At 50.2% G+C, this 144,179-nt stretch overlaps 1 protein-coding gene across 2 annotated transcripts; it reads left to right on the top strand.

Annotated features, from left to right (window-relative positions):
* The first annotated feature begins 77,541 nt into the window (after positions 1–77,541).
* Positions 77,542–139,379, top strand: UBE2O (ubiquitin conjugating enzyme E2 O). 2 transcript variants are annotated; one of them, XM_069752088.1, is made up of 18 exons: positions 77,542–77,731; positions 86,338–86,397; positions 86,482–86,592; positions 88,703–88,800; positions 88,896–88,959; positions 90,699–90,842; positions 91,026–91,135; positions 93,274–93,424; positions 95,019–95,470; positions 126,235–126,389; positions 126,483–126,595; positions 126,762–126,890; positions 128,869–128,958; positions 129,147–129,831; positions 131,401–131,537; positions 133,929–134,132; positions 135,429–135,486; positions 136,911–139,379. In XM_069752088.1, the coding sequence occupies exons 1-18, from the start codon at positions 77,594–77,596 to the stop codon at positions 137,612–137,614; spliced, it is 3,603 nt and encodes a 1,200-aa protein (XP_069608189.1). In that variant the 5' UTR covers positions 77,542–77,593; the 3' UTR covers positions 137,615–139,379. The 2 variants fall into 2 exon arrangements, with proteins under 2 accessions (XP_069608189.1, XP_069608188.1); XM_069752087.1 differs by having other exon boundaries at positions 77,542–77,971.
* Positions 139,380–144,179: the final 4,800 nt, after the last annotated feature.

Genomic DNA, 144,179 nt, shown 5'->3' with positions numbered 1-144,179 from the left:
ACCCGTTTAATTGAAGCTGGTGGCAGCGATAGTGTGCTGACTTTTGGATTATGTTGTAGCGACTGCGGCGTTGATAGTTATTGTTCCTGCCTGAATGGGAGTAGTTTATCGCGTCGCTGCAGCGTGCCCAATAGCCAGTACATAGCAGGCAGCCTTTCTGGCGACTAATTACCCAGGCTGCAGTACCTAATCTGACCTGAGAATAAGCGGGCGCCAGAGAGCTACAAGTGTTAAGTGGAACTGTAAGCGGGATATACATAAATCCCTGCAGTTCGTGGTATATGGAAAAGCAGTGGGATACCTAAAATAAGCCCCTGCTGTAAACTAAGAGGTCAATAGCCTTGGGTGTGTTGTTTCATCACATTGTGGAGTGGAGGGATAACTAAGATAAGCCCCCCTGCACATGTGATAGCCGTCTGTTGGCCCAAAGTCACCCCGACCCGTGACGTAGGGGTGACGGTCACGGTGTGAATCGTGACAAATTGGTGGCAGCGGTCAGGGAATCCTGACAAATTGGTGGCAAGGCGGTGGGATATTAGAGCATTAGTGATTTGGTTTGAGCAATCATTCCTCTCACTAAAAACTTGCAGAAAGTTCTTGCGAGGACTCTGCGCAAATAAATTTGGAGAACGAACTCAGTGATTTTTAGTTGTGAGACAATGGTGTACTGGTAATTATCCCCTCCCTTTCTCTTCATTTTTCTATCCTATCTTTTATTTGGCAACCATGGTTGTGCTGTGAGAAACCTTTTATGAGCAGCAGACCAGAGACACCCTTATTGCCTTATGCAAGACACAGCACATTGACTTTGCAAGCAAAAACAAAGCCCAACTGGTCGCAGATCTGGTGCAATGGGAAGCCGCACTAGATCTCTCTCAGAGCTCAGAGGCCGCAGAAGCCAGCACGAGCAGAGGTGCTGCAGCAAAGGTCCAACCACCGAATGCTGGCCCTGTTAGCAATCCAGGCGAATTGGACCCCCACCTTCAGGCGGCCTTGAAAGAATTCCCCACTGACGACCATGAGGGACGTCGGCAGCTGATTCAGCAATACCGGCAGGAGGCCGAGTCCCGAGCCGAGCGAGAGGCCCAGGCCCAGCGAGCCGAGCGAGAGGCCCAAGCGGAGCGGGAGTACCAGCTGCAGATGGCCCGACTGCAAATGCAGGGGTCGTCCCAGTCCAGCCGTGAGCCCAGCAGCTCTCAGATACCTAAGCCCCGGCCCGATGAATTTCCCGTTATGGAGAAGGACGGAGACTTGGACACTTTTCTGCGGGCCTTTGAGAAAGCCTGCAGACAGTACCGGCTGCCTACAGATGAATGGGCCCGATACCTGACACCAGGGCTGAGAGGTAAAGCTCTGGAGGCGTTGGCTGCCCTCCCTCAAGAACAAGATGGAGACTATGAGGCCATCATCATCATCATCGGGCTCTGATAGCCAAGTACCAGCTTAATCCCGAGGTGTACCGTAGAAAGTTCCGGACCCTCCAACGTGGCCCACACGAGTTACAGTGATGTGGTGCATGGACTGGGGACCCACTTTGACCAGTGGACCCAAGGACTGTCAGTGACCACCTTTCCACAGCTGCGAGACCTGATGATCAAAGACCAGTTCTTTCATCTTTGCCCAGCTGAGGTGCGACAGTTCGTGATGGACAGAGAACCCAAAGACGTGACGAAAGCAGCGCAGATTGCCGATGCCTATGAGGCCAACCGTAGATCGGAAGTGCGGAAGCCAGTCACCACCAGCTGGAGAGGGGGCAAGCCTGCAACCAACGCCAGTATCCCTGCCAGCCAACAAACCAGAGGTATATTGAAGAGCAGTGGGATACCTAGAATAAGCCCGTGCTGTAAACTAAGAGGTCAATAGCCTTGTGTGTGTTTTTTCATCACATTGTGGAGTGGAGGGATAACTAAGATAAGCCCCCCTGCACATGTGATAGCCGTCTGTTGGCCCAAAGTCACCCCGATCTGTGACGTAGGGGTGGCGGTCACGGTGTGAATCGTGACAAGTTGGTGGCAGCGGTCAGGGAATCCTGGCAAATTGGTGGCAAGGCGGTGGGATATTAGAGCATTAGTGATTTGGTTTGAGCAATCATTCCTCTCACTAAAAACTTGCAGAAAGTTCTTGCGAGGACTCTACGCAAATACGTTTGGAGAACGAACTCAGTGTTTTTTAGTCTTGAGACAATTGCATACTGGTAATTATCCCCTCCCTTTCTCTTCGTTTTTCTGTCCTATCTTTTATTTGGTAACCATCGTTGTGCTGGGAGAAACCTTCTATTAGCAGCAGACCAGAGACACCCTTATTGCCTTATGCAAGTCACAGCACATTGACTTTGCAGGCAAAAACAAAGCCCAACTGGTCGCAGTTCTGGTGCAATGGGAAGCCGCTCTAGACCACTCTCAGAGCTCAGAGGCCGCAGAAGCCAGCACAAGCGAACATGGTGCTGCAGCAGAGGTCCAACCACTAAATGCTGGCCCTGTTAGCAATCCGGGCGAATTGGACCCCCACCTTCAGGCGGCCTTGAAAGAATTCCCCACTGACGACCATGAGGGACGTCGGCAGCTGATTCAGCAATACCAGGAGCGAGCCGAGCGAGAGGCCCAGGCCCAGCGAGCCGAGCGGGAGGCTGAGTGAGCCGAGTGGGAGGCTGAGAGAGCCGAGCGCCAAGCCCAGCGAGCACATGAACTGGAGATAATCCGGCAGGAGGGATGCCCTCCACCGCCCAGAGACGTGAGCCCAGCAGCGCTCAGATACCTAAGCCCCGGTATCTGAGACTTGGACACTTTTCTGCGGGCCTTTGAGAAAGCCTGCAGACAGTACCGGCTGCCTACAGATGAATGGGCCCGATACCTGACACCAGGGCTGAGAGGTAAAGCTCTGGAGGCGTTGGCTGCCCTCCCTCAAGAACAAGATGGAGACTATGAGGCCATCATCATCATCATCGGGCTCTGATAGCCAAGTACCAGCTTACTCCCGAGGTGTACCGTAGAAAGTTCCGGACCCTCCAACGTGGCCCACACGAGTTACAGTGATGTGGTGCATGGACTGGGGACCCACTTTGACCAGTGGACCCAAGGACTGTCAGTGACCACCTTTCCACAGCTGCGAGACCTGATGATCAAAGACCAGTTCTTTCATCTTTGCCCAGCTGAGGTGCGACAGTTCGTGATGGACAGAGAACCCAAAGACGTGACGAAAGCAGCGCAGATTGCCGATGCCTATGAGGCCAACCGTAGATCGGAAGTGCGGAAGCCAGTCACCACCAGCTGGAGAGGGGGCAAGCCTGCAACCAACGCCAGTATCCCTGCCAGCCAACAAACCAGAGGTCCTGGCCCCGTGGCCAACAGCACCAGACCTACCACCGAACCTCGCAAGTGTTACACCTGCAATCAGACTGGTCATCTCAGTCCCTCCTGCCCAACCAAGCAGAAGAACACCCCAGCCAAGGCCCCAGGGCCTAATGCAGCAGTTCTTTTGGTGGGTGGTGTGGTTGGGAGGGTGTGTGACAACGTGCAGCACGTCACTGTGGGAGGCCATGTTGCTACAGGCCTCAAGGACACCGGGGCTGAACGAACCCTCATCCGACCCGAACTGGCGGCCCCTGAAGAAATCATTCCGGGGAAAACCCTAACTGTCACTGGGATTGGGGGCATCAGCAGTCCCTTACCGATGGCCCGGGTTTTTATTGATTGGGGTGCTGGGAGCGGGGTGAAAGAAGTGGGGCTGTCTGATAATTTGCCCACGGATGTTTTGTTGGGGACTGATTTGGGGAGGTTGGTTGCATACTACGTCCCTGACACCCCTCCCCAATCTACTAATAAGGGTAACGTTAACCCTGATGATGATGATGATGGGAAATCGCATGTGTTACCTGACCATGCTTTATCTTGTAATGATGCATCTAATAACCATTTTTTTTCCTAGGATTGATGGTGAAAATGTTGTACCTGTGCCAGCTGAACCTGATAATGATTTTTCTGTGAAGGTTAATGTGTCCATAGGTACAGGCATGCCCAGCCACGTCGCTCTGCGGAGTGAGACGGCTGAGGAACCCCTAACAGGGGCAAGTGTCGGTGCTACAGGAAATGGGGAGATGCATGGGAACCGTGAGGAAGGTGACGCCATGAAAGTGACCAGTGCCACCGAGGAAGGTAACTGGCCCATAAGTAGCACTGCCCCTGGAGTGTTGGGGGTGGATGGGGAGGTAGAGCCCATAGCAGCGCCGGCTGATGGGACTGTAGAAACCTCCGGGGAGACAGCCTACGTAGCTGCTGTCACCCGCAGTCAGAGTGCCCGGAACGCAGATAACTGTCAGCCTTCCGGACCCTCCTCAGTCACCACTGTGACTGAACCAGAGGTGGACCCAGAGCAGGTCCAAGAGGGTTCCCGTGGGGTAGGGACCCTGACGTCGCTTCTGGCTTCCCCTAGCCAGGAGTTTCAGGCCGCTCTGCACACAGATGCGAGCCTAGAGAGTTTGAGACAACTTGCCGGGACGCACTTCTCCGAGGCTGATAAGGAGAAGGTGTTCTGGGAACGAGGAAGGTTATACCGGGAGACCGTACCCGGAGAATCACAAAAGGAGTGGTTGAGGGAAAGACAGCTGCTCGTCCCGCAGCAATTCCGGGGTGATGTGTTGCGGATTGCCCATGAGATCCCACTAGCTGGACACTTGGGGATCAGCAAAACTAAGGCCCGGCTGTCTCAACACTTCTATTGGCCTAAGATGGGGACAGATGTGTCAAACTACTGCCGCTCCTGTATCACTTGTCAAAGAGTGGGGAAGGCGGGGCCTGCTCTTAAGGCTCCCCTGATCCCTTTGCCAGTGATAGAGGAGCCTTTCCAGAGGATCACAGTGAACATTGTGGGCCCGCTGGCCGTCTCCAGCAGCTCTGGAAAGCAATACATCCTTACTGTGGTAGACTACGCTACCCGGTACCCAGAGGCAGTAGCTCTGTCGTCAACTAGGGCAGATAAGGTGGCGGATGCCCTGTTGGCCATCTTTTCACGTGTAGGATTTCCCAGGGAAATGCTTACTGATCAAGGGACCCAATTTATGTCTCGCCTAATGGAGGCTCTCTGTAAGAGAATGCAGGTGAAGCACCTGGTATCGAGTGCGTATCACCCACAGACCAATGGCTTGTGTGAACGCTTCAATGGTACCCTCAAACAGATGCTACGCATGCTGGTTGAGACTCAAGGGCGCGACTGGGAGCGGTACCTCCCACACCTGCTGTTCGCTTACCGAGAGGTTCCGCAGGCCTCGACGGTGTTCTCCCCCTTCGAGCTCCTGTACGGCAGGCGAGTCCGGGGACCCCTTGGGTTGGTAAGAGAATCCTGGGAAGAGGAGCCGAACCCTTCTGAAGTGTCCATAGTGGAGTATGTCATGCGCTTCCGTGACAAGATGCAGACCTTGACGCAGTTGGTGCATGACAACATGACGCAGGCTCAGGCTGACCAGAAGCACTGGTACGACCAGAACGCCCGGGAGCGGACCTACCACGTGGGTCAAAAGATGTGGGTGCTGGTCCCCGTACCAACGGATAAGCTTCAGGCAGCCTGGGAGGGCCCGTACGTCGTCCACCAACAGCTCAACCCGGTCACTTACGTGGTCACGCTTGACCACGCTCGGGGTAGGCGAAAGGCCTTTCACGTCAACATGATGAAGGCTCATCACGAACGTGAACCTTTCGTCCTACCGGTCTGCAGCTTGCCCGAAGACGGTGAGGAAGACACCCTCCTGGACATGCTGGCCCAAGCCAAGGCCAATGGGTCCATCGAGGACGTGGAGGTAAGCGCCTCGTTAACTGAACCCCAGCGGTTGCAGTTGCAAACCACACTGGAACCCTTCCGGGTCGTGTTCTCCAACCGACCTGGGAGGACTCAGTTAGCAGTCCACGAGGTGGACACCAGGAATCACGCCCCCCTACGGCGAACACCCTATCGAATCTCTGACCAGGTGCAGCAGATTATGCGCCAAGAGATCGATGAGATGTTACAGCTGGGGGTGATTTGACGGTCAAAGAGCGCGTGGGCATCACCTGTAGTTCTCGTGCCAAAGAAGGACCGAACCACCCGGTTCTGCGTGGACTGCAGGGGGCTCAACGCCATCACAGCCTCTGACACGCACCCAATGCCGCGCATCGAGGAAGTTAGCTGGCGCAGATTACCTAACAATAATGGATCTGAGTAGAGGATACTGGCAGATTCCCCTGAGCCCCGAGGCGCAGGAGAAGTCCGCCTTTATCACGCCCTTCGGACTGTACGAGTCCACGGTCATGCCCTTCGGCATGAAGAATGCCCCTGCCACTTTCCAGCGGATGGTCAACCTCCTGCTTCAGGGACTGGAGAAGTACGCCGTGGCGTACTTGGATGACATTGCCATCTTCAGTTCCTCCTGGGAGGAACACCTGCAGCATCTCAAGGAGGTGCTCAGGCGAATTCACCAAGCAGGACTATCAAGCCCGGAAAGTGCCAGATGGGCATGAGGGAGGTTCACTACCTGGGGCACCGGGTAGGCGGGAACACCCTGAAGACAGAGCCGAAGAAAGTGGGCGCGATCGTGAACTGATAATTAGACCATCTCCTGAAGAAGATCGGCGAAACGCGCGTTGAGGCGGCAGGCAGGGGTCCGGCTACCACATTGCTCAATAGGTATTTATGCTTACACACTATTCTCTATATTCTTTCGCCCATATTTTGTCATTACAGCGCTATCCTTAGACACAGCACTTGCTGATACTGGTTACACTAAGTTACTTTATGTCTACGGATGCACGCTGGTTTTATAGGGCTAATTAAGACTCTTTTACATCTGTGCTGCTTAAGAAATGCCTAGGATATTCCTATTAGGGAATTTGTTTGGTAGTGATTGAGATTTGGCTGCATATTGATTAATACTGATACCATTATGATATGTGGATAGCTACTCCCCCTACCCTGCATGATTAGTTTTACCCTGTTATAATTGTGTATATTTTATGGTTAAATAAATTTATATTCTTTATATAAACACTCTTTTTGGGGTCATTTCTTAATTGAATCTCCCTTATGTAATATAAGCGATCGTGAACTGGCCCACTCCCGTGACCAAGAAACAGGTGATGTCCTTCCTGGGCACTGCAGGGTACTATAGGCGCTTCGTACAGCACTATAGTAGCCTGGCAAAACCTTTGACGGACCTCACCAGGAAGAAGCTACCCCACATCGTCAACTGGACAGATGGCTGTGAGGGGGCCTTCCAGGCGTTGAAAACTGCACTGTGCAACGCCCCTGTGTTGAAAGCAGTCGACAGCAGTCGACCGTTCTTGGTGCAGACCGACGCCAGCGAGTTTGGCCTTGGTGCTGTGCTCAGCCAGGTTGACTCGGAGGACCAAGAGCACCCCGTGTTATACCTGAGCCGGAAGCTTTTGCCGAGGGAAGTGGCCTACTCCACCATCGAGAAGGAGTGCCTGGCCATAGTCTGGGCCCTGCAGCGCTTGCAGCCCTACTTGTACGGTCGCCCCTTCACTGTGGTGACCGACCACAACCCTCTGCGCTGGCTAAACGCCATGTGTGGAACCAACGGCAGGTTGCTACGCTGGAGCCTTGCCCTTCAGCAGTTTGACTTCACCATTGAACACAAAACGGACAAAGAGCATGGGAATGCAGATGGACTCTCCCGCCAGGGTGAACCTACTGAGGTGCCCATGGAGGCATACCGTGGGGTTCTGCCTCACTAGTGCACACCAAAAGGGGGAGGTTGTTGTGTATTCCGCTCTTGGGCTCCCTCCGGTGGTTGTAAGTGACACTTTTGTGAGTTCTGCTCTTGGGCTCCCTCTTGTGGTTTCAAGTGGTATGGCTGCTCCTTGGAGTTAGCTGTCAGCAGCTGCTTTCACTGATCGTCTTTTCTGCTCGACTATTTATGCCTGCTCTGTCCTTCAGCTAGTGCCACTTGTAAATGGTTCCTGGTTGGATTCACATCTCTTTTGGATTTCCCTGATTTCCTGACCAGTTCAGCAAAGCTAAGTTTTTTGCTTGCTCTTTTCTGTTCACAGATTGTGGACTTATCTGTTCTGTGCTTTCTTTGTTTATCCAGCGTTATCAGTATGAATTGATTCTGTCTTGCTGGAAGCTCTGGGAAGCAGATTTACCCTCCACACCTTTAGTCAGGTGTGGAGATTTTTAGTAAACTCTGCGTGGATTTTTGTAGTGTTTTATACTGACCGCACAGTATTCCATACTGTCCTATCTATCAAGCTAGACTGGCCTCCTGTGCTCATCCTGGTTTCATTTTGTATATGTCTTTTCCCTCTCCACTCACAGTCATTATTTGTGGGGGGCTAATCTATCCTTTGGGGATTTTCTCTGAGGCAAGATAGCTTTCCTGCTTCTTCCTTTAGGGGTAGTTAGCTCTTAGGCTGTGACGAGATGCCTAGGGAGAGTTAGGAGCATCCCACGGCTGCTTCTAGTGTTGTGTTGATCTTAGGGACTGCGGTCAGTACAGTTACCACTTCCTTCAGAGCTCGTTCCATGTTGCTCCTAAACCACCGTGTCATAACAGTACAAGTGGCCAAAAATGAATTAAATGCATCTCAAAAGGAGGAAAAGAAAGTTCTGAACCATTTTTTTTTCTGTGCTCTATTTTGTCTTTTTTTTCCTTCTTGACATTTGGGTGGTGCAGGATTTGTGCTCTGGCATGGATGTTCAGGGTTTGTTTTCTCGTGTGGATCAACTTGCTGCAAGAGTACAGAATATCCAGGACTATGTTGTCCAGACTCCGGCTTTAGAGCCTAGAATTCCTACTCCTGATTTGTTTTTTGGGGACAGATCCAAGTTTTTGAACTTTAAAAATAACTGTAAATTGTTTTTTGCTTTGAAACCCCGTTCTTCAGGTGATCCCATTCAGCAAGTAAAAATCATCATATCCTTGCTGCGTGGTGACCCTCAAGACTGGGCCTTTTCTCTTGAAACAGGGGATCCGGCATTATTGAATGTAGACGCATTTTTTCAAGCGCTCGGATTATTGTATGACGAACCTAATTCTGTGGATCATGCAGAAAAAAACCTGTTGGCCTTGTGTCAAGGTCAGGAAGCGGCAGAATTATACTGCCAGAAATTTTGAAAATGGTCTGTGCTCACTAAATGGAATGAGGAGGCTCTGGCTGCTATTTTCAGAAAAGGACTTTCTGAAGCCCTTAAAGATGTTATGGTGGGCTTTCCTACGCCTGCCGGTTTGAGCGAATCTATGTCTCTAGCCATTCAGATTGATCGGCGTCTGCACGAGCGCAAAGCTGTGTACCATATGGCAGTGTCCTCGGAGCAGAGTCCTGAACCTATGCAATGTGATAGGATTTTGACTAGAACAGAACGGCAGGAATTCAGACGTCAGAATAGGCTGTGTTTTTACTGTGGTGATTCTTCTCATGTTATCTCTGATTGCCCTAAGCGTACTAAGAGAGTCGCTAGGTCTGTTACCATTAGTACTATACAGCCTAAATTTCTCTTATCTGTGACCCTGATTTGCTCATTGTCGTCCTTTTCTGTCATGGCATTTGTGGATTCAGGCGCTGCCCTGAACTTAATGGACTTAGAATTTGCCAGGCGCTGTGGTTTTTCCTTGCAGCCTTTGCAGAGCCCTATTCCTTTGAGGGGTATTGATGCTACACCCTTGGCCAAGGATAAACCTCAGTACTGGACGCAGATGACTATGTACATGGCCCCAGCACATCAGGAAGATTGCCGTTTTCTGGTGTTGCATAACCTGCATGATGTTGTTGTACTGGGTTTTCCATGGTTACAGGAACATAATCCGGTGCTGGATTGGAAAACTATGACTGTGACTAGTTGGGGTTGTCAAGGGGTACATAGTGACGTCCCTTTGATGTCAATTTCCTCTTCCCCCTCTTCTGAGGTCCCTGAGTTTTTGTCGGATTTCCAGGATGTATTTGATGAGCCCAAGTCCAGTTCCCTTCCACCGCACAGGGACTGTGATTGTGCTATTAACTTGATTCCTGGTTGCAAGTTCCCTAAGGGCCGACTTTTCAATCTGTCTGTGCCAGAGCATGCCGCCATGCGGAGTTATGTTAAGGAGTCTTTGGAGAAGGGGCATATTCCACCCTCTTCGTCACCATTGGAAGCGTGTTTCTTTTTTGTTGCTAAGAAGGATGGCTCCTTGAGACCCTGTATTGATTATCGTCTTCTTAATAAGATCACGGTTAAATTCCAATACCCCTTGCCCCTGCTTACTGATTTGTTTGCTCAGATTAAGGGGGCTAGTTGGTTTACTAAGATTGACCTCCGAGGGGCATATAATCTTGTTCGTATTAAACAGGGTGACGAATGGAAAACTGCATTTAATACGCCCGAAGGCCATTTTGAATACCTTGTGATGCCATTTGGGCTCTCTAATGCTCCATCTGTGTTCCAGTCTTTCATGCATGATATTTTCCTCAATTATCTTGATAAATTCATGGTCGTATATTTGGATGATATTTTGATTTTTTCCGATGATTGGGAGTCTCATGTGAAGCAGGTCAGGATGGTGTTCCAGATCCTTCGTGATAATGCTTTGTTTGTGAAGGGGTCTAAGTGCCTATTCGGAGTTCAGAAGGTCTCTTTTTTGGGTTTTATTTTTTCTCCCTCGTCTATAGAAATGGATCCTGTTAAGGTCCAAGCTATTCATGACTGGATTCAACCCACATCTGTGAAGGGCCTTCAAAAATTTTTGGGCTTTGCTAATTTCTATCGCCGTTTCATTGCCAACTTTTCCAGTGTGGTTAAGCCCCTTACTGATTTGACGAAGAAAGGCGCTGATGTGACGAATTGGTCCTCTGCGGCTGTTGAGGCCTTTCAGGAGCTTAAACGCCGATTTACTTCTGCCCCTGTGTTGCGTCAGCCGGATGTTTCTCTTCCTTTTCAGGTTGAGGTTGACGCTTCTGAGATTGGGGCAGGGGCCGTTTTGTCTCAGAGGGAGTCTGATGGTTCTTTGATGAAACCGTGTGCCTTTTTTCCAGAAAATTTTCGCCTGCGGAACACAATTATGATGTCGGCAATCGGGAGTTGTTGGCTATGAAGTGGGCGTTTGAGGAGTGGCGACATTGGCTTGAGGGAGCTAAGCACCGCGTTGTGGTCTTGACTGATCATAAGAATCTGGTTTACCTCGAGTCGGCCAAGCGGCTGAATCCTAGACAGGCTCGATGGTCTCTGTTTTTCTCCCGTTTTGATTTTGTGGTCTCGTATCTTCCGGGATCTAAGAATGTTAAGGCTGATGCCCTCTCTAGGAGTTTTTCGCCTGATTCTCCTGGAGTCCTTGAGCCGGTTGGCATTCTTAAGAAAGGGGTGATTCTTTCTGCCATCTTCCCTGATTTGCGGCGGGTGTTTCAGGAATTTAAGCCTGACCGCTGTCCTGTGGGGAAGCTGTTTGTTCCTGATAGATGGACGAGTAAGGTGATTTCTGAGGTTCATTGTTCAGTGTTGGCTGGTCATCCTGGGATTTTTGGTACCAGAGATTTGGTTGCTAGGTCCTTTTGGTGGCCTTCCTTGTCGCGCGATGCTTTTGTGCAGTCCTGTGGGACTTGCGCCTGAGCCAAGCCTTGCTGTTCCCGCGCTAGTGGGTTGCTTTTGCCTTTGCCGGTCCCTGAGAGGCCCTGGACGCATATTTCCATGGATTTTATTTCGGATCTTCCTGTTTCCCAGAAGATGTCTGTTATCTGGGTTGTTTGTGACCGGTTCTCTAAAATGGTCCATCTGGTACCTTTGCCGAAGTTGCCTTCCTCCTCAGATCTGGTTCCATTGTTTTTTCAGCATGTGGTTCGTTTGCATGGCATTCCGGAAAATATTGTGTCTGACAGAGGTTTTCAGTTTGTCTCTAGATTTTGGCGGGCCTTTTGTGCTAGGATGGGCATTGATTTGTCTTTTTCTTCGGCATTTCATCCTCAGACTAATGGCCAAACTGAGCGAACTAATCAGACCTTGGAGACCTATTTGAGATGCTTTGTGTCTGCTGATCAGGATGATTGGGTGTCTTTCTTGCCGTTGGCTGAGTTTGCCCTTAATAATCGGGCTAGTTCGGCTACTTTGGTTTCACCTTTCTTTTGTAATTTTGGTTTTCATCCTCGCTTTTATTCTGGGCAGGTTGAGCCTTCTGATTGTCCTGGTGTTGATTCTGTGGTGGACAAGCTGCAGCAGATTTGGACTCATTTGGTGGACAATTTGACGTTGTCTCAGGAAAGGGCTCAACGTTTCGCTAACCGCCGTCGGTGTGTTGGTCCCCGGCTTCGTGTGGGGGATTTGGTTTGGTTATCTTCTCGTCATGTTCCTATGAAGGTTTCGTCCCCTAAGTTTAAGCCTCGGTTTATTGGTCCTTATAAAATTTCTGAAATTATTAATCCGGTGTCTTTTCGTTTGGCCCTTCCAGCCTCTTTTGCCATTCATAATGTTTTCCATAGATCTTTGTTGCGGAGATATGTGGTGCCCGTTGTTCCCTCGGTTGACCCTCCTGCCCCGGTGTTGGTTGAGGGAGAGTTGGAATATGAGGTTGAGAAGATTTTGGATTCTCGTTTTTCGAGGCGGAGGCTTCAGTATCTTGTCAAGTGGAAGGGTTATGGTCAGGAGGTTAATTCTTGGGTTGTTGCCTCCGATGTCCATGCCACCAATTTGGTTCGTGCTTTTCACTTGGCTCGTCCTGATCGGCCTGGGGGCTCTGGTGAGGGTTCGGTGACCCCTCCTCAAGGGGGGGGTACTGTTGTGAATTCCGCTCTTGGGCTCCCTCCGGTGGTTGTAAGTGACACTTTTGTGAGTTCTGCTCTTGGGCTCCCTCTTGTGGTTTCAAGTGGTATAGCTGCTCCTTGGAGTTAGCTGTCAGCAGCTGCTTTCACTGATCATCTTTTCTGCTCGGCTATTTATGCCTGCTCTGTCCTTCAGCTAGTGCCACTTGTAAATGGTTCCTGGTTGGATTCACATCTCTTTTGGATTTCCCTGTTATCCTGACCAGTTCAGCAAAGCTAAGTTTTTTGCTTGCTCTTTTCTGTTCACAGATTGTGGACTTATCCGTTCTGTGCTTTCTTTGTTTATCCAGCGTTATCAGTATGAATTGATTCTGTCTTGCTGGAAGCTCTGGGAAGCAGATTTACCCTCCACACCTTTAGTCAGGTGTGGAGATTTTTAGTAAACTCTGCGTGAATTTTTGTAGTGTTTTATACTGACCGCACAGTATTCCATCCTGTCCTATCTATCAAGCTAGACTGGCCTCCTGTGCTCATCCTGGTTTCATTCTGTGTATGTCTTTTCCCTCTCCACTCACAGTCATTATTTGTGGGGGGCTAATCTATCCTTTGGGGATTTTCTCTGAGGCAAGATAGCTTTCCTGCTTCTTTCTTTAGGGGTAGTTAGCTCTTAGGCTGTGACGAGATGCCTAGGGAGAGTTAGGAGCATCCCACGGCTGCTTCTAGTGTTGTGTTGAGCTTAGGGACTGCGGTCAGTACAGTTACCACTTCCTTCAGAGCTCGTTCCATGTTGCTCCTAAACCACCGTGTCATAACAGGAGGTGTCACGATATGGTATGAAATATCATATAAGTAGCTCTCTTGCTCAAGGCTGTGGGCTAACAAGCCCCCCTTCCCTTTCACTCAGCCAAGAGCTGCTTTGCCAATGTACTGGGGGGAGTTTTATGGCTGAAAGGTATTTACGACCGGCATTTCCTGCCGTGTAAGCTCTTGTCCAGCTATAAGTGAACTAGAAACTTCTAGGATTCATGAAAGTTCTTTGTTTTGAGTTTGTAAGATATTATGCACAATGTTTACGTTACAAACACGAAAATATATATCCTTGGTCGCACTCGGTGGACCTACCCATCCCGCGAAACACGGGCTTCTAACTCCATCTGGTAAAGAAGTAGGGATTTCTCTGTAAATATGTATCCCAGATAGGGCATATTTGATCTCATTAGAATGCCCACGTTAATCCGAGATGAATGATGGGTTTGTTATGACTATGACATGTTTTGTAGCGAAGTTATAGAAATTAGAGAGAATAGTTTAAAGTTTACTCAGAATGTAGAGAGAGGAGGGTCTGGATAAACCAGCCTTTCTGTGATGTCACAGCCTTAAGGTTTTAAGTGTCTGGCAGGCTCTGAGGAGTCACTTCTTCTTGACTTCTTGTCTTCTCCTGAAGCCAGCAGCACGTCCAATGAGCTGGGACGTATGGTTGCCTGCCATGCTTTGAACATGTGAGTGTTACCTTTTCTCATTTAATCCCTGTTTATTTCATAATTACCCTTGTACATATTTGCAATTGTCTCATTTGTAACATCTTTATAAAATATTTTTTGATAAAGCACTGTCTAATTTTTATGGGATATAATGTTTAATATTAGTTCGTTCATCCTGTTCTAAACCGTACCCTAAGTCTTTTGAAGGGGAATACGCTACTGTTGTGTTGGGTTAGCTTCGGACCCGTTTAATCGAAGCTGGTGGCAGCGATAGTGTGCTGACTTTTGGATTATGTTGTAGCGACTGCGGCATTGATAATTATTGTTCCTGCCTGAGTGGGAGTAGTTTATCGCGTCGCTGCAGCGTGCCCAATAGCCAGTACATAGCAGGCAGCCTTTCTGGCGACTAATTACCCAGGCTGCAGTACCTAATCTGACCTGAGAGTAAGCGGGCGCCAGAGAGCTACAAGTGTTAAGTGGAACTGTAAGCGGGATATACATAAATCCCTGCAGTTCGTGGTATATGGAAAAGCAGTGGGATACCTAAAATAAGCCCCTGCTGTAAACTAAGAGGTCAATAGCCTTGGGTGTGTTGTTTCATCACATTGTGGAGTGGAGGGATAACTAAGATAAGCCCCCCTGCACATGTGATAGCCGTCTGTTGGCCCAAAGTCACCCCGACCCGTGACGTAGGGGTGACGGTCACGGTGTGAATCGTGACAAATTGGTGGCAGCGGTCAGTGAATCCTGACAACAGGTGACAGTGACCTGTGCCGGCCGTTACTGACACGTCGGGGCTACATACAGGTGACGGTGACCTGTGCCGGCCGTTACTGACACATCGGGGCTATATACAGGTGACGGTGACCTGTGCCGGCCGTTACTGACACGTCCGTGCTACATAGAGGTGACGGTGACCTGTGCCGGCCGTTACTGACACGTCGGGGCTACATACAGGTGACGGTGACCTGTGCCGGCCGTTACTGACAGATCAGTACTACATACAGGTGACAGTGACCTGTGTTGGCCGTTACTTACACGTCGGTACTACATACAGGTGACGGTGACCTGTGCCGGCCGTTACTGACACGTCGGGGCTACATAGAGGTGACGGTGACCTGTGCCGGCCTTTACTGACACGTCCGTGCTACATACAGGTGACAGTGACCTGTCCCGGCCATTACTGACACGTCCGTGCTACATACAGGTAACGGTGACCTGTGCCCGCCGTTAATGACACGTCGGGGCTACATACAGGTGACGGTGACCTGTGCCGGCCGTTACTGACACATCCGTGCTACATACAGGTGACAGTGACCTGTGCCAGCCGTTACTGACACGTCGGTACTACATACAGGTGACGGTGACCTGTTCCAGCCGTTACTGACACGTCGGGGCTACATACAGGTGACGGTGACCTGTGCCGGCCATTACTGACACGTCGGGGCTACATACAGGTGACGGTGACCTGTGCCGGCCGTTACTGACACATCCATGCTACATACAGGTGACGGTGATCTGTGCCGGCCGTTACTGACACGTCGGGGCTACATACAGGCGACGGTGACCTGTGCCGGCCGCTACTGACACGTCGGTACTACATATAGGTGACGGTGACCTGTGCCGGCTGTTACTGACACGTTGGGGCTACATACAGGTGACGGTGACCTGTGCCGGCCGTTACTGACACGTCGGGGCTACATACAGGTGACAGTGACCTGTGCTGGCCGGTACTGACACGTCGTGGCTACATAAAGGTGACAGTGACCTGTGCCGGCCGTTACTGACACATCCATGCTACATACAGGTGACGGTGACCTGTGCCGGCCGTTACTGACACATCCGTGCTACATACAGGTGACGGTGATCTGTGCCGGCCGTTACTGACACGTCGGGGCTACATACAGGTGACGGTGACCTGTGCCGGCCGTTACTGACATGTCGGTACTACATACAGGTGACGGTGACCTGTGCCGGCCGTTACTGACACGTCGGGGCTACATACAGGTGACGGTGACCTGTGCCGGCCGTTACTGACACGTCGGGGCTACATACAGGTGACAGTGACCTGTGCTGGCCGTTACTGACACGTCGTGGCTACATAAAGGTGACGGTGACCTGTGCCGGCCGTTACTGACACATCCATGCTACATACAGGTGACGGTGACCTGTGCCGGACGTTACTGACACGTCAGTACTACATACAGGTGACGGTGACCTGTGCCGGCCGTTACTGACACTTCGGTGCTACATACAGGTGACGGTGACCTGTGCCGGCCGTTACTGACACGTCGGGGCTACATACAGGTGACGGTGATGTGTGCCGGCCGTTACTGACACGTCAGTACTACATACAGGTGACAGTGACCTGTGCCGGCCGTTACTGACACGTCGGTGCTACATACAGGGGACGGTGACGAGTACCGGCCGTTACTGACACGTCGGGGCTACATACAGGTGACAGTGACCTGTGCCGGCCGTTACTGACACTTCCGTGCTACATACAGGTGACGGTGACCTGTGCCGGCCGTTACTGACACGTCGGTACTACATACAGGTGACGGTGACCTGTGCCGGCCGTTACTGACACGTCGGGGCTACATACAGGTGACAGTGACCTGTGCCGGCCGTTACTGACACTTCCGTGCTACATACAGGTGACGGTGACCTGTGCCGGCCGTTACTGACACGTCGAGGCTACATACAGATGACGGTGACCTGTGCCGGCCGTTACTGACACGTCGGGGCTACATACAGGTGACAGTGACCTGTGCTGGCCGTTACTGACACGTCGGGGCTACATACAGGTGAGGGTGACCTGTGCCGGCCGTTATTGACACGTCATTACTACATACAGGTGACAGTGACCTGTGCCGACCGTTACTGATACGTCGGTGCTTCATACAGGTGACCTGTGCCGGTCGTTTCTGACACGTCAGTACTACATACAGGTGACGGTGAACTGTGCCGGCCATTACTGACAAGTCCGTGCTACATACAGGTGACAGTTACCTGTGCCGGCCGTTACTGACAAGTCGGTGCTACATACAGGTGACGGTGACCTGTGCCGGCCGTTACTGACACCTCGGTACTACATACAGGTGACGGTGACCTGTGCCGGCCGTTACTGACACGTCGGGGCTACATACAGGTGACGGTGACATTTGCTGGCCGTTACTGACACGTCAGTACTACATACAGGTGACAGTGACCTGTGCCGGCCGTTACTGACACGTCGGGGCTACATACAGGTGACAGTGACCTGTGGCGGCCGTTACTGACACTTCCGTGCTACATACAGGTGACGGTGACCTGTGCCGGCCGTTACTGAGACGTCGAGGCTACATACAGGTGACGGTGACCTGTGCCGGCCGTTACTGACACGTCGGGGCTACATACAGGGGACGGTGACGAGTGCCGGCCGTTACTGACACGTCGGTACTACATACAGGTGATGGTGACCTGTGCCGGCCGTTACTGACACGTCGGTGCTACATACAGGTGACCTGTGCCGGTCGTTTCTGACACGTCAGTACTACATACAGGTGACGGTGACCTGTGCCGGCCGTTACTGAGACGTCGAGGCTACATACAGGTGACAGTGACCTGTGCTAGCCGTTACTGACACGTCGGGGCTACGTACAGGTGAGGGTGACCTGTGCCGGCCGTTACTGACATGTCAATACTACATACAGGTGACAGTGACCTGTGCCGACCGTTACTGACACGTCGGTGCTACATACAGGTGACGGTGAACTGTGCCGGCCGTTACTGACACGTCGGTGCTACATACAGGTGACGGTGACCTGTGCCGGCCGTTACTGACAAGTCCGTGCTACATACAGGTGACAGTGACCTGTGCCGGCCGTTACTGACAAGTCGGTGCTACATACAGGTGACGGTGACCTGTGCCGGCCGTTACTGACACGTCGGTGCTACATACAGGTGACGGTGACCTGTGCCGGCCGTTAATGACAAGTCCGTGCTACATACAGGTGACAGTGACCTGTTCCGGCCGTTACTGACAAGTCGGTGCTACATACAGGTGAGGGTGACCTGTGCAGGCCGTTACTGACATGTCGGGGCTACATACAGGTGACAGTGACCTGTGCCGGCCGTTACTGACACTTCCGTGCTACATACAAGTGATGGTGACCTGTGCCGGCCGTTACTGACACGTCGGGGCTACATACAGATGACGGTGACCTGTGCCGGCCGTTACTGACACTTCGGGGCCACATACAGGTGACAGTGACCTGTGCTGGCCGTTACTGACACGTCGGGGCTACATACAGGTGAGGGTGACCTGTGCCGGCCGTTATTGACACGTCAGTACTACATACAGGTGACAGTGACCTGTGCCGACCGTTACTGATACGTCGGTGCTACATACAGGTGACCTGTGCCGGTCGTTTCTGACACGTCAGTACTACATACAGGTGACGGTGAACTGTGCCGGCCATTACTGACAAGTCCGTGCTACATACAGGTGACAGTGACCTGTGCCGGCCGTTACTGACAAGTCGGTGCTACATACAGGTGACAGTGACCTGTGCTGGCCGATACTGACACGTCGGTACTACATACAGGTGACGGTGACCTGTGCTGGCCGTTACTGACACGTCGGGGCTACATACAGGTGACAGTGACCTGTGCTGGCCGTTACTGACACGTCGTGGCTACATAAAGGTGACGGTGACCTGTGCCGGCCGTTACTGACACATCCGTGCTACATACAGGTGACGGTGACCTGTGCCGGACGTTACTGACACGTCAGTACTACATACAGGTGACAGTGACCTGTGCCGGCCGTTACTGACACGTCGGGGCTACATACAGGTGACAGTGACCTGTGGCGGCCTTTACTGACACTTCCGTGCTACATACAGGTGACGGTGACCTGTGTCGGCCGTTACTGAGACGTCGAGGCTACATACAGGTGACGGTGACCTGTGCCGGCCGTTACTGACACGTCGGGGCTACATACAGGGGACGGTGACGAGTGCCGGCCGTTACTGACACGTCGGTACTACATACAGGTGACGGTGACCTGTGCTGGCCGTTACTGACACGTTGGGCTACATACAGGTGACAGTGACCTGTGCCGGCTGTTACTGACACTTCCGTGCTACATACAGGTGACGGGGACCTGTGCCGGCCGTTACTGAGACGTCGAGGCTACATACAGGTGACGGTGACCTGTGCCGGCCGTTACTGACACGTCGGGGCTACATACAGGTGACAGTGACCTGTGCTGGCCGTTACTGACACGTCGGGGCTACATACAGGTGAGGGTGACCTGTGTCGGCCGTTACTGACATGTCAATACTACATACAGGTGACAGTGACCTGTGCCGACCGTTACTGACACGTCGGTGCTACATACAGGTGACGGTGAACTGTGCCGGCCGTTACTGACACGTCGGTGCTACATACAGGTGACGGTGACCTGTGCCGGCCGTTACTGACAAGTCCGTGCTACATACAGGTGACAGTGACCTGTGCCGGCCGTTACTGACAAGTCGGTGCTACATACAGGTGACGGTGACCTGTGCCGGCCGTTACTGACACGTCGGTGCTACATACAGGTGACGGTGACCTGTGCCGGCCGTTACTGACAAGTCCGTGCTACATACAGGTGACAGTGACCTGTGCCGGCCGTTACTGACAAGTCGGTGCTACATACAGGTGAGGGTGACCTGTGCCGGCCGTTACTGACATGTCGGGGCTACATACAGGTGACAGTGACCAGTGCCGGCCGTTACTGACACTTCCGTGCTACATACAGGTGACAGTGACCTGTGCCGGCCGTTACTGACACTTCCGTGCTACATACAGGTGACGGTGACCTGTGCCGGCCGTTACTGACACATCGGGGCTACATACAGGTGACAGTGACCTGTGCCGGCCGTTACTGACACGTCGGGGCTACATACAGGTGACAGTGACCTGTGCCGGCCGTTACTGACACATCGGTACTACATACAGGTGACGGTGACCTGTGCCGGCCGTTACTGACACATCCGTGCTACATACAGGTGACGGTGACCTGTGCAGGCCGTTACTGACACGTCAGTACTACATACAGGTGACAGTGACCTATGCCGGCCGTTACTGACACGTCGGTGCTACATACAGGTGAGGGTGACCTGTGCCGGCCGTTACTGACACGTCGGGGCTACATACAGGTGACAGTGACCTGTGCTGGCCGTTACTGACACGTCGGGGCTACATACAGGTGAGGGTGACCTGTGCCGGCCGTTACTGACACGTCAGTACTACATACAGGTGACAGTGACCTGTGCCGGCCGTTACTGACACGTCGGTGCTACATACAGGTGACGGTGACATGTGCCGGTCGTTACTGACACGTCAGTAGTACATACAGGTGACGGTGACCTGTGCCGGCCATTATTGACACGTCCGTGCTACATACAGGTGACAGTGACCTGTGCCGGCCGTTACTGACAAGAAGGTGCTACATACAGGTGATGGTGACCTGTGCCGGCCGTTACTGACATGTCAGGGCTACATACAGGTGACAGTGACCTGTGCCGGCCGTTACTGACACTTCCGTGCTACATACAGGTGACAGTGACCTGTGCCGGCCGTTACTGACACTTCCGTGCTACATACAGGTGACGGTGACCTGTGGCGGCCGTTACTGACACGTCGGCGCTACATACAGGTGACGGTGACCTGTCCTGGCCGTTACTGACACGTCGGGGCTACATACAGGTGATAGTGACCTGTGGCGGCCGTTACTGACACATCGGTACTACATACAGGTGACGGTGACCTGTGCCGGCCGTTACTGACACATCCGTGCTACATACAGATGACGGTGACCTGTGCAGGCCGTTACTGACACGTCAGTACTACATACAGGTGACAGTGACCTATGCCGGCCGTTACTGACACGTCGGTGCTACATACAGGTGACGGTGACATGTGCCGGCCGTTACTGACTCGTCAGTACTACATACAGGTGACGGTGACCTGTGCCGGCCGTTACTGACACGTCCGTGCTATATACAGGTGACGGTGACCTGTGCCGGCCGTTACTGGCACGTCAGGGCTACATACAGGTGACGGTGACCTGTGCTGGCCATTACTGACACGTCGTTGCTACATACAGGTGACGGTGACCTGTGTCGGCCGTTACTGACATGTCTGGGCTACATACAGGTGACGGTGACCTGTGCCGGCCGTTACTGACACATCCGTGCTACATACAGGTGAACTTGTCATGGTGCTGGATGAGGGGAAGTTTATGTGTGGGGTCAGGAGGGGTTTAGGCTATGTGCACACGTAGTCTGGGTCCACTGCGGATTTTTCCGCAGCGGATTCCAGCAGATTTGATAAATCCGCAGTGGAAAACCGCTGCGGATTTACCGCGGTTTTCCTGCGGTTTCCACTGCGGATTTACAACTGTGGTTTTCCATAACGGCAGTTGTAAATCCGCTGCGGAAAACGCACAAAAGAAGTGACATGCTGCGTATTGTAAACTGCTGCGTTTCCGCGCGTTTTTTTCCGCAGCATGTGCACAGCGTTTTTTTTTCCCCATACGTTTACATTGAACTGTAAACGCAGGGGAAACTGCTGTGGATCTGCAGTAAAATCCGCATCGTGTGCACATAGCCTTACAGTGTGGATGTAGCAGAGCTGTGTGTATGGAGCAGAGCCGTGTGTGTACGACGTGTACGGAGTGGAGCCGTGTGTGTATGGAGTGAAGTCATGTGAGTACGAGGTGTACAGAGCGGAGCCGTGTGTACGACTTGTATGGAGCGGAGCCATGTGTGTACGGAGCGGAGCCGTGTGTACGACTTGTATGGGGCGGAGCCATGTGTGTACGGAGTGGAGTCGTGTGTGTACGGAGCGGAGCCGTGTGCACGACTTGTATGGAGCGGAGCCATGTGTGTACGGAGCGGAGCCATGTGTACGACTTGTATGGAGCGGAGCCATGTGTGTACGGAGCGGAGCCGTGTGTACGACTAGTATGGTGAGGAGCCATGTGTGTACGGAGTGGAGTCGTGTGAGTACGAGGTGTAAGGAGTAGAGTCGTGTGTGTACGGAGCGGAGCCGTGTGTACGACTTGTATGGTGCGGAGCCATGTGTGTACGGAGTGGAGTCGTGTGAGTACGAGGTGTAAGGAGTAGAGTTGTGTGTGTACGGAGCGGAGCCGTGTGTACGACTTGTATGGTGCGGAGCCATGTGTGTACGGAGTGGAGTCGTGTGAGTACGAGGTGTACGGAGTAGAGTCGTGTGTGTACGGAGCGGAGCCGTGTGTACGACTTGTATGGTGCGGAGCCATGTGTGTACGGAGTGGAGTCGTGTGTGTACGGAGCGGAGCTGTGTGCACGACTTGTATGGTGCGGAGCCATGTGTGTACGGAGTGGAGTCGTGTGAGTACGAGGTGTACGGAGTAGAGTCGTGTGTGTACGGAGCGGAGCCGTGTGTACGACTTGTATGGTGCGGAGCCATGTGTGTACGGAGTGGAGTCATGTGTGTACGGAGCGGAGCCGTGTGCACGACTTGTATGGAGCGGAGCCATGTGTGTACGGAGCGGAGCCATGTGTACGACTTGTATGGAGCGGAGCCATGTGTGTACGGAGCGGAGCCGTGTGTACGACTAGTATGGTGAGGAGCCATGTGTGTACGGAGTGGAGTCGTGTGAGTACGAGATGTACGGAGTAGAGTCGTGTGTGTACGGAGCGGAGCCGTGTGTACGACTTGTATGGTGAGGAGCCATGTGCGTACGGAGTGGAGTCGTGTGAGTACGAGGTGTAAGGAGTAGAGTTGTGTGTGTACGGAGCGGAGCCGTGTGTACGACTTGTATGGTGCGGAGCCATGTGTGTACGGAGTGGAGTCGTGTGAGTACGAGGTGTACGGAGTAGAGTCGTGTGTGTACGGAGCGGAGCCGTGTGTACGACTTGTATGGAGCGGAGCCATGTGTGTACGGAGTGGAGTCGTGTGCACGACTTGTATGGAGCGGAGCCATGTGTGTACGGAGCGGAGCCGTGTGTACAACTTGTATGGAGCGGAGCCATGTGTGTACGGAGCGGAGCTGTGTGTACGACTTGTATGGAGTGGAGCCATGTGTGTACGGAGTGGAGTCGTGTGCACGACTTGTATGGAGTGGAGCCATGTGTGTACGGAGTGGAGTCGTGTGCACGACTTGTATGGGGCGGAGCCATGTGTGTACGGAGTGGAGTCGTGTGTGTACGAGGTGTACGGAGTGGAGTCGTGTGTACGACTTGTATGGAGCGGAGCCATGTGTGTACGACTTGTATGGAGCGGAGCCATGTGTGTACGGAGTGGAGTCGTGTGTACGACTTGTACGGAGCGGAGCCGTGAGTACGACTTGTACGGAGCGGAGCCGTGTGTGTATGGAGTGGAACCGCGTGTGTACAACTTGTATGGAGCGGAGCTATGTGTGTACGGAGCGGAGCTGTGTGTACGACTTGTATGGAGCGGAGCCATGTGTGTACGGAACGGAGCCGTGTGTACGACTTGTACGGAGCGGAGCCGTGTGTACGACTTGTACGGAGCGGAGCCGTGTGTGTACGGGGTGTACGGAGTGGAGTCGTGTGTGTACGGAGCGGAGCCGTGTGTGTATGTAAGCATGTTGCGGGTTGCAGTGACAGACAGGAGGCAGAGCAAGGGTTGACAACTTTAGTTTAACAGGGGTATACTCCACGCAGGGAGGCAAACAGTTTAAACTGGGAAATAAACAGTTAAATGGCAGAATGAAGGGTTCAATGGCAAAAGGATAAGCAGGGTTGAAAAACAATAGATTCAGTTTCGGCAATTCCTTTGTAGACTTATCATGTCAGAAGTTTCTCCAACTTTAGATGTTGCTTTAAAGTCAGTATTGCCGACAACAACTGGCGCTGTGTTTGTCCAAGAAGGTCCTGCTGGTAATAGCGGTCCGTCTTCTGGCGGCAGAGGTCGGTCTCCGGTACCTTCCTTTGAGCCCCTAGTCCATGAACATATGCGGCCGGAGCAAACAAGGCCGCAGCACCATCCGTCTCTCCCGTGGGCGGGGAAGTATATGCTGGTAAGGTGGGTTACACAAATCTGTCCAGTACTCAGTTGTCTCTTTGCGGCATGTGCGCTGTACTCATGGTCATGAAGGACACAACACCTCGATCTCTGTCAGCTACGGGTCGCGCTGCACTTTTCTCTCTGTGCTGCGCGCTGGCTGTTCCCACCAAGACTGAAGCGCTGACAACCACTGGTGTGCTGCTTCTCCAGCATGGTCCTGCGGACCACGATCCGACAACGGGGGCAGCGGCGAACAGTCCTGAATTCTGCCCTGGCTCTTAGGCTGGCGTGCGGCACTTAGCTGAACAGGACTCCCGGCTCTTTCCTTATTACTGCGGTGGGCTCGACGTGGCCCGGCAGATATAACCTGGTGAATAATGGTGACGGTGACCTGTGCCGGACATTACTGACACGTCGGGGCTACATACAGGTGACGGTGACCTGTGCCGGCCGTTACTGACACGTCGGGGCTACAAACAGGTGACGGTGACCTGTGCCGGCCGTTACTGACACGTCCGTGCTACATACAGGTGACGGTGACCTGTGCCGGCCTTTACTGACACGTCGGGGATACATACAGGTGACAGTGACCTGTGCCGGCCGTTACTGACACGTCGGGGGCTACATACAGGTGACGGTGACCTGTGCGGGCCGTTACTGACACGTCGGGGCTACATACAGGTGACGGTGACCTGTGCCGGCCGTTACTGACACGTCAGTACTACATACAGGTGACAGTGACCTGTGCCGGCCGTTACTGATACGTCCGTACTACATACAGGTGACGGTGACATGTGCCGGCCGTTACTGACACGTCAGTACTACATACAGGTGACGGTGACCTGTGTCGGCCGTTACTGACACGTCAGTACTACATACAGGTGACGGTGACCTGTGCCGGCCGTTACTGACACGTCAGTACTACATACAGGTGACGGTGACCTGTTCCGGCCGTTACTGACACGTCCATACTACATACAGGTGACGGTGACCTGTGCCGGCCGTTACTGACACGTCAGTACTACATACAGGTGACGGTGACCTGTGCCGGCCGTTACTGACACGTCAGTACTACTGTCACGATATGATATGAAATATCATAAGTAGTTCTCTAGCCTGTGTGGGCTAAGCCCCCCTTCTTGGAGCAACAGTTTGTAGCTGCAAATTCCTGGCTTTCCTTCTCTGAGAGTATGGGGGAAGAGAGGTTTTATTGCTCTGGGGTCGTAAATTCCAGGCTCAGAGGAAAGTCCCTCACCCCTCCCACATTCTCTAGTTCAAACTGGAAAAGTGGCTCCAAGATTCAGGAAAGATTCTTTGTTTAGTTTTTGTTAGATATTAGGCAAACGATTTAAGCTAGAAATACGAAAATATATATTTTTATTCTCACTCGGTGTATCTACACAACCCGCGAAACACGAGCTTCTAACTCCATCTGGTAAAGAAGTAGGGATTTCTCTGGAAATATGTATCCCAGATAGGACATATTTGATCTCATTAGAATGCCCACGTTAATCTGAGATGAATGAGGAGTTTGGTCTGACTCTGACATGTTTTGTAGTGAAGTTATAGAAATCAGAGAGAATAGTTTAAAGTTTAGGCAGAATGTAGAGAGAGGAGGGTCTGGATAAGCCAGCCTTTCTGTGATGTCACAGCCTTGAAAGTATAACTGGCTGCACACATCCCCAGCTGTGTCTCTGCTAGATTTCTTCCTGACTTCTTGTCCTCTCCTGAAGCCAGCAGCATCCCATGGACTGGGATATATGGAAACTGCCCTAGCCTGATTGCCTGTCATGCTTTGAACATGTAAGTGTTGCTTTTTCTCATTTATTCCCTTTATGTTATAATTACCCTTGTACATATTGGCAATTGTCTCCTTTGTAACTTCTTTATAAAATATTTTTCATGAAGCACTGCCTAATTAATTTCAATGAAATATACTATTATATATTAGTTCGTTCATCCATGCTCTAAACTTACCCTGTCTTCTGAAGTGAAATACGCTACTGTTACTGTTGTGTTGGGTTAGCTTCGGACCCGTTTAATCGAAGCTGGTGGCAGCGAGAAGTGTGCAGACTTTTGGGTTATGTTGTAGCGGCTGCGACGTTAATAATTATTGTTCCTGCCTGAGTGGGAGTAGTTATCGCGTCGCTGCAGCGTGCCCAATAGCCAGTACATAGCAGGCAGCCTTTCTGGCGACTAATTACCCAGGGTGCAGTACCTAATCTGACCTGAGAGTAAGGGGGCGCCAGAGAGCTGCAAGTGTTAAGTGGAACTGTAAGCGGGATATACATAAATCCCTGCAGTTCGTGGTATATAGAAAAGCAGTGGGATACCTAGAATAAGCCCCTGCTGTAAACTAAGAGGTCAATAGCCTTGTGTGTGGCTTTTTTTTCATCACATCGTGGAGTGGAGGGATAACTAAGATAAGCCCCCTGCACATGTGATAGCCGTCTGTTGGCCTAAAGTCACCTCAATCCGTGACGTAGGGGTGACGGTCACGGTGTGAATCCTGACCCATTGGTGACAGCGGTCAGGGGGAATCGTGACAATTGGTGGCAAGGCGGTGGGATATCTTAGAGCATTAATGATTTGGTTTGAGTAATCATTCCTCTCACTAAAAACTTGCAGAAAGTTCTTGCGAGGACTCTGCGCAAATAAGTTTGGAGAACGAACTCAGTGCTTTTTAGTTGTGAGACAATTGCGTACTGGTAATTATCCCTTCCCTTTCTCTTCGTTTTTCTATCCTATCTTTTATTTGGCAACCATGGTTGTGCTGGGAGAAACCTTCTATGAGCAGCAGACCAGAGACACCCTTGTCGCCTTATGCAAGTCACAGCACATTGACTTTGCAAGCAAAAACAAAGCCCAACTGGTCGCAGATCTGGTGCAATGGGAAGCCGCTCGAGACCAATCTCAGAGCTCAGAGGCCGCAGAAGCCAGCACCAGCGAACATGGTGCTGCAGCAGAGGTCCACCCACTGAATGCTGGCCCTGTTAGCAATCCGGGCGAATTGGACCCCCACCTGCAGGCGGCCTTGAAAGAATTCCCCACTGACGACCATGAGGGACGTCGGCAGCTGATTCAGCAATACCGGCAAGAGGCCCGAGCTGAGCGAGAGGCCCGAGCTGAGCGAGAGGCCCAGGCCCAGCAAGCGGAGCGGGAGTACCAGCTGCAGATGGCCCGACTGCAAATGCAGGGGTCGTCCCAGTCCAGCCGTGAGCCCAGCAGCGCTCAGATGCCTAAACCCCGGCCGATCACTTCCCTGTTATGGAGAAGGACGGAGACTTGGACACTTTTCTGCGGACCTTTGAGAAAGCCTGCAGACAGTACCGGCTGCCTACAGATGAATGGGCCCGATACCTGACACCAGGGCTGAGAGGTAAAGCTCTGGAGGCGTTTGCTGCCCTCCCTCAAGAGCAAGATGGTGACTATGAGGCCATCAAAAAGGCTCTGATAGCCAAGTACCAGCTTACACCCGAGGTGTACCGTAGAAAGTTCCGGACCCTCCAACGTGGCCCACACGACAGTTACAGTGATGTGGTGCATGGACTGGGGACCCACTTTGACCAGTGGACCCAAGGACTGTCAGTGACCACCTTTGCGCAGCTGCGAGACCTGATGATCAAAGACCAGTTCTTTCATCTTTGCCCAGCTGAGGTGCGACAGTTCGTGATGGACAGAGAACCCAAAGACGTGACGAAAGCAGCGCAGATTGCCGATGCCTATGAGGCCAACCGTAGATCGGAAGTGCAGAAGCCAGTCACCACCAGCTGGAGAGGGGGTAAGCCTGCAACCAACGCCAGTACCCCTGCCAGCCAACACACCCGAGGTCCTGGCCCTGTGGCCAACAGCACCAGACCTACCACCGAACCTCGCGCGTGTTACACCTGCAAGCGGCCTGGGCATATCAGTACCTTCTGTCCAGACAGGCCGAAGAACCCCCCAGCCAAGGCCCCAGGGCCTAATGCAGCAGTTCTTTTGGTGGGTGGTGTGGTTGGGAGGGTGTGTGACAACGTACAGCCCGTCACTGTGGGGGGCCATGTTGCTACAGGCCTCAAGGACACCGGGGCTGAACGAACCCTCATCCGACCCGAACTGGCGGCCCCTGAAGAAATCATTCCGGGGAAAACCCTAACTGTCACTGGGATTGGGGGCATCAGCTGTCCCTTACCGATGGCCCGGGTTTTTATTGATTGGGGTGCTGGGAGCGGGGTGAAGGAAGTGGGGCTGTCGGATAATTTGCCCACTGATGTTTTGTTGGGAACTGATTTGGGGAGGATGTTTGCATACTACGTCCCTGACACCCCTCCCCAATCTACTAATAAGGGTAACATTAACCCTGATGATGATGATGATGATGGGAAATCGCATGTGTTACCTGACCATGCTTTATCTTGTAATGATGCATCTAATAACCATTTTTTCCCTAGGATTGATGGTGAAAATGTTGTACCTGTGCCAGCGGAACCTGATAATGATTTTTCTGTGAAGGTTAATGTGTCCATAGGTACAGGCGTGCCCAGCCACGTCGCTCTGCGGAGTGAGACGGCTGAGGAACCCCTAACAGGGGCAAGTGTCGGTGCTACAGGAAATGGGGAGATGCATGGGAACCGTGAGGAAGGTGACGCCATGAAAGTGACCAGTGCCACCGAGGAAGGTAACTGGCCCATAAGTAGCACTGCCCCTGGAGTGTTGGGGGTGGATGGGGAGGTAGAGCCCATAGCAGCGCCGGCTGATGGGCCTGTAGAAATCCCCGGGGAGACAGCCTACGTAGCTGCTGTCACCTGCAGTCAGAGTGCCCGGAACGCAGATAACTGTCAGCCTTCCGGACCCTCCTCAGTCATCACTGTGACTGAACCAGAGGTGGACCCAGAGCAGGTCCAAGAGGGTTCCCGTGGGGAAGGGACCCTGACGTCGCTTCTGGCTTCCCCTAGCCAGGAGTTTCAGGCCGCTCTGCACACAGATGCGAGCCTAGAGAGTTTGAGACAACTTGCCGGGACGCCCTTCTCCGAGACTGATAAGGAAAAGGTGTTCTGGGAACAAGGTAGGTTGTACCGGGAGACAGTACCCGGAGAATCACAAAAGGAGTGGTTGAGGGAAAGACAGCTGGTCGTCCCACAGCAATTCCGGGGTGAGTTGTTGCGGATTGCCCATGAGATCCCGCTAGCTGGACACTTGGGGATCAGCAAAACTAAGGCCCGGCTGTCTCAACACTTCTATTGGCCTAAGATGGGGACAGATGTGTCAAACTACTGCCGCTCCTGTGTCACCTGTCAAAGAGTGGGGAAGGCGGGGCCTGCTCTTAAGGCTCCCCTGATCCCTTTGCCAGTGATAGAGGAGCCTTTCCAGAGGATCGCGGTGGACATTGTGGGCCCGCTGGCCGTCCCCAGCAGCTCTGGAAAGCAATACATCCTTACTGTGGTAGACTACGCTACCCGGTACCCAGAGGCAGTAGCTCTGTCGTCAACTAGGGCAGATAAGGTGGCGGATGCCCTGTTGGCCATCTTTTCACGTGTAGGATTTCCCAGGGAAATGCTTACTGATCAAGGGACCCAATTTATGTCTCGCCTAATGGAGGCTCTCTGTAAGAGAATGCAGGTGAAGCACCTGGTATCGAGTGCGTATCACCCACAGACCAATGGCTTGTGTGAACGCTTCAATGGTACCCTCAAACAGATGCTACGCATGCTGGTTGAGACTCAAGGGCGCGACTGGGAGCGGTACCTCCCACACCTGCTGTTCGCTTACCGAGAGGTTCCGCAGGCCTCGACGGGGTTCTCACCCTTCGAGCTCCTGTACGGCAGGCGAGTCCGGGGACCCCTTGGGTTGGTAAGAGAATCCTGGGAAGAGAAGCCGAACCCTTCTGAAGTGTCCATAGTGGAGTATGTCATGCGCTTCCGTGACAAGATGCAGACCTTGACGCAGTTGGTGCATGACAACATGACGCAGGCTCAGGCTGATCAGAAGCACTGGTATGACCAGAACGCCCGGGAGCGGACCTACCACGTGGGTCAAAAGGTGTGGGTGCTGGTCCCTGTACCAACGGATAAGCTTCAGGCAGCCTGGGAGGGCCCGTACGTCGTCCACCAACAGCTCAACCCGGTCACGTACGTGGTCACGCTTGACCACGCTCGGGGTAGGCGAAAAGCCTTTCACGTCAACATGATGAAGGCTCATCACGAACGTGAACCTTTCGTCCTACCGGTCTGCAGCTTACCCGAAGACGGGGAGGAAGACACCCTCCTGGACTTGCTGGCCCAAGCCAAGGCCAATGGGTCCATCGAGGATGTGGAGGTAAGCGCCTTGTTAACTGAACCCCAGCGGGTGCAGTTGCAAACCACACTGGAACCCTTCCGGGTCGTATTCTCCAACCGACCTGGGAGGACTGAGTTAGCAGTCCACGAGGTGGACACCGGGAATCACGCCCCCCTACGGCGAACACCCTATCGAATCTCTGACCAGGTGCAGCAGACTATGCGCCAAGAGATCGATGAGATGTTACAGCTGGGGGTGATTCGACGGTCGAAGAGCGCGTGGGCATCACCTGTAGTTCTCGTGCCAAAGAAGGACCGGACCACCCGGTTCTGCGTGGACTACAGGGGGCTCAACGCCATCACAGCCTCGGATGCGCACCCAATGCCGCGCATGGAGGAGCTGCTTGAGAAGTTAGCTGGCGCAGATTACCTAACAATAATGGATCTGAGTCGAGGATACTGGCAGATTCCCCTGAGCCCCGAGGCGCAGGAGAAGTCCGCCTTTATCACGCCCTTCGGACTGTACGAGTCCACGGTCATGCCCTTCGGCATGAAGAATGCCCCTGCCACTTTCCAGCGGATGGTCAACCTCCTGCTTCAGGGACTGGAGACGTACGCCGTGGCGTACTTGGATGACATTGCCATCTTCAGTCCCTCCTGGAAGGAACACCTGCAGCATCTCGAGGAGGTGCTCAGGCGAATTCACCAAGCAGGACTGACTATCAAGCCGGGAAAGTGTCAGATGGGCATGAGGGAGGTTCACTACCTGGGAAACCGGGTAGGCGAAGGCACCATGGAGCCAGATCATGGCAATGGTGATGGGTTGGCCCACCAGGGTGAACCTGCTGAGGTGCGCATGGAGGAGAACCATCAGGTCCTGCCTCCCTAGCGCACACCAAAAGGGGGAGGTGTCACGATATGGTATGAAATATCATAAGTAGTTCTCTAGCCTGTGTGGGCTAAGCCCCCCTTCTTGGAGCAACAGTTTGTAGCTGCAAATTCCTGGCTTTCCTTCTCTGAGAGTATGGGGGAAGAGAGGTTTTATTGCTCTGGGGTCGTAAATTCCAGGCTCAGAGGAAAGTCCCTCACCCCTCCCACATTCTCTAGTTCAAACTGGAAAAGTGGCTCCAAGATTCAGGAAAGATTCTTTGTTTAGTTTTTGTTAGATATTAGGCAAACGATTTAAGCTAGAAATACGAAAATATATATTTTTATTCTCACTCGGTGTATCTACACAACCCGCGAAACACGAGCTTCTAACTCCATCTGGTAAAGAAGTAGGGATTTCTCTGGAAATATGTATCCCAGATAGGACATATTTGATCTCATTAGAATGCCCACGTTAATCTGAGATGAATGAGGAGTTTGGTCTGACTCTGACATGTTTTGTAGTGAAGTTATAGAAATCAGAGAGAATAGTTTAAAGTTTAGGCAGAATGTAGAGAGAGGAGGGTCTGGATAAGCCAGCCTTTCTGTGATGTCACAGCCTTGAAAGTATAACTGGCTGCACACATCCCCAGCTGTGTCTCTGCTAGATTTCTTCCTGACTTCTTGTCCTCTCCTGAAGCCAGCAGCATCCCATGGACTGGGATATATGGAAACTGCCCTAGCCTGATTGCCTGTCATGCTTTGAACATGTAAGTGTTGCTTTTTCTCATTTATTCCCTTTATGTTATAATTACCCTTGTACATATTGGCAATTGTCTCCTTTGTAACTTCTTTATAAAATATTTTTCATGAAGCACTGCCTAATTAATTTCAATGGAATATACTATTATATATTAGTTCGTTCATCCATGCTCTAAACTTACCCTGTCTTCTGAAGTGAAATACGCTACTGTTACTGTTGTGTTGGGTTAGCTTCGGACCCGTTTAATCGAAGCTGGTGGCAGCGAGAAGTGTGCAGACTTTTGGGTTATGTTGTAGCGGCTGCGACGTTAAAAATTATTGTTCCTGCCTGAGTGGGAGTAGTTATCGCGTCGCTGCAGCGTGCCCAATAGCCAGTACATAGCAGGCAGCCTTTCTGGCGACTAATTACCCAGGGTGCAGTACCTAATCTGACCTGAGAGTAAGGGGGCGCCAGAGAGCTGCAAGTGTTAAGTGGAACTGTAAGCGGGATATACATAAATCCCTGCAGTTCGTGGTATATAGAAAAGCAGTGGGATACCTAGAATAAGCCCCTGCTGTAAACTAAGAGGTCAATAGCCTTGTGTGTGGCTTTTTTTTCATCACATCGTGGAGTGGAGGGATAACTAAGATAAGCCCCCTGCACATGTGATAGCCGTCTGTTGGCCTAAAGTCACCTCAATCCGTGACGTAGGGGTGACGGTCACGGTGTGAATCCTGACCCATTGGTGACAGCGGTCAGGGGGAATCGTGACAATTGGTGGCAAGGCGGTGGGATATCTTAGAGCATTAATGATTTGGTTTGAGTAATCATTCCTCTCACTAAAAACTTGCAGAAAGTTCTTGCGAGGACTCTGCGCAAATAAGTTTGGAGAACGAACTCAGTGCTTTTTAGTTGTGAGACAATTGCGTACTGGTAATTATCCCTTCCCTTTCTCTTCGTTTTTCTATCCTATCTTTTATTTGGCAACCATGGTTGTGCTGGGAGAAACCTTCTATGAGCAGCAGACCAGAGACACCCTTGTCGCCTTATGCAAGTCACAGCACATTGACTTTGCAAGCAAAAACAAAGCCCAACTGGTCGCAGATCTGGTGCAATGGGAAGCCGCTCGAGACCAATCTCAGAGCTCAGAGGCCGCAGAAGCCAGCACCAGCGAACATGGTGCTGCAGCAGAGGTCCACCCACTGAATGCTGGCCCTGTTAGCAATCCGGGCGAATTGGACCCCCACCTGCAGGCGGCCTTGAAAGAATTCCCCACTGACGACCATGAGGGACGTCGGCAGCTGATTCAGCAATACCGGCAAGAGGCCCGAGCTGAGCGAGAGGCCCGAGCTGAGCGAGAGGCCCAGGCCCAGCAAGCGGAGCGGGAGTACCAGCTGCAGATGGCCCGACTGCAAATGCAGGGGTCGTCCCAGTCCAGCCGTGAGCCCAGCAGCGCTCAGATGCCTAAACCCCGGCCGATCACTTCCCTGTTATGGAGAAGGACGGAGACTTGGACACTTTTCTGCGGACCTTTGAGAAAGCCTGCAGACAGTACCGGCTGCCTACAGATGAATGGGCCCGATACCTGACACCAGGGCTGAGAGGTAAAGCTCTGGAGGCGTTTGCTGCCCTCCCTCAAGAGCAAGATGGTGACTATGAGGCCATCAAAAAGGCTCTGATAGCCAAGTACCAGCTTACACCCGAGGTGTACCGTAGAAAGTTCCGGACCCTCCAACGTGGCCCACACGACAGTTACAGTGATGTGGTGCATGGACTGGGGACCCACTTTGACCAGTGGACCCAAGGACTGTCAGTGACCACCTTTGCGCAGCTGCGAGACCTGATGATCAAAGACCAGTTCTTTCATCTTTGCCCAGCTGAGGTGCGACAGTTCGTGATGGACAGAGAACCCAAAGACGTGACGAAAGCAGCGCAGATTGCCGATGCCTATGAGGCCAACCGTAGATCGGAAGTGCAGAAGCCAGTCACCACCAGCTGGAGAGGGGGTAAGCCTGCAACCAACGCCAGTACCCCTGCCAGCCAACACACCCGAGGTCCTGGCCCTGTGGCCAACAGCACCAGACCTACCACCGAACCTCGCGCGTGTTACACCTGCAAGCGGCCTGGGCATATCAGTACCTTCTGTCCAGACAGGCCGAAGAACCCCCCAGCCAAGGCCCCAGGGCCTAATGCAGCAGTTCTTTTGGTGGGTGGTGTGGTTGGGAGGGTGTGTGACAACGTACAGCCCGTCACTGTGGGGGGCCATGTTGCTACAGGCCTCAAGGACACCGGGGCTGAACGAACCCTCATCCGACCCGAACTGGCGGCCCCTGAAGAAATCATTCCGGGGAAAACCCTAACTGTCACTGGGATTGGGGGCATCAGCTGTCCCTTACCGATGGCCCGGGTTTTTATTGATTGGGGTGCTGGGAGCGGGGTGAAGGAAGTGGGGCTGTCGGATAATTTGCCCACTGATGTTTTGTTGGGAACTGATTTGGGGAGGATGTTTGCATACTACGTCCCTGACACCCCTCCCCAATCTACTAATAAGGGTAACATTAACCCTGATGATGATGATGATGATGGGAAATCGCATGTGTTACCTGACCATGCTTTATCTTGTAATGATGCATCTAATAACCATTTTTTCCCTAGGATTGATGGTGAAAATGTTGTACCTGTGCCAGCGGAACCTGATAATGATTTTTCTGTGAAGGTTAATGTGTCCATAGGTACAGGCGTGCCCAGCCACGTCGCTCTGCGGAGTGAGACGGCTGAGGAACCCCTAACAGGGGCAAGTGTCGGTGCTACAGGAAATGGGGAGATGCATGGGAACCGTGAGGAAGGTGACGCCATGAAAGTGACCAGTGCCACCGAGGAAGGTAACTGGCCCATAAGTAGCACTGCCCCTGGAGTGTTGGGGGTGGATGGGGAGGTAGAGCCCATAGCAGCGCCGGCTGATGGGCCTGTAGAAATCCCCGGGGAGACAGCCTACGTAGCTGCTGTCACCTGCAGTCAGAGTGCCCGGAACGCAGATAACTGTCAGCCTTCCGGACCCTCCTCAGTCATCACTGTGACTGAACCAGAGGTGGACCCAGAGCAGGTCCAAGAGGGTTCCCGTGGGGAAGGGACCCTGACGTCGCTTCTGGCTTCCCCTAGCCAGGAGTTTCAGGCCGCTCTGCACACAGATGCGAGCCTAGAGAGTTTGAGACAACTTGCCGGGACGCCCTTCTCCGAGACTGATAAGGAAAAGGTGTTCTGGGAACAAGGTAGGTTGTACCGGGAGACAGTACCCGGAGAATCACAAAAGGAGTGGTTGAGGGAAAGACAGCTGGTCGTCCCACAGCAATTCCGGGGTGAGTTGTTGCGGATTGCCCATGAGATCCCGCTAGCTGGACACTTGGGGATCAGCAAAACTAAGGCCCGGCTGTCTCAACACTTCTATTGGCCTAAGATGGGGACAGATGTGTCAAACTACTGCCGCTCCTGTGTCACCTGTCAAAGAGTGGGGAAGGCGGGGCCTGCTCTTAAGGCTCCCCTGATCCCTTTGCCAGTGATAGAGGAGCCTTTCCAGAGGATCGCGGTGGACATTGTGGGCCCGCTGGCCGTCCCCAGCAGCTCTGGAAAGCAATACATCCTTACTGTGGTAGACTACGCTACCCGGTACCCAGAGGCAGTAGCTCTGTCGTCAACTAGGGCAGATAAGGTGGCGGATGCCCTGTTGGCCATCTTTTCACGTGTAGGATTTCCCAGGGAAATGCTTACTGATCAAGGGACCCAATTTATGTCTCGCCTAATGGAGGCTCTCTGTAAGAGAATGCAGGTGAAGCACCTGGTATCGAGTGCGTATCACCCACAGACCAATGGCTTGTGTGAACGCTTCAATGGTACCCTCAAACAGATGCTACGCATGCTGGTTGAGACTCAAGGGCGCGACTGGGAGCGGTACCTCCCACACCTGCTGTTCGCTTACCGAGAGGTTCCGCAGGCCTCGACGGGGTTCTCACCCTTCGAGCTCCTGTACGGCAGGCGAGTCCGGGGACCCCTTGGGTTGGTAAGAGAATCCTGGGAAGAGAAGCCGAACCCTTCTGAAGTGTCCATAGTGGAGTATGTCATGCGCTTCCGTGACAAGATGCAGACCTTGACGCAGTTGGTGCATGACAACATGACGCAGGCTCAGGCTGATCAGAAGCACTGGTATGACCAGAACGCCCGGGAGCGGACCTACCACGTGGGTCAAAAGGTGTGGGTGCTGGTCCCTGTACCAACGGATAAGCTTCAGGCAGCCTGGGAGGGCCCGTACGTCGTCCACCAACAGCTCAACCCGGTCACGTACGTGGTCACGCTTGACCACGCTCGGGGTAGGCGAAAAGCCTTTCACGTCAACATGATGAAGGCTCATCACGAACGTGAACCTTTCGTCCTACCGGTCTGCAGCTTACCCGAAGACGGGGAGGAAGACACCCTCCTGGACTTGCTGGCCCAAGCCAAGGCCAATGGGTCCATCGAGGATGTGGAGGTAAGCGCCTTGTTAACTGAACCCCAGCGGGTGCAGTTGCAAACCACACTGGAACCCTTCCGGGTCGTATTCTCCAACCGACCTGGGAGGACTGAGTTAGCAGTCCACGAGGTGGACACCGGGAATCACGCCCCCCTACGGCGAACACCCTATCGAATCTCTGACCAGGTGCAGCAGACTATGCGCCAAGAGATCGATGAGATGTTACAGCTGGGGGTGATTCGACGGTCGAAGAGCGCGTGGGCATCACCTGTAGTTCTCGTGCCAAAGAAGGACCGGACCACCCGGTTCTGCGTGGACTACAGGGGGCTCAACGCCATCACAGCCTCGGATGCGCACCCAATGCCGCGCATGGAGGAGCTGCTTGAGAAGTTAGCTGGCGCAGATTACCTAACAATAATGGATCTGAGTCGAGGATACTGGCAGATTCCCCTGAGCCCCGAGGCGCAGGAGAAGTCCGCCTTTATCACGCCCTTCGGACTGTACGAGTCCACGGTCATGCCCTTCGGCATGAAGAATGCCCCTGCCACTTTCCAGCGGATGGTCAACCTCCTGCTTCAGGGACTGGAGACGTACGCCGTGGCGTACTTGGATGACATTGCCATCTTCAGTCCCTCCTGGAAGGAACACCTGCAGCATCTCGAGGAGGTGCTCAGGCGAATTCACCAAGCAGGACTGACTATCAAGCCGGGAAAGTGTCAGATGGGCATGAGGGAGGTTCACTACCTGGGAAACCGGGTAGGCGAAGGCACCATGGAGCCAGATCATGGCAATGGTGATGGGTTGGCCCACCAGGGTGAACCTGCTGAGGTGCGCATGGAGGAGAACCATCAGGTCCTGCCTCCCTAGCGCACACCAAAAGGGGGAGGTGTCACGATATGGTATGAAATATCATAAGTAGTTCTCTAGCCTGTGTGGGCTAAGCCCCCCTTCTTGGAGCAACAGTTTGTAGCTGCAAATTCCTGGCTTTCCTTCTCTGAGAGTATGGGGGAAGAGAGGTTTTATTGCTCTGGGGTCGTAAATTCCAGGCTCAGAGGAAAGTCCCTCACCCCTCCCACATTCTCTAGTTCAAACTGGAAAAGTGGCTCCAAGATTCAGGAAAGATTCTTTGTTTAGTTTTTGTTAGATATTAGGCAAACGATTTAAGCTAGAAATACGAAAATATATATTTTTATTCTCACTCGGTGTATCTACACAACCCGCGAAACACGAGCTTCTAACTCCATCTGGTAAAGAAGTAGGGATTTCTCTGGAAATATGTATCCCAGATAGGACATATTTGATCTCATTAGAATGCCCACGTTAATCTGAGATGAATGAGGAGTTTGGTCTGACTCTGACATGTTTTGTAGTGAAGTTATAGAAATCAGAGAGAATAGTTTAAAGTTTAGGCAGAATGTAGAGAGAGGAGGGTCTGGATAAGCCAGCCTTTCTGTGATGTCACAGCCTTGAAAGTATAACTGGCTGCACACATCCCCAGCTGTGTCTCTGCTAGATTTCTTCCTGACTTCTTGTCCTCTCCTGAAGCCAGCAGCATCCCATGGACTGGGATATATGGAAACTGCCCTAGCCTGATTGCCTGTCATGCTTTGAACATGTAAGTGTTGCTTTTTCTCATTTATTCCCTTTATGTTATAATTACCCTTGTACATATTGGCAATTGTCTCCTTTGTAACTTCTTTATAAAATATTTTTCATGAAGCACTGCCTAATTAATTTCAATGGAATATACTATTATATATTAGTTCGTTCATCCATGCTCTAAACTTACCCTGTCTTCTGAAGTGAAATACGCTACTGTTACTGTTGTGTTGGGTTAGCTTCGGACCCGTTTAATCGAAGCTGGTGGCAGCGAGAAGTGTGCAGACTTTTGGGTTATGTTGTAGCGGCTGCGACGTTAAAAATTATTGTTCCTGCCTGAGTGGGAGTAGTTATCGCGTCGCTGCAGCGTGCCCAATAGCCAGTACATAGCAGGCAGCCTTTCTGGCGACTAATTACCCAGGGTGCAGTACCTAATCTGACCTGAGAGTAAGGGGGCACCAGAGAGCTGCAAGTGTTAAGTGGAACTGTAAGCGGGATATACATAAATCCCTGCAGTTCGTGGTATATAGAAAAGCAGTGGGATACCTAGAATAAGCCCCTGCTGTAAACTAAGAGGTCAATAGCCTTGTGTGTGGCTTTTTTTTCATCACATCGTGGAGTGGAGGGATAACTAAGATAAGCCCCCTGCACATGTGATAGCCGTCTGTTGGCCTAAAGTCACCTCAATCCGTGACGTAGGGGTGACGGTCACGGTGTGAATCCTGACCCATTGGTGACAGCGGTCAGGGGGAATCGTGACAATTGGTGGCAAGGCGGTGGGATATCTTAGAGCATTAATGATTTGGTTTGAGTAATCATTCCTCTCACTAAAAACTTGCAGAAAGTTCTTGCGAGGACTCTGCGCAAATAAGTTTGGAGAACGAACTCAGTGCTTTTTAGTTGTGAGACAATTGCGTACTGGTAATTATCCCTTCCCTTTCTCTTCGTTTTTCTATCCTATCTTTTATTTGGCAACCATGGTTGTGCTGGGAGAAACCTTCTATGAGCAGCAGACCAGAGACACCCTTGTCGCCTTATGCAAGTCACAGCACATTGACTTTGCAAGCAAAAACAAAGCCCAACTGGTCGCAGATCTGGTGCAATGGGAAGCCGCTCGAGACCAATCTCAGAGCTCAGAGGCCGCAGAAGCCAGCACCAGCGAACATGGTGCTGCAGCAGAGGTCCACCCACTGAATGCTGGCCCTGTTAGCAATCCGGGCGAATTGGACCCCCACCTGCAGGCGGCCTTGAAAGAATTCCCCACTGACGACCATGAGGGACGTCGGCAGCTGATTCAGCAATACCGGCAAGAGGCCCGAGCTGAGCGAGAGGCCCGAGCTGAGCGAGAGGCCCAGGCCCAGCAAGCGGAGCGGGAGTACCAGCTGCAGATGGCCCGACTGCAAATGCAGGGGTCGTCCCAGTCCAGCCGTGAGCCCAGCAGCGCTCAGATGCCTAAACCCCGGCCGATCACTTCCCTGTTATGGAGAAGGACGGAGACTTGGACACTTTTCTGCGGACCTTTGAGAAAGCCTGCAGACAGTACCGGCTGCCTACAGATGAATGGGCCCGATACCTGACACCAGGGCTGAGAGGTAAAGCTCTGGAGGCGTTTGCTGCCCTCCCTCAAGAGCAAGATGGTGACTATGAGGCCATCAAAAAGGCTCTGATAGCCAAGTACCAGCTTACACCCGAGGTGTACCGTAGAAAGTTCCGGACCCTCCAACGTGGCCCACACGACAGTTACAGTGATGTGGTGCATGGACTGGGGACCCACTTTGACCAGTGGACCCAAGGACTGTCAGTGACCACCTTTGCGCAGCTGCGAGACCTGATGATCAAAGACCAGTTCTTTCATCTTTGCCCAGCTGAGGTGCGACAGTTCGTGATGGACAGAGAACCCAAAGACGTGACGAAAGCAGCGCAGATTGCCGATGCCTATGAGGCCAACCGTAGATCGGAAGTGCAGAAGCCAGTCACCACCAGCTGGAGAGGGGGTAAGCCTGCAACCAACGCCAGTACCCCTGCCAGCCAACACACCCGAGGTCCTGGCCCTGTGGCCAACAGCACCAGACCTACCACCGAACCTCGCGCGTGTTACACCTGCAAGCGGCCTGGGCATATCAGTACCTTCTGTCCAGACAGGCCGAAGAACCCCCCAGCCAAGGCCCCAGGGCCTAATGCAGCAGTTCTTTTGGTGGGTGGTGTGGTTGGGAGGGTGTGTGACAACGTACAGCCCGTCACTGTGGGGGGCCATGTTGCTACAGGCCTCAAGGACACCGGGGCTGAACGAACCCTCATCCGACCCGAACTGGCGGCCCCTGAAGAAATCATTCCGGGGAAAACCCTAACTGTCACTGGGATTGGGGGCATCAGCTGTCCCTTACCGATGGCCCGGGTTTTTATTGATTGGGGTGCTGGGAGCGGGGTGAAGGAAGTGGGGCTGTCGGATAATTTGCCCACTGATGTTTTGTTGGGAACTGATTTGGGGAGGATGTTTGCATACTACGTCCCTGACACCCCTCCCCAATCTACTAATAAGGGTAACATTAACCCTGATGATGATGATGATGATGGGAAATCGCATGTGTTACCTGACCATGCTTTATCTTGTAATGATGCATCTAATAACCATTTTTTCCCTAGGATTGATGGTGAAAATGTTGTACCTGTGCCAGCGGAACCTGATAATGATTTTTCTGTGAAGGTTAATGTGTCCATAGGTACAGGCGTGCCCAGCCACGTCGCTCTGCGGAGTGAGACGGCTGAGGAACCCCTAACAGGGGCAAGTGTCGGTGCTACAGGAAATGGGGAGATGCATGGGAACCGTGAGGAAGGTGACGCCATGAAAGTGACCAGTGCCACCGAGGAAGGTAACTGGCCCATAAGTAGCACTGCCCCTGGAGTGTTGGGGGTGGATGGGGAGGTAGAGCCCATAGCAGCGCCGGCTGATGGGCCTGTAGAAATCCCCGGGGAGACAGCCTACGTAGCTGCTGTCACCTGCAGTCAGAGTGCCCGGAACGCAGATAACTGTCAGCCTTCCGGACCCTCCTCAGTCATCACTGTGACTGAACCAGAGGTGGACCCAGAGCAGGTCCAAGAGGGTTCCCGTGGGGAAGGGACCCTGACGTCGCTTCTGGCTTCCCCTAGCCAGGAGTTTCAGGCCGCTCTGCACACAGATGCGAGCCTAGAGAGTTTGAGACAACTTGCCGGGACGCCCTTCTCCGAGACTGATAAGGAAAAGGTGTTCTGGGAACAAGGTAGGTTGTACCGGGAGACAGTACCCGGAGAATCACAAAAGGAGTGGTTGAGGGAAAGACAGCTGGTCGTCCCACAGCAATTCCGGGGTGAGTTGTTGCGGATTGCCCATGAGATCCCGCTAGCTGGACACTTGGGGATCAGCAAAACTAAGGCCCGGCTGTCTCAACACTTCTATTGGCCTAAGATGGGGACAGATGTGTCAAACTACTGCCGCTCCTGTGTCACCTGTCAAAGAGTGGGGAAGGCGGGGCCTGCTCTTAAGGCTCCCCTGATCCCTTTGCCAGTGATAGAGGAGCCTTTCCAGAGGATCGCGGTGGACATTGTGGGCCCGCTGGCCGTCCCCAGCAGCTCTGGAAAGCAATACATCCTTACTGTGGTAGACTACGCTACCCGGTACCCAGAGGCAGTAGCTCTGTCGTCAACTAGGGCAGATAAGGTGGCGGATGCCCTGTTGGCCATCTTTTCACGTGTAGGATTTCCCAGGGAAATGCTTACTGATCAAGGGACCCAATTTATGTCTCGCCTAATGGAGGCTCTCTGTAAGAGAATGCAGGTGAAGCACCTGGTATCGAGTGCGTATCACCCACAGACCAATGGCTTGTGTGAACGCTTCAATGGTACCCTCAAACAGATGCTACGCATGCTGGTTGAGACTCAAGGGCGCGACTGGGAGCAGTACCTCCCACACCTGCTGTTCGCTTACCGAGAGGTTCCGCAGGCCTCGACGGGGTTCTCACCCTTCGAGCTCCTGTACGGCAGGCGAGTCCGGGGACCCCTTGGGTTGGTAAGAGAATCCTGGGAAGAGAAGCCGAACCCTTCTGAAGTGTCCATAGTGGAGTATGTCATGCGCTTCCGTGACAAGATGCAGACCTTGACGCAGTTGGTGCATGACAACATGACGCAGGCTCAGGCTGATCAGAAGCACTGGTACGACCAGAACGCCCGGGAGCGGACCTACCACGTGGGTCAAAAGGTGTGGGTGCTGGTCCCTGTACCAACGGATAAGCTTCAGGCAGCCTGGGAGGGCCCGTACGTCGTCCACCAACAGCTCAACCCGGTCACGTACGTGGTCACGCTTGACCACGCTCGGGGTAGGCGAAAAGCCTTTCACGTCAACATGATGAAGGCTCATCACGAACGTGAACCTTTCGTCCTACCGGTCTGCAGCTTACCCGAAGACGGGGAGGAAGACACCCTCCTGGACTTGCTGGCCCAAGCCAAGGCCAATGGGTCCATCGAGGATGTGGAGGTAAGCGCCTTGTTAACTGAACCCCAGCGGGTGCAGTTGCAAACCACACTGGAACCCTTCCGGGTCGTATTCTCCAACCGACCTGGGAGGACTGAGTTAGCAGTCCACGAGGTGGACACCGGGAATCACGCCCCCCTACGGCGAACACCCTATCGAATCTCTGACCAGGTGCAGCAGACTATGCGCCAAGAGATCGATGAGATGTTACAGCTGGGGGTGATTCGACGGTCGAAGAGCGCGTGGGCATCACCTGTAGTTCTCGTGCCAAAGAAGGACCGGACCACCCGGTTCTGCGTGGACTACAGGGGGCTCAACGCCATCACAGCCTCGGATGCGCACCCAATGCCGCGCATGGAGGAGCTGCTTGAGAAGTTAGCTGGCGCAGATTACCTAACAATAATGGATCTGAGTCGAGGATACTGGCAGATTCCCCTGAGCCCCGAGGCGCAGGAGAAGTCCGCCTTTATCACGCCCTTCGGACTGTACGAGTCCACGGTCATGCCCTTCGGCATGAAGAATGCCCCTGCCACTTTCCAGCGGATGGTCAACCTCCTGCTTCAGGGACTGGAGACGTACGCCGTGGCGTACTTGGATGACATTGCCATCTTCAGTCCCTCCTGGAAGGAACACCTGCAGCATCTCGAGGAGGTGCTCAGGCGAATTCACCAAGCAGGACTGACTATCAAGCCGGGAAAGTGTCAGATGGGCATGAGGGAGGTTCACTACCTGGGAAACCGGGTAGGCGAAGGCACCATGGAGCCAGATCATGGCAATGGTGATGGGTTGGCCCACCAGGGTGAACCTGCTGAGGTGCGCATGGAGGAGAACCATCAGGTCCTGCCTCCCTAGCGCACACCAAAAGGGGGAGGTGTCACGATATGGTATGAAATATCATAAGTAGTTCTCTAGCCTGTGTGGGCTAAGCCCCCCTTCTTGGAGCAACAGTTTGTAGCTGCAAATTCCTGGCTTTCCTTCTCTGAGAGTATGGGGGAAGAGAGGTTTTATTGCTCTGGGGTCGTAAATTCCAGGCTCAGAGGAAAGTCCCTCACCCCTCCCACATTCTCTAGTTCAAACTGGAAAAGTGGCTCCAAGATTCAGGAAAGATTCTTTGTTTAGTTTTTGTTAGATATTAGGCAAACGATTTAAGCTAGAAATACGAAAATATATATTTTTATTCTCACTCGGTGTATCTACACAACCCGCGAAACACGAGCTTCTAACTCCATCTGGTAAAGAAGTAGGGATTTCTCTGGAAATATGTATCCCAGATAGGACATATTTGATCTCATTAGAATGCCCACGTTAATCTGAGATGAATGAGGAGTTTGGTCTGACTCTGACATGTTTTGTAGTGAAGTTATAGAAATCAGAGAGAATAGTTTAAAGTTTAGGCAGAATGTAGAGAGAGGAGGGTCTGGATAAGCCAGCCTTTCTGTGATGTCACAGCCTTAATGTTTTAAGTGTCTGGCAGGCTCTGAGGTGTCACTTTCTGCTAGATTTCTTCCTGACTTCTTGTCCTCTCCTGAAGCCAGCAGCATCCCATGGACTGGGATATATGGAAACTGCCCTAGCCTGATTGCCTGCAATGCGTTGAACATGTGAGTGATACTTTTTTCTCATTTAATCCCTGTTTATTTCATAATTACCCTTGTACATATTTGCAATTGTCTCATTTGTAACTTCTTTATAAAATATTTTTTCATAAAGCACTGCCTAATTAATTTCAATGGAATATACTATTATATATTAGTTCGTTCATCCATGCTCTAAACTTACCCAGTCTTCTGAAGTGAAATACGCTACTGTTACTGTTGAGTTGGGTTAGCTTCGGACCCGTTTAATCGAAGCTGGTGGCAGCGAAAGTGTGCAGACTGTTGAGCGATGCTGAAGCGACTGCGGGGTTAATAATTATTGTTCCTGCCTGTGTGGGAGTAGTTATCGCGTCGCTGCAGCGTGCCCAATAGCCAGTACATAGCAGGCAGCCTTTCTGGCGACTAATTACCCAGGGTGCAGTACCTAATCTGACCTGAGAGAAAGGGGGGCCCCAGAGAGCTGCAAGTGTTAAGTGGAACTGTAAGCGGGATATACATAAATCCCTGCAGTTTGTGGTATATTGAAAGCAGTGGGATACCTAGAATAAGCCCCTGCTGTAAGCTAAGAGGTCAATAGCCTTGTGTGTGTTTTTTCATCACATTGTTAGCAGTGGAGGGATAACTAAGATAAGCCCCCCTGCACATGTGATAGCCGTCTGTTGGCCTAAAGTCACCTCAATCCGTGACGTAGGGGTGACGGTCACGGTGTGAATCCTGACCCATTGGTGACAGCGGTCAGGGGAATCGTGACACCGGTCGTTACTGACACGTCAGTACTACATACAGGTGACGGTGACCTGTGCCGGCCGTTACTGACACGTCAGTACTACATACAGGTGACGGTGACCTGTTCCGGCCGTTACTGACACGTCCGTACTACATACAGGTGACGGTGACCTGTGCCGGCCGTTACTGACACGTCCGTGCTACATACAGGTGACGGTGACCTGTGCCAGCTATTACTGACACGTCTGTGCTACATACAGGTGACGGTGACCTGTGGCGGCCGTTACTGACACGTCTGTACTACATACAGGTGACGGTGACCTGTGCCGGCCGTTACTGACACGTCAGTACTACATACAGGTGACGGTGACCTGTGTCGGCCGTTACTGACACGTCAGTACTACATACAGGTGACGGTGACATGTGCCGGCCGTTACTGACACGTCCGTGCTACATACAGGTGACCTGTGCCGGACGTTACTGACACGTCAGTACTACATACAGGTGACGGTGACCTGTGCCAGCCGTTACTGACACGTCGGGGCTACATACAGGTGACGGTGACCTGTGCCGGCCGTTACAGACAGATCAGTACTACATACAGGTGACAGTGACCTGTGTTGGCCGTTACTGACACGTCAGTACTACATACAGGTGACGGTGACCTGTGCCGGCCGTTACTGACACGTCGGGGCTACATACAGGTGACGGTGACCTGTGCCGGCCTTTACTGGCACGTCAGTACTACATACAGGTGACAGTGACCTGTGCCGGCCGTTACTGACACGTCGGTGCTACATACAGGTGACGGTAACCTGTGCCGGCCGTTACTGACACATCGGTACTACATACAGGTGACGGTGACCTGTGCCAGCCTTTACTGACACGTCGGGGATACATACAGGTGACAGTGACCTGTGCCGGCCGTTACTGACACTTCGGTGCTACATACAGGTGACGGTGACCTGTGCCGGCCGTTACTGACACGTCGGGGCTACATACAGGTGACGGTGATGTGTGCCGGCCGTTACTGACACGTCAGTACTACATACAGGTGATAGTGACCTGTGACGGCCGTTACTGACACGTCGGTGCTACATACAGGGGACGGTGACGAGTGCCGGCCGTTACTGACACGTCTGTACTACATACAGGTGACAGTGACCTGTGCCGGCCGTTACTGACAAGTCGGTGCTACATACAGGTGACGGTGACCTGTGCCGGCCGTTACTGACATGTCGGGGCTACATACAGGTGACAGTGACCTGTGCCGGCCGTTACTGACACTTCCGTGCTACATACAGGTGACAGTGACCTGTGCCGGCCGTTACTGACACTTCCGTGCTACATACAGGTGACGGTGACCTGTGCCAGCCGTTACTGACACGTCGGGGCTACATACAGGTGACAGTGACCTGTGCCGGCCGTTACTGACACATCCGTGCTACATACAGGTGACGGTGACCTGTGCAGCCCGTTACTGACACGTCAGTACTACATACAGGTGACAGTGACCTATGCCGGCCGTTACTGACACGTCGGTGCTACATACAGGTGAGGGTGACCTGTGCCGGCCCTTACTGACACGTCGGGGCTACATACAGGTGACAGTGACCTGTGCTGGCCGTTACTGACACGTCGGGGCTACATACAGGTGAGGGTGACCTGTGCCGGCCGTTACTGACACGTCAGTACTACATACAGGTGACAGTGACCTGTGCCGGCCGTTACTGACACGTCGGTGCTACATACAGGTGACGGTGACATGTGCCGGTCATTACTGACACTTCCGTGCTACATACAGGTGACGGTGACCTGTGCCGGCTGTTACTGACACGTCAGTACTACATACAGGTGACAGTGACCTGTGCCAGCCGTTACTGACACGTCGGGGCTACATACAGGTGACGGTGACCTGTGCCGGCCGTTACTGACACTTCCGTGCTACATACTGGTGACGGTGACCTGTGCCGGCCGTTACTGACACGTCCGTGCTACATACAGGTGACGGTGACCTGTGCCGGCCGTTATTGACACGTCCGTGCTACATACAGGTGACGGTGACCTATGTCGGCCGTTACTGACACGTCGGGGCTAAATACAAGTGACGGTGACCTGTGCCGGCCGTTACTGACACGTCGGGGCTACATACAGGTGACGGTGACCTGTGCCAGCCGTTACTGACACGTCTGTGTTACGTACAGGTGACGGTGACCTGTGCCAGCCGTTACTGACACGTCCGTGCTGCATACAGGTGACGGTGACCTGTGCCGGCCGTTACTGACACGTCTGTGTTACATAAAGGTGACCTGTGCCGGCCGTTACTGACACGTCCATGCTACATACAGGTGACGGTGACCTATGTCGGCCGTTACTGACACGTCGGGGCTACATACAGGTGACGGTGACCTGTGCCGGCCGTTACTGACACGTCGGGGCTACATACAGGTGACGGTGACCTGTGCCGGCCGTTACTGACACGTCTGTGTTACATACAGGTGACTGTGACCTGTGCCGACCGTTACTGACACGTCCATGCTACATACAGGTGACGGTGACCTGTGCCGGCCGTTACTGACACGTCAGTACTACATACAGGTGACAGTGACCTGTGCCGGCCGTTACTGACACGTCCGTACTACATACAGGTGACGGTGACCTGTGCCGGCCGTTACTGACACGTCAGTACTACATACAGGTGACGGTGACCTGTGCCGGCCGTTACTGACACGTCAGTACTACATACAGGTGACTCGGACCTATGTCGGCCGTTACTGACACGTCGGGGCTACATACAGGTGACGGTGACCTGTGCCAGCCGTTACTGACACGTCTGTATTACATACAGGTGACGGTGACCTGTGCCGGCCGTTACTGACACGTCCGTGCTACATACAGGTGACGGTGACCTGTGCCGGGCGTTACTGACACGTCTGTGTTACATACAGGTGACGGTGACCTGTGCCGGCCGTTACTGACACGTCCATGCTACATACAGGTGACGGTGACCTGTGCCGGCCGTTACTGACACGTCTGTGTTACATACAGGTGACGGTGACCTAGGTCGGCAGTTACTGACACGTCGGGGCTACATACAGGTGACGGTGACCTGTGCCGGCCGTTACTGACACGTCTGTGTTACATACAGGTGACCGTGACCTGTGCCGGCCGTTAATGACACGTCTGTGTTACATACAGGAGACGGTGACCTATGTCGGCCGTTACTGACACGTCGGGGCTACATACAGGTGACGGTGACCTGTGCCGGCCGTTACTGACACGTCTGTGTTACATACAGGTGACGGTGACCTATGTCGGCCGTTACTGACACGTCGGGGCTACATACAGGTGACGGTGACCTGTGCCGGCCGTTACTGACACTTCCGTGCTACATACTGGTGACGGTGACCTGTGCCGGCCGTTACTGACACGTCCATGCTACATACAGGTGACGGTGACCTGTGCCGGCCGTTACTGACACGTCCGTGCTACATACAGGTGACGGTGACCTATGTCGGCCGTTACTGACACGTCGGGGCTAAATACAGGTGACGGTGACCTGTGCCGGCCGTTACTGACACATCGGGGCTACATACAGGTGACGGTGACCTGTGCCAGCCGTTACTGACACGTCTGTGTTACGTACAGGTGACGGTGACCTGTGCCAGCCGTTACTGACACGTCCGTGCTACATACAGGTGACGGTGACCTGTGCCGGCCGTTACTGACACGTCTGTATTACATAAAGGTGACCTGTGCCGGCCGTTACTGACACGTCCATGCTACATACAGGTGACGGTGACCTGTGCCGGCCGTTACTGACACGTCTGTGTTACATACAGGTGACGGTGACCTATGTCGGCCGTTACTGACACGTCGGGGCTACATACAGGTGACGGTGACCTGTGCCGGCCGTTACTGACACGTCGGGGCTACATACAGGTGACGGTGACCTGTGCCGGCCGTTACTGACACGTCTGTGTTACATACAGGTGACTGTGACCTTTGCCGACCGTTACTGACACGTCCATGCTACATACAGGTGACGGTGACCTGTGCCGGCCGTTACTGACACGTCAGTACTACATACAGGTGACAGTGACCTGTGCCGGCCGTTACTGACACGTCCGTACTACATACAGGTGACGGTGACCTGTGCCGGCCGTTACTGACACGTCAGTACTACATACAGGTGACGGTGACCTGTGCCGGCCGTTACTGACACGTCAGTACTACATACAGGTGACTCGGACCTATGTCGGCCGTTACTGACACGTCGGGGCTACATACAGGTGACGGTGACCTGTGCCGGCCGTTACTGACACGTTGGGGCTACATACAGGTGACGGTGAACTGTGCCAGCCGTTACTGACACGTCTGTATTACATACAGGTGACGGTGACCTGTGCCGGCCGTTACTGACACGTCCGTGCTACATACAGGTGACGGTGACCTGTGCCGGCCGTTACTGACACGTCTGTGTTACATACAGGTGACGGTGACCTGTGCCGGCCGTTACTGACACGTCCATGCTACATACAGGTGACGGTGACCTGTGCCGGCCGTTACTGACACGTCTGTGTTACATACAGGTGACGGTGACCTATGTCGACCGTTACTGACACGTCGGGGCTACATACAGGTGACGGTGACCTGTGCCGGCCGTTACTGACACGTCTGTGTTACATACAGGTGACCGTGACCTGTGCCGGCCGTTACTGACACGTCTGTGTTACATACAGGTGACGGTGACCTATGTCGGCCGTTACTGACACGTCGGGGCTACATACAGGTGACGGTGACCTGTGCCGGCCGTTACTGACACGTCTGTGTTACATACAGGTGACGGTGATCTGTGCCGGCCGTTACTGACACGTCCATGCTACATACAGGTGACGGTGACCTGTGCCGGCCGTTACTGACACGTCTGTGTTACATACAGGTGACGGTGACCTATGTCGGCCGTTACTGACACGTCGGGGCTACATAGAGGTGACGGTGACCTGTGCCGGCCGTTACTGACACGTCTGTGTTACATACAGGTGACGGTGACCTGTGCCGGCCGTTACTGACACGTCCGTGCTACATACAGGTGACGGTGACCTATGTCGGCCGTTACTGACACGTCGGTGCTACATACAGGTGACAGTGACCTGTGCCGACCGTTACTGACACGTCTGTGTGACATACAGGTGACGGTGACCTATGTCGGCCGTTACTGACACGTCGGGGCTACATACAGGTGACGGTGACCTGTGCCGGCCGTTACTGACACGTCTGTGTTACATACAGGTGACCGTGACCTGTGCCGGCCGTTACTGACACGTCTGTGTTACATACAGGTGACGGTGACCTATGTCGGCCGTTACTGACACGTTGGGGCTACATACAGGTGACGGTGACCTGTGCCGGCCGTTACTGACACGTCTGTGTTACATACAGGTGACGGTGATCTGTGCCGGCCGTTACTGACACGTCCATGCTACATACAGGTGACGGTGACCTGTGCCGGCCGTTACTGACACATCTGTGTTACATACAGGTGACGGTGACCTATGTCGGCCGTTACTGACACGTCGGGGCTACATACAGGTGACGGTGACCTGTGCCGGCTGTTACTGACACGTCTGTGTTACATACAGGTGACGGTGACCTATGTCGGCCGTTACTGACACGTCGGGGTTACATACAGGTGACGGTGACCTATGTCGGCCGTTACTGACACGTCTGTGTTACATACAGGTGACGGTGACCTGTGCCGGCCGTTACTGACACGTCCGTGCTACATACAGGTGACGGTGACCTATGTCGGCCGTTACTGACACGTCGGGGCTACATACAGGTGACGGTGACCTGTGCCGGCCGTTACTGACACTTCGGTGCTACATACAGGTGACGGTGACCTGTGCCGGCCGTTACTGACACGTCGGGGCTACATACAGGTGACGGTGACCTGTGCCGGCCGTTACTGACACGTCCGTGTTACATACAGGTGACGGTGACCTGTGCCGGCCGTTACTGACACGTCCGTGTTACATACAGGTGACGGTGACCTATGTCGGCCGTTACTAACACGTCGGGGATACATACAGGTGACGGTGACCTGTGCCGGCCGTTACTGACACTTCGGTGCTACATACAGGTGACGGTGACCTGTGCCGGCCGTTACTGACACGTCCGTGTTACATACAGGTAACGGTGACCTGTGCCGGCCGTTACTGACACGTCCATGCTACATACAGGTGACGGTGACCTGTGCCGGCCGTTACTGACACGTCGGGGCTACATATAGGTGACGGTGACCTGTGCCGGCCGTTACTGACACGTCAGGGCTACATACAGGTGACGGTGACCTGTGCCGGCCGATACTGACACTTCGGTGCTACATACAGGTGACGGTGACCTGTGCCGGCCGTTACTGACACGTCCATGCTACATACAGGTGACGGTGACCTGTGCCGGCTGTTACTGACACGTCGGGGCTACATACAGGTGACGGTGACCTGTGCCGGCTGTTACTGACACGTCGGGGCTACATACAGGTGACGGTGACCTGTGCCGGCCGTTACTGACACGTCAGGGCTACATACAGGTGACGGTGACCTGTGCCGGCCGTTACTGACACGTCCATGCTACATACAGGTGACGATGACCTGTGCCGGCCGTTACTGACACGTCGGGGCTACATACAGGTGACAATGACCTGTGCCGGCCGTTACTGACACTTCGGTGCTACATACAGGTGACGGTGACCTGTGCCGGCCATTACTGACACGTCGGGGCTACATACAGGTGACGGTGACCTGTGCCGGCCGTTACTGACACGTCGGGGCTACATACAGGTGACGGTGACCTGTGCCGGCCGTTACTGACATGTCTGTGTTACATACAGGTGACGGTGACCTATGTCGGCCGTTACTGACACGTCGGGGCTACATACAGGTGACGGTGACCTGTGCCGGCCGTTACTGACACGTCTGTGTTACATACAGGTGACCGTGACCTGTGCCGGCCGTTACTGACACGTCTGTGTTACATACAGGTGACGGTGACCTATGTCGGCCGTTACTGACACGTTGGGGCTACATACAGGTGACGGTGACCTGTGCCGGCCGTTACTGACACGTCTGTGTTACATACAGGTGACGGTGATCTGTGCCGGCCGTTACTGACACGTCCATGCTACATACAGGTGACGGTGACCTGTGCCGGCCGTTACTGACACGTCTGTGTTACATACAGGTGACGGTGACCTATGTCGGCCGTTACTGACACGTCGGGGCTACATACAGGTGACGGTGACCTGTGCCGGCCGTTACTGACACGTCTGTGTTACATACAGGTGACGGTGACCTATGTCGGCCGTTACTGACACGTCGGGGTTACATACAGGTGACGGTGACCTATGTCGGCCGTTACTGACACGTCTGTGTTACATACAGGTGACGGTGACTGTCACGATTCCCCTGACCGCTGTCACCACTGGGTCAGGATTCACACCGTGACCGTCACCCCTACGTCACGGATCAGGGTGACTTTAGGCCAACAGACGGCTATCACATGTGCAGGGGGGCTTATCTTAGTTATCCCTCCACTGCTAACAATGTGATGAAAAACCACACACAAGGCTATTGACCTCTTAGTTTACAGCAGGGGCTTATTCTAGGTATCCCACTGCTTTTCTATATACCACGAACTGCAGGGATTTATGTATATCCCGCTTACAGTTCCACTTAACACTTGCAGCTCTCTGGCGCCCCCTTACTCTCAGGTCAGATTAGGTACTGCACCCTGGGTAATTAGTCGCCAGAAAGGCTGCCTGCTATGTACTGGCTATTGGGCACGCTGCAGCGACGCGATAACTACTCCCACACAGGCAGGAACAATAATTATCAAACCCGCAGTTGCTTCAGCATAATCCAACCGTCAGCACACTTTCGCTGCCACCAGCTTCGATTAAACGGGTCCGAAGCTAACCCAACACAACAGTAACAGTAGCGTATTTTCCCTTCAAGAGACTTAGGGTACGGTTTAGAGCAGGAGAACGAACTAATATATAATAGTATATCCCATTCAAAATAACTAGGCAGTGCGTTATTAAAAATAGTTTATAAAGATGTTATACATGAGACAATTGCAAATATGTACAAGGGTAATTATAACATAAAGGGAATAAATGAGAAAAGATAACACTCACATATTAAAAGCATTGCAGGCATCCAGGCTAGTGCAGTTTCCATACATCCCAGTCCATGGGATGTACCAGCTCTTCCAGGACAATAGGACAAAGCAGTCCAGAGGGAGAAATCAGCAAAAAGTGACTCCTCAGAGCCTGCCAGACACTTAAAACATTAAGGCTGTGACATCACAGAAAGGCTGGCTTATCCAGACCCTCCTCTCTCTACATTCTGCCTAAACTTTAAACTATTCTCTCTAATTTCTATAACTTCACTACAAAACATGACAGAGTCATACCAAACCCATAATTCATCTCGGATTAACGTGAGCATTCTAATGAGATCAAATATGTCCTATCGGGGATACATATTTACAGAGAAAACCCCACTTCTTTACCAGATGGAGTTAGAAACTCGTGTTTCGCGGGTTGTGTAGATACATCGAGTGAGAATAAAAATATATATTTTCGTATTTCTAGCTTAAATCGTTTGCCTAATATCTAACAAAAACTAAACAAAGAATCTTTCATGAATTTTTGGAGCCACTTTTCCTTATAGCTGAACAAGAGCTTACACAGGAAATGCTAGTCGTAAATTCCGTTCGGCAATAAAACCTCTCTTCCCCCATACTCTCAGAGAAGGACAGCCAGGAATTTGCAGCTACAAACTGTTACTCCAAGAAGGGGGGCTTAGCCCACACAGGCTAGAGAACTACTTATGATATTTCATACCATATCGTGACACCTCCCCCTTTTGGTGTGCGCTAGGGAGGTAGAACCCGACGGTATGCCTCCATGGGCACCTCAGTAGGTTCACCCTGGCGGGAGAGTCCATCTGCATTCCCATGCTCCCTGCCCGTTTTGTGTTCAATGGTGAAGTCAAACTGCTGAAGGGCAAGGCTCCAGCGTAGCAACCTGCCGTTGGTTCCACACATGGCGTTTAGCCAGCGAAGAGGGTTGTGGTCGGTCACCACAGTGAAAGTGTGACCATACAAGTAGGGCTGCAAGCGCTGCAGGGCCCAGACTATGGCCAGGCACTCCTTCTCAATTGTGGAGTAGGCCACTTCCCTCGGCAAAAGTTTCCGGCTCAGGTATAACACGGGGTGCTCTTGGTCCTCCGAGTCAACCTGGCTGAGCACAGCACCAAGGCCAAACTCGCTGGCGTCGGTCTGCACCAAGAACGGTCGACTGCTGTCGACTGCTTTCAACACAGGTGCGTTGCACAGTGCGGTTTTCAACGCCTGGAAGGCCCCCTCACAGCCATCTGTCCAGTTGACAATGTGAGGTAGCTTCTTCCTGGTGAGGTCCGTCAAAGGTTTTGCCAGGCTACTATAGTGCTTTACGAAGCGCCTATAGTACCCTGCAGTGCCCAAGAAGGACATCACCTGTTTCTTGGTCACGGGAGTGGGCCAGTTCACGATCACTCCCACTTTGTCAGGCTCTGGCTTCAGGGTGTTCCCGCCTACCCGGTGCCCCAGGTAGTGAACCTCCCTCATGCCCATCTGACACTTTCCCGGCTTGATAGTCAGTCCTGCTTGGTGAATTCGCCTGAGCACCTCCTCGAGATGCTGCAGGTGTTCCTTCCAGGAGGGACTGAAAATGGCAATGTCATCCAAGTACGCCACGGCGTACGTCTCCAGTCCCTGAAGCAGGAGGTTGACCATCCGCTGGAAAGTGGCAGGGGCATTCTTCATGCCGAAGGGCATGACCGTGGACTCGTACAGTCCAAAGGGTGTGATAAAGGCGGACTTTTCCTGCGCCTCGGGGCTCAGGGGAATCTGCCAGTATCCTCGACTCAGATCCATTATTGTTAGATAATCTGCGACAGCTAACTTCTCAAGCAGGTCCTCCATGCGCGGCATTGGGTGCGCATCCGAGGCTGTGATGGCGTTGAGCCCCCTGTAGTCCACGCAGAACCGGGTGGTCCGGTCCTTCTTTGGCACGAGAACTACAGGTGATGCCCATGCGCTCTTTGACCGCCGAATCACCCCCAGCTGTAACATCTCATCGATCTCTTGGCGCATAGTCTGCTGCACCTGGTCAGAGATTCGATAGGGTGTTCGCCGTAGTGGGGCGTGATTCCCGGAGTCCACCTCGTGGACTGCTAACTCAGTCCTCCCAGGTCGGTTGGAGAACACGACCCAGAAAGGTTCCAGGGTGGTTTGCAACTGCACCCGCTGGGGTTCAGTTAACGAGGCGCTTACCTCCACATCCTCGATGGACCCATTGGCCTTGGCTTGGGCCAGCAAGTCCAGGAGGGTGTCTTCCTCACCGTCTTCGGGCAAGCTGCAGACCGGTAGGACGAAAGGTTCACGTTCGTGATGAGCCTTCATCATGTTGACGTGAAAGGCCTTTCGCCTACCCCGAGCGTGGTCAAGCGTGACCACGTACGTGACCGGGTTGAGCTGTTGGTGGACGACGTACGGGCCCTCCCAGGCGGCCTGAAGCTTATCCGTTGGTACAGGGACCAGCACCCACACCTTTTGACCCACGTGGTAGGTCCGCTCCCGGGCGTTCTGGTCGTACCAGTGCTTCTGATCAGCCTGAGCCTGCGTCATGTTGTCATGCACCAACTGCGTCAAGGTCTGCATCTTGTCACGGAAGCGCATGACATACTCCACTATGGACACTTCAGAAGGGTTTGGCTCCTCTTCCCAGGATTCTCTTACCAACCCAAGGGGTCCCCGGACTCGCCTGCCGTACAGGAGCTCGAAGGGGGAGAACCCCGTCGAGGCCTGCGGAACCTCTCGGTAAGCGAACAGCAGGTGTGGGAGGTACCGCTCCCAGTCGCGCCCTTGAGTCTCAACCAGCATGCGTAGCATCTGTTTGAGGGTACCATTGAAGCGTTCACACAAGCCATTGGTCTGTGGGTGATACGCACTCGATACCAGGTGCTTAACCTGCATTCTCTTACAGAGAGCCTCCATTAGGCGAGACATAAATTGGGTCCCTTGATCAGTAAGCATTTCCCTGGGAAATCCTACACGTGAAAAGATGGCCAACAGGGCATCTGCCACCTTATCTGCCCTAGTAGAGGACAGAGCTACTGCCTCTGGGTACCGGGTAGCGTAGTCTACCACAGTAAGGATGTATTGCTTTCCAGAGCTGCTGGGGACGGCCAGCGGGCCCACAATGTCCACCGCGATCCTCTGGAAAGGCTCCTCTATCACTGGCAAAGGGATCAGGGGAGCCTTAAGAGCAGGCCCCGCCTTCCCCACTCTTTGACAGGTGACACAGGAGCGGCAGTAGTTTGACACATCTGTCCCCATCTTAGGCCAATAGAAGTGTTGAGACAGCCGGGCCTTAGTTTTGCTGATCCCCAAGTGTCCAGCTAGCGGGATCTCATGGGCAATCCGCAACAACTCACCCCGGAATTGCTGCGGGACGACCAGCTGTCTTTCCCTCAACCACTCCTTTTGTGATTCTCCGGGTACTGTCTCCCGGTACAACCTTCCTCGTTCCCAGAACACCTTCTCCTTATCAGTCTCGGAGAAGCGCGTCCCGGCGAGTTGTCTCAAACTCTCTAGGCTCGCATCTGTGTGCAGAGCGGCCTGAAACTCCTGGCTAGGGGAAGCCAGAAGCGACGTCAGGGTCCCTTCCCCACGGGAACCCTCTTGGACCTGCTCTGGGTCCACCTCTGGTTCAGTCACAGTGATGACTGAGGAGGGTCCGGAAGGCAGACAGTTATCTGCGTTCCGGGCACTCTGACTGCGGGTGACAGCAGCTACATAGGCTGTCTCCCCGGGGGTTTCTACAGGCCCATCAGCCGGCGCTGCTATGGGCTCTACCTCCCCATCCACCCCCAACACTCCAGGGGCAGTGCTACTTATGGGCCAGTTACCTTCCTCGGTGGCACTGGTCACTTTCATGGCGTCACCTTCCTCACGGTTCCCATGCATCTCCCCATTTCCTGTAGCACCGACACTTGCCCCTGTTAGGGGTTCCTCAGCCGTCTCACTCCGCAGAGCGACGTGGCTGGGCACGCCTGTACCTATGGACACATTAACCTTCACAGAAAAATCATTATCAGGTTCCGCTGGCACAGGTACAACATTTTCACCCTCAATCCTAGGGAAAAAATGGTTATTAGATGCATCATTACAAGATAAAGCATGGTCAGGTAACACATGCGATTTCCCATCATCATCATCATCATCAGGGTTAACGTCACCCTTATTAGTAGATTGGGGAGGGGTGTCAGGGACGTAGTATGCAAACATCCTCCCCAAATCAGTTCCCAACAAAACATCAGTGGGCAAATTATCCGACAGCCCCACTTCCTTCACCCCGCTCCCAGCACCCCAATCAATAAAAACCCGGGCCATCGGTAAGGGACAGCTGATGCCCCCAATCCCAGTGACAGTTAGGGTTTTCCCCGGAATGATTTCTTCAGGGGCCGCCAGTTCGGGTCGGATGAGGGTTCGTTCAGCCCCGGTGTCCTTGAGGCCTGTAGCAACATGGCCTCCCACAGTGACGGGCTGCACGTTGTCACACACCCTCCCAACCACACCACCCACCAAAAGAACTGCTGCATTAGGCCCTGGGGCCTTGGCTGGGGTGTTCTTCGGCCTGTCTGGACAGAAGGTACTGATATGCCCAGGCCGCTTGCAGGTGTGACACGTGCGAGGTTCGGTGGTAGGTCTGGTGCTGTTGGCCACAGGGCCAGGACCTCGGGTGTGCTGGCTGGCAGGGGTACTGGCGTTAGTTGCAGGCTTACCCCCTCTCCAGCTGGTGGTGACTGGCTTCCGCACTTCCGATCTACGGTTGGCCTCATAGGCATCGGCAATCTGCGCTGCTTTCGTCACGTCTTTGGGTTCTCTGTCCATCACGAACTGTCGCACCTCAGCTGGGCAAAGATGAAAGAACTGGTCTTTGATCATCAGGTCTCGCAGCTGCGCAAAGGTGGTCACTGACAGTCCTTGGGTCCACTGGTCAAAGTGGGTCCCCAGTCCATGCACCACATCACTGTAACTGTCGTGTGGGCCACGTTGGAGGGTCCGGAACTTTCTACGGTACACCTCGGGTGTAAGCTGGTACTTGGCTATCAGAGCCTTTTTGATGGCCTCATAGTCACCATCTTGTTCTTGAGGGAGGGCAGCAAACGCCTCCAGAGCTTTGCCTCTCAGCCCTGGTGTCAGGTATCGTGCCCATTCATCTGTAGGCAGCTGGTACTGCCTGCAGGCTTTCTCAAAGGCCCGCAGAAAAGTGTCCAAATCTCCGTCCTTCTCCATAACAGGAAAGTGATCAGGCCGGGGCTTCGGTGTCTGAGCGCTGCTAGGCTCACGGTTGGTCTGAGACAACCCCTGCATTTGCAGTCGGGCTAACTGCAGCTGGTACTCCCGCTCAGCTTGCCGCTCGGCTCGCTGGGCCTGTGCCTCTCTCTCAGCTCGGGCCTCTCTCTCAGCTCGGGCCTCTCTCTCGGTTTACTGGGCCTGGGCCTCCTGCCGGTATTGCTGAATCAGCTGCCGACGTCCCTCATGGTCGTCAATGGGGAATTCTTTCAAGGCCGCCTGCAGGTGGGGGTCCAATTCGCCCGGATTGCTAACAGGGCCAGCATTCAGTGGTTGGACCTCTGCTGCAGCACCATGTTCGCTTGTGCTGGCTTCTGCGGCCTCTGAGCTCTGAGATTGGTCTCGAGCGGCTTCCCATTGCACCAGATCTGCGACCAGTTGGGCTTTGTTTTTGCTTGCAGAGTCAATGTGCTGTGACTTGCATAAGGCGACAAGGGTGTCTCTGGTCTGCTGCTCATAGAAGGTTTCTCCCAGCACAACCATGGTTGCCAAATAAAAGATAGGATAGAAAAACGAAGAGAAAGGGAGGGGATAATTACCAGTACGCAATTGTCTCACAACTAAAAAGCACTGAGTTCGTTCTCCAAACTTATTTGCGCAGAGTCCTCGCAAGAACTTTCTGCAAGTTTTTAGTGAGAGGAATGATTACTCAAACCAAATCACTAATGCTCTAAGATATCCCACCGCCTTGCCACCAATTGTCACGATTCCCCTGACCGCTGTCACCACTGGGTCAGGATTCACACCGTGACCGTCACCCCTACGTCACGGATCAGGGTGACTTTAGGCCAACAGACGGCTATCACATGTGCAGGGGGGCTTATCTTAGTTATCCCTCCACTGCTAACAATGTGATGAAAAACCACACACAAGGCTATTGACCTCTTAGTTTACAGCAGGGGCTTATTCTAGGTATCCCACTGCTTTTCTATATACCACGAACTGCAGGGATTTATGTATATCCCGCTTACAGTTCCACTTAACACTTGCAGCTCTCTGGCGCCCCCTTACTCTCAGGTCAGATTAGGTACTGCACCCTGGGTAATTAGTCGCCAGAAAGGCTGCCTGCTATGTACTGGCTATTGGGCACGCTGCAGCGACGCGATAACTACTCCCACACAGGCAGGAACAATAATTATCAAACCCGCAGTTGCTTCAGCATAATCCAACCGTCAGCACACTTTTGCTGCCACCAGCTTCGATTAAACGGGTCCGAAGCTAACCCAACACAACAGTAACAGTAGCGTATTTTCCCTTCAAGAGACTTAGGGTACGGTTTAGAGCAGGAGAACGAACTAATATATAATAGTATATCCCATTCAAAATAACTAGGCAGTGCGTTATTAAAAATAGTTTATAAAGATGTTATACATGAGACAATTGCAAATATGTACAAGAGTAATTATAACATAAAGGGAATAAATGAGAAAAGATAACACTCACATATTAAAAGCATTGCAGGCATCCAGGCTAGTGCAGTTTCCATACATCCCAGTCCATGGGATGTACCAGCTCTTCCAGGACAATAGGACAAAGCAGTCCAGAGGGAGAAATCAGCAAAAAGTGACTCCTCAGAGCCTGCCAGACACTTAAAACATTAAGGCTGTGACATCACAGAAAGGCTGGCTTATCCAGACCCTCCTCTCTCTACATTCTGCCTAAACTTTAAACTATTCTCTCTAATTTCTATAACTTCACTACAAAACATGACAGAGTCATACCAAACCCATAATTCATCTCGGATTAACGTGAGCATTCTAATGAGATCAAATATGTCCTATCGGGGATACATATTTACAGAGAAAACCCCACTTCTTTACCAGATGGAGTTAGAAACTCGTGTTTCGCGGGTTGTGTAGATACATCGAGTGAGAATAAAAATATATATTTTCGTATTTCTAGCTTAAATCGTTTGCCTAATATCTAACAAAAACTAAACAAAGAATCTTTCATGAATTTTTGGAGCCACTTTTCCTTATAGCTGAACAAGAGCTTACACAGGAAATGCTAGTCGTAAATTCCGTTCGGCAATAAAACCTCTCTTCCCCCATACTCTCAGAGAAGGACAGCCAGGAATTTGCAGCTACAAACTGTTACTCCAAGAAGGGGGGCTTAGCCCACACAGGCTAGAGAACTACTTATGATATTTCATACCATATCGTGACAGTGACCTGTGCCGGCCGTTACTGACACGTCCGTGCTACATACAGGTGACGGTGACCTATGTCGGCCGTTACTGACACGTCGGGGCTACATACAGGTGACGGTGACCTGTGCCGGCCGTTACTGACACTTCGGTGCTACATACAGGTGACGGTGACCTGTGCCGGCCGTTACTGACACGTCGGGGCTACATACAGGTGACGGTGACCTGTGCCAGCCGTTACTGACACGTCTGTGTTACATACAGGTGACGGTGACCTGTGCCGGCCGTTACTGACACGTCTGTGTTACATACAGGTGACGGTGACCTATGTCGGCCGTTACTAACACGTCGGGGATACATACAGGTGACGGTGACCTGTGCCGGCCGTTACTGACACTTCGGTGCTACATACAGGTGACGGTGACCTGTGCCGGCCGTTACTGACACGTCCGTGTTACATACAGGTGACGGTGACCTGTGCCGGCCGTTACTGACACGTCCATGCTACATACAGGTGACGGTGACCTGTGCCGGCCGTTACTGACACGTCGGGGCTACATATAGGTGACGGTGACCTGTGCCGGCCGTTACTGACACGTCGGGGCTACATACAGGTGACGGTGACCTGTGCCGGCCGTTACTGACACTTCGGTGCTACATACAGGTGACGGTGACCTGTGCCGGCCGTTACTGACACGTCCATGCTACATACAGGTGACGGTGACCTGTGCCGGCTGTTACTGACACGTCGGGGCTACATACAGGTGACGGTGACCTGTGCCGGCTGTTACTGACACGTCGGGGCTACATACAGGTGACGGTGACCTGTGCCGGCCGTTACTGACACGTCAGGGCTACATACAGGTGACGGTGACCTGTGCCGGCCGTTACTGACACGTCCATGCTACATACAGGTGACGGTGACCTGTGCCGGCCGTTACTGACACGTCGGGGCTACATACAGGTGACGGTGACCTGTGCCGGCCGTTACTGACACTTCGGTGCTACATACAGGTGACGGTGACCTGTGCCGGCCATTACTGACACGTCGGGGCTACATACAGGTGACGGTGACCTGTGCCGGCCGTTACTGACACGTCGGGGCTACATACAGGTGACTGTGACCTGTGCCGGCCGTTACTGACACGTCGGGGCTACATACAGGTGACGGTGACCTGTGCCGGCCGTTACTGACACTTCGGTGCTACATACAGGTGACGGTGACCTGTGCCGGCCATTACTGACACGTCGGGGCTACATACAGGTGACGGTGACCTGTGCCGGCCATTACTGACACGCCGGGGCTACATACAGGTGAGGGTGACCTGTGCCGGCTGTTACTGACACGTCGGGGCTACATACAGGTGACCTGTGCCGGCCGTTACTGACACGTCGGGGCTACATACAGGTGACCTGTGCCGGCTGTTACTGACACGTCTGTGCTACATACAGGTGACGGTGACCTGTGCCGGCCGTTACTGACACTTCCGTGCTACATACAGGTGACGGTGACCTGTGCCGGCCGTTACTGACACTTCCGTGCTACATACAGGTGACGGTGACCTGTGCCGGCCATTACTGACACGTCGGGGCTACATACAGGTGACGGTGACCTGTGCCGGCCATTACTGACACGTCGGGGCTACATACAGGTGAGGGTGACCTGTGCCGGCTGTTACTGACACGTCGGGGCTACATACAGGTGACCTGTGCCGGTCGTTACTGACACGTCGGGGCTACATACAGGTGACGGTGACCTGTGCCAGCCGTTACTGACACGTCTGTGTTACGTACAGGTGACGGTGACCTGTGCCAGCCGTTACTGACACGTCCGTGCTACATACAGGTGACGGTGACCTGTGCCGGCCGTTACTGACACGTCTGTGTTACATAAAGGTGACCTGTGCCGGCCGTTACTGACACGTCCATGCTACATACAGGTGACGGTGACCTGTGCCGGCCGTTACTGACACGTCTGTGTTACATACAGGTGACGGTGACCTATGTCGGCCGTTACTGACACGTCGGGGCTACATACAGGTGACGGTGACCTGTGCCGGCCGTTACTGACACGTCGGGGCTACATACAGGTGACGGTGACCTGTGCCGGCCGTTACTGACACGTCTGTGTTACATACAGGTGACGGGGACCTGTGCCGGCCGTTACTGACACGTCAGTACTACATAGAGGTGACAGTGACCTGTGCCGGCCGTTACTGACACGTCAGTACTACATACAGGTGACGGTGACCTGTGTCGGCCGTTACTGACACGTCAGTACTACATACAGGTGACTCGGACCTATGTCGGCCGTTACTGACACGTCGGGGCTACATACAGGTGACGGTGACCTGTGCCGGCCGTTACTGACACGTCAGGGCTACATACAGGTGACGGTGACCTGTGCCGGCCGTTACTGACACGTCCATGCTACATACAGGTGACGGTGACCTGTGCCGGCCGTTACTGACACGTCGGGGCTACATACAGGTGACGGTGACCTGTGCCGGCCGTTACTGACACTTCGGTGCTACATACAGGTGACGGTGACCTGTGCCGGCCATTACTGACACGTCGGGGCTACATACAGGTGACGGTGACCTGTGCCGGCCGTTACTGACACGTCGGGGCTACATACAGGTGACGGTGACCTGTGCCGGCCGTTACTGACACGTCGGGGCTACATACAGGTGACGGTGACCTGTGCCGGCCGTTACTGACACTTCGGTGCTACATACAGGTGACGGTGACCTGTGCCGGCCATTACTGACACGTCGGGGCTACATACAGGTGACGGTGACCTGTGCCGGCCATTACTGACACGTCGGGGCTACATACAGGTGAGGGTGACCTGTGCCGGCTGTTACTGACACGTCGGGGCTACATACAGGTGACCTGTGCCGGCCGTTACTGACACGTCGGGGCTACATACAGGTGACCTGTGCCGGCTGTTACTGACACGTCTGTGCTACATACAGGTGACGGTGACCTGTGCCGGCCGTTACTGACACTTCCGTGCTACATACAGGTGACGGTGACCTGTGCCGGCCGTTACTGACACTTCCGTGCTACATACAGGTGACGGTGACCTGTGCCGGCCATTACTGACACGTCGGGGCTACATACAGGTGACGGTGACCTGTGCCGGCCATTACTGACACGTCGGGGCTACATACAGGTGAGGGTGACCTGTGCCGGCTGTTACTGACACGTCGGGGCTACATACAGGTGACCTGTGCCGGCCGTTACTGACACGTCGGGGCTACATACAGGTGACGGTGACCTGTGCCAGCCGTTACTGACACGTCTGTGTTACGTACAGGTGACGGTGACCTGTGCCAGCCGTTACTGACACGTCCGTGCTACATACAGGTGACGGTGACCTGTGCCGGCCGTTACTGACACGTCTGTGTTACATAAAGGTGACCTGTGCCGGCCGTTACTGACACGTCCATGCTACATACAGGTGACGGTGACCTGTGCCGGCCGTTACTGACACGTCTGTGTTACATACAGGTGACGGTGACCTATGTCGGCCGTTACTGACACGTCGGGGCTACATACAGGTGACGGTGACCTGTGCCGGCCGTTACTGACACGTCGGGGCTACATACAGGTGACGGTGACCTGTGCCGGCCGTTACTGACACGTCTGTGTTACATACAGGTGACGGGGACCTGTGCCGGCCGTTACTGACACGTCAGTACTACATAGAGGTGACAGTGACCTGTGCCGGCCGTTACTGACACGTCAGTACTACATACAGGTGACGGTGACCTGTGTCGGCCGTTACTGACACGTCAGTACTACATACAGGTGACTCGGACCTATGTCGGCCGTTACTGACACGTCGGGGCTACATACAGGTGACGGTGACCTGTGCCGGCCGATACTGACACGTTGGGGCTACATACAGGTGACGGTGAACTGTGCCAGCCGTTACTGACACGTCTGTATTACATACAGGTGACGGTGAACTGTGCCGGCCGTTACTGACACGTCCGTGCTACATACAGGTGACGGTGACCTGTGACGGCCGTTACTGACACGTCTGTGTTACATACAGGTGACGGTGACCTGTGCCGGCCGTTACTGACACGTCCATGCTACATACAGGTGACGGTGACCTGTGCCGGCCGTTACTGACACGTCTGTGTTACATACAGGTGACGGTGACCTATGTCGGCCGTTACTGACACGTCGGGGCTACATACAGGTGACGGTGACCTGTGCCGGCCGTTACTGACACGTCTGTGTTACATACAGGTGACGGTGATCTGTGCCGGCCGTTACTGACACGTCCATGCTACATACAGGTGACGGTGACCTGTGCCGGCCGTTACTGACACGTCTGTGTTACATACAGGTGACGGTGACCTATGTCGGCCGTTACTGACACGTCGGGGCTACATACAGGTGACGGTGACCTGTGCCGGCCGTTACTGACACGTCTGTGTTACATACAGGTGACGGTGACCTGTGCCGGCCGTTACTGACACGTCCGTGCTACATACAGGTGACGGTGACCTATGTCGGCCGTTACTGACACGTCGGGGCTACATACAGGTGACGGTGACCTGTGCCGGCCGTTACTGACACGTCTGTGTTACATACAGGTGACGGTGACCTATGTCGGCCGTTACTGACACGTCGGGGCTACATACAGGTGACGGTGACCTGTGCCGGCCGTTACTGACACGTCTGTGTTACATACAGGTGACCGTGACCTGTGCCGGCCGTTACTGACACGTCTGTGTTACATACAGGTGACGGTGACCTATGTCGGCCGTTACTGACACGTCGGGGCTACATACAGGTGACGGTGACCTTTGCCGGCCGTTACTGACACGTCTGTGTTACATACAGGTGACGGTGATCTGTGCCGGCCGTTACTGACACGTCCATGCTACATACAGGTGACGGTGACCTGTGCCGGCCGTTACTGACACGTCTGTGTTACATACAGGTGACGGTGACCTATGTCGGCCGTTACTGACACGTCGGGGCTACATACAGGTGACGATGACCTGTGCCGGCCGTTACTGACACGTCTGTGTTACATACAGGTGACGGTGACCTATGTCGGCCGTTACTGACACGTCGGGGTTACATACAGGTGACGGTGACCTATGTCGGCCGTTACTGACACGTCGGGGCTACATACAGGTGACGATGACCTGTGCCGGCCGTTACTGACACGTCTGTGTTACATACAGGTGACGGTGACCTATGTCGGCCGTTACTGACACGTCGGGGTTACATACAGGTGACGGTGACCTATGTCGGCCGTTACTGATACGTCTGTGTTACATACAGGTGACGGTGACCTGTGCCGGCCGTTACTGACACGTCCGTGCTACATACAGGTGACGGTGACCTATGTCGGCCGTTACTGACACGTCGGGGCTACATACAGGAGACGGTGACCTGTGCCGGCCGTTACTGACACTTCGGTGCTACATACAGGTGACGGTGACCTGTGCCGGCGGTTACTGACACGTCGGGGCTACATACAGGTGACGGTGACCTGTGCCAGCCGTTACTGACACGTCTGTGTTACATACAGGTGACGGTGACCTGTGCCGGCCGTTACTGACACGTCTGTGTTACATACAGGTGACGGTGACCTATGTCGGCCGTTACTAACACGTCGGGGATACATACAGGTGACGGTGACCTGTGCCGGCCGTTACTGACACGTCGGGGCTACATACAGGTGACGGTGACCTGTGCCGGCCGTTACTGACACGTCAGGGCTACATACAGGTGACGGTGACCTGTGCCGGCCGTTACTGACACTTCGGTGCTACATACAGGTGACGGTGACCTGTGCCGGCCGTTACTGACATGTCCATGGTACATACAGGTGACGGTGACCTGTGCCGGCTGTTACTGACACGTCGGGGCTACATACAGGTGACGGTGACCTGTGCCGGCTGTTACTGACACGTCGGGGCTACATACAGGTGACGGTGACCTGTGCCGGCCGTTACTGACACTTCGGTGCTACATACAGGTGACGGTGACCTGTGCCGGCCATTACTGACACGTCGGGGCTACATACAGGTGACGGTGACCTGTGCCGGCCATTACTGACACGTCGGGGCTACATACAGGTGACCTGTTCCGGCCGTTACTGACACGTCGGGGCTACATACAGGTGACCTGTGCCGGCTGTTACTGACACGTCTGTGCTACATACAGGTGACGGTGACCTGTGCCGGCCGTTACTGACACGTCTGTGCTACATACAGGTGACGGTGACCTGTGCCGGCCGTTACTGACACGTCGGGGCTACATACAGGTGACGGTGACCTGTGCCGGCCGTTACTGACACGTCCGTGCTACATACAGGTGACCTGTGCCGGCCGTTACTGACACGTCTGTGCTACATACAGGTGACGGTGACCTGTGCCGGCTGTTACTGACACGTCGGGGCTACATACAGGTGACGGTGACCTGTGCCGGCTGTTACTGACACGTCCGTGCTACATACAGGTGACCTGTGCCGGCTGTTACTGACACGTCCGTGCTACATACAGGTGACAGTGACCTGTGCCGTCCGTTACTGACACTTCCGTGCTACATACAGGTGACAGTGACCTGTGCCGGCCGTTACTGACACGTCCGCACTACATACAGGTGACGGTGACCTGTGCCGGCCGTTACTGACACTTCCGTGCTACATACAGGTGACGTTGACCTGTGCCGGCTGTTACTGACACGTCCGTGCTACATACAGGTGACCTGTGCCGGCCGTTACTGACACGTCTGTGCTACATACAGGTGACGGTGACCTGTGCCGGCTGTTACTGACACGTCGGGGCTACATACAGGTGACGGTGACCTGTGCCGGCTGTTACTGACACGTCCGTGCTACATACAGGTGACCTGTGCCGGCTGTTACTGACACGTCCGTGCTACATACAGGTGACAGTGACCTGTGCCGGCCGTTACTGACACTTCCGTGCTACATACAGGTGACAGTGACCTGTGCCGGCCGTTACTGACACGTCCGTACTACATACAGGTGACGGTGACCTGTGCCGGCCGTTACTGACACTTCCGTGCTACATACAGGTGACGGTGACCTGTGCCGGCCGTTACTGACACGTCTGTGCTACATACAGGTGACGGTGACCTGTGCCGGCTGTTACTGACACGTCGGGGCTACATACAGGTGACGGTGACCTGTGCCGGCTGTTACTGACACGTCCGTGCTACATACAGGTGACAGTGACCTGTGCCGGCCGTTACTGACACTTCCGTGCTACATACAGGTGACAGTGACCTGTGGCGGCCGTTACTGACACGTCCGTACTACATAGAGGTGACGGTGACCTGTGCCGGCCGTTACTGACACTTCCGTGCTACATACAGGTGACGGTGACCTGTGCCGGCCGTTACTGACACGTCCGTACTACATACAGGTGACGGTGACCTGTGCCGGCCGTTACTGACACGTCCGTGCTACATACAGGTGACCTGTGCCGGCCGTTACTGACACGTCTGTGCTACATACAGGTGACGGTGACCTGTGCCGGCTGTTACTGACACGTCGGGGCTACATACAGGTGACGGTGACCTGTGCCGGCTGTTACTGACACGTCCGTGCTACATACAGGTGACCTGTGCCGGCTGTTACTGACACGTCTGTGCTACATACAGGTGACAGTGACCTGTGCCGGCCGTTACTGACACTTCCGTGCTACATACAGGTGACATTGACCTGTGCCGGCTGTTACTGACACGTCCGTGCTACATACAGGTGACGGTGACCTGTGCCGGCCGTTACTGATACGTCTGTGCTACATACAGGTGACGGTGACCTGTGCCGGCTGTTACTGACACGTCGGGGCTACATACAGGTGACGGTGACCTGTGCCGGCTGTTACTGACACGTCCGTGCTACATACAGGTGACAGTGACCTGTGCCGGCCGTTACTGACACTTCCGTGCTACATACAGGTGACAGTGACCTGTGCCGGCCGTTACTGACACGTCCGTACTACATACAGGTGACGGTGACCTGTGCCGGCCGTTACTGACACTTCCGTGCTACATACAGGTGACGGTGACCTGTGCCGGCCGTTACTGACACGTCCGTACTACATACAGGTGACGGTGACCTGTGCCGGCCGTTACTGACACGTCTGTGCTACATACAGGTGACAGTGACCTGTGCCGGCCGTTACTGACACGTCCGTACTACATACAGGTGACGGTGACCTGTGCCGGCCGTTACTGACACGTCGAGGCTACATACAGGTGACGGTGACCTGTGCCGGCCGTTACTGACACGTCTGTGTTACATACAGGTGACGGTGATCTGTGCCGGCCGTTACTGACACGTCGGGGCTACATACAGGTGACGGTGACCTGTGCCGGCCGTTACTGACACGTCCGTACTACATACAGGTGACGGTGACCTGTGCCGGCCGTTACTGACACGTCGGGGCTACATACAGGTGACCTGTGCCGGCTGTTACTGACACGTCCGTGCTACATACAGGTGACAGTGACCTGTGCCGGCCGTTACTGACACGTACGTACTACATACAGGTGACGGTGACCTGTGCCGGCCGTTACTGACACTTCCGTGCTACATAGAGGTGACGGTGACCTGTGCCAGCCGTTACTGACACTTCCGTGCTACATACAGGTGACGGTGACCTGTGCCGGCCGTTACTGACACGTCCGTACTACATACAGGTGACGGTGACCTGTGCCGGCCGTTACTGACACTTCCGTGCTACATACAGGTGACGGTGACCTGTGCCGGCCGTTACTGACACGTCGGGGCTACATACAGGTGACGGTGACCTGTGCCGGCCGTTACTGACACGTCCGTACTACATACAGGTGACGGTGACCTGTGCCGGCCGTTACTGACACGTCGGGGCTACATACAGGTGACCTGTGCCGGCTGTTACTGACACGTCCGTGCTACATACAGGTGACAGTGACCTGTGCCGGCCGTTACTGACACGTACGTACTACATACAGGTGACGGTGACCTGTGCCGGCCGTTACTGACACTTCCGTGCTACATAGAGGTGACGGTGACCTGTGCCAGCCGTTACTGACACTTCCGTGCTACATACAGGTGACGGTGACCTGTGCCGGCCGTTACTGACACGTCCGTACTACATACAGGTGACGGTGACCTGTGCCGGCCGTTACTGACACTTCCGTGCTACATACAGGTGACGGTGACCTGTGCCGGCCGTTACTGAGACTTCCGTGCTACATACAGGTGACGGTGACCTGTGCCGGCCGTTACTGACACTTCCGTGCTACATACAGGTGACAGTGACCTGTGCCGGCCGTTACTGACACGTCCGGGCTACATACAGGTGACGGTGACCTGTGGCGGCCGTTACTGACACGTCAGTACTACATACAGGTGACGGTGACCTGTGCCGGCCGTTACTGACACGTCCGTGCTACATACAGGTGACAGTGACCTGTGCCGGCCGTTACTGACACTTCCGTGCTACATACAGGTGACAGTGACCTGTGCCGGCCGTTACTGACACGTCCGTACTACATACAGGTGACGGTGACCTGTGCCGGCCGTTACTGACACTTCCGTGCTACATACAGGTGACGGTGACCTGTGCCGGCCGTTACTGACACGTCCGTACTACATACAGGTGACGGTGACCTGTGCCGGCCGTTACTGACACGTCTGTGCTACATACAGGTGACAGTGACCTGTGCCGGCCGTTACTGACACGTCCGTACTACATACAGGTGACGGTGACCTGTGCCGGCCGTTACTGACACGTCGAGGCTACATACAGGTGACGGTGACCTGTGCCGGCCGTTACTGACACGTCTGTGTTACATACAGGTGACGGTGATCTGTGCCGGCCGTTACTGACACGTCGGGGCTACATACAGGTGACGGTGACCTGTGCCGGCCGTTACTGACACGTCCGTACTACATACAGGTGACGGTGACCTGTGCCGGCCGTTACTGACACGTCGGGGCTACATACAGGTGACCTGTGCCGGCTGTTACTGACACGTCCGTGCTACATACAGGTGACAGTGACCTGTGCCGGCCGTTACTGACACGTACGTACTACATACAGGTGACGGTGACCTGTGCCGGCCGTTACTGACACTTCCGTGCTACATAGAGGTGACGGTGACCTGTGCCAGCCGTTACTGACACTTCCGTGCTACATACAGGTGACGGTGACCTGTGCCGGCCGTTACTGACACGTCCGTACTACATACAGGTGACGGTGACCTGTGCCGGCCGTTACTGACACTTCCGTGCTACATACAGGTGACGGTGACCTGTGCCGGCCGTTACTGACACGTCGGGGCTACATACAGGTGACGGTGACCTGTGCCGGCCGTTACTGACACGTCCGTACTACATACAGGTGACGGTGACCTGTGCCGGCCGTTACTGACACGTCGGGGCTACATACAGGTGACCTGTGCCGGCTGTTACTGACACGTCCGTGCTACATACAGGTGACAGTGACCTGTGCCGGCCGTTACTGACACGTACGTACTACATACAGGTGACGGTGACCTGTGCCGGCCGTTACTGACACTTCCGTGCTACATAGAGGTGACGGTGACCTGTGCCAGCCGTTACTGACACTTCCGTGCTACATACAGGTGACGGTGACCTGTGCCGGCCGTTACTGACACGTCCGTACTACATACAGGTGACGGTGACCTGTGCCGGCCGTTACTGACACTTCCGTGCTACATACAGGTGACGGTGACCTGTGCCGGCCGTTACTGAGACTTCCGTGCTACATACAGGTGACGGTGACCTGTGCCGGCCGTTACTGACACTTCCGTGCTACATACAGGTGACAGTGACCTGTGCCGGCCGTTACTGACACGTCCGGGCTACATACAGGTGACGGTGACCTGTGGCGGCCGTTACTGACACGTCAGTACTACATACAGGTGACGGTGACCTGTGCCGGCCGTTACTGACACGTCCGGGCTACATACAGGTGACGGTGACCTGTGGCGGTCGTTACTGACACGTCGGTACTACATACAGGTGACAGTGACCTGTGCTGGCCGTTACTGACACGTCGGGGCTACATACAGGTGACGGTGACCTGTGCCGGCCGTTACTGACACTTCCGTGCTACATACAGGTGACGGTGACCTGTGCCGGCCGTTACTGACACGTCCGGGCTACATACAGGTGACGGTGACCTGTGGCGGTCGTTACTGACACGTCGGTACTACATACAGGTGACAGTGACCTGTGCCGGCCGTTACTGACACGTCCGGGCTACATACAGGTGACGGTGACCTGTGGCGGTCGTTACTGACACGTCCGGGCTACATACAGGTGACCTGTGGCGGTCGTTACTGACACTTCCGTGCTACATACAGGTGACGGTGACCTGTGCCGGCCGTTACTGACACGTCCGGGCTACATACAGGTGACGGTGACCTGTGCCGGCCGTTACTGACACTTCCGTGCTACATACAGGTGACGGTGACCTGTGCCGGCCGTTACTGACACGTCCGGGCTACATACAGGTGACGGTGACCTGTGCCGGCCGTTACTGACACGTCCGTGCTACATACAGGTGACAGTGACCTGTGCCGGCCGTTACTGACACGTCCGGGCTACATACAGGTGACGGTGACCTGTGCCGGCCGTTACTGACACGTCCGTGCTACATACAGGTGACGGTGACCTGTGCCGGCCGTTACTGACACTTCCGTGCTACATACAGGTGACGGTGACCTGTGCCGGCCGTTACTGACACGTCCGTGCTACATACAGGTGACGGTGACCTGTGCCGGCCGTTACTGACACTTCCGTGCTACATACAGGTGACGGTGACCTGTGCCGGCCGTTACTGACACGTCCGTGCTACATACAGGTGACAGTGACCTGTGCCGGCCGTTACTGACACGTCCATGCTACATACAGGTGACGGTGACCTATGTCGGCCGTTACTGACACTTCCGTGCTACATACAGGTGACGGTGACCTGTGCCGGCCGTTACTGACACGTCCGGGCTACATACAGGTGACGGTGACCTGTGCCGGCCGTTACTGACACGTCCGTGCTACATACAGGTGACGGTGACCTGTGCCGGCCGTTACTGACACTTCCGTGCTACATACAGGTGACGGTGACCTGTGCCGGCCGTTACTGACACGTCCGTGCTACATACAGGTGACGGTGACCTGTGCCGGCCGTTACTGACACTTCCGTGCTACATACAGGTGACGGTGACCTGTGCCGGCCGTTACTGACACGTCCGTGCTACATACAGGTGACAGTGACCTGTGCCGGCCGTTACTGACACGTCCATGCTACATACAGGTGACGGTGACCTATGTCGGCCGTTACTGACACTTCCGTGCTACATACAGGTGACGGTGACCTGTGCCGGCCGTTACTGACACGTCCGGGCTACATACAGGTGACGGTGACCTGTGCCGGCCGTTACTGACACGTCCGTGCTACATACAGGTGACGGTGACCTGTGCCGGCCGTTACTGACACTTCCGTGCTACATACAGGTGACGGTGACCTGTGCCGGCCGTTACTGACACGTCCGTGCTACATACAGGTGACGGTGACCTGTGCCGGCCGTTACTGACACTTCCGTGCTACATACAGGTGACGGTGACCTGTGCCGGCCGTTACTGACACGTCCGTGCTACATACAGGTGACAGTGACCTGTGCCGGCCGTTACTGACACGTCCATGCTACATACAGGTGACGGTGACCTATGTCGGCCGTTACTGACACTTCCGTGCTACATACAGGTGACGGTGACCTGTGCCGGCCGTTACTGACACGTCCATGCTACATACAGGTGACGGTGACCTATGTCGGCCGTTACTGACACTTCCGTGCTACATACAGGTGACGGTGACCTGTGCCGGCCGTTACTGACACGTCCGTGCTACATACAGGTGACGGTGACCTGTGCCGGCCGTTACTGACACGTCCGTGCTACATACAGGTGACGGTGACCTATGTCGGCCGTTACTGACACTTCCGTGCTACATACAGGTGACGGTGACCTGTGCCGGCCGTTACTGACACGTCCGTACTACATACAGCTAACGGTGACCTGTGCCGGCCGTTACTGACACTTCCGTGCTACATACAGGTGACAGTGACCTCTGCAGGCCGTTACTGACACGTCTGTGCTACATACAGGTGACGGTGACCTGTGCCGGCCGTTACTGACACGTCGGGGCTACATACAGGTGACGGTGACCTGTGCCGGCCGTTACTGACACGTCCGGGCTACATACAGGTGACGGTGACCTGTGGCGGTCGTTACTGACACGTCGGTACTACATACAGGTGACAGTGACCTGTGCCGGCCGTTACTGACACGTCCGGGCTACATACAGGTGACGGTGACCTGTGGCGGTCGTTACTGACACGTCCGGGCTACATACAGGTGACCTGTGGCGGTCGTTACTGACACTTCCGTGCTACATACAGGTGACGGTGACCTGTGCCGGCCGTTACTGACACGTCCGGGCTACATACAGGTGACGGTGACCTGTGCCGGCCGTTACTGACACTTCCGTGCTACATACAGGTGACGGTGACCTGTGCCGGCCGTTACTGACACGTCCGGGCTACATACAGGTGACGGTGACCTGTGCCGGCCGTTACTGACACGTCCGTGCTACATACAGGTGACAGTGACCTGTGCCGGCCGTTACTGACACGTCCGGGCTACATACAGGTGACGGTGACCTGTGCCGGCCGTTACTGACACTTCCGTGCTACATACAGGTGACGGTGACCTGTGCCGGCCGTTACTGACACGTCCGTGCTACATACAGGTGACGGTGACCTGTGCCGGCCGTTACTGACACTTCCGTGCTACATACAGGTGACGGTGACCTGTGCCGGCCGTTACTGACACGTCCGTGCTACATACAGGTGACGGTGACCTGTGCCGGCCGTTACTGACACTTCCGTGCTACATACAGGTGACGGTGACCTGTGCCGGCCGTTACTGACACGTCCGTGCTACATACAGGTGACAGTGACCTGTGCCGGCCGTTACTGACACGTCCATGCTACATACAGGTGACGGTGACCTATGTCGGCCGTTACTGACACTTCCGTGCTACATACAGGTGACGGTGACCTGTGCCGGCCGTTACTGACACGTCCGTGCTACATACAGGTGACGGTGACCTATGTCGGCCGTTACTGACACTTCCGTGCTACATACAGGTGACGGTGACCTGTGCCGGCCGTTACTGACACGTCCGTACTACATACAGCTAACGGTGACCTGTGCCGGCCGTTACTGACACTTCCGTGCTACATACAGGTGACAGTGACCTCTGCAGGCCGTTACTGACACGTCTGTGCTACATACAGGTGACGGTGACCTGTGCCGGCCGTTACTGACACGTCCATGCTACATACAGGTGACGGTGACCTGTGCCGGCCGTTACTGACACGTCCGTGCTACATACAGGTGACAGTGACCTGTGCCGGCCGTTACTGACACGTCCGGGCTACATACAGGTGACGGTGACCTGTGCCGGCCGTTACTGACACTTCCGTGCTACATACAGGTGACGGTGACCTGTGCCGGCCGTTACTGACACGTCCGTGCTACATACAGGTGACGGTGACCTGTGCCGGCCGTTACTGACACTTCCGTGCTACATACAGGTGACGGTGACCTGTGCCGGCCGTTACTGACACGTCCGTGCTACATACAGGTGACGGTGACCTGTGCCGGCCGTTACTGACACTTCCGTGCTACATACAGGTGACGGTGACCTGTGCCGGCCGTTACTGACACGTCCGTGCTACATACAGGTGACAGTGACCTGTGCCGGCCGTTACTGACACGTCCGGGCTACATACAGGTGACGGTGACCTGTGGCGGTCGTTACTGACACGTCCGGGCTACATACAGGTGACCTGTGGCGGTCGTTACTGACACTTCCGTGCTACATACAGGTGACGGTGACCTGTGCCGGCCGTTACTGACACGTCCGGGCTACATACAGGTGACGGTGACCTGTGCCGGCCGTTACTGACACTTCCGTGCTACATACAGGTGACGGTGACCTGTGCCGGCCGTTACTGACACGTCCGGGCTACATACAGGTGACGGTGACCTGTGCCGGCCGTTACTGACACGTCCGTGCTACATACAGGTGACAGTGACCTGTGCCGGCCGTTACTGACACGTCCGGGCTACATACAGGTGACGGTGACCTGTGCCGGCCGTTACTGACACTTCCGTGCTACATACAGGTGACGGTGACCTGTGCCGGCCGTTACTGACACGTCCGTGCTACATACAGGTGACGGTGACCTGTGCCGGCCGTTACTGACACTTCCGTGCTACATACAGGTGACGGTGACCTGTGCCGGCCGTTACTGACACGTCCGTGCTACATACAGGTGACGGTGACCTGTGCCGGCCGTTACTGACACTTCCGTGCTACATACAGGTGACGGTGACCTGTGCCGGCCGTTACTGACACGTCCGTGCTACATACAGGTGACAGTGACCTGTGCCGGCCGTTACTGACACGTCCATGCTACATACAGGTGACGGTGACCTATGTCGGCCGTTACTGACACTTCCGTGCTACATACAGGTGACGGTGACCTGTGCCGGCCGTTACTGACACGTCTGTGCTACATACAGGTGACGGTGACCTATGTCGGCCGTTACTGACACTTCCGTGCTACATACAGGTGACGGTGACCTGTGCCGGCCGTTACTGACACGTCCGTACTACATACAGCTAACGGTGACCTGTGCCGGCCGTTACTGACACTTCCGTGCTACATACAGGTGACAGTGACCTCTGCAGGCCGTTACTGACACGTCTGTGCTACATACAGGTGACGGTGACCTGTGCCGGCCGTTACTGACACGTCCATGCTACATACAGGTGACGGTGACCTGTGCCGGCCGTTACTGACACGTCCGTGCTACATACAGGTGACAGTGACCTGTGCCGGCCGTTACTGACACGTCCGGGCTACATACAGGTGACGGTGACCTGTGCCGGCCGTTACTGACACTTCCGTGCTACATACAGGTGACGGTGACCTGTGCCGGCCGTTACTGACACGTCCGTGCTACATACAGGTGACGGTGACCTGTGCCGGCCGTTACTGACACTTCCGTGCTACATACAGGTGACGGTGACCTGTGCCGGCCGTTACTGACACGTCCGTGCTACATACAGGTGACGGTGACCTGTGCCGGCCGTTACTGACACTTCCGTGCTACATACAGGTGACGGTGACCTGTGCCGGCCGTTACTGACACGTCCGTGCTACATACAGGTGACAGTGACCTGTGCCGGCCGTTACTGACACGTCCATGCTACATACAGGTGACGGTGACCTATGTCGGCCGTTACTGACACTTCCGTGCTACATACAGGTGACGGTGACCTGTGCCGGCCGTTACTGACACGTCCGTGCTACATACAGGTGACGGTGACCTGTGCCGGCCGTTACTGACACTTCCGTGCTACATACAGGTGACGGTGACCTATGTCGGCCGTTACTGACACTTCCGTGCTACATACAGGTGACGGTGACCTGTGCCGGCCGTTACTGACACGTCCGTACTACATACAGGTGACGGTGACCTGTGCCGGCCGTTACTGACACGTCTGTGCTACATACAGGTGACGGTGACCTGTGCCGGCCGTTACTGACACGTCCGGGCTACATACAGGTGGGTAACGTTCAGACCACTGCACATGCGGTCGGTTGCGCGTTTTCTTCCTCGCTCATAGTCCGAGTGGCAGCCGGTTCCCTGGTAACACAGTGCCGGTTACCCCAGCAACAGCATCCCTGCACCTTAGTAACGACGTTGGGCGGGATGACGTCACGTCACTCTTCCGCCGTTCTCCCCTTGGTAACCGCCCAGGCCGGCGGCTGCTCCTCTGTTCTCTTCCGGACAACAACAATGGCGGATACCGCGGACCCCTCATCCCCTGTGACAGCCGAGTCCCCGCCACTGGCCGGCAGCGTGGGTTCCCAGCGGCTCCTTTTCTCACATGACCTGGTGTTCGGGGCCTACAGAGGCCAGAGCCGGTTCGGCCTGGTGAGGCTCATCCACGGGGAGGACTCGGAGAGCGAGGCAGAGGAGGTTGTGGAGGAAGAGGGGGCCAGCGGGGGCCGAAGAAAGGGAGGCGCCGGTGGAGGAGGAGCGGGCGGGGGAGAGCAGGGCAGCCCCGGATCCGAGCCGTTGTGGGAGGCCAGCAGGTTCGGGCCCCTGAAGAGGGGCTATGTGCGGGTGCAGTGGTACCCATCGGGCATCAGACAGGACATGAAGGAGACCAAGGTGAGCGGCGGTGTGCACGGAGCGTCCTGCTGTAGCCATTGTGGCTGGCGGGATGGGGCTCCTGGAGGAGCTGTGTATTTATGTATCGGGATTGTGGCAGGTTGAGGCCAGATTATAGTCCCGTGCTGCTGCAGATTTCCTTCCATCCAGTCCCCGTTCCTCATCGTGGTATATTCTGTGTGATCTCTGGCGTTGCGCCAGTCCCACTGTGGCAGCTGCTTTCAGGGTCGATTAGCTGGGAGCATGACGTCCCAGGGGCTGGCTACTAAGTGTCAACCTTTGGCTTTCATGTGGCCATATAATATATGTATGAGGTGTGTCCTTCGTGGTTTACGGGTAACGGGTCAGTGACAGATGGAGCAGACTCGGCCAAAGGTTTACGGGTAACGGGGCAGTGACAGATGGAGCAGACTCGGCCTAAGGTTTACGGTAACGGGGCAGTGACAGATGGAGCAGACTCGGCCAAAGGTTTACGGGTAACGGGGCAGTGATAGATGGAGCAGACTCGGCCTAAGGTTTACGGTAACGGGGCAGTGACAGATGGAGCAGACTCGGCCAAAGGTTTACGGGTAACGGGGCAGTGACAGATGGAGCAGACTCGGCCTAAGGTTTACGGGTAACGGGGCAGTGACAGATGGAGCAGACTCGGCCTAAGGTTTACGGTAACGGGGCAGTGACAGATGGAGCAGACTCGGCCTAAGGTTTACGGGTAACGGGGCAGTGACAGTTGGAGCAGACTCGGCCTAAGGTTTACGGTAACGGGGCAGTGACAGTTGGAGCAGACTCGGCCTAAGGTTTACGGTAACGGGGCAGTGACAGATCGAGCAGACTCAGCCTAAGGTTTACGGGTAACGGGGCAGTGACAGTTGGAGCAGACTCGGCCTAAGGTTTACGGTAACGGGGCAGTGACAGTTGGAGCAGACTCGGCCTAAGGTTTACGGTAACGGGGCAGTGACAGATCGAGCAGACTCGGCCTAAGGTTTACGGTAACGGGGCAGTGACAGTTGGAGCAGACTCGGCCTAAGGTTTACGGTAACGGGGCAGTGACAGTTGGAGCAGACTCGGCCTAAGGTTTACGGGTAACGGGGCAGTGACAGATGGAGCAGACTCGGCCTAAGGTTTACGGTAACGGGGCAGTGACAGTTGGAGCAGACTCGGCCTAAGGTTTACGGTAACGGGGCAGTGACAGTTGGAGCAGACTCGGCCTAAGGTTTACGGTAAGGGGGCAGTGACAGTTGGAGCAGACTCGGCCTAAGGTTTACGGTAAGGGGGCAGTGACAGTTGGAGCAGACTCAGCCTAAGGTTTACGGTAAGGGGGCAGTGACAGATCAAGCAGACTCGGCCTAAGGTTTACGGTAACGGGGCAGTGACAGTTGGAGCAGACTCGGCCTAAGGTTTACGGTAACGGGGCAGTGACAGATCGAGCAGACTCGGCCTAAGGTTTACGGGTAACGGGGCAGTGACAGTTGGAGCAGACTCGGCCTAAGGTTTACGGTAACGGGGCAGTGACAGTTGGAGCAGACTCGGCCTAAGGTTTACGGTAACGGGGCAGTGACAGATCGAGCAGACTCGGCCTAAGGTTTACGGTAACGGGGCAGTGACAGTTGGAGCAGACTCGGCCTAAGGTTTACGGTAACGGGGCAGTGACAGTTGGAGCAGACTCGGCCTAAGGTTTACGGTAACGGGGCAGTGACAGTTGGAGCAGACTCGGCCTAAGGTTTACGGTAAGGGGGCAGTGACAGTTGGAGCAGACTCGGCCTAAGGTTTACGGTAAGGGGGCAGTGACAGTTGGAGCAGACTCAGCCTAAGGTTTACGGTAAGGGGGCAGTGACAGTTGGAGCAGACTCAGCCTAAGGTTTACGGTAAGGGGGCAGTGACAGATCAAGCAGACTCGGCCTAAGGTTTACGGTAACGGGGCAGTGACAGTTGGAGCAGACTCGGCCTAAGGTTTACGGTAACGGGGCAGTGACAGTTGGAGCAGACTCGGCCTAAGGTTTACGGGTAACGGGGCAGTGACAGATGGAGCAGACTCGGCCTAAGGTTTACGGGTAACGGGGCAGTGACAGATCGAGCAGACTCGGCCTAAGATTTACGGTAACGGGGCAGTGACAGATCGAGCAGACTCGGCCTAAGGTTTACGGTAACGGGGCAGTGACAGATCGAGCAGACTCGGCCTAAGGTTTACGGTAACGGGGCAGTGACAGATGGAGCAGACTCGTGCTGAGGCTCTTGGATTGTCATCAGATAAAAGCCTGTGCTATAGGTAATGTGCAGATCACTCACTGATTACATAGACGGCACTGGATGGCGAGCAGCCTGCTCTGGCTGGGAAGGGTTAACAGACTGGGTGGGGGATAACGGTACATTGCAGTGTGCACAGTCACATGGGTGTGCGGGAACCATCCCATCATCTGTGGCCTTACCTGCGACCTCTCACTAATGGATGATTGACACATTGCCGCGTGCGCCAGGATCTCCTGCTGTGATACGTCTCCGTCCTAGAGCTCTGCTCACGCCGTATACTCCCTTACACTGATAATGCAGGGATGTGACCCGTATTTTCTTACGATCTCCCCTCCCCCACGTTGTGGTTATTTATTTTTTTATCCCTTTATGCAAGGTGTGGTGACTTATTCCTACAGATATGGATCTTTAGACCCTTGTTATAAAGCTTGACCATTAAAGGGGTGTTCCTGCCATTGTGGTTTTATCAGTGTTATTAAATATTTGTAAACAATAACCCCTTGGTCACAATATTCTGTCTTATAACCTCCAGATTGGTCTTTTCAGGATATAAGAAAAGCCGTATACAGAGAGGGCAGGGACTCGATTACAGCCTGCTAAGGGTAACTGTTCTCGGGACGGACCCCCAGCCATCATTCACTTACCTATCTTCTGAACAGGTGCTAGATGTTGTTTATGGGACCACCCTGTTAACTCCTTAGAACGGACTTTGGGGGCTTGTCCTCATGGGACTGACGCATGTGAGATCCGTTCTATAATACGGGACACATTTTACAAAATCTCATTGACTCGCTGCGGAGCAAATTGACCAGAGCTCCGGGTGTTCCATCTTCAGCATGTCGGATTAGGCTGCGTATTTCTCCCGTTGCAGTTTTACAATAAAATCTGATGCAGATTTTTCTGGCTAAGGCCACGTGCACACGCTGAGTTTTTGGTGCCACACTGATGACCTTGGTACTGTTTTGTTTCCATATACGTGTTTTATACTGATGTGTGAATGAGGCCTAATCAGGAGAGCAATTCATGTCTACCCTTTATCGTCATGGTTACGGATGGCTGTATATTGGGAGAGGGCACGTCCTTGATGCCCATATCCCCTTAAGTCTACTTTAATGTGCGTTTGATACTAATGCAGACAAATGTGGCAAACCTCCCCTCTCATGGCTTCAACTTGTGTACATGGCATAGAATTAGGAAAAAAAAACCTCGCAGGAGGGACATAAACTTAAGGTCACTATAGATGGTTGAGGAAATGGGAGAAAATGCCTTCTGGTGGGAACATTTGTGGATGTTTTATTACTCTTGTGTTTAGTTGTCCAGGATCGGCGTTACCTGCCGTAAGTTGATGGCGAGATGTGAAGCCCACTACAAACGATGCATGTTTCACCTACTGTTTCCTGCCGGCTTCTCTACAGCAGGCCCACTACAAGGGTAATAATCTGTTGGACAATCGGCTCTTCCGATAGTAGATCCAGTGTCTCAGCTCGGGCCTTGATATTTCTTTTCGTTGTATACATAGGTCATTCACATAGGCTGCGCTATTGATGACCTTTGCCTCGGCCAGGATTCCCAAGATCTAGTTTGGGGGATGAGCATATGACACTTTTTTAGTGCTCCGGTACAGAAAGGGGCCTCTTCTTCAGACTGTTTTCTTGCTGTGCCCAATGCACGTTGAGATAGGTCGAGAGAGGTTTTGATTCTCTTGAGTCACTTCCAGCGCTCTGAAGTAGTGCAGGCAACCACAGAAATCGATGGACTCCCCACAATGTCACTTTGAAAATAAATATACATTTTATCCCATAGCTATATTAACCTGACCACAGGGCTCCAAGCATTAGACCTCTGCAAACAGAGGTACCTTTATTCAGACTGTGCCATCCCCTAAACCGTGCACGTGACCCACTATAGGACTGCTGGCATCTACATGATGACCAGGAGATAAACAGGTGGAGGTGAGGCATGTCCTCTGCTGTTGACCAAGTCTTGTACAGCTTTGAGTCTCCGTTAACTGGATGTTAAGCAGCTGCCAACATTTTTGACCCCTCGGGCTGGAACACATACTATTTAACTCTTTAGTTGGCTGCCTGGATTTCTACTGCCCTTAAAATTGCATTTAACACCGTAAACCCCCTTTAAAGAGACCAGCTGCTATAAGATCTCCCATACACCGCACATAGGGACGCGAGGGAACTTTTCCTTTGTAGCACACTGGCAGATGCAGCATGGAGGACCTAGTACAGCTCTACCACAACATCATTCTTTCTTGGGCAAAGTGGCTTGTTTATTTCTGGCTTTTTTATCTTTTTCCTATACACTTTTAGTGAAATCAAAGTTACTAAATGGGGGATCTGCAGTTCTCATAGAGAGCTGCTCCAAAAATCATTTTAGTCAGGAGGGTTTAGCACATTTATTTATGTAAGGATTAGTAGTGATTACATAATGCTTCATCTCTCCTGTGGAAGCGCTGCAAGGAAACTGATCACTTTCTCATGCTGATCACTAGGAAATCCAGCATCCCCATACCATGTCTTCGGAGGACTGTCACTGCCATTATGCGCCACATTACTCGGCAGTCAATAACTACCCTCAGCACTTTACTGCATGAGACCATTGAGGCAAATGATTGGCTGCAGCCGTCGCGCAGGCTCTGCTGGTTGCAGCCGTCGCGCAGGCTCTGCTGGTTGCAGCCGTCAAAATGAAACACAAGGCAACTGGGGTGCATCGGGGAGTCAGCGGTGAATTTGCAGTATTATGCAAAAGTTAGGCAGGTATAGGAAAAATGCTTAAAAAATAGAAGTTTTAAAGGGCACCTGTCACCCCGAAAATCGCGGGTGAGGTAAGCCCACCGGCATCAGGGGCTTATCTGCAGCATTCTGTAATGCTGTAGATAAGCCCCCGATGTATCCTAAAAGAGGAGAAAAAGACGTTAGATTATACTCACCCAGGGGCGGTCCCGCTGCTGGTCAGGTCGGATAGGCGTCTCCGGTCCGCTGCGGCGCCTCCCATCTTCTTTCCATGACGTCCTCTTCTGATCTTCAGCCACGACTCCGGCGCAGGCATACTTTGCTCTGCCCTGTTGAGGGCAGACAAAGTACTGCAGTGCGCAGGCGCCGGGCCTCTGACCTTTCCGGCGCCTGCGCACTGCAGTACTATCCTCTGCCCTCAAGAGGGCAGAGCAAAGTACGCCTGCGCCGGAGCCGTGGCTGAAGATCAGAAGAGGACGTCATGGAAAGAAGATAGGAGGCGCCGGAGGGGACCGGAGACGCCCATCCGACCTGACCAGCAGCGGGGCCGCCCCTGGGTGAGTATAATCTAACGTCTTTTTCTCCTTTTTCAGGTAACATCGGGGGCTTATCTACAGCATTACAGAATGCTGTAGATAAGCCCCTGATGCCGGTGGGATTACCTCACCCGCGATTTTCGGGGTGACAGGTTCCCTTTAAAAAGTGCAAACTAAATAAACAAAAGAGAAATCTAAATAAAATTAGTTTTTGGTGTGACCGCCCTTTGCCTTTAAAACAGCATCGGTTCTTCTAGATACATTTGCACACAGTTTTTGAAGGATCTCAGCAGGGAGGTTGTTCCAAACATCTTGGAGAACTAACCACAGATCTTCTGTGGATGTAGGCTTGTGTAAATCCTTTTCTCTTCATGTAATGTCAGACAGATGCGATATTGTTGTGATCAAGGCTCTGTGGGGCTTCTTGTTCTTCTTTACACTGAAGACATTGGCTGTATGTTCGGGGTTATTGTCCAGCTGCAGAATAAATTTGGAGCCAATCGGATGGCTCCCTGATGGTATTGCATGATGGATAAGTATCTGCATATATTTGTCAGCGTTAAGCAAATTATTATTCCTGACCAAACTTCCATTTGCTGATACGCAGCCCCAAACATATAAGGAACCTCCACCATGCTTCACTGTTATCTGAAGACAGTCATTATTGTACCGCTCTTCAGCCTTCCAGTGCACAAACTGCCTTCTGTTACAGATGAATATTTCACATATTGATTCTTCAAACCAGAGCACCCGCTTCAATTTTTCTGCACCCCAGTACTTATGTTTTTGTGCATTGTTGAGTTATTAGGCCTTGTTTCCATATCGAAGGTATGGCATTTTGTCTGCAATTCTTCCATAAAGACCACTTCTGGCCAGTCTTCTGTGGACTGTAGATGGCTGTAGGTGGGTCCCACTGGCTGATGCAAGTTCTGAGTTGAGGGCACTTCTGGATATCTTCTGATTTCGATAGGGAAGTGAGCATGTTTCTTTTCTAAGTTACTTTGTACAATTACTGTGTCTACAGTCCTCAGCGTAGCTCATTTCTTGATGTCCTCAATGTTGAGAAATACAGGCAGATACTTATCCATCTTGCAATACCATCAGGGAGGCGTCTAATTGGCTCCAAATTTATTCTGCAGCAGGAAAACGACCCCAAACATACAGCCAATGTCATTAAGAACTATCTTCAAAGAAAAGAAGAACAAGGAGGCTTGGATGTTATGTTGAGGCCCCCACTCAATGTCATTAAGAACGCCAAGATTCCTCCTTCTTTACCCTGAAGATATGTTGAGGCCCCCACAAAGTCCTGGTTTCATCATCGCGTCTGTCTGGGATTACATGAAGAGACAGAAGGATTAGCACAAGCCTACATCCACAGAAGATCTGTGGTTAGTTCTCCAAGATATTTGGGACAACCTCCCTGCTGAGATCCTTCAAACCCTGGGTGCAAATGTATCTAGAAGAACTGATGCTTTAATGCTGTTTTGAAGGCAAAGGGCAGTCACATAAAATTTTGATATAATTTAGGTTTCTCATCTGTTCATTCACTTATTGTTAATTGATAAAGGCTGACAATTAATACTTCTATTTACAAAAGCATTCTTACTGTGCAGAGTCTTCCACTCCAGTACTGTATATTTTTGAATTAATTTCACAGTATTGATTCCTGTAGCCAGATTTTTAATTAGCTTGGTCAAATACTTGAATGCACCTTTCTATAGCGTTAGATAATGACATAATGCTCCTCTGCACGCAGGGTAGTGGCACAATGACATGACTTTTCTGTGTGATTCTGCTGCGGTGTTCACATTGATCTAGGGAGTATTGGCTCATCTGATGCAGTTTGTCTGCATTGTATCCTAGGAGTGTTCTGGCAGGATGCCTATATGTTCAGCAGTGCTAATACATTCAGTTCCTATGGTGTGAAAGTATTACTAGAGGAGTCAGCAGTTCTAGAGAGGACTGGACAAAGAATGGGGAACAGCTCACCTTTTGTTAGAAGCCCAAATAGCTGTAGGATGTCATGGGCTACAATAGTATTGCCAAGCTTTTCTTTCTTCTGAGAGGTTACTATATGAACAGCCCTGGGGAAGCGCCCCCTAGGGACAATATGTTCAGATTAGTGTAGCAAGTGTAAAATAATGTGCACAAAAGACATTACCCTGTCTAATGGCTCCTGTAAAAATGACGCTCCTTGGTAATCTGTGGCCATAAATCTGAGCATGACAAATCAGCACATTTTAAAGGGTTGCTCCATGAGCATCATATCACCCATCCACAGCATCGGTGATGATGTGATCGCCCCACTAATTACTATGATGGGAGTCCCTTGTGTGGATTGATAGTGAGCATGTGCAATCACTACTTCATTCACGATCTATAAAAGTGGTGGTTGCATATGTGTGTGCTACTGCTCTTATCCCACAGGGGACTTGGACCACTGCATTCTTGGGATTGGCAGCCGGATCTCCAGCAGTAATCCATTTGTGGATAGGCCATGGATATAGCTGGAACAAATCTATTTGCACATCGCCATGACAGAAGCCTGCGCCCGTTACACTAGAGTGGGAGTAGCGCCTCTTACCTTCCGACATCTGCGGATCTTTTGATTAGCCAGCCAGGGCAGCTTCCAAAGAGCCGCGGAGTAGTTAAGAGATGGACCTTCCACTCCCGTGCAAACGGCCAAACGCCACTGTCATGTGCCGATGGAGTAGGACGTACAATTCAGTTTTCACCGACCCTAGTAATGAATGTTGTTTGGGGGAAACCCACCATTTATGTAGTGGAACGTCTGTTACAATTTCTGCCTCAATAATGTCTTCTATTCTCTTCTATCATTTAGCTAAAACTAGAGGACAGGTCTTTGGTGCCGAGGGATGCCGTGCGTCGCATGAGCTCAAAGGTAGCGTACACTACTATAATTGTCTTCTTTGTATGGACTCCATGGTTTTCTTAGAGGATTTTCTTTCTTCCCCCTCCATTGCAGGACAGCCAGTGTGGCACTGTCATTGATGTAAATATAGACTGTATGGTAAAAGTGGTGGGGACCAGCTGCTTCCTAAATCCAGTCAACAGCAAGGACCTGCAGCACATATGGGTGAGATTTACATGCATAGGCATTTACTAAGGAAAAGAAAGCTTATTCACTCCTCTACATATTCAGTCAGTGTGCCTGTATGGCGCTGGCTCAGGACCTGAATCCGCTCCTACTGGGCAGATACCAGCTGCCTTACACAGCCAGCATCTGCCTATTCCAGTAGTGACTGGAGCTAAGCTCCGAATACTGCTGTATAATCATTTCAATCATTGACTGCGTCATTTAAAGAAGTGCTCACATCAAAATGTTCATCCTCTTAATATATTGCAATTATCACATCATATAGCACTGTGGGCTTACAATTGCTCATTTTGCCCTTCTACCCAGTTATTTCTTCTTTTCTCTGTTCTTTGTACAAACAGGAAGTCTCGTGTCCCTCATTTATCATCCCCCTGTTCAACGTCTGACCCAGCTGCTGCCTTCTCCCCTCTGCTTGGAACTTTTGCAGTGATGACTCATGACTAGTGATGAGCGAGCGTGCTTGGTACTCTGGTTTTCCGATCTCGGGTGGTCTCCGAGTATCTTGGGTATTCTGTATGATTTGCGGCTGCTAGACAGCCTGAATACATGTGGGGATTCCCTAACAAACAGGCAACCTCTGCCTGTGTTCAGGTTGTCTAGCATCCGCAAATCATGCAGCTATGCGGGGGACTAACATAATCTCCGAGCGCGCCCAAAATACTCGGAGACCACCTGAGCATGCTCGGAAAACCCGAGTACCGAGCACACTCGCTCATCACTTCACATGACTCATACAGGGAAAATGGACTTCCTTTCTTTACATAGAGCTTAGAAAGATTCAGCTAATCCCTTTTTTAACATTTAAATCAAGAATTAACCCATTCACACCATGGCCATTTTTTATTTTCATTCTTTCCTCCCCATCTTCCAGGAGCCATAACTTTTTTTTTTTCCATCCATATAGCAGTATTAGGGCTTGTTTTTTGCCGGGCGAGTTGTCTTTACCATATAGTATACTGGAAAATGGGTAAAAATTCCAAGTGCGTTGAGATTGCAAAACCAAAGTGTAATTCCCCAATTGTTTATTTACCATGTTCACTGTATGGTAGAACTGACCTGCCATTCTGATTCCCCTTGTCAGAAAGAGTACGCAGATACCAAACTTGTATCGTTTGTTTTTTATTAAAATGGTGGAAAAAAAATGTAGAAATTTGTATGACAAAGTCTTGCATTTGTTGCCATTTTCAAAGACCCATATCCTTTTCTTTTTTTGGGATCAGGGGCTGGGTGAACACTTTTTCGCACCCTGGGCTGACATTTTTATTGATACCATTTTGTGGTAGATATGATGTTTTGATCTTTTATTGCAATGTTGCGGCTGCCAAAAAAACATACTTCTGGCTCTTCACTGTTTTTTTTTTTTCTCTCATTATGCTCTTTATTGATTTCTGAACACAGCGACCCATTTTTTTTATTTTTGATGGGGCAAAAGGGGGGGCAACTTGAACTTTTTCTTTTTTCTTGTTTTTAAAACTTTTTACAGTATTTAATAGTTCCCTTAGGAGACTGACTGCTTGTGCTATACATAGCAGTGCTTCTCATCGGTGCGCCCAATCACATGACAGGGTGACGGTGGGCAGGATTTGTGACCTGCTGCCGGCTGTGGCGTGTTAAATCTGGCTACCACGTGTTAAATTCCGCTTTCAGAGATTAACAGCGAGATTTAAATGGTTAACAGCTGCGGGTGCCTCTCCATTTTTCCCTGCGGTTGTTCTAGGCACATGACTGTCGTGTGGGAAAAGGTGCAGGCTCAGCGCTGGAGCCCGCATCAGTGTCAGGCACATGATATATACCTTATTTTGCGAATTATAACAATAAACTCTGGCCCCCCAGTTATCAGCAAGTTATCCCCCTATCCCTTGAATAATGGATAACTTGACTTTTTGAGAATAAACCTTTAAAATAATATTGATATTTATTAGTAAAATATGTAGGTTATGCAGACTGATGGTGGTGGGACAGTCTGTCTGGGACACCTCAAGGTACTGAAAAATAGCATGATTGAATGGCATTGTATAAAGCAGACACATTCTGAAATGTTCTTAAAACCAATCCGGTAATCCTGTTCATCTGCTTTTTTTCGTTCTAGCCCATCATGTATGGAGATTACATTGCATATGACTGCTGGTTGGGAAAAATCTATGACCTTAAAAACCAAGTTATCCTAAAGCTGTCTAATGGAGCGAGGTATGGTCATAGCGGAGACGTGTCCGTCATGTAATGCCATGTGGCTGTCATTGTCCCTGCTCTTGTGTTGCCGTCTCACAAGACTCTTGTTGCAGGTGCTCTATGACTACAGAAGATGCTTCTAAACTATATGATGTCTGTCCCCACGCCAGTGACTCGGTAATCATGTGACTGTTGACTCCTGTTTTAAGTACTTTTATTGTGGTGCGGGTTCTGTGAATATCTTTTAGAAAAGAGGTGATGGTAATTTTATAACCATTATTCTACAGCTCCATGTTAAATGGGTAAAAATGAGCAACTTTGCAACTTGCCACCTATTAAAAATCCTCTGTTCTCAAGATCAGAGGGATTTTTAATTTTCTAGTGTACAGCACGTTGCCTAGGTTACCAGCCACCCTGCTTTCAGAGTGGTCAGTTGCCTAGGTAGAAGTATGCACTTCTTGCAGGCTCTATAATTTAGATCCCACTCTCAATCTGGCCAGAATTCCGTATCTGTCCTGCCTCCGTTCCGCTACACTTCACTTCTCCCATGGTGCAGAGGTAAACTTCCATCTACAAGTAGACTGGAAGAGTGCATGGTTCGGGCCAGTGGCTAGACCATGCCGCTGGCAGCACTGTCCTCGGCAAAACTGGAAGCTGGACCCCAGGAACAGCACATTCCCCTTCTAAAACAGAGTGTACAGTGGCATGTAGAAGCTTGGTCACTACTGCTCAAAATTACAGTTATTGTGAACAGTTAAGCAAGTTGAAGATTAAATCATTTCTAAATGGTCTAAAGTTAAAGATTACATATTTTCTTTGTATGTTAGGCAAAAAATACATTTTCACTTTTTTACATTTTAAAAATGACAAAAAGCAAAACTGACTAGTAACACTCCCCTTTTGAAAGTATCACAGCTTGTAAACCCTTTTTGTAGTCTTTCAATTCTTGTTTGAGGGAGTTTCATCCATTCTTCCAGTTCTTAGATTCCTAGGTCGTCTTACATGCACTATTATTTTGCGGTCTAGTCACAGATTTTCTATGATGTTCAGATCAGGGGACTGATTGCCATTGGTTGCAACACAAACCCAAAGCATGATTAATCTACCCCATACTTAATGGTTAGAGAGATGTTCTTTCCCTGAAATTCTGTGCCATTTTTTTTTCTCCACATATACCTTTTCATCATTGTGGCCAAAGAACTCTATTTTCGCCTCATCGGTCCTCAGGACTTTTTTTTCAAAATGCATCAGTCTTGTTTAGATGTTCTTTTGCATACTTGTGATGCTGAATTTTATGGTGAGGCTGCAGGAGAGGTTTTCTTCTGAAGCCTCTTACATGAAGGCCATATTTGTGTCGGGGTCACAACTCCAGAGTCTCCTAAATCTTTCTGAAGGTGTTTTGCAGTCAAGCGGATTTGCCTCTCTAGCAATCCTATGAGCAGCTCTCCCTGAAATTTTGCTGGTCTTCCAGACCTTATCTTGACCTCCACTGTTCCTGTTAAGTGCCACTTCTTAATTACATTTCGAACTGAGGAAAGGGCAACTTGAAAACTTTGCTGGAGTCTTATAGCCTTCTCCTTCTTTGTGGGCCGCCACCATGTTCAGAGTTTTAGGCAGCTGCTTGGAAGAACCCATGGCTGCTGTTTTTTGGCACAAGGTTAGAGGAAGCTGGGTTTTTATAAAGCTGGGAAATTTGCATCACCTGGCCTTTCCCAAATCTCCAAGTGTGCCCAAATTGAAATATGTCATCTTTAACTTGAGGCCTTTTAGATATCATTTCATCTTCGACTTGCTTAACAGTTCACAGTAACAGTTATTTAGGGGTGCACACTGCACCAACTTACATGGTATAGATGACCAGTGGTCTTTTGGAGATGTTTTACTGTGTATGCCTCACTGTCATTGCTCATTTGCAGGGCCTGTTTTTTGATGACTCCTACGGCTTTTACCCAGGCCAAGTGCTTATCGGTCCATCCAAAGTTTTTTCAAATGTCCAGTGGCTCTCTGGCATGAAACCAGTCCTCAGCGCCAAGAGCAAATTCCGTGTGGGCGTTGAAGAGGTGAGTACTGTGTCGTAGATTGTCCTTTGTACAACCTGTTGTGTGCCCACCCACCCAGCATCCTGTCTCCAAGGCTTTTGTACTGCATGCAGAGCCTCTTGTCCCAGCTTATTAATACCCATCTTCTCACATCACATCCATCGTGCATTCATCTTCTCACCTATCCTGTTATGCTCTATCCAGGTGCAGGTAACAGAGCTGAGAGTAACCTGGATTACAAAAAGCTTTTGTCTTGGGGGTACAGATTCTATGGACCCTCCATCGTCTGTTATAACGCAAGAAAACTTGCACAAGTGAGTAAGCGGTGTGTTCCAACTGGAATATTTCCATGTCTTTATTCCCTGTGATCCTCAACCTACTGAACAGCCGTACAGCCAGCTCTTCCCTCTCCTAGTGTATCCTCACCCACCCCCTGCAGACTGTGAGCCCTCGCGGGCAGGGTCCTCCCTCCTTATGTACTCGTGTGCCTTGTTATCTGCTCATGTTTAATGTATTTGTCTATATTTGCCCCGTATTCACATGTAAAGCGCCATGGAATAAATGGCGCTATAAAAATGTATAATAATAATAATAATAATTCCCTACTGATACATCATTTTTTGGTCACTAATCATTCCACAGTGGTTTGTTCAGTACTCCAGCACCCCTTTTGGGATTGGCAGCTCCGTACACTTGTGTTGTATGGCATAACACCTTGACTTCCTAAATCTAAGCATTTAAATGTTCCCTTTCTTCTCGTCTTACGTAACATGTCTTAATCTATTTGTAGAGATCCAGTGAATGTTTGTGTATCTTATGAATGTGAACTATTGCTCCTTGAACTGCTTCTTGCACCCACATGATTGTATATATCTTGACCCCTCACTAAGTAAATGCTGTGTCCTTACACGATTTAACTGTGGAAATGCTGTGGGTTTTTTTTTTTGTCTCCTGCAGTCTATGAATGAGATTTTTCTAAATCTCATCCACTTTGTTGTTTGATTTAGCATATGCAATTCCAGGGCGTTTTTCTTACATGTAAATATTACCTATACTGGGATTTGCTGGTTCCTTTCTAACTAACTGGAAATCTTGCTGGAGGCACCCACAGCAATAATAAGCCAGATTTAGATGGACGTACCAAATTATAATAAAACAATGTACAAATCCACAAAAGATGTATATGTGAATGGAAATAAAAATCTTAACACCATAGTTTTGTTTTATTGAAAAGGGTCAGAATGAAATATACAAAAAAACACACACAGACCATTAAAGTATGCAGAGGTGTAAGAGGAATAATTAAAGAGAACCTGTCACCAGGAAAAAAAAAAAGCTATTAACCTGCAGATATGTTGTTAACCTACAGGCTGATAGGGTCATTAACCGCCCCGGCGCCCACACATACCTGAACGCTGCGGGGTGAAAATGAACTTCATCCAAATCAGTCAGGGATCAGCTCTCTATACTCGGAACAATAACAGAGCTCGCAAAGCAGAACGCTGCAGGGAGAATAAAGTTACTTTTCTCCGTGCAGTGTTCAGCTAAGTGCGGGTGCTGGGCAGATTATTGCTATTAACTTGCAGATTAACCCCATATCTGCAGGTTAATAGCATTTTCTCTGCTGACTGGTTCCCTTTAATGGCAAGTTATATGCATTACACAGCCCGTAATAGGAAAAATGTATTTGAGTTACATTATGTATACGACTTGTCATTAATTATTCCTTCCACAGCAATAAGTCTGTATATGGGGAATTGATTTGGCTTCGCTCACTTCCCTTGCAGCGTCACCATAGTAAAATTGTAGCGGTACTTGTCGCCCTATGAAATTACTTGGTGCCCCTGTGAGTTTTTTTGAGATATGTATGTGTCCCTATTAGGGTTGAGCGACCTTGACTTTTTTAGGGTCGAGCCGGGTTTCGCGAAACCCGACTATCTCAAAAGTCGAGTCGAGTGAAATCGGCCGATTATGGCGAAAAGTCGAGGATCGACCGAAACACGAAACCCAATGCAAAGCCAATGGGATTTTTTTTTTTTTTTCTCTCTCCCTCTCCTCTCCTCTCCTCTCCTCTCCGTCCGTCCCTGAACTGAAAAGCTGGTGTTACACAGTGCAAATCGCTACAGCGCACAAGCGACAACATGGCGATAGGTCTTAGGGGCGTGGACGCCTATGTCATCACTCTGCCCACGCCCCTTCATTTGCTGAAAAAAATGGCGCCAAGCGCGTCATACGAAACGCGACTTTGGCGCGAAAGTCGCGTACCGCATGGCCGACCCCACACAGGGATCGGGTCGGGTTTCATGAAACCCGACTTTGCCAAAAGTCGGCGACTTTTGAAAATGAACGATCCGTTTCGCTCAACCCTAGTCCCTATTCTTGCTTATTTCCTTTGATGTTGATTGTGAGAATTTCCGCAGTTTTATGATTTCTCTTGATTCCTCGACCTTAGAGTGAAGAGACTCGGCTCATTTGACCACACACAGCGGCAGCTGGGAGAGCGGTGTCTGTACATCTTCCCAACTATGGTAGAACCCACTAAAATCTTATGTGAAAGCCTGGAGAAGAATTGCCTGCTTGGAGAGATGACCAGCTCACGGAAGGTATGCAGTGATATCGAAGTCAGATAGAGAAAATGGTTGTCCAAATCTAAATGTGTGTGCACTGGTAAAGGCACCTATGCAGAACCTAGCCTAATAGGCAACAACTAGTCACAAGATCTGTACCTGGAGAGCACAGCTTACTCTTGGGCTACCTGAATAATATAACCAAAGAAATGAGCCGGAGCATAAGTTGGTATGCATGCTGTGCTGTTACACTGTGACCATTACACAGACAAAACCCAAGAAAAAATTGAAATGAGCATAAACCCTGTAGTAAATACTTGAGTAAATAGTACACGTAAATAAGAGTACTTGATTACCATTATTTTGATCAAAAAAGCGTAAAGGCAATCCCAGTGTAACAAGGTGTACCCAATCAGGACGGTCCTATCCTGTCTCCAGAATTGTTTCTGCTGACGTCAGTGTGATTAAGGGCAGAGCAGGACAGGCACCCAACTGTCCAGACACCAGTGCTCAGGAAGCTATATAGATGAAATGCCTAGCTCAGAAAGGGGCTATGTTCCCTGTTTGTGCAAGGTAGAATAAACTACAGCAAAACCAAAGAAATTAGCTGGAGCATAAGTTGGTATAAGTGCAGTGTGTAAGTACATGTTCACACTATGGTCATTTTACTTACAAAACCCAAGAAATAGTAAAGCATGTAAGGCTCCCTACCCCAGTGTACCTACTATGTGATGTCTTAAGACTGAAGAACTCAAAAGTTAAAAACCTTGCAGTGTATCCTGCCTATAGACCATTTCCATTGGTTGCCAGAGCATTCACTTTTGATGATACATATTTCTTGGATGCCTCATTGGGAGAGTAAAGGAGACCATGAGTATATGTTGCTGACACTACAAAATACACTTAGGCTATGTGCACACGTTCCATATTTCCTGCGGATCCGCAGCGTTTTTTCCATGCAGAAACGCTGCAGATCCGCAAGTGATTTACAGCACAATGTAAATCAATGAGAAAAAAAAAATGATGTGTTAATGGTGCGGAAAATTCCGCACGGAAAACGCAGCGGATTAAAAGTAGGAGCATGTCACTTCTTTGTGCGGATCTGCAGAGTTTCTGCACCCATTCCATAATAGAAATCCACAGGGGTAAAAACGCATGAAATCCGCACAGAATCCACAACAAAAATGCACAAAATCCGCATTAAAAACGTGCAGATTTTGACCTGCGTTTTCTGCCAAGAGATGCACAATCCACACAGAAAATTCCACAGGCAAAGCTACAATGTGTGCACCTAGCCGTACAGAAGAATAGTTCCCACCCTGGGTATAGGCACGGTCTGATTTGGTCAGACTGCAGTTCTGTCCATTTGCAGCTTGGCTTCTGTGTATTGTCCGAAGTTCACTTAACACTACTAAAGTATTGGTATTTTTTTTTTTTTTTATTATTTAATGTTTGGCAAATCTTTGGACGTTTTCTCTCCAGCTGTACCGAGCATTGAAACAAGTGTAAAAGATAAGAGCATTTGTTCCAGGATACACGTAGGCTTTGGAGTAGAGTTCTTGTTTCATCTGTTGTGCTGTGTTGGTATCTTAAATGTTATCATACATTTCTTCTTTCATCTAATTTTCAGCAAGTAGAAAAGTTGCGGGAGAAGCAAATTGTGAAGATTATCTCATGCACACAAGAGCCTACCAACCCAATAGAGCTACTGAAAAGAATCGCTATTAATGCTGAGTTGGTTGAGAAAGGCGGCCTGCAAGGTGATGGTGACCCAGCTAAGGAAATGAGGACAGTGCCAAGTTGTGAGGAATGTTCTGCGCAGGATCAGTTGTTCGGCAATGTCCGGGAGATGTTTCAGGACTTGCCGCTCCGGCCTGGTGAACAGGATGCAGATGATGAGGCCGCAGAAGACACTGATGACACCAGTTCTGTAACTTCATCAGCAAGTTCTACAACCTCCTCAAAAAGTGGCAGTGGGCCTGGACGTAAGAAGAGTATTCCTTTGTCCATACGAAATTTGAAGAGGAAGCACAAAAAGAAAAAGAAGAGCAAGGTGTACAGAGAGTTTAAAACGGGGGACAGGTTTGTACATGGGGAGACCCCATTTGTTATAATCCAAACAGAATGAAACACCATATGCAATGCTTTCTTCATTATTTTTATTCGAAGAATAGTAAGCGTCTCAAACTTCTAAATGAGAAGTGCATCGCCTGTTTAGCTACTGGAGCTCTGTCCGTATGTCCTTTACCTATTAGTTGCTACTAGGGGAGTCATTAAATAGGCAAAGTTACTCGCTTGTCTTTGCGTATTTAGTTATGTTCAGAGCTACACCAATGGGTATAGACCTACATAACTTTAGTCTCCTACTAGTAAACCTGTGGCCAATTTCTTATATTCATTGGCGTTGTGATCCGCTACACTCATTTCAGGAGTCATGTCATGCGAGTGGCACATTTAAGGTTTTTCTTTTTAGCAAGTAATAATTTCCACTCCTAAAGCAGTTATTGTGCTCTTTTATGGCTAAGGGTGGTTTCACACTTGCGTTTTTGTCTGCAGCGTTTTTTTTCAAAAAAACGCATGCGTTTTTTTCTCCTATATTTAACATTGAAAACGCATGCTTTTTTTGTGTACGCGTTTGGTCGCGTTTTGTGACGCATGCGTTTTTTTACTGCATGCGTTCATTTTCTGAAATGCTACTTGTAGTATTTTTAAGAAGCGTTTTTTGGACCAAAAAAAACGCATGCGTTTTCATGCGGTTTTTTTGGGTCAAAAAATACATTGGAGTCAATGGGGACGCATGCGTTTTTTGCGGTAAAAAACGCATGCGTTTTTTTATTAAAAAACCAGGAAACACACTGATATGCCACCCCCCAACATAAAGGTGATAAAGGGAACCTAACCCTACCCCTAGCCCTAAGGGATCCTAACCCTACCCCTAACCCTAAGGGATCCTAACCCTAACCCTAATCCCTTTATGGTTAGGGTTAGGATCCCTTAGGGTTAGGGGTAGGGTTAGGATCCCGTAGGGGTAGGGTTAGGCCGGGGACACACACAACGTATAAAAAATCGGTCCGTATTTGTCGGACGAGAATCGCACAAATTTTTACAAAACAGTGATCCGAGTGCAGTGCGAGGATGCGATTTTCTCGCATCAAATGATCCGTGTGACATCCGTATGGCATCCGTACTGCGTGTTTTTATCGCAGGCTTGGAAAACCAACATACGCCAATACAAGGGATCCATGTGTCAAAAACAAACAAACATATATACTGTGTGTATATATATATATATATATATATATATATATATATATATATATATATATATATATATCTCAGTAGACACATATATGTATATATATTATTATTTCATCCAGCGCGATATAGCAAAAAGCCGGTAATTCAATTGCCGGCTTCTGCTTTCTCCTTCCTAAAACCCGACATGATTTGAGACCTGGTTTACATACAGTAAACCATGTCTTCTCCCCATTTTTTTTGCATAATCCACACTACTAATGTTAGTAGTGTGTCTATGCAAAATTTGGCCGTTCTAGCTCTTAAAATAAAGGGTTAAATGGCGGAAAAAATTGGCGTGGGCTCCCGCGCAATTTTCTCCGCCAGAGTAGTAAAGCCAGTGACTGAGGGCAGATATTAATAGCCTGGAGAGGGTCCACGGTTATTGGCCCCCCCCTGGCTAAAAAAATCTGCCCCCAGCCACCCCAGAAAAGGCACATCTGGAAGATGCGCCTATTCTGGCACTTGGCCACTCTCTTCCCATTCCCGTGTAGGGGTGGGATATGGGGTAATGAAGGGTTAATGCCACCTTGCTATTGTAAGGTGACATTAAGCCTAATTAATAATGGTGAGGCGTCAATTATGACACCTATCCATTATTAATCCAATTGAATGAAAGGGTTAAATAAAAGACAAACACATTATTTAAAATTATTTTAATGAAATAAAAACAATGGTTGTTGGAGTATTTTATTCTACGCCCAATCCAGTCACTGAAGACCCTCGTTCTGAAAGTAAAAAAACATAATAAACCAACAATATCCTTACCCTCCGCAGATCTGTAACGTCCAACGATGTAAATCCTTCTGAAGGGGTTAAAACATTTTGCAGCAAGGAATTCCGCTTTTGCAGGCTGCTCCTTGCTGCAAAACCCCGGGGAATGAGGCTAAATATAGATCAATGATCTATATTTAGCTTCATTTGCGGTGAGGCGCCCTCTGCTGGCTGTTCATAGATCGTGGGAACTTTCCTTGAAAGCCTGGCTTTACTACTCTGGCGGAGAAAATTGCGCGGGAGCCCACGCCAATTTTTTCCGCCATTTAACCCTTTATTTTAAGAGCTAGAACGGCCAAATTTTGCAGATACACACTACTAACATTAGTAGTGTGGATTATGCAAAAAAAATGGTGATATGAGATGGTTTACTGTATGTAAACCATGTCTCATATCATGTCGGGTTTTAGGAAGGAGAAAGCAAAAGCCGGTAATTGAATTACCGGCTTTTTGCTATATCGCGGCTGTATGAAGGAATAATATATATACATATATGTGTCTACTGACATATATATATATATATATATATATATATATATATATATATATATATATATATATATATATATATATATATATATATATATATATATATATATATATATATATATATATAATCTCTATTCTTTGTGTACATATTTATTCTACTGGAAGCTGTCAGTGTGATTTTACTGTACACCGCACTGAATTGCCGGCTTTTCTCTGTAACAGCGCTGCGTATTTCTCGCAAGTCACACTGCTGGTCCGTGTGTAATCCGTATTTTTGGGGCTTCCATAGACTTTCATTGGCGATTCTCGGCCGAGAAACGCTGACAATCGCAGCATGCTGCGATTTCACTCGGATCCTGAATACGGCCGAGAAAATATCGGATGATGGGAGCTGCCCCATTGATTAACATTGGGACGAGTGCTATGCGATTATTTTATCGCATTGCACTCGTCCGTATTACGGTCTACTGTGACCCCGGCCTTAGGGGTAGGATCCCTTTAGGGTTAGGGTTATGATCCCTAACCCTAACCCTAACTATTTCTGATTATAGTGGGTTTTTTACTTTATTTTGATGATTGGCAGCTGTCACACATTTCTCAGCATGCGTTTAAAAAACGCAAACGCATGTAAACGCGTCAAAACGGCGCGTTTTTTTCACCACATGCAAAAACGCATGCGTCAAAAAAAACGCAGCGTTTACATGCGTTTTTTCACCATGTGTTTTTTTGTGTTTTTTACCGCAAAAACGCACCCCAAAAAACGCCAATGTCAAACCAGCCTAAGTCGAAGGAAAAATAAAGTTAAGAGTTTTGGAAGAAGAGGAACAAAAATGAGAGCGAAAAATCAAAAATTTGGCTGCAGTGGGAAGGAGGTAAAACGGACTCAAAACTCGACATTTTGATACCATCTATACTGATCCATGTTGTCATAGCAGCATGATGAAATGATGTCACACACAATCATGGCTGTCCTTTATGGACGAATGAAATTATTGGTATATAATTAAGTAGAGGGGGATTTTAAAACCTTTAGTTTAGGACAACTTTTTTTTTTTTTAAAGAGAAACTCCTCACTTTTACCCAGTGTTTTTCACTTCCGCATTGAAAGACCTTATGTGTTAGCCACTCATCGGTTCTTGTGTACAGTTCTTGGTATCATCCACCTGTCCTATCAAAACAAAATGACTGTAGGATACTTATCAAGGGCCAAATGTTGTTACTAGCCTAATGTAGCACCAGTCTGTTGCTAAATATGGCTTTGTTTTTTAGTTGCATGCACTTGGTTCTTGGTAACAAACATGGAAAAAAAAAAAAAAAAGTTTCTGGGAATGGAAATCAAATTGAATTGCACCGATTACCTTTGCTGTTTCTCCTTCGCCTCACTGGGGGACACAGACCGTGGGTGTATGCTGCTGCCAATAGGAGGCTGACACTAAGTGATACAAAGAAAGTGATCTCCTCCCCTGCAGTATACACCCTCCTGCTGGCTCTCCGCTCCTCCCCTGCAGTATACACCCTCCTGCTGGCTCTCGGCTCCTCCCCTGCAGTATACACCCTCCTGCTGGCTCTCCGCTCCTCCCCTGCAGTATACACCCTCCTGCTGGCTCTCAGCTCCTCCCCTGCAGTATACACCCTCCTGCTGGCTCTCAGCTCCTCCCCTGCAGTATACACCCTCCTGCTGGCTCTCCGCTCCTCCCCTGCAGTATACACCCTCCTGCTGGCTCTCAGCTCCTCCCCTGCAGTATACACCCTCCTGCTGGCTCTCGGCTCCTCCCCTGCAGTATACACCCTCCTGCTGGCTCTCGGCTCCTCCCCTGCAGTGTACACCCTCCTGCTGGCTCTCAGCTCCTCCCCTGCAGTATACACCCTCCTGGCTCTCGGCTCCTCCCCTGCAGTATACACCCTCCTGGCTCTCGGCTCCTCCCCTGCAGTATACACCCTCCTGGCTCTCGGCTCCTCCCCTGCAGTATACACCCTCCTGCTGGCTCTCGGCTCCTCCCCTGCAGTATACACCCTCCTGCTGGCTCTCGGCTCCTCCCCTGCAGCATACACCCTCCTGCTGGCTCTCGGCTCCTCCCCTGCAGTATATACCCTCCTGCTGGCTCTCGGCTCCTCCCCTGCAGTATACACCCTCCTGCTGGCTCTCGGCTCCTCCCCTGCAGTATACACCCTCCTGCTGGCTCTCAGCTCCTCCCCTGCAGTATACACCCTCCTGCTGGCTCTCGGCTCCTCCCCTGCAGTATACACCCTCCTGCTGGCTCTCGGCTCCTCCCCTGCAGTATACACCCTCCTGCTGGCTCTCAGCTAACCAGTTCTTGCTTAGTGTCTGTAGGAGGCACATGGGTCTGTTTCAGACCCCAACGTTTTTATTTTATTGTTTACTTTTCTGTAAATTTTTATTTTTTAATTAACGGAGTGAAGGGGGCGACGGTTCCTTTCAAGGTTCTGATCTCCCCCGAACCATCAACAGGCGAGCATGGCGAGTATACCTTCCCGTACCCTCTCCTGCGACGTGGGAAGCCATGCCTGAGCTCACCTCAGGGGCGACGGTTCCTTTCATGGTCCCGATCTCCCCACACCAGCAGCAGGCGACCACATGGAGTGTCGCCTCCATGTATCCTCTCCTGGAGCCAGGCCTAATGCCGGACAACTGGCCCTGTCCACCCGGACTGAGCTCCGTGGATGTACAGAGGCCCCTCTCTATGGCGTCCGAGCAGCCCCCACTGTCCCACCACTGTGAAAGCGGATGGCACAAGGAGGCGGACGGTTCCTCTCCACCTCCCTCACAAACGGATGATGGATTGAGGCTTATCCCTGCACCGTCCACGCTGCACAGAACAGCGCTGAAGCACAGAACAGCGCTGAAACCCACATCCGCGGCGGCTCCATGCCGGGACGCGCACCAATAGTGAGTGGATCCATCTTCAGAGGGATATCCACATGCTGACAGGCAGCCTCAGCCACTTCCCTGTGGCCCACCTCTCTGAGGTAACGCTCTGGATGGCTGCAAAAATTTAGCCCCTGGCTTCGGCCGATTTGTAGGCCGCATCCTGGAAGTCTTGCCTGGAACGACCCACTGGTGACTTCCGCCGGCTACAGAAATTTAGGCCCCGGCTTAGGCCTATTCAACATCGTGTCTGTGGCTCTGCCCCCCAAATTGGCGCTTCTCGCTCTCTGCAAGATTTTATCAACTCTGCAGCTCCCGGTGGCCATCTTGGTCCACCCGGCCAGCTCACACTGGGGTGACAGTATTTTTGCATTAAAGGGGCACATCGACTCTACATCAGTACCCGGGTAAGGAAGTACCTGGTCTTAAAGGCACATGACCAGTATTTCCTGGTCTTAAAGGCATGTGGCCAGGATTCCCAGTCTTAAAGGTGCATGACCAGTATTCTCTGGTCTTAAAGGTGCATGACCAGTATTCTCTGGTCTTAAAGGTGCATGACCAGTATTCTCTGGTCTTAAAGGTGCATGACCAGTATTCCCTGCTCTTAAAGGTGCATGACCAGTATTCCCTGCTCTTAAAGGTGCATGACCAGTATTCCCTGCTCTTAAAGGTGCATGACCAGTATTTCCTGGTCTTAAAAGCACATGACCAGTATTCCCTGGTCTTAAAGGCATGTGGCCAGGATTCCCAGTCTTAAAGGTGCATGACCAGTATTCTCTGGTCTTAAAGGTGCATGACCAGTATTCCCTGCTCTTAAAGGTGCATGACCAGTATTCCCTGCTCTTAAAGGTGCATGACCAGTATTCCCTGCTCTTAAAGGTGCATGACCAGTATTCCCTGCTCTTAAAGGTGCATGACCAGTATTCCCTGCTCTTAAAGGTGCATGACCAGTATTCCCTGCTCTTAAAGGTGCATGACCAGTATTCCCTGCTCTTAAAGGTGCATGACCAGTATTCTCTGGTCTTAAAGGCGCATGACCAGTATTCTCTGGTCTTAAAGGCGCATGACCAGTATTCTCTGGTCTTAAAGGTGCATGACCAGTATTCCCTGCTCTTAAAGGTGCATGACCAGTATTCCCTGCTCTTAAAGGTGCATGACCAGTATTCTCTGGTCTTAAAGGCGCATGACCAGTAATTCTCTGGTCTTAAAGGCGCATGACCAGTATTCCCCGGTCTTAAAGGCGCATGACCAGTATTCCCCGGTCTTAAAGGCGCATGACCAGTATTCCCCGGTCTTAAAGGCGCATGGCCAGTATTCCCTGGTCTTAAAGGTGCATGACCAGTATTCTCTGTTCTTAAAGGCGTATGACCAGTATTCCCTGGTCTTAAAGGTGCTTGATCAGTCCGAGGAGCCCTCCGCCGCCGACCCCAGCTTTATCTTCTAGTTCCCCTCAGTGGACTTCTTCACTGACCAATCCATGGTTCTCGGGCCAAGAGATTGAATCCCTCTGTGTACCCTCTGTGTTGGGAGTGCTCGCAGGACCAATATACATGGTCCCTATCCTACATGGGAGCCATCGGCTAGCAGGGGCCGCAAGTATTCTAGAAACGTGCAGGCATCTAGAAACATACAGGCATCTAGAAAACGGAAGTTTTTCGTTTCCTGCTCCCTCACCAATGATTTGATGACAACAAGGCTCTGAATATGGATTGGATATTGCCTGAGCTTGCCAGAGCTTCAGAGACTAAACTCCCTCGAGAGCATTTGCCATTCAGTTCGGATAAGCGATTCACTGGACAGAAGCCTCTACGTGGGATGCCATGCCTGGCCTGTTTTTTAAGGGCGACGGGTCCTTTAAAGGGCACCGATCTCCCCACACCATCAACAGACGAGCACACGGAGTGTCGTCTCCATGTTTCCTCTTCTGCATCCAGGCCTAACGGCAGACAACCTGTCCTGTCCACCTGGAGACCTGAACTCTGTGGATATATAGAGGCACCCTTTTTGGCGTACGAGCTCCCCCCTCTGCATCACCACTATTTAGTGGATGATGCAAGAGGGCGGACAATTCCTCTCCACTTCCCTGTTAAGAGGTTGATGGATCGAGGGTTCCTAATTTTTATCTCTTCACCATGAAAAGAGGAGATGGCAAGAGACTTTGACCTGCTTGATGCAGCCGCACATTCTGCCATGGGGCAGTTTAACCGGGTAGAATCTCCTGTGGTATACCTACCAGTATCTCTACCTGATGGGTCATCAATTAAAAATACCACGGACTTTCAGATAGAAAATCTGGTTCGTTCCGTCTTGCGGCTTCGGGTCCAGCGCTCTATCCTCCCTAGCGGCCGCATGGATTGCTAGAGCAATGGTCTCCTGGCTGGAGACCTTAACTACCTTGATTCACACCAGCAACAACTGGCCAATCAAATCTTTTGAGCGGGAGACTGACAAAGGATTGTATAAGGATTGTCCAGCACAGTCTAGATCTAAGGGATCTTGGTTCCAAACAGGGGAACGAAAAGTAAGATCGACCTTGGACCTCAAACTTCTAACAACCTTTTGACATGGTCCTCCTTCTTTGGATGGAGTCCCTCCGCTCAGCCATTACTTCAACAGAAAAAGGTGCAGTTTCCGGCATCCATCGACATTCGGGTTGCTTGCCCTCTGCAAAAATTCCTTCGCCTTTCCATTCGTCAACAGCATTTTCAAGAAACAAAAAAATGGCTGACAGCACTCATAGACCGGAGCGCCCGTCCAGGTCCAGGGAACCCACTAGGACCATACGAAATTCCAATAGTAAAGATAGACAGCGCTCCAACCAGGTGTATAGACCAAAATCAGTGGATTTATTCAGCCATAATAGCAACGTTTCGACCCTAGTGGGTCTTTGTCAAGCATACAGTACAGTGCCTGGGTTCGGCTTTAAATAGGGTGTATGCCACACAGGGCACCAATCCCCATCAAGCCGCCCACTAACAAATAATCAGTGTGAATTTATGTCAAAACAAACATCAAACCATATAACATTAAAAGACCCCAACCGCCCATATTACCATACCACAGGGCAGATAATTATTGCCCACCAAATCTGAGAGAACTGCAGTGATCACAATAGTACATAAACAGTCGAGTTCCGGCTTCAGGGTTGTCATGGCAGCGTCCTCCAATCACCGTCCACATAATTCAGCGTGTCCATAGAAAGAGCCAATAGTTGTAGGCTTCCTCTGTCGCCATGATTGATCACAACGCCAATCGTAAGCTCCCATACAGCCGGAAAGGTACCTCCCGACCAATGTGATAACTCCTACCAAAGCCCGGAGTATAATGCGTCATCAACCATTGATCCTCTGTCCCTGCTCGGCACTCCGTATCGCATCGTCAGAGGCGCGCAGGCGCACTACTGCCCGGACCCGCCCCCGTCACAAGATCGCGACAAGAGTCAACCAACGGCAGAGAGCGCCGCACGCCCACCTCACGCCGCGCACAGGAGTCCACAAGCAGCGGTTGCCAAGCAACCGAACGACTCCAGCCGTACCTAATGCAACAAAACCATACCCATCCGGAAACATGGTGCTGCAATTACTAAGAAAAAAAGTTATAACAGGAACAGCTGTAATATATAATGACATATACTGCCCATCGCATAAATGGACTCAATAGGAGCACATATAATACCCACATTGCTGTATCAATACTATAAATATATAGACTACATATTATATTGTATGTTATTTACCATATGATGAAAAGGTACAAAAAAAATAATAAAATAAATACAAAAAAAACAAAAAAAAATGTGAAAAAAATCCGGAAGAAAAAACCAAAAGAAACTCCATCCATAACGAAATATATCACAGCACATACAACTGCAACAGCCGAGGGGCATAAGGAGGGGAGCCAGATGTAATCCAACATCCTATGCGTATTCCCATGTAACGCTTAAATACATCCCGTCCTCCTGACAGCCGACTGTGGCACAAACTTCCTAAAAGAAAAAAAGAAAACAAAAATCACACCACAGTAAACTCCATATTTAGCGGTGGGGACATTAAAAACAACTACCGATGACAGTAGCCCACAATCCTAGCGAGCACAAGCATGTATATTAAAATCAATATTCAAACCTTTTGGTTGTAAAGACTCCAGAGTGTAGATCCACCGGAGTTCCTTAGTTTTGAGCATTTGTAACCTATTCCCCCCTCTTCTCAACACAGGGACACTGTCAATCACCCTAAATCTAAGTTGATTAGCTGAGTGCCTATTTTCCAAAAAATGTTTGGGAACTGGTAACCCTGTTAACCCTGTCCTCACTGTGCTTTTGTGTTTATTGATGCGAGCCCGCACCTCCATGGTTGTTTCGCCAACATAGGTGAGTCCACACGGGCATACAATCATGTACACAACAAAGCTTGAAGAACAGGTGTACCTTTCTTTGAGAAAAATCTTTTTCCCCGTGTGGGGATGATAAAAACAATCGCCCTTCAACATGTTATTATAACAGGAACAGCCCAAACACGGGAAATTCCCGTGTTTGGCTGTCCTGAGAGTACTTTGGATCAAATTTCTAGAAGTCCCAATGTCAGATCTTACAAGTTTATCTCTAAAATTGTGTCCACGTCTAAACGACATCATGGGATACGTCTCAAAACCAGAAACAGCCGGAAGCCCCCGCTGCAATAGAGTCCAATGTTTCCTCAATATATTGCCAATACGGTTACTCACCGCATTGTACGTGGAGACAAAAGGGATTCTATCGCTTGTCGAACTAGCCCGAATCCTATTCCGAATGCTCTCACGAGAGCAATTGGCAGCCTTAGTTTTATATCTAGCCACCTCATTTGCAGGGTAACCCCTTGCAATAAATTTTGCACACATCTCATCCAATCTCGAATCTACCCGATCTTCATCAGACACAATCCTCCTCACTCGTAACAACTGACTCCAAGGGAGGGAACCGACCATTCTCCTTGGATGATTGCTATCAAACGCCAGTAACCCATTCCTATCGGTCTCTTTAACAAAAATATCTGTTCCAAGTTTGTCACCACATTTATAGACAAGAGTGTCGAGGAATTGTATCTGCGTCATTGACCAAGTAAGAGTAAACTGTAATTCAGGGTATATCTGATTAAGGGTTCTATGGAAATCCTCCAACTCCTCCGAAGACCCCTCCCATATCAGAAAAATGTCATCTATATACCGCCACCAGGCTCTGACATGGCGCCAGAGGATGGAATTGTACACGAACTCGTCCTCGAGTACCGCCATATAGATGTTGGCATAAGTGGGGGCCACATTGGACCCCTTAATTGCAAGAAAAAATCATCCCCAAACAGAAAAAAATTCCGTCTGAGGATGAATTCAAGCAATGTGAGGACGAGCCGTGCACACTCCGGGGCCACGTCAGAGCCTGCCAGCACCTGTGAAACCGCCTCTAGCCCTTTATCATGTTCAATGGAGGTATATAGCGAAACCACATCAAAAGACGCCAAAATGGTGGCTTCTGAAATAGTAATGTTATCAATTTTATTAAGAAAGTCACCTGTATCACGAATGTAGGATCGCGCTGATGTAGCATAAGGCCTCAATACCCGATCCAAGAAAATTGCAGTGTTGTTGAAGAGGGACCCCCTCCCTGAGACGATAGGGCGCCCCGGTGGATTATACAGATCTTTGTGTATTTTTGGTAATATATACAACACCGGAGTCACCGGAGCTTCAATCATCAAGTATTCGGCCAGCTTGTGGTCAATGAGTCCCATGGCTAGGGAGTCACTGACCACAAGCTGTAACTCTTTCTGAAAACGTAAAGAAGGATTACATGACAGTTTCTCATACACAGCCACATCATTCAATTGTCTCAACACCTCTGCCCTATATTTCACGCTGTCCATTATAACCACTGCCCCACCCTTATCGGCTGATTTTATTGTAATTAAAGTATTATCTGCCAAGGCTTTAAGTGTCTTTCTTTCAGCAGCCGCCAGGTTATAAGTTGAAGTCGATCTATAGTCCCTCTTCAATTTATCAATGTCTCTGTGTACAAGATCAACATACGATTCCACAAAATGGTTTTTATTAGGCGGTTGAAAGTTGCTCTTGCAGTATAAACCCACTCCTTTAAGGGTAAAACCCCTATCCCTTACATCTGTGGTTGTATCAGAGAGTTCAGATCCTACAGATTTTATTGATTTCTCAGAAAAAAAAGTAGTCAACCTTAATCTTCTGAAAAATGCTTGTAGTTCAACTTCCAACATAAACCAGTCAGGGTTATTTGAGGGGCAGAATGACAACCCTAATATACATGCTTGTGCTCGCTAGGATTGTGGGCTACTGTCATCGGTAGTTGTTTTTAATGTCCCCACCGCTAAATATGGAGTTTACTGTGGTGTGATTTTTGTTTTCTTTTTTTCTTTTAGGAAGTTTGTGCCACAGTCGGCTGTCAGGAGGACGGGATGTATTTAAGCGTTACATGGGAATACGCATAGGATGTTGGATTACATCTGGCTCCCCTCCTTATGCCCCTCGGCTGTTGCAGTTGTATGTGCTGTGATATATTTCGTTATGGATGGAGTTTCTTTTGGTTTTTTCTTCCGGATTTTTTTCACATTTTTTTTTTTTTTGTATTTATTTTATTATTTTTTTTTTTTTTGTACTTTCATCATATGGTAAATAACATACAATATAATATGTAGTCTATATATTTATAGTATTGATACAGCAATGTGGGTATTATATGTGCTCCTATTGAGTCCATTTATGCGGTGGGCAGTATATGTCATTATATATTACAGCTGTTCCTGTTATAACTTTTTTTCTTAGTAATTGCAGCACCATGTTTCCGGATGGGTATGGTTTTGTTGCATTAGGTACGGCTGGAGTCGTTCGGTTGCTTGGCAACCGCTGCTTGTGGACTCCTGTGCGCGGCGTGAGGTGGGCGTGCGGCGCTCTCTGCCGTTGATTGGCTCTTGTCGCGATCTTGTGATGGGGGCGGGTCCGGGCAGTAGTGCGCCTGCGCGCCTCTGACGATGCGATACGGAGTGCTGAGCAGGGACAGAGGATCAAAGGTTGATGACGCATTATACTCCGGGCTTTGGTAGGAGTTATCACATTGGTGGGGAGGTACCTTTCCGGCTGTATGGGAGCTTACGATTGGCGTTGTGATCAATCATGGCGACAGAGGAAGCCTACAACTATTGGCTCTTTCTATGGGCACGCTGAATTATGTGGACGGTGATTGGAGGACGCTGCCATGACAACCCTGAAGCCGGAACTCGACTGTTTATGTACTATTGTGATCACTGCAGTTCTCTCAGATTTGGTGGGCAATAATTATCTGCCCTGTGGTATGGTAATATGGGCGGTTGGGGTCTTTTAATGTTATATGGTTTGATGTTTGTTTTGACATAAATTCACACTGATTATTTGTTAGTGGGCGGCTTGATGGGGATTGGTGCCCTGCGTGGCATACACCCTATTTAAAGCCGAACCCAGGCACTGTACTGTATGCTTGACAAAGACCCACTAGGGTCGAAACGTTGCTATTATGGCTGAATAAATCCACTGATTTTGGTCTATACACCTGGTTGGAGCGCTGTCTATCTTTACTATTGGAACAGCATTTTCAAGTCACAACCTTGTCCTTCGGCATTGCTTCCGCACCCAGAGTGTTCGCTCGGGTCATGGCGGATGTCATGTTTCTCTTGTACTCTAGAGGTGTGCTCGTCCTGCCCTGTTTGGTCTGTCTAGCCGCCCTTCCAGGATTACGCTGAGTCGTCTATATCTCTTGCGATACCTTCTCTCCTGGGCTGGCAGCTACACTTAGACAAGTTCTCCTCATTTCCAGCCCAGCAGATATCCTTTTTGAGGATGATCCTGCACACTTCTAGAAGGATGGTAATTCTTCCTCGAGACAAGGTCATGGCCCTTCAACAGGGAGCTCGCGCAAGGAGAGTTCTGAGGACTTGATTACTCACCCCCTCATTTCATTCGATTTGCTAAGAGAGTTCTGAGCAAAAATGGTGACGACAATGGAAGCGGTTTCCTTCGCTCCGCTCGTTTTCAGCAAGTCAAGCAGACTTTCAGACAATAGTCTGAGCTCCTTCTTCATCCAGGGCCTTTCTCCCGGTTCAATGGTTATTAGTAACTTCCAATGCCAGTCTTCTTCTCCCCATCATTGTTCTGGAGATCCGAACGGTAGTCTTACAGCAGGTCCACTGCCTTCTGGCGGGTCTCCCTATCCGAATTCAATTGGATAATGCCACGGCGGTGCCTTACGTCAGTCATCTAGCAGGTACCCACGGTCAGGTGCCATGACCGAGGTACCTCACTTTCTCTGATGGGCCGAAGTCTATTATTCTGTGATCTCGGCAGTATATATCCCAGAAGTAGAACTCTGAACGGCAAACAAATTCAGCCGTCAGGGTTCCGCCTCAAGTCAGTGGGAACTTCACCCCGAAGTCTTCCATCAGATCTGTCCTTACTGGAGCTCTCCAGTTGTAGGTGGGATGACATCCAGACTGAAAGCCAATGTACTCGAGTTCGTGGTTCGGCCTCGAGATCCAAGAGCCATCGCTCTCCATGCTCTGGTTCTGCCGTGGTACCAGTTTCCATAACTCCCCTTCCACTGCTTCCGAAAGCCTTTCGGAAGCAGAAAGGGGCCCCAGTGATCCTCAGAGATCCGCACTGACCACGTCCGTTTTTTTTTGTTTGCGGAGCTAGTATCTTCTCGCCTTATCGCAGCACAACCGCAAGTAGGGACTTTCTCACAGGGAGTTTTCACACGTAGTTCTTCCCTATCGCGTACCGTTAGATCATTGGGACCTTATTATTCCTAGGAGCCTTACAGTAGGCTCCTTTTTTATCCGGGCAGAATTTACTATCAGGGAAAGTCGTCCCGTTCTCCTCTGCGATATTCTCACTCTGACGAGTCTTCGGAGCTAGCTTCTCTGCTCTTTCGGACTTTTTTCCCTTATTTCCTTCGAGGCAAGGTTGTCCTCAGGCCATCTCCATCCCTTGTTACCAAGTTGGTACTGTATTACCACTGTTATGAGGGCATAGTTCTTCCCTCATCTCTTTTGGCTCCAGTCCACAAAATGGAATAAGATCCCCCATATTCTGGACGAAGTGAGTGCTCTGAGTAGATACGTCTTGAGGACGGCGTCCTTCTGAAGGTTGGACGTTTTATTTGGGCTTCCTGACGGTAGAGGAAGGCTTCCTGACATTTTCAGGAAGGGTTTAGCCGTTTCATCGACCATGATCACATGGTGAATTCTTTTCACCATCCAGGAGTCCTTCCGTGCTAGATGTCAGCCTATCTCCCTGTCTATCAAGGGTTCTAGGCACCAGGCGTCAGCAAGGCACGCCTGCAAGCTTGCGGATTCGTCCAGTCCGCATGCATTCTTGAAGCACTATAATTCCCACACTTCCACAGATGTGAGTCTGGGCAGGCAGACTCTGGAGGCCGCGGTGGCGCACTTGTAAGTAGCGGTTACACAGGGCCTGATCTGTTGTTGTCCCCACCCAGGGACTGCTTTGGGACGTCCCACGGTCTGTGTCCCCCAATGAGGCGAAGGAGAAATAGGGATTTTTGTGTACTCACCGTAAAATCCTTTTCTCCGAGCCATTCATTGGGGGACACAGCTCCCACCCTGTTATTAGCTTATGATTGTTTTTTATAATCTGACATGCTATACTCTCATATATAATATGACATGCTATACGCTCATATATTGTTATTGATCTCCTACTGCTTTTACACCGAACTGGTTAGCTGAGAGCCAGCAGGAGGGTTTATACTGCAGGGGAGGAGCTAACTTTCTTTGTATCACTTAGTGTCAGTGCTATTGGCAGCAGCATACACCCACGGTCTGTGTCCCCCAATGAATGGCTCGGAGAAAAGGATTTTACGGTGAGTACACAAAAATCCCTATTTTTTAAACCTTTAATTATAGGGGTAGAAAATGAATTTTTATTTATTATTATTATTATTATTATTTATTTATATAGCACCATTGATTCCATGGTGCTGTACATGAGAAGGGGTTACATACAAGTTACAAATATCACATACAGTAAACAAACTAACAATGACGGACTGATACAGAGGGGCGAGGACCCTGCCCTTGCGGGCTTACATTCTACAGGATTATTGGGAAGGAGACATTTTTATGCCACCGTATGGCCCTTAACCCCCTCAGGCCTTTGAGGTCAGATCCCCTGCTTTGATGCGGGCTCCGGCAGTGAGCCCGCATGAAAGCCGGGACATGTCAGCTGTTATGAATAGCTAAACGGCGAGAAAACAAATTAGAAACGCCAGAATTATGTTTTTTGGTCGCCTCGATATTGCATTAAAATCCAATAACGGGCGATCAAAAGAACATATCTGCACCAAAATGGTATAATTAAAAACGTCAGTTCGGCACACAAAAAATAAGCCCCCACCCGACCCCAGATCACGAAAAATGGAGACGCAATGGGTATCGGAAAATTGCGCACATTTTTTTTTTTTTTTAGCAAAGTTTGTCTATCTGAGTGGTAAAAAAAAAACCCAAACATGTATAGGTTCTTTTTTTATCAACTCATAATGACCTGGAGAATCAAAATGGCAGGTCAGTTTTAGCAGTTAGTGAACCTAGCAAAAAACCAGTGTGGGATTGCACTTTTTTGCAATTTCACCACACTTGGAACGAAAACGATAATACCCCGGGTCATGAAGGGGTTAAAGGGATTTTCCCATTCAAAGTTAATTAATTTTAATCAATATGTCTTGGAATAATTTCCACAACTGGATTTGTTTAACCCCTTAAGCCACAAGGGTGGTTTGCACGTTACGGACCGGGCCAATTTTTACAATTCTAACCACTGTCCCTTTGAGGTTGTAACTCTGGAACGCTTCAACGGATCCTGATGGTTCTGAGAATGTTTTCTCGTCACATATTGTACTTCATGATAGTGGTAAAATTTATTTGATATTAGCTGCATTTATTTGTGAAAAAAAAATGGAAATTTGGCGAAAATTTAGCAATTTTCCAACTTTGAATTTTTATGCCCTTAAATCACAGAGATATATCACACAAAAAATAAGTAACATTTCCCACATGTCTACTTTGCATCAGCACAATTTTGGAACCAAAATTTTTTGTTAGGGAGTTATAAGGGTTAAAAGTTGACCAGTAATTTCTAATCATCACATTTGAAGTCATTTTGAGGGGTTTATATGATAGAAAATAACCAAGTGTGACACCCTTCTAAAAACTGCACCCCTCAAGGTGCTCAAAACCGCATTCAAGAAGTCTATTAACCCTTCAGGTGTTTCACAGGAATTTTTGGAATGTTTAAAAAAAATGAACATTTTAACTTTTTTAATTTTTTCACAAAAAATTTACTTCAGCTCCAATTTGTTTTATTTTACCAAGGGTAACAGGAGAAAATGGACCCCAAAAGTTGTTGTACAATTTGTCCTGAGTATGCTGATACCCGATATGTGGGGGTAAACCACTGTTTGGGCGAATGGCAGAGCTCGGAAGGGAAGGAGCGCCAATTGACTTTTCAATGCAAAATTGACTGGAATTGAGATGCGACGCCTTGTTGCGTTTGAAGAGCCACTGATGTGCCTAAACATTGAAACCCCCCACAAGTGACACCATTTTGGAAAGTGGACCCCCTAAGGAACTTATCTAGATGTGTTGTGAGAGCTTTTAACCCCCAAGTGTTTCACTACAGTTTATAACGCAGAGCCGTGAAAATAAAAAAAAATTTTTTTTCCACAAAAATTATTTTTTAGCCCCCAGTTTTGTATTTTCCCAAGGGTAACAGGACAAATTGGACCCCAAAAGTTGTTGTCCAATTTGTCCTGAGTATGCGGATACCCCATATGTGGGGGGGAACCACCGTTTGGGCGCATGGCAGAGCTCAGAAAGGAAGGAGCGCCGTTTGGAATGCAGACTTAGATGGAATGGTCTGCAGGCGTCACATTGCGTTTGCAGAGCCCCTAATGTACCTAAACAGTAGAAACCCCCCACAAGTGACCCCATATTAAAAACTAGACCCCCAATGAACTTATCTAGATGTGTTGTGAAAACTTTGAACCCCGAAGTGTTTCACTACTGTTTATAAGGCTGGTTTCACATTTGCGTTTTTTGCCGCTGCGTTTAAAAGCATGCGTTTTTTTTCTTATATTTAACATTAAAAATGTATGCGTTTTGTTTTTTTTGTACGCGTTTGGCCGCATTTGACGACGCATGCGTCGTTTCTATGCTTGCCTTTTTTTGCGGAAATGCAACATAATCATTTCTAGAGGCATTTTTTTGCGGCAAAAAACGTAGTATTGCTGTCTATGTAAACGCATGCGTTTTTAAGCACCTGCTTTTGGTTGCGTTTTTAAACGTTCCACGTTTGGTAAAATTGATGAAGCAGTTTTATTCTTCGGGTCAGAACAATTACAGCGATACCTCATTTATATAATTTTTTTTATGTTTTGGCGCTTTTGTACGATAAAAACTATTTTATAGGAAAAATAGTTATTTTTGCATCGCTTTATTCTGTGGACTAACTTTTTTTTTTTTGTTCGCTGATGCTGTATAGCGGCTCATTTTTTTGCAGGACAAGATTAAGTTTTCAGTGGTACCATGGTTATTTATATTCGTCTTTTTGATTGCGTGTTATTCCACTTTTTGTTCAGCGATATGATAAAGGGTTTTTTGCCTCGTGTTTTTTTTGGGGTTTTTTTTTTTTTTTACGGCGTTCACTGAAGGGGTTAAATAGTGGGACAGTTTTATAGATGGGGTCATTACGGACGCGGCGATACTAAATATGTGTACATTTATTTTTTTATTTTTCTTTTGATAAAGAAATGTATTTATGGGAACAATATTTTTTTTTTATTTTTTTTTTCACATCTAAATATTTTTTATTTTTTTTTACTTTATAACGTTGTCGCAGGGGGGGACATCACACTATATGGTCAGATCGCTGATCTGACACTTTGCACAGCACTGTGTCAGATCAGCGATCTGACAAGCAGGGCTGCAGGCTTACCAGCGCCTGCTCTGAGCAGGCACTTTTAAGCCACCTCCCTGCAGGACCCGCAAGTTGCCCCGCGGCCATTTTGGATCCGGGGCCTGCAGGGAGGAGACGCTCGGTACAAGGTGAGCACATCGCCTTGTACCAAGCGCTCAGGGAAGCCCGCAGGGAGCCCCCTCCCTGCGCGATGCTTCCCTATGCCCCCGGAACGCTGCGATCATGTTTGATCACTGTGTGCCGGGGGTTAATGTGCCGGGGGCGGACCGTGACCGCTCCTGGCACATAGTGCCGGATGTCAGCTGCTATAGTCAGCTGACACCTGGCCGCGATTGCATATGACGTACTATCCCGTCACTGGGAATTAAGTCCCAGGTCACCTCGACGGGATAGTACGTCATATTGAGATTAAGGGGTTAAAAAAAATGTTCCTGTGCTGAGAGAATCTTTTATACCGGTAATCATAAACTGTTATTTGGAAGGGTTCTCCTTCAATGGAAGTCTTCAAACAGAGACTAGACAGACACCTATCACCCTCAGTGTCAAAAAAAATTTCTAATATCTAATCTGTATCTTCAGCTTAATTTAATTGCTTCTCTTGTTTCCATGTGCAAATGAAAATAAGGATGACCCATCTACACTGTGACATCCCTTCAGATATTTGTAAACCGCTGTTAAGTGTCCTATTAGCGTAATTTTTTACATGCTAAACATTCCCAGATCCTTTAACTGTTCCTCGTAGGACATACTTTGTAGTCTGCTCACTATCCTGTTAGCTTTTTTTCTGAACTTGCTCCAGTTTTTCATTGTCTTTTTTTAAATGTGGTGCCCGACCTGGACACAGTATTTCAGATGAGTACTGACCAAGGAGAATAGAGGGGGATAATTATTTCACGTGATCTAGACTCTATGCTTTTCTTAATACATCCTAGAACTGTTTGCCTTTTTTGCTGCTGCATCGCACAGCTGACTCATGTGCAGTCTGTGATCTATTAGTGACGCGCCCACAGGGCAGTGGGATACTCTGTACCGGGTCCGGTCGCAAAAAGGGGATGTCACGGTGGCTGCGACCCAGTCCGTGGCCCTGGGCATCAACATTAAAGGGGATTAAATGTTCAAAGTTTGTCGTGACGCCACCTGTGGAGTTCGGTCAATAGGGGGACCGACGCTGCATTAGAGGGGTCCCCTGGGGGATGTTGCGGCAGCCCTGATGTTACACTTCCCACAGGTGAAGCGTGCTTCCCAGGGGTCCTATGGTGTGTGGTGTAGCCGGTGAATAAATGGAGGAGACAAGCGATAAGTCTTTACCTGGTTTACTTGTGAGTGACAGGCCACAGTCCAGGGTACCAGGCACGGATGATATTGGTCCGGCCGACTCAGAGGCAAATTAGAGTTCTCTTTTTTCCAGTAGAGGTGCATGAGCCTTTCCTACTTGCGCCTTTCTAAGTGAGGTCCCTGCTGCTTTAAGCTTCCTACAAGGTCCTCCAGTTTCCCCCTGTCCTGGGACAGGTACCTGCACGACAGGCAGTTTGAGCCTTTTTACAGGGACTCTCAGATGCCCCGGGGTCCTCCATTGCTGCTGTGTCTCAGGCATGATGCGGGCAGGTGACGTGTAGTGCTTTGCCCTCCGGTTCTGCTCCTTGTAGTGGAGTCCACGAAAGCCTTGGGCTGCCGATTCTCGGATTCTGCGCTTCAGCTCCGAGGGTGCCCTGCCACAGTTCCCCTCTGAGTTCTGTCTCTCCTGTCCTCCTTCCCTTCCGGCTGCTCCACATGCAACCCAACAGGTTACTCCTTCCCAGAGGCTGTAGCTCCCTCGTGGCTGTCAGGCCTCTCTGTCTGCACTCAGTTCCAGACTTCCTTCTTCTATCTGTATATCTGAACAACTAACTAGCTCCTCCTCCAGGTCAGGATATTTATACAGGGAAGCTCCCCTGAATTCGGGTCTTGAGCTCCCCCTCCTGGCCTGGATTCAGAATGTTTTGAATGTGTGTGCCTTACCTGGTGAAGAGAACTCCTTTGCCTCTGAGCATGACATCGCCTTCCCCGAAGCAAAAGCAACATCACTGCAGCAACCAGTAACCTGGGGTATATACCCAAGCCTTTTTCACACGTGCTGTTGCTTAGTTCTATTCCTACCATTCTATAGATGTAATTTTTACTTTCCTTGCCCAGATGTAGAATCTTGCATGTCTTCCTTTTTAAATACCATTCTATTAGTTGCTGCCCACTGTTCAAGCTTATCTAGGTCCTTCTGAATCTTGTCTGTCTTCTCAAGTGTTAGCTATCCCTCCTAACTTTGCATTGTCTGCAAATTTGGTTAGTTTACCCTCAGTACCCTCATCTAGATCGTTTATTAAAATGTTGAACAACACTGGGGCCAGGACAGAGCCTTGTGGTACTCCACTTGAAACACTTCTAATTGGATGTGCAACCATTTATCATCACTCTTTGATCACAATCACTGAGCCAGTTATGAAGCCACCTAATCGTAGCCTTGTCGTATGAGATACTTTATCAAATGCTTTGCTGAAGTTGAGATATACTATACCGCATTTCCCTGATCCACCCAGTCAGTGAGTTCATCATAGAAGGAAATTAGATTAGTTTGGCTTAACTTATTTGCTACAAACCCATCCTGGCTCTTACATGATATTCCATAATTTATTCAAAGATTTGTCCTGGTATAGAAATAAGACTCACTGGTCTGTAATTTCCTGTCTCCATCTTCTTTCCTTTTTTGAAGATAGGGACAACATTTGCCCTTCTCCAATCTTCTGGGATTGTTCCTGTTCTCCAGGATTTTTCAGATATGCTGGCTAGTTGCTCTGCAATTTCTTCTCTCTCTCAGTAACCTAGGATGTAATTAATCTATCCCATGAGATTTAAATTAGCTAAGTTTTCCCTCACCATCTCTCTGTTTATAGATTATTGTATTCCTTCGAGAACTGTGAACATCAATTCAGATGCAAAATAGGAATTTCAAAGTTCGACTTTCCATAATTTTTGACCACTTTGCCCTTTTCATGCTGTAAAAATCCTATAGCCTCTTTGACTTTTCTTTTGCTTCTGACATACAGGGCTGTGGAGTCGGTAAGCCACAGTTGCGACTCCGACTCCTGGATTTTATCAGGTTCTGACTCCGGCTCCGACTCCTTCATAAATGGCCAATTCGTAACAATAAATTTACTGTTGTCAAATATTAACATTGTGCTTATTCAGTTTCTCACCATCATGTAAGTAATCAGACCACTTAGAGCAAAAACTATATTTATTAGAATACAATTAGAATATAGCAAATAACGTTTATAAACTTTTCTAAACTCTTGTAAGTAAATATTCAATAAACACTGTTATGCAGTTAATAAGAAATCTATAAATTTGTCCTCAGAAAAAGTATTGCCTCTGTCAGATCCTCCTTCATGGATGCCCTCAAATCTGATCTAATTATTTGAGAGCAGAGAACAACCTCTCTACACTAACTTGGGTTGGTGGCAAAGCAGTAACCACTCGGGCAACATCTCTGACAATGTCAGGATACAGAGGAATCGCTTGTTGCACTGTTATTTTTGATGAACGGTCAAATTTCTCAATTTCTTTTAGTGCACATGAAAAATTCTGCTGAAATGTACTGGCTGTGTTCTTTGATGGGGATGACTCTTCTATGCGGGAACGCTTTGCACAGTCCTTGTGATCCAAATGTTTTTCGAAATTAAATTCTGTTATTCCTCATGTACTCACAGTTAACTGATGCAAAGTTTGTTGAAAGGATAATACTTCTTACAGTCTTCCTCTTCTGAGTAGCAGCTGTGAGATGCTTGGAAGACGCACACCAAACATCTAGTCTAGAGGAGGAGCTTTACTATTAAGAATTTGCAACACATTTTCACTTTCAGTTTCATACATTGTAAGTAGGGGGGTTGGGGCAGCATGAGGTTAACCAAGTATAAGATTAGATAAGGGCAGTGGAGAACAGTGACACAAGAAGTAAGAAATGTCTCTATCTCCAGCAAAACTGCTTAGCACTGTTGTTCATAGTTTTGAGTAACATTTATAAAATTCATATGAAAGTTCAATTATGAAATATTAATACATTTATTTTTTTTTTAAAGCTGGAGTCGGTACATTTCTACTAACTCAGACTCCAACCAAAACTACCTCCGACTCCACAGCCCTGCTGACATACCCCAAAAATCCTTTTTTATTGTTTTTGGTCTTCCTTGCAAGCCTCATTTCATTACTGTCTTTAGCTCTTCTAATGTTTGTTCTGCATTCCTTTTAGACAGCATTATATTCTTCCTTCGATATTCTCCCTCTTTCTATTTAAGATATATTTCTTCTTTTTTTCCTTTTTAATAAGTGTTTAAGTTCTGTGCTTATCCATCCTGATCTCTTTAAATGCTTCCAATTCTTTCTTCTTTTTGGGATTGTTACTGATTGTGCAGTGAGAATTCCATTTACCAAAATCTTCCACCCTTCTTGGACATTTGTCATTTAGAACATCCAGTCATTGCACCTTTCCTACACTCTTTTTGACATTAAAATCTGTCTTTCAAAAGTCCAACCTTAAAGTCTGAGTCCCCTCTGGTCGTCTTCTTTTTGTAATGCAAAATTCGAGGATAGACCAACTTCCTCAACCATTTCCTCCCTGTTGGTAAGAATTGGGTCTAAGATTGCAGATCCTCTTGTTCTCTCTAGTACCTTTTTGAAAGATAAAGTTGTCAGCAAGAGAAGATAAGAATTTTCTGGACTCATTACTTTTGCCTGAGAGATATTCCTAGCAAATATCTGGTTAGTTAAAATCTTCCATGATCACTGTCATACTTTTTTGAGAGCAGAGACATCTGATGTAAGAAGAGTTCATCCATATCCAGTTGTTCACCTGTAGAATCCTGTTGTTCACCTGTAGAATCCTGTTCAATCGCCTTGGTTCATAAATGTGCCCCTGTTGTGTACTGTGTAATGGTTGTGACAGGAATGGCGCTGCTAAGAGATGAACAGCACTCCAGAACTTGGCAGGAAACTTGCAAGGGGAATGGTGCTTATTGCCCAGTTCCTATACCAGAAAATTACTGCACACTCGGAGTAGGTATGATACAAAAATATTACAAGAGTTTATTATGTTAACAAACAAGGTTGCCACCAAACCCTCCTGGGTTTTATTTATGGGGTTACTAAGGAAATAAAGAAACAATATCAGATATCAACCTAGCAACATTAACAGAAGAAAAAACAAATGTGCCCAATAAAGTAAATACATAATACTTCATTGGGCATATTTTTTTTTCTTCTGTTAATGTTGCTAGGTTGATATCTGATATTGTTTCTTTAACTCCTTAGTAACCCCATGACTAAGACCCAGGAGGGTCGAAACGTTGGGTTTCTATCTGCACATACATTTTGGTGGCAACATTATTATTATTATTATTATTATTATTATTATTATTATTATTAATTTATATAGCACCATTGATTCCATCGTGCTGTACATGAGAAGGGGTTAAATACAAGTTACAGATATCACATACAGTAAACAAACTAACAATGACGGACTGATACAGAGGGGCGAGGACCCTGCCCTTGCGGGCTTACATTCTACAGGATTATGGGGAAGGAGACAGTAGGTTGAGGGTTGCAGGAGCTCCGGTGTTGGTGAGGCGGTAGCTTCGATAGTGATGAGGCGGCAGCGGTGTCAGTGCAGGCTGTAGGCTTTCCTGAAGAGATGAGTTTTCAGGTTCCGTCTGAAGGATCCGACTGTGGTTGATAGTCGGACGTGTTGGGGCAGAGAGTTCCAGAGGATGGGGGATATTCGGGAGAAGTCCTGGAGGCGGTAGGGTGAGGAGCGAATAAGTGTCGAGGAGAGAAGGAGGTCTTGGGAGGACCGGAGATCACGTGAGGGAAGATATCGGGAGATTAGTTCAGAGATATTTGGAGGAGACAGGTTATGGATGGCTTTGTAGGTCAGTATTAGTAATTTGAACTGGATACGCTGAGGGAATGGGAGCCAGTGAAGAGATTTGCAGAGGGGGGAAGCGGAGGAGTAGCGAGGAGAGAGATGGATTAGTCAGGCAGCAGAGTTAAGGATGGACTCATGTAATATTTTTGCAATATACCTACTCTGAGTGTGCGGTAATTTTCTGGTATATGACGATTTGGACCACATGGTCTGTTTTACTAGCACCTCCTCGTCTTTGACCTGAGTGCACACCATTACTCCCTTATATTGCCCAGGTCCGTCATGGCGATGCCACCAGTGAGTGAGGGGGCTCTGTAAGAAGTGCCAAGTAATTTTTTTTTGCCAGACCAGGTTACTGTACGGTGAGACACAGCCATTACACAGTACACAGCAGGGATGCACATCTATAACATTATCTCAGCATAGCAACATTTTTATTAACCCTTCCAATTTTGGAACTTATTACTCCAAGATGTATTGATTTAAAATCAAATTTGTTTGGGAAAATCCCTTCAAAGGGACTTATTTCTCCATTGCCACATTGGGGGACACAGGACCGTGGGTTTATGCCACTAGGAGCCTGACACTAAGTAAATACAAAAGAGAGTTAACTCCTCCTCTGCAGTATACACCGCCCTCTGGCATCTGATGGAGCCAGTTTATGCTTAGTGTCCGTAGGAGGGACACTGGGGTCTGTTATTCAGACCACATTTTCTTTATTTTTATCTTTATTTTTTAAACAACTTTTTGCGCAAGAGGAAGACTGGGGCTATGGACCCTTTCAAGGGGCCGATCGCCCCCACCCTCTCCTGCGACGTGGGATGCCAAAGCCGGACACAGCCCTGTGAAATCCTAGGGGATCGAACCCTTAGGATACACAGAGGCCCCCTCTTCCCATGGCATCCGGCTGCTCCCCTCTGCACCACCACTGTTTCAGCAGCGGTGCTGCATGGCTCTGGATAGTCCCTCTCCACCTCCCCAGCAAAGGGGATGATGGATTGAAGGCGCCTGCACCGTCCCTCCTCTTACTACCTCCACAGGATGGAGCACCAGCGGTGAGTTTTCGGCAGGGGTGGGGGCTCCCGAGCGCATCGCCGGCCCGGCGGCCCGACTCTTCTAATTTAGCCCCTGGCTTCGGCCTACAGCGGCGTCATGCCCGGAGGCCACGCACACCTGTCTGGCGCTTCTCGGACACTGCGATAGGCGCCCATCTTCTGTCCTCCTAACGCCGGTAAAGCTTGCAGGACTCCGCTGGGGCACACGGGCATAGGACCTGGGTAAGTGCTCTGCCACGCTACCGCAGGTCCCCCCTTCATATAGCTTACTCTGACAGCTGCACACAAAGTGCTCCGCTGATTTTTTTTTTTTTTTTCTGCGCAGCATCCCTGCAGCTCCCTTTGGAAGTTAAGGAGGTTCAACATGTCTCTACCTAAAACCTCTAAAAAGTCCTCTAAAACAGTGTTTTTCACTTCTTGCTCCTCCTGTCAGGCTGCATTACCAAGTGGGCATACTGCTCCGCTCTGTCATGCTTGTGACCCTAAATGCGCTCAGAGGCCCCCCACCGCCACCAATCCCACGGAGACCAGTCCCCCTGAGTGGGCTTTGTCACTCTCGCAATCTGACTTCCTTGTCTAAAGTGATCGAGTCCCTCCAGGATCCATCCATGAGCAGGACTACTAATCCGCCTGCCCAAGAAAATTCCCCTACAGCAGGGGTATCTTTGGCCTGCAGGGGCCGCTCTCATAGACACAAGCGGGCATCTAGGAAGCGGGTTCGTAGCTCGTCCCCCAGGCCTTCTGGTGCCTCGGCGTCTGTTAGCTCTGCTTCCCGCTCTCTCTCCCCAGGCACCTCTAGCGACCAGGACTCTAGATCAAGAGGCCCATCAGACTCAGATTCAGAGTCACCAGGCTATCAGAGTTCTATAGATAGTCTCATTGAGCCGTCAACCAGTCACTTAAGGTTGACGAGGAGCCTACGACCTCTCATACGGATAATTTGTTGTCCTTCAAAAGGACCATGCGTCCTCACAGGGTGTTTGCCAATCACCCGGAGTTCCTGGACATAGTTCAGCAACATAGGGAGCGTCCGGACAAACGCTTTGCAGGTCAGAGATCTCTGGAGTCCAAATATCCTTTTTCTCCTGACCTCCGCAAATGGACAGAATCCCCTCCTGTGGATCCCTCTGTTTCACGTTTGTCCTCCAAAACTCTTCTATCCTTGCCGGACGGATCTTCCATCAAAGACCCCACGGATCACTTAGTTGACAGCCTCACCCGTTCAGTTTTTGAGGCACCAGGCCCGGTACGCTTTCCCTCTTTTGCCGCTAACTGGGTAGCCATAGCCGTGACTTTATGGGCAGACTCTCTACGTAAGACCTTACAGAACAGTGATCTCCCCTCTGACATAGCGGAGCTAGCTAATCAAATTTCCTTGGCTGGTGAATACTTAGTAAACGCCTCCCTGGACGCGGCTAATTGCTCTGCACTTACAGCTTCAAACGCTGTGGCGATTAGAAGAGCACTATGCCTGAGAAACTAGCGAGCGGACTCTGCATCTAAAAAGTCCCTAACATCCCTTCCATATCTCAGTGGCCACTTATTTGGTGAAAAGCTGGACCAACTGATTTCAGACGCTACAGGAGAGAAAAGTACTTCCCTTCCCCAGCAGAGATTCAGACAACCGTTCCGCCAACAGCCACAGGCTCGTTTTTGGTCCTTTCGTGGCAATTACGCATGGTCCTCCTCGGCCAGTTTCCCTGGTTCGGGGCACCGCGCCGTCAGAGACAAAAGCCCACAGGCCTCGTACAGGCGCAACCACTCCTGGAGGGGCCGCTCCACGCAGTCTAGATCTAGGGGATCCAGACCCCAAAGATCTTCTACTAAATGACTCGCAATCTCATCCGGACGACACCAGCAGAGTAGGCGGACGCCTTCTTTTGTTTCGTCATACCTGGCTTGCGGTCATTCACGACGAGTGGGTCAGGGATCTGGTGTCCTCCGGATACAAGATCGAATTTTCCTCTCCCCCTCCAACCCGGTTCTTTGCTTCCTGGCCTCCCGAAGCGGGTATGCGCGCTCTGACTTTTTTCCAGGCCATCGAGTCACTCCGTCGAGACCGGGTCATTGTCCAGGTCCCAGAAAACAAAAGGTTCCGCGGTTTTTATTCAGATCTGTTCATGGTCCCCCAAAAAGGATGGAACAGTCAGGCCCATCCTGGACCTCAAGTTCTTAAACAGATTTGTCAAGGTCTGACATTTCAGGATGGAGGCTCTCCGTTCTGTCATCGCCTTGATGGAGCAGGGCGAGTTCTTAGCCTCCATCGACATTCGGGATGTGTATCTTCACATCCCAATCTTCCCACCTCACCAAAGGTTCCTCCGCTTCGCTCTCCGTGGGGAACATTTTCAGTTCACAGCCTTGCCTTTCGGCCTCACCACCACCCCCAGAGTTTTCACAAAGGTCATGGCGGCGGTCATGGCCATTCTATACGCTCGGGGTTTAGTCGTGCTCCCCTATCTAGACGACCTGCTACTCAAAGGTCCATCCTTCCAAGCCTGCGAGGAGTGCGTCCGCATTTCCTTGGATACTCTTTCTCGGCTGGGCTGGTTGATCAACTTTAAAAAAAAGTCGTCTCCTGTTCCAGCTCAGCGGATCTCCTTCCTGGGCATGACTTTGGACACTTTCCGAAGGCTGGTGCTTCTCCCTCGGAACAAGGTCCTAGCTCTTCAACAAGGGGTCCGGAGGCTCCGTCAACCGTCCCCCTGTTCCATCCGTTTCGGCATGAGGATTCTCTGGAAGATAGTGGCCGCAATGGAGGCAATTCCGTTTGCGCAACTGCACCTTCGTCCCCTTCAGCACGCACTGCTGGACGCATGGGACTGGAGTCTTTTTTCCTTTGACTGACCGTGTCCTCTGACCTCTCGGGTCAAGCAGACACCCCAATGGAGGATGCTCCGAACCTTTCTTCTCCAAGGGAGGTCCTTCCTCCCAGTCCATTGGCTGGCAGTCACTACCGATGCCAGCCTACTCGGCTGGGGAGCGGTTTTTCGTCATAACACTGCACAGGGGACCTGGTCTCATCACGAGTCTCGCCTTTCAATCAATATCCTGGAAATCCGTGCGATTTGGCTGTCCCTAAGGCGGTTCCATCATCTCCTAGCAGGCCACCCAATCCGTATTCAGTCGGACAATGCCACGGCTATGGCTTATACAAATCATCAGGGGGGGCACCTGCAGCAGGACTGCAATGTGCGAGGTCGGGCACATCCTTTGCTGGGCCGAAATCAACCACTCTGTCAGATCGGCCGTTCACATTCCAGGAGTGGAAAATTGGGCCGCGGACTTCCTCAGCCGTCAAGGTCTTGACTCGGGAGAGTGGTCTCTCCATCACGATGTTTTCTAACAGATCTGCCTTCATTGGGGTACTCCGGACGTAGACTTGATGGCTTCCTGGTTCAATGCCAAGGTACCTCAGTTTCTAGCCCGGTCTCGGGACCCGAGAGCAATCTAAGAGGACGCTCTTGTCCTTCCTTGGAGTCAGTTTCGCCTTCCTTATCTATTTCCGCCCCTGCCCTTGCTTCCGAGAGTCATCAGGAAGATCAGGGCAGAGGGTGTGCCGGTGATTCTCATCGCTCCGGATTGGCCTTGCCGGGTGTGGTATGCAGAGCTGGTACAGCTCATCGCAGATGTTCCTTGGCGACTAAAAGATCATCCGGATCTGCTTTCTCAGGGTCCGATCTACCACCAGAGCTCAGGGGCCCTGTGTTTGATGGCTTGGCCGTTGAATCCTGGGTTCTGAGTCAAGCAGGTTTTTCCCGCAAAGTAGTTTCTACCTTGATCAATGCCCGAAAGCCGGTGTCATTGCGCATCTATCATCAGACCTGGAAGACTTTCTTTGAATGGTGCAGAAGTAGAGGTCACCCTCTGTTGGTTTTCAACATCCCTACCATCTTGGAATTCTTTCAGTCTGGTCTGGACTTGGGGCTATCGCCGAGTTCCCTTAAAGGGCAGGTCTCGGCCTTGTCAGTCCTCTTCCAGCGAAAAATTGCTTCAAAGCCTCAGGTGAGAACGTTCTTTCAGGGAGTCTCCCATGTGGTGCCTCCCTATAGAGCACCTCTAGAGGCTTGGGACCTTAATCTAGTCCTAGGTGTCCTACAGGAATCTCCCTTTGAGCCATTGCAGGACATCTCTCTATCTCTCCTTTCATGGAAGGTGGCTTTTCTTGTCGCTATTACGTCAATCAGACGAGTCTCGGAGTTGGCTGCCCTTTCCTGCCGGAAGCCGTTCCTTCCATTCCACCGAGACAAGGTGGTCCTCAGACCGTCCCCTACCTTTCTTCCAAACGTGGTGTCTTCCTTCCACCTCAACGCACCGTGTGGAGAAGGCTCTTCATTCTGGATCTTGTAAGAGCTCTCAGGAAGTACGTGTCTAGGACGGCACCTTTTCGACAGACGGAAGCTCTGTTCGTGCTCCCGGCAGGACACTGGAAGGGATTGGCCGCTTCAAAGTTGACAATCGCCAGATGGATTCGGTCGACTGTTCAAGAGGCAAGCCTATCCCAGTGGGTATCAGGGCACACTCCACTCGGTCGGTGGGTGCTTCCTGGGCCCTTTGGAATCAAGCGTCTGCAGAGCAAGTTTGCAAAGCTGCGACCTTGTCTAGCCTGCACACTTTCTCAAAGCATTATAATGTCCATACTCGGGCTTTTGCAGATGCAAGCCTGGGTAGGCGTATTCTGCAGGCAGCGATAGCGCACCTTTAGACAGTAGGTGCCAGGAGTTTACACTGTTATGTTGTTATCTCCCACCCAAGGACTGCTTTAGGACATCCCACGGTCCTGTGTCCCCCAATGTGGCGATGGAGAAATAGGGATTTTTGTGTACTCACCGTAAAATCCTTTTCTCCGAGCCACTCATTGGGGACACAGCACCCACCCTTTTTTGGCTTGTTGCCTATGATGAGCGTTATAGTGTTAACATGTTGTACCTACGGTTACATTTTTTTGTTAATCTCCTACTGCTTGGTCACTAAACTGGTTCTATCAGGAGCCACTGCAGAGGAGGAGCTAACTTTTTTTTTTGTATCCACTTAGTGTCAGGCTCCTAGTGGCAGCAGCATACACCCATGGTCCTGTGTCCCCCAATGAGTGGCTCGGAGAAAAGGATTTTACAGTGAGTGCACAAAAATCCCTATTTTTGCAGGATCGATTTTAGTTGTCTTTAGCATAATTTTGGGCTAGCCGTAACTCTGCTAATTCAATTTGTAATATTACGATTTAGAGTAATTGCACATTGCTTTGCTGAAAGGATTTAAATACCACCATATCATATCTGATATAACATTAGTTTGTATAAAGTGTTCAATTGTCAAAGATATTTTTTCTAAGATGGGTTCCACCATTAATACTAACCCTCTTACTGTTCCTCTGCAGGGTGGCTGTAGAAGTCATCACCACCGTAACAACAGCAGACGTCATGTGGCAAGATGGGAGTGTAGAAACCAGCATTCGGTCTAATGAGCTGATTCCTATTCAGCACTTGGACAACAATGAGTTCTGTCCAGGAGATTTTGTGGTGGATAAGCGAGGTCGGTGAATCTTGCTGTTCTTCTCAGTAAAGACCTTGTGTTATGGTATTGGTTTCATCTTCTTTTTGATGACGTTCCTTTGATCTGTTGCAGGGCATGCATTGCAGGATCCTAGCGTCTATGGTGTGGTGCAGTCCGGAGATCACACAGGGCGGACATGTGTTGTCAAATGGATCAAGTTGAATTCGGAAGGCACTGATGTCGAGGTGAGGGTCTCTAGAATCTGTTTCTACGGTTGCTGGATACTAAAACTGTATTAGTCTGAGAGCAGCACAGATATGTAATCTAAAATGTTCATGTGTTTAAAATCTAAAAAGACAAAATTGATGACTTATCCCAAATTGATGTAAAAAGCAAACCTTTATATTTTAGGTTGTTGGCGAAGAAGATGATGTTAGTGTCTATGACATTGCTGACCATCCAGACTTCCGTTTCCGAGCCACAGATATTGTGATACGCATTGGTAGCTCAGACCCTGATGTTGCTGCTGATGGCAGTCAGGTAACTCTTAAATAGCTCCACTGGCCAGTGTGAAAATGGTAATATTTGTTTGTGGCACTGTTGCTTTGCAGCACTGTGGTCGTCTTTTCAAATCCCACCGAGGACAACATCTGCAAGGAGATAATGTGTTCTCCTTATGTTTGCATAGGTTTCCTCCTCATCATAGGGAACTTGGATTGTGAGCCCCAATGGGGACAGTGATAACAATGTCCGACACTTTATAAATAAGCATAATAAATAACATTATAGAATAATTATAATAATTGACGTGCCGCCGAGCGCAACTTGTTGTGTTCCCGTGCGGTTGACGGCATATCAAAATGACGCATCCACAAACGCATGTCCCTGCGTACCCAATGTTAAAGATGGGTACGCAGGACGCATGCGTAGCTGTGCAGATATGAAGGCAAAAAGTACGGAGGGCTACCGAACGCACTGAGATCAATGTATTTCCTTTTTTAACCCATTTTAAAGGGTTGGTCTTGGCTTTAATTATTAGTCGCCCTACAAGATAGGCAACTGGACATTAACACTTTGAACAGATCTGCTGAGCACCGTTTCATTCAAAGTATAGCAGCTGTTGCTGGTTACTGCAGCACAGCTTCTATTCAGAAGAATAGGATCTGTGCTGTGGCTGCTACACTTTAAACAGATTCACTGAGTGCAGTTTCAGTCAGTGTTTACATCTGGCCTCCACCGGAGCGACCACTACCTTCTCCAAAAAAGTGATCCACTATAGATGATCTATTCTGTACTTGGGACATTAGATGCCTATGCCTGGTGAACCCCTCATTAAAATGAATTCAGGTTTGTTTCCCTTATTTCTTGGCTAAAATGTTTGTCACTAATATACTAGCTTATTAGCCACATAAAATAGGAGCTGTTGTTAAAGATAAGGCATGTTTACTAGCTTCTCCTCACAAGATAAGAGATGAGGAGATCCTCCTGCACACAGCTTTCTCCTAAATGTACCGTTACACTTAACGATTTACCAACGATCACGACCAGCGATACGACCTGGCCGTGATCGTTGGTAAGTCGTTGTGTGGTCGCTGGAGAGCTGTCACACAGACAGCTCTCCAGCGACCAACGATGCCGAAGTCCCCGGGTAACCAGGGTAAACATCGGGTTACTAAGCGCAGGGCCGCGCTTAGTAACCCGATGTTTACCCTGGTTACCATTGTAAATGTAAAAAAAAAAAACACTACATACTTACATTCCGCTGTCTGGTCACGTCCCTCGCCTTCAGTTTCCCGCACTGACTGAGCGCCGGCCGTAAAGCAGAGCGGTGACGTCACCGATGTGCTCTGCTTTACGGCCGGCCGGCGCTCACAGTCAGTGCGGGAAGCTGAAGGCGAGGGACGTGACCAGACACCGGAATGTAAGTATGTAGTGTTGTTTTTTTTTTTTACATTTAAAATGGTAACCAGGGTAAACATCGGGTTACTAAGCGCGGCCCTGTGCTTAGGAACCCGATGTTTACCCTGGTTACCAGTGAAGACATCGCTGAATCGGCGTCACACACGCCGATTCAGCGATGTCTGCGGGAGATCCAGCGACGAAATAAAGTTCTGGACTTTCCCCAGCGACCAACGATCTCCCAGCAGGGGCCTGATCGTTGGTCGCTGTCACGCATAACGATTTTGTTAACAATATCGTTGCTACATCACAAAAAGCAACGATATCATTAATGATATCGTTATGTGTGACGGTACCTTAACTGAGTTCTGTGCACTGAAATAATCTGAGCCTCATAAAGCAAAAATAAAAATTGCTTGAAGGTTTTTAAAGTGGGAAATTGCATTAGAAGCCGTTCTGATATTGGTATAATCTGAATCCGGGAAGTGAGCAATTGAGGTAATGGGGAAGAGCTGCTGTGAGGGCATAAATGTATTTAAAGCTGGCTTGTGCTATCTAGGGTTTCTACGGTGCTCGATTGCCGCAATAAACATGCCCTCTCTTGTTCTCCCTCTTGCAGCCCTCCGTAGGACAAGTTGCCCGTGTAGACGTTAGTAGTAAAGTAGAAGTGATTTGGGCTGACAACTCCAGGACCATTATCCTTCCGCAGGTGAGAATATCCTAATTGATTTTTTTTGTTTCTTTTGGTTGAATGAAGGACCGAGAGAATACACCCGAGATAAGACCTTGCTTTGTTTTCCTCCTATGTGACGTCAGGTTACAAGTAGCATAATTTTTGAGCTTTGTTTTTAAAGCGTTTATTACTGCCCTTCTCATTACCTTTATATTCCTCTTCAGCATCTGTACAATGTGGAATCCGAGCTGGAGGAGTCTTTCTATGATTCTGTGGATAGTAGCACCAGTGGCGCATCCTCTGATGAATGGGAAGATGACAGTGACAGCTGGGAGACAGACAATGGCTTGACAGAGGACGAACACGCACGTGTTGCTGCCGAAGCAGTAGGGGAAGCACCGAATCCAAGTGCATCTGCAGAGCAAGCTCCACAGGCCGAGAATGATGACCCTGGGCAAGGAACTTCTGTGGCTTCCATAGTGGTCCCTGGGATTGTGGTCAAAGTGAATGAAAAGGAAGGCATGGTAAAGAGCTTCAAGGAGTTAAAGGAGGCTATTAAGATCCTAGAAAGCTTGAAAAATATGACGGTAGAGCAGCTGCTGACTGGTTCTCCAACCTCACCCATTGCTGAGCCAGAGAAATTTACTAGGGAAAAAAAATTCCTGGATGATATCAAGAAGTTGCAGGAAAATCTAAAGAAGACACTTGATAATGTGGCCATTGCAGAGGAGGAGAAGATGGAATCTGCGCCAGAGGCAGAAAAAGAAGATAAAGCAGAAGCCCAGACACCGGTCCGCTCTGAATGGCCTAGTGACACACCTGTCCTCTGCCAGCAGTGTGGTGGTAAACCTGGCGTCATATTCACAAGTGCTAAAGGAGAGGTGTTCTCTGTGCTGGAGACTGCCCCCGGTAAGAAGGTTGAAGGGATTCATGTTTATATCGACCAAGCAAAAGTTATCGACCAGGAGGAGATACATTGTGGATGGCTTTTTAGGTCAGCGATGGTAGTTTGAACTGTATACATTGGGGAATTGGGAGCCAATAAGGGGATTTGTGGAGGAGAGGTGTGGATTAGTCGAACAGGACAGAATGGAGAAGTGCAAGAGTGTTGGTAGGGAGGGCACAGAGGAGGATATTGCAGTAGTCGAGGCAGGAGATGTTGAGGTCATGCACTAACATTTTAGTATTTTGAGGGTTGAGAAAGGGATAGATTCTGGATGTATTTTTGAGTTGAAAGCAGCAGGACGTAGTGAGTGCTTGGATGTGTGATTTGAAGGACAGGATAGAGTCCAGGGTTACTCTGAGGCAGTGGACGTCCGGTACAGGGAAAGCATAATGTCATTTATTGTGATGGTCGCTTGTGAAAGTAAGCCCCACCACCAGCATTTTACAGCTTTTGCTACCTCATGTCACTTTTCTTTTTTGAGTGTTTGCTTCAGTTCTTGTAAAGAACATGCCTACAACTGTGAACATTTGCTTTTCTTTTTATTGTGAAAAAAACAACTTAAAACATCAGTGTGCATAACTATTCACCTCCTTAAAGTCAGTAGTTTGTAGAGCCTCCTTTTGCGACAATTACAGCTGCAATTCACTTTGGATATTCATTTATTTTATCACATAAATTTAATTTTTGCCTTTATTTTTCTCACTTCACCAATTAAGATTTAATGCTGATGTTTCACACACAAATTGGATTACAAAAATATTTTTAAACACAAGTTATAATGTATCAAAATGGGTAAAAGCCAAAGTGGGTGAATACTTCCACAAGCCACTATAGATCGGTAGGGGAGTTAGCTGAGATGTAGGAAAGATGTTAGTTCAGTTTTGTCCACATTGAGTTTTAGGAAGCGAGAGGAGGAACTCTGCAGAGAGGTGACGTCTGGGCCGTGGAGGTAGATCTGAGGTAGTACTGGAAGCTAGGGGACTTTGAGTTGCCCCAGACCAAAGTTGTAGGTTGAGAAGAGTAGAGGTCCCAGGACAAGGCATTGAGGGCATGATGAGGAGTTAGTATGGGAGTGGGAAGCGCTAAATGTGCGATTAGAATGGTTTGAGGCGAATCCTGGAGAGGGTAAGGTTTTTGACACCAGGGGAAGATCGGATTTGTAGTAGAAGAGAGTGGGTTACTGTGTTGAAGCCAGAAGACTGGTCTAGAAGGAGGATTATAGAGAATGATTTGTTAGCTTTGGCAGTATGTAGGTCCTTAGAAATTTTGGATTGGGCCGTTCCAGTGGAGTGGTTGGGACAGAAGCCGGATTGTAGGTGGTCAAAGAGTGAATTAGATGAGTGAGGGTTCATCATGGACATGCTGTTCAAGGAGTTTGTAGGCGAACAGGAGCAGCGATACGGGACCATAGTTGGGTGTAGAGGTCGGGTAGAGGACGTTGACATTGAAAGCCAAACGGTTCTTCACGCAAATCTCGTGGTGCTAATTACAATCTAAATTATAATCTCTGCTCTCTGTTCTCATCTCCTCAGAGAGCCATGCCTTCAAAAAGCTGGAGTTTCAGGCACCAGAAGCAAAGAAGTTCTTCAGCACCGTACGCAAGGAAATGGCTCTACTTGCCACATCCCTCCCTGAAGGCATCATGGTGAAGACCTTTGAAGACCGGATGGTAAGTTTTGTTTGCTGCATGTCCTCTTATTTTGACCTTTGTTATTAATAGTGCTGTAGATTTTGCCATATCCCATCACTTCCTTAATTTTGTGCATTTTAATTATAGTCAAAGGGATTTTAAAGATTGTAATATAGATAATGTGCTCATTAACGAGGGTTCTGAATTTTTTTCCCCCTACCCTTTGCCCCCCACCACCAATCTGAATAACCCTTTTCTGCAGATCTGGAGCAGACGATGATCATGTGCATCTCTGCTACAATCCTTGTCTATGGGACTTCTGGAAATAATAGAGCATTGCATTCTTCTGTGTCCGACAGTCCTATGAGCAATAATGGGGCAGAGGAAATGCACATGCTCATCCTTTGCTCCATCCAGATGGGTCATTGCACAGCCCCAGTCTCTTGGTCAGTGGGCGCTCTTCAGTCAGACCGCAAGCGATGAGCAAGCTGTTCCTGATCCAGTTAATATGGGGATAACTTACAATCTTGGTAAACTTATTTAATAATCTACTTGAGGATTTTTTTCTCTTTGCCATTCTGATGATAGTAATAATTGTATTAACCCAGTCCTGGATGGCATTTATTGGGTTCATATTCCTCAAAGATTGGTAATCTCTTACTTTCTAATCTAGTAGTCCTGTAAATGTAATATTCAGGATTTAGGCATGTAGTACTTTAGAATTTCTAAGTATGTGAGCTTCAAGGGGGAAAGCAAATCCAAACTAAAAATTTTGGCAGATTACATTAAAGTTCAGAGCTCTGATTTTTACATACCGAATATCTGACACACACTTGGAAGTAAAACGTGAGTGAGATATTGTTTTCTGTGCATTATGATTGAATGATAAAAACACTTAAGCCATCTTGTTTTCTTGCGTACACTGCAGTCCTAAAAGATGGTTACTGGATGTCTGCTACTCTTTAAAGGTACCGTCACACTAAGCTACGCTGCAGCGATACCGACTACGATCCGGATCGCTGCAGCGTCGCTGTTTGGTCGCTGGAGAGCTGTCACACAGACAGCTCTCCAGCGACCAACGATCCCAAGGTCCCCGGTAACCAGGGTAAACATCGGGTTACTAAGCGCAGGGCCGCGCTTAGTAACCCGATGTTTACCCTGGTTACCAGCGTAAAAGTAAAAAAAAAAACACTACATACTTACATTCCGCTGTCTGTCCCTCGGCGCTCTGCTTCTCTGCCCTGTGTAAGCACAGTGGCCGTAAAGCAGAGCGGTGACGTCACCGCTCTGCTTTCCGGCCGCTGTGCTTACACAAGGCAGAGAAGCAGAGCGCCGAGGGACAGACAGCGGAATGTAAGTATGTAGTGTTTGGTTTTTTTTTACTTTTACGCTGGTAACCAGGGTAAACATCGGGTTACTAAGCGCGACCCTGCGCTTAGTAACCCGATGTTTACCCTGGTTACCAGCGAAGACATCGCTGAATCAGCGTCACACACGCCGATTCAGCGATGTCTTCAGGGAGTCCAGCGACGAAATAAAGTGCTGGACTTTCTGCAGAGACCAACGACATCACAGCAGGATTCTGATCGCTGCTGTGTGTCAAACTGAACGATATCGCTAGCCAGGACGCTGCAACATCACGGATCGCTAGCGATATCGTTTAGTGTGACGGTACCTTTAGGCCGGGGTCCCCAACCTGTGACTTCTTACGAGATCTAGCAAACAGTAATGAAGAGCATGTCACCAGATAGAAACTTTAGAGAATAGTCCTGCATGAAAAAGCAAATTTTGATGCACATCTACTGGGTGCTGGTGTAATAGGGTAATATTTTGAAATAAAGATACGATGATTCTGCCAGTTGGATGTTTGTTTGAAGCTGAATGCAATAGTGTGGAGGGAATGCTTGATGCTAGACTACCAGTTAGGACCCACTAGACTTGGTATAGTGCCTGAAAGGGAGGGCGCCACAGGGTCGTGGTGTGATTTCTGCAGAGAAGCTTTAGCCGTCGTCATTTTGCTCTGGATGTCACAATTGAGGGGGCTGAGAATTGGATGTCACTATTTGGGGGCTCTAGATGTGGCACGTGACCATCTCTCACAGCTCTTAAGGTGGGAAAGATCTGGGACCACTATCATAAGGGCTAGCGTGATATAGGGGTTCCCCAACAATGCTCACTTCGCCGTGACCTTTCAACTGCACATACATTCTGGGATGCAGATATTGCCTCCATGTACTTTGCTAAGAAATACGGTTGCACGACAACTGCTGATGGTGCACGCCTAGCTGCAGCTATGTGCAGATGACTTGTGAGTGGTGCCAGACAACTCCTCTATCTGGGAGGATTTGACAGTTTGTCCAATCATAAATTATGTGCGATCAGTAGATTTACTACTCCATGTTCACTTTTGCTTTGTGTCTTTCCTTTTAGGACCTGTTTTCTGCCTTTATAAAGGGTCCCACTCGAACTCCATATGAAGATGGCCTGTTTTTGTTTGACATTCAGCTGCCCAACATCTATCCTGCCGTGCCACCACTTTTCCGTTATTTGTCCCAATGCAGTGGAAGGCTAAATCCGAACCTTTATGACAATGGAAAAGTGTGTGTTAGTCTTCTGGGCACCTGGATAGGAAAGGTAATATATATTTATATAGACTTGGAACTGCTAAAATTGCCTTATATTATCCAATGATGAAAAGGCAGCCATGTTAATGCTATTGTAGTGGTAGCTCCATCATGCTTAGGAGTTGTTGAAACTGAAAAAGAGATTCCATGGTTCGTCCAGTGAAAAGGAATTATCGCCACTCTGCAGGACACATGTTAATTCATAGATTTGTAGGACCCCCCCACTGACCTCAAAAACAAGGTCTGTTTTATGTTTTTGGTTTTTTTTTTTGTTAGAATGGATCGGTGATACACATACTTGACTGCTGATCATCCATTCTTTATGGGGCTGCCAGAAAAACCTGAGTACAGCACTCGGGAGTCACATAGACCATGATTGGAGTAGCAGTCGTGTATTACACTGCTGCTCCATTCCAATGGGGATCAGTGGGGGTTCCAGTGGTTGATCTCCCACTGATCTGAGTACAATTGTAAAGGTACCTTCACACTGAGCAACTTTAGAACGATAATGATAGAGATCCGTGACGTTGCAGCGTCCTGGATAGCGATATCGTTGTTTGACACGCAGCAGCGATCAGGATCCTGCTGTGACATCGCTGGTCGGAGCTGAAAGTTTGGAACTTTATTTCGTCGCTGGATCACCCGCTGACATCACTGAATCGGCGTGTGACGCCGATCCAGCGATGTGTTCACTTGTAACCAGGGTAAACATCGGGTTACTAAGCGCAGGGCCGTAACCTGATATTTAGCCTGGTTTCCATTGTAAATGTAAAAAAAAAAACAACACTACATACTTACATTCCGATGTCTGTCGCGTCCCCCAGCGTCAGCTTCCCTGCACTGTGTAAGCGCCGGCCGTAAAGCAGAGCGGTGACGGCACCACTGTGCTCTGCTTTACGGCCAGCCAGTGCTGACACAGTGCAGGGAAGCTGACGCCAGGGGACGCGACAGACATCGGAATGTAAGTATGTAGTGTTTTGTTTTGTTTTTTTTTTTTACTTTTACAATGGTAACCAGGGTAAACATCGGGTTACTAAGTGCGGCCCTGCGCTTAGTAACCCGATGGTTACCCGGGGACTTCGGCATCGTTGGTCGCTGGAGAGCTGTCTGTGTGACAGCTCTCCAGCGACCACACAACGACTAAACAGCGATGCTGCAGCGATCGGCATCGTTGTCTATATCGCTGCAGCGTCGCTTAATGTGACGGTACCTTAACCCTACTGATGCAAATAAGTTTAGATATGTATCTTTCACATCTTGGTAATACGGATTGTCTGCAGTGATCTGTTTATCTATTGTTTAATAGGGTACGGAGAGATGGACGAGCAAGTCTAGTCTGCTTCAGGTCCTAATATCAATTCAAGGTGGGTTTAAAGCTTTCCGAAAACGTTGGGTTTTGGAGATGGCTCTACAGAAGCACTCCCGGGATTTTTTTTTTTTATTCCCTAAACCTGTGTATATATGTAGTATAAGGCTATGTTCACACACCGTGTTTTTTCTGTGAAGAACACATTTTACTGTCCCAGCAAAGTGAGTGAGATCTCTGAAATGTTATGCACAGGTTGCTTATTTTTGCAAATTTGAAGCAGTTTAAAATCTGCACCTCATCAATTTCAGCTTTTTTCAGTATTTTTATCCTTTACCTATTTTTTTTCCCTTAAAATATGCGAAAATGTCAACATGCATATTTTACGCATTATCTTTAGCGCCAATGTATGAGTATTTGCGGAAGAATTTTCTCCTGCAAAAACCGTATATATTCACATACCGTAATTATGTTCATATACTCACTCACTGATCGACGGCTTTGTCACATGACTGAAATTCTGACTTGCTGGAACGTACAGGATTTTGTGTGATTAGGGAGTCACTTTTAGGCCATGTTCACACTTTGCGGCGTCCCTCTGCGGGTTCTCCCGCAGTGGATTTGATAAATCTGCAGGGCAAAACAACTGCGGTTCTCCCTGCAGATTTATCGCGGTTTGTTCCGCGGTTTCCGCTGCGGGTTTCCGCCTATACTATTGATGCTGCATATGCAGCATCAATAGTAATGTTAAAAATAATAAAAATTGGTTATACTCACCCTCTGATGTCCGGATCTCCTCGACGCTGCAGGCGGCGGTCCGGTTCCAGAGATGCTATGCGAGAAGGACCCTTCGTGACGTCACGGTCATGTGACCGCGACGTCACCGCAGGTCCTGGTCGCACAGCAACCCTGTGACCGGACGGCCGCGTGCAGCGCTGAGACTTCAGAGGGTTAGTATACCATGATTTTTTATTTTTATTCTTTTTTTTTACCCCAAATATGGTCCCCAGGGCCTGGAGGAGAGTCTCCTCTCCTCCACCCCGGGTAGGAACCGCACATTAGCCGCTTACTTCCCGCAACGTGGGCACAGCCCCTTGCGGGAAGTAAGCGGTTCAATGCATTCCTATGGGTGCAGAATCGCTGCGATTCTGCACAAAGAAGTGACATGCTGCGGGTTTTAAACCGCTGCGTTTCTGCGCGGTTTTTCCCGCAGCATGTGCACAGCGGTTTCCATAGGGTTTACATGTTACTGTAAATGCTATGGAAACTGCTGCGGACCCGCAGCATCAAAATCGCGGCGGTTCCGCGGTAAAAACCGCAAAGTGTGAACCCAGCCTTACAATGTAAGCCTACAGCGCCTTATTCTGATGCTCCATAGACTTTCAGTATAAAAGCGATTTTTCTGCTTCACGTGAGCAGGAGGAGCGGAGAACGAGTGCTTCCTTGATTAACATACTAATTTATTTTGTTTCCAATTCTCAGGTCTCATCTTAGTCAATGAGCCATACTACAATGAGGCTGGCTTTGACAGTGACCGTGGGCTACAAGAAGGCTATGAGAATAGTCGCTGCTACAATGAGATGGCTCTCATCAGAGTGGTACAGTCAATGGCACAGATGTTGAGGAGACCTGTGGAAGTCTTCCAGCAGGAGATCCTGGAGCACTTTCAAAGCAGTGGCTGGCGTTTAGCTCACAGGATAGAAACTTGGCTTGAAACCAACTCTGTGGTAGAAAAGAGTGGCGAGTTGTCGAATGGTCAAGAACACCCCTGTATAGTGCCCTACAGTCCCACTGAACCTGAAAGCACGCCCGAGGCTACATTAAATTCCAAGGACCTGGACGATTCTGGATGTGGAGCCTCTACTGCTTCTCCTGGAGAAGCCCCACGTTATTCTGACTTGGAGAATTTTGGTAAGGGGGTTTTGGTGAGTAACACCAGCCCTGCAGAAGAGCCACGAGGCGCAACGGGAGGGGCCCAGCCGAACGTGAAACCAAAGAAACGCAGAAAGAGCTACCGCAGTTTTCTGCCTGACAAGCGAGGCTACCCCGACATTGGCTTTCCATTGTTCCCTTTATCCAAGGGCTTCATCAAAAGCATCCAGGGTGTTCTAGGGCAATACAAGGCTGCACTCTTGGAGGCTGGCATCCTGGAGCCCCGTGCAGGCAGACTGACATTACCATTGTAGAAGTGAGGGACTCGGTGGGCAGGCATTTTTTTTTTACCCCTGCCCCTCCTCACGCCTTCATTATATACATTCTATCTCCCCCATCCTTTACACTGCCAAGTGAGGCCCAAGTAAAAGGTCTGGGGTAATGTAAGACTCCAAAACTTTAGGGTCTCCTATTGAGACCAAATAAGATTGTAACCCTAATAATAATGGCTGAAATGTTGCTGTTTGCTCTGCTGTTCTGTTCATTTCCTCTGTCCAGTTTATCTGCTCCTGGCATAATGCCTCGGGCTGCCTTGCTGCTATGGGGCAGAGAATTGTACCATTATTGCTCATGGAAGAAGATCGTTATCCACTGCATCAACCTGAGACCCTGACTCGAAATGGGTTGTGTGAACCCCCTTGTCTGTCACCACCCTCTTACTTAAGGGTATTTCTTATTGATAGTCCTATATGCTACTGAATGTGAGCCGTGAGGTATTGTTCTGGGATTTGGGGACCTCTTCAGGAATGTCTGAGCTAAAGGTGTAGATTAAACCCTTTCTTCTCTCTTGCAGTATCAAAAGGTAGGGGGCCTAGAAACAAGCACTACATAGAGGACAGGTAAAGTTGGCTGGTCTTGTAAGATATCATTTGCATCCATAAAGGTATATGCATCATTTTTTTTTCTCTATTGCTGCTTATTATAGTCCTCAAATGATGCCTCCGGCCACTTATGTGTCCTACTGTGGCAATCATGTGATGCACGGCCCACCTAACACGAAGCTGCAGAGGTTCCAGACTTGAAACTAGCATTGAATGATGGGAGTCAGGGAGTCAAGAAGTCATTTTTCTTCTTTTTTTTTTTTTTTTTGTCAGTAATTATTCTGGCTTGTCATCCTGCTCCTCTCACCGAAAGCTAATTGATGGGGGCAGGGCTGTTTAATATTTCATGGGCCAGAGCCTGGTCAGGGGGATACATTGCAATGTCCTGATGACCCGTAGTCCGTTATGAAGGATGTACCGGGAGGATGGGATCTCGTTTTGTATTACTCTGATAAACCACTGCCGTGAAGACGAGACCATGCAGGCCAAGTCATGTCTCCTTAACCCTTGCCTGCCTTTAGGATGATCTGCCTTACATTTTGGCATGTTTACATTAAACCCCTCTTCCCCGATGTGATGTTTGGTTCTGGGGCCACCATTCTAATTCTGTATGTACTATATAGGGGTCTGAACGCAAAATGAAGCACTACTATCATGCATCGAGGAGAGCATGAGTGATAACCGGGCCTTGTAGACATACGCTGTGTGATGTTATATAAAACATGTATAGACTGCTTTGTATTATGTTTTTTGGGGTGGCAGGGAGTTTTTTTTTTTTTTTTTAAGACATTGTATCCCCTAAACCTCTGAGATCTTAGAGACTTCTAATTTGACCCATTTAGCTTTCCTGTCTGTGGTAATGTACACAAACGAATGTGCTGGGTGGGTTTTTTTCCTCCTAAGCTATGACCACCCCTCATGTTCTCATTCGGCTCCATAGAAATGGTGGAGTCTGATCTCAGAGCTGTAGGGAATGATCTTATACACCCTGTTTCTGACAGATGTACAGTATTTAATTACTGGCAGCGGATAATTCTGAACCAAATGCTGTAAAATTATGAGTGCTGGTGCTTCTGATGTGCGTGTATAGTGCTGTGAGATGTTATCATTTCATTTTTCTTTTCATTTTTTTTACAATTTTTTTTGTTTTGCTATTTAATGTTAAAAAGTTTGATCAATTAAAGATGCCTCTGCTTAACGACGGTGCCGCTTCTGATTCTGTGCTCTGCATACAAGAAATGTATGTTAGACATACTCTGTTATTGCAATGGAAACTATATAATGTCAAAACATAATAATAATCTTTTTTTATATAGCGCTAACATATTCCGCAGCGCTTTACAGTCATCACATATATAGAGAAGAAGGAATCCATACCTTCATTGGTTGTTGTGAATGGCTGGCAAGATTGCCATGCTTGCCCGTTGTCAGTGTCCACCTATGGATGGCAGCGGTAATCTGACAGTCGAAGTCGCATGCCAGCAGAAGTTGCGTGTCTTAAGTCTTTTTTTTTTTCCCCACCCTTAGGGTGCCCGTTCCACGTGTGGCTTACTGTAAATTAGATTTGAAAAATGAGGATATATTGCAGAACTGCTAAATAATAATGATGAGCGAACGTGCTGGGATAAGGTGTTATCTGAGCATGCTCAGGTGCTAACGTGAAAAATATGTTCGAGTCCTCATGGCTGCATGTCTCGCGGCTCTAACGTAACGTATTCTTCGCCTTTTCTGAGCACGTTCGCTCATCACTACTAAACAAACAATTCCACTGAGACAGAATTACATGGGAATTCTAGGTGCAGATGACCATTTTCTCATCTGAGAAAATCTGGTCAATTATGCAAATCGCACTGTGATCAGTTTGATCATGATACTTTCCGATTTGGATGAGGTAAAGAGGAAGAAAAATGTCTCCATCTTCTCTATTCTTTGTCTGTGCAAATCAAACTGCACTCAGATGTCATCCGAATGTACTCTATTTTCCACGGACTCTGTGATTTGCGTGGCCAAGTTCGATTCAAATATCGGATCAAACTCTGGCATGCTGCAATTTTCTCCTTCGCCACATTGGGGGACACAGGACCAAGGGTGTTATGCTGCTGTCACTAGGAGGCTGACACTAAGCTGAGACAAAAAAAGGTTAGCTCCTCCCCTGCAGTATACACCCTCATGCTGGCTTCTAGAGACCCAGTTCAAGCTTAGTGTCCGTAGGAGGCACACTGATTTTTACTTTCTAACCGGACGAAGGGGGCGACGGATTCTTTCATGTTCCGATCTCCCCCGAACCTACAACAGGCGAGCACGGGAGTTTCACCTCTCCGTATCCTCTCCTGCGACGTGGGAGCCACTGCCTGAGCTGACCCTTTTGGGCGACGGTCCCTTTCACGGGCGCCGATCTCCCCTCTAAGCACAGACGAGCACTGGTGTTTGACCTCCAGTATCCTCCTCTGCAGCCAGGGCTTTTTATTGCAGGACATCTGCCCTGTCCACCAGGTTTCACCCTCGGCTGTACAGAGGCACTATTACCTGTGGCGTCCGTGCAGCCCACACTGCATCACCACTGTCTATGCGGCTGATTCAGGTGGTGGACGGTTCCTCTCCACCCCCCTTTCTGGGGTCGGTGGATAGAGGCTTCCCAACCCCTGCACCGTCCCTGTTCTCCCACTCCAGGCACTCCTTCAGCCCCCTGTGCGGCAGCTGCTTCCTCGGGGTAAGTGTCTCGGGGGGGGGGGTCGCCGGTTCTGCGGTCCGGAGGGCTCCCTTAGCGGTGGCACACGTTTTTTTCTCTTCGCCACAACAGCACCCACAGAGTGGGGATCCGCCCCTAGGAACAGGAAACCCTACGGAGAGATAAAAGGGGCGGTCCCCCTCGCTCCCACAGTTTGGTTTCCTGTTCCTACGGGAAGATCCACGGAAAAGAGGATTCCCAGCCTGGACGCCGCTTGCGCAGTTTACCTGTGAGGACGGCAAGGGCTCCAGGACTGGATGCAGCGTCGGGGGTGCTGATTCAGTTTTCCCCCCTCTGCTGACAGACGTCGGAGACCGGGTCGTGGGGGGCCGGTTCGCGGCAGATGTCCGGCGGTCTGCGGGGCAAGCACCAGGTGGTAGCGTCGCGCCGTCCTCGGCGGACGCCTGTGCGGTGTGGAGCCCAGTGTATGCCCCCGGAAGTGCTGGTAAGCTTCCGGGGTGCGGAGGAGTGAGCCGGCGCTGAAGCCGGTAACAGCGCCGGAGTATCCAATATGGCCGCGACCCGGAAGTGGTTAGCACTTCCGGGTTCAACAGGAAGAACATGGCGGCCCCCATGTGAAAAGGACGCCGGCGCTGCATCCCGGCGTCCAGAATGGATTCTGCAAGAGAGCCTGCGGTACCTTCTCTAGAGGTTACCACCGTCACCCCTCGCAGCCATGCCAGCAGCAGCAGCCGCTCTAGGCAGAGCGGATCGTCCAAAAGGAAGCCACCTGCATCTGTGTCTCCTCCTCAGCCGGTACCTGATCGGTCAGCTTCTGGGTGAGTGTGCATCTACCCCACTAGTCTGATTATTGTCCCTCTCCCTTTATAATAGGCAAAAAGGAAAGAAAAAGCGAAACACAAGCAGTGTGCGTTATGTATCCAACCCCTTCCGGATAGTTACACTAAAAGGCTATGTGATTCATGTATAAAATCAACGTTACGTGAGGAAGCCTCAGTTAAATCAGAGGATATAAGGGCCATGATTAGGGAAGAATTACGAGCCCTACAAAGTGTTGACAGAGAGCTACGTATTAAGGAGAAAAGAGGATACGTTTCACCTGTATCCGATCAGCCGTCTGAGTTAGAGGAAGCAAACTCAGATAGATCGCAGCAGGAGATATCCTCAGATGAGGATCAGGATACGTGCTTCCCCACAGATAGCATTGACAATCTGGTGAGATCAGTTTGCAATACCATGGGCATAGAAGATCTTAGTCCCTAAAACACAGCAAGACATTATGTTTGCTGGCCTATCCGAAAAGAAGAGACCCTCTTTTCCGGTAATAACGGCAGTAAAAAGTCTGATCAAAAAAGAGTAGGAAAGCCAGGGGCAGAGGGGGTTACCACCATCCTCAAGGAGACGCTACCCCTTTAATGATGAAGAATTCACAACATGGTCAAAAGCCCCAAAAGTAGACGCAGCTGTGGCGTCTACATCAAAGAAATCCTTACTGCCTGTAGAGGATTCGGGCTCGTTACAAGATCCTCTCGATCGCAAAGCCGATTCGCTCCTTAAAAGAGCATGGGAGACTTCGGCAGGGGCCTTTAAACCAGCAATCTCAGCCACATGCACCGCAAGATCCATGCTTGTTTGGCTGAGTGACTTGGAAGAAGGGCTGAAAGGAGGTCTCTCTCGAGAGAAATTATTGTCCTCTATACCCCTAATTAGAGGTGCCACAGCCTTTCTAGCGGACTCATCTGCCGACTCTATACGCCTGGCAGCCAAGTCGGCAGGATTAACCAATGCAGCACGTAGGGCCCTATGGCTTAAGGGCTGGAAAGGTGACCCTCAGACCAAGTCTAAGTTATGCAGCCTTCCATGTCAGGGTGAGTACCTGTTTGGTACCAAACTGGATGAGATCTTAACTAAAGCAGGGGAAAGGAAGAAAGGCTTTCCAAATAGTAATAATTACGTTCCATTTTATAGGAGAGCGTTCCGAAAGCCCGCATTTAATAAAAGGAAGGAGTTTAAGAACCAGGATCGCTGGGCCACAAGAGACACAAAACAAAAGGGTGCGTTCTTTGGGAAGCGCCCTTTCAAGTTTGAAGAAAAACCCCGTTAGGACAGATCTACCTGTGGGAGGCAGATTGTCCTCCTTCGCTAATGAATGGTGGGCCATAACAGCAAATATTTGGGCAAATAACCTTATTGCCTCTGGGTTACAATTAAAATTTTCCCGAGTCCCTCCGGACTCATTTCTATTGACTTCATTAAAGTCTCAGTTACAACAAGAGGCATTGGAGCAGGAGGTAATAAATCTCCTAGCTAAGGGAGTCTTGGTGGAGGTTCCATTCCTACAGGAGGGAAAGGGATTCTATTCCCCGTTATTTTTGATTCCAAAACCAGATGGAACATTCAGAACTATTATTAATCTTAAAAAATTAAACATCTACCTAGAAAATCAAACCTTTAAGATGGAATCTATCCGGTCCACCATTAAACTCCTGTTTCCCTATTGCTTTATGACAGTTCTCGACCTTAAAGATGCGTATTACCATCTACCTATTTATGCAGAGCATCAACAATATCTACGGGTAGCGATTGTATTGAATGGGTGTGTCCGACACTTTCAGTATACTGCAATGCCTTTTGGGCTATCTATAGCCCCAAGAGTATTCACTAAACTAATGGCGGAGGTAATGTCATATCTAAGACTAAAAGACACTCTCGTAATTCCCTACTTAGATGACATCTTAGTAGTAGGAAATTCTCCTTCGCAATGTCAACAACGGTTGTGTGATATGATAGCATCTCTGCAAAAATTGGGTTGGATAATAAACTGGGAGAAATCTAGACTTATCCCAACAACTCGGCAAATTTTCCAAGGGATTATATTAGATTCTACAAGCCAGAAATGTTTCCTTCCGGAAAATAAACAGATAACGGTCAGGAATAAAGTTCAGTCAGTAATAGATAAACCCCTAATTTCTTTGAGAGAAGGCATGTCCCTTCTTGGCTCCTTCACGTCATGTATTTCAGCGGTTCCATGGGCCCAATTTCACTCGAGGCATTTACAGTATGCAATTTTACATGAAGAAGAAAAATCTCATGGTCATTTAAATATTAAAATTTCCCTTTCTAATAATGTAATCCAATCTCTGATATGGTGGCTAGATCCAAAAAACCTGGTCAGTGGAGTTCCCTTTGTAGTTAAACCCTCAAATATAATATATACTGATGCCAGTCCTACTGGCTGGGGCGCACATTTAAAAGACCATTTAGTCCAAGGATTATGGTCAGTCACGGAGTCAGACGACTCTTCTAATA

Source organism: Ranitomeya imitator, chromosome 2 (assembly GCF_032444005.1).
Source record: "Ranitomeya imitator isolate aRanImi1 chromosome 2, aRanImi1.pri, whole genome shotgun sequence".
NCBI lineage: Eukaryota > Metazoa > Chordata > Amphibia > Anura > Dendrobatidae > Ranitomeya > Ranitomeya imitator.
This window is presented reverse-complemented; position numbering and strand designations above follow the sequence as displayed.

What these genes read in the sequence shown, in the direction of transcription:
- UBE2O (XM_069752087.1), top strand. Translation starts at nt 77,594, where the DNA reads ATGGCGGATACCGCGGACCCCTCATCCCCTGTGACAGCCGAGTCCCCG. An exon ending in CGGAAGGCACTGATGTCGAG is followed by an intron (nt 126,596 to 126,761) that starts GTGAGGGTCTCT and finishes TTTATATTTTAG; the next exon opens with GTTGTTGGCGAAGAAGATGA. An exon ending in TTGCTGCTGATGGCAGTCAG is followed by an intron (nt 126,891 to 128,868) that starts GTAACTCTTAAA and finishes TCCCTCTTGCAG; the next exon opens with CCCTCCGTAGGACAAGTTGC.